The 144,179-nt window shown below is 36.7% G+C and overlaps 2 protein-coding genes across 2 annotated transcripts; both read right to left on the bottom strand.

Annotated features, from left to right (window-relative positions):
- Positions 1-47,832: 47,832 nt before the first annotated feature.
- Positions 47,833-120,793, bottom strand: LOC142860170 (uncharacterized). Its single transcript, XM_075991082.1, has 7 exons — positions 120,465-120,793; positions 111,420-111,546; positions 110,653-110,748; positions 110,322-110,380; positions 108,882-109,674; positions 78,292-79,068; positions 47,833-48,635 (listed from the first exon to the last, which is right to left on the bottom strand). Exons 1-7 carry the CDS (start codon positions 120,477-120,479, stop codon positions 47,833-47,835), a joined length of 2,670 nt encoding a protein of 889 aa, XP_075847197.1. The 5' UTR covers positions 120,480-120,793.
- A 19,389-nt stretch (positions 120,794-140,182) lies between these two features.
- LOC142860112 (uncharacterized) lies at positions 140,183-141,628 on the bottom strand. The gene is made up of 2 exons (XM_075990948.1): positions 140,983-141,628; positions 140,183-140,898 (listed from the first exon to the last, which is right to left on the bottom strand). The coding sequence occupies exons 1-2, from the start codon at positions 141,626-141,628 to the stop codon at positions 140,183-140,185; spliced, it is 1,362 nt and encodes a 453-aa protein (XP_075847063.1).
- Positions 141,629-144,179: the final 2,551 nt, after the last annotated feature.

The raw sequence follows: 144,179 nt of genomic DNA, 5'->3' as shown, positions 1-144,179 counted from the left end.
ATCATTGGTATTTTTGATTTTAGCTATTTTGACAGGTACTGGGCTTTTTTTGGATGTGAGGTTTTTGATGACATCTTCTATTTCCTCAAGACTTATAGGTTTATTTAAATTGTTCACCTGATCTTGATTTAATTTTGCTATATAGTACTTATCCAACAAAATGTCCATTTCTTTGACATTTTCTAATTTTATGGAAAACAGGCTTTTGTAGTAAGGCCTAATGATTCTCTTAATTTCTTCAGTGTCTTTTGTTATGTTCACCTTTTCATTTCTGATCTTGTTATTTTGAGTGTTTTCTCTTCGCCTTTTTATTAGCTTGGATAGGGGTTTGTCCATCTTGTTTATTTTCTCAAAGAACCATTTCTTTGTTTCATTGGTTCTTTGGATTGTTTTCTGTGTTCCTATATTGTTGATATCAGCCCTCAGTTTGATTGTTTCCAGTCTTCTACTCTCTTGGATGAGTCTCTTTCTTTTTTTTCTAGAGCTTTCAGGTGTGCTGTTAAGTCACTAATGTGAGCTTTCTCTGTTTTCTTTAAGTGGGCACTTAGTGCTATGAACTTTCCTCTTAGCACTGTTTCATAGTTTCCCATAGGTTTGGATATGTTTTGTCTTCATTTTTGTTGAATTCAAGGAAGTCTTTAATTTCTTTCTTTATTTCTTCCTTGACCCAGGGTTGGTTCATTAGTTGAGTGTTTAGTTTCCATATTTTTGTAGGCTTTCTGGGGTTGGAATTGTTGTTAAATTCTAACTTTACTCTATAGTGATCTAATAAGAAACAGGTAAATATCTGTGGATGTTTTATTTGTTTCTGAGTATATGATCAATTTTTGAGAAGGCTCCATGAGATGCTGAGAAGAAGGTATCTGGGTGGAATGTTCTATAGATGTCTGTTAAGTCATTACCTCTGTTATTTCTCCTATTTCTCTGTTAAATTTCTGTTTGTTTGACCTGTCCATTGTCGAGAGAGGAGTGTTGAAATCTCCTACTATTAGTGTGTGGGGTTTGATGTGTGATTTGTGTTCTAGTAAATTTTCTTTTACATATGTTGGTGCTTTTATATTAGGGGCATAGATATTCAAGAGTGAGACTTCATCTTGATGAATTGTTCCTGTTACGAGTATAAAGTATCATTCTCCATCTCTTCTGATTGATTTTCATTTGAAATCAATTTTGTTAGATACTAGGATAGCCACACCCGCTTGTTTCTTATGTCCACTTGTTTGGAAAACCTTTTCCCAACCCTTTACTCTGTCTGTAATATCTGTCTTTGTGGTTGAGGTATGTTTTTTGTAAACAGCAGAATGTTGGATCCTGTTTTTGTATCCATTCTCTTAACCTGTGTCTTTTTAATAGGTGAATTGAGTCCATTGATATTAAGTGATATTGATGACAATTGGTTGTTAACTCTGGTTATTATTTTCTTGGAGTTGTAATGTTTATGTGTTTACCTTCTTTGAGTTGTGCTGGTGGAGGGTTTTCATTTGTCTGTGCTATTGTGGGTCTTATTGGCTTCCTTGGGTTGAGGTTTTCCTTCTAGTAGTTTCTGTAAGGCTGGGTTTGTGGCTATGTATTGTTTAAATCTGTTTTTGTTGTGGAATATCTGGTTTTCTCCATTGATGGTGAAAGAAAGCATTGCTGGGTATAGTAGTCTGGGCTTTCATCCATGGTATCTTAGTGTCTGCAGCACATCTATCCAAAACCTTCTGGCTTTCATGGTTTCCATAGAGAAGTCAGGTGTAATTGTGATAGGTTTACCTGTATGTGTTACTTGACCTTTTTTCATTTGCAGCTCTTACTAATCTTTCTTTATTCTGTATGTTTTGTGTTTTGATTATTATATGGTGAAGGGATGACTTTTTTGATCCAGTCTATTTGGTGTTCTGTAAGTGTCTTGTACCTTCATAGGAATATCCTTCTTAAGGTTTGGAAAGTTTTCTTCTATAATTTTATTGAATATATTTTCTGGCCCTTTGGGCTGGAATTCTTCTTCTACCTCTATTATTCTGAGGTTTGGTCTTTTCATTGTGTCCCAGATTTTCTGGATGTTTTATGTTATGAATTTGCCCCATTTGCTGTTTTCTTTGTTCACTACATCTATTTCCTGTATAGTATCTTCAGTGCCTGAGATTCTTTCTTCTATCTCTTGTATTCTGTTGGTTATTCTTGTCTCTGTAGTTCCTGTTCTTTTACCCAGATTTTCCTTATCTATCCATTCATTGATTTGCATTTTCTTTCTTACCTCCATTTCAGTCTGATGTGGGAGTGTCATATATCAATCTGTTGATTTCATTGGCTAAGTAATAAACAAAGTGCTTGGGCTCATAGCTTACAACATAGGTGGGTGGAGTAAACAGAACAGAATGCTGGGAGGAAGAGGAAGTGAGCTCAGACTCTGACAGCTCTCCTCTCAGGGGCAGATGCCTCAGAGAGACACCATGCTCCCCGCTCCCGGGAAGATGCACATGATGAAGCTCTGACCCAGGATGGACGTAGGCTAGAATCTTCCTGGTAAGCGCACCTAGCTGTGCTACATAGAATATTAGAAATGGGCTAGTCCAGGTGTGAGAGTTAGCCTAGAAGAGGCTAGATAGAAATGGGCCAAGCAGTGTTTAAAAGAATACAGTGTCCGTGTAATTATTTTGGGGCATAAGCTTAAGCTAGCCATGTGGGCGGCCGGGGTGCCAGGGACGCAGCCCCGCCACTCCTATTACTACACCAGTCTTCAAGTCTTGAACTGTTTCCTTTATTTGTTTGATTGCTTTTCCTTGATTTTCTTGAGTATCTTTGAGCGACTTATTACTTTCTCCTAACTTTTTGTTTGTATTCTCTTCCATTTCTTTAAGGAAGTTTTTCACTATTTTTTAAGGGTCTCCATCATTTTCATAAGGTTATGTTTAAAGTTGATTTCTTCTACTTCTTCTGGGTTAGGGTGTTCAGGTTTTCCTGTTGCATGTTCATTAAATTCTGGTATTATTATGTTGCTTTTCAGGTTATTATAGGAATTCTTGCATTGTTGCCTTCCCCTCTCTTTCTTCAAATGAAGCCAGGAGATTCTTGGCATCTTGGTCCAATCTTTGCTGTGGCTCACCACTCCAGATTTCCTCAGTAGAGGAGCAGTTTCTCTTGGTAGTGTCCAACCACCTCTTAGCCAAAAGGGCTTGCTAGGGAGGCAGGATGGTGTGGTTCAAAGAAGCCCCAGTGGCAGGACCACTCACGAGGCTCCCCAGACCTTCAGTCCTGAAGCAGGCTAAGTTGGGGGATTCAAAGACCCCTTGGATGGAAAGGAGTGCTTAGGGGCAATATGGGATGGGGTAAAGATATAAAGCCAGTAGCCACAAACATGTTGTGCTGGATGCTCAGAAAATTTAGGGAGTTGGAGGGGACCTGAACTCCATTTCCTGGGACTGTCTGGCTGGACAGCTACTCTCTCCTCAACTTTTTCTCTGAGTGCAACTTTTCTCCAGGGAGTGGGGGAAGTATTTGGTCACTAGGAAATTTAGATAAATAAAAAGAGGAAGCGTGCGGTATTTGGTTCTTGTTGAGATTTTGACCAGATGTTAATTGCCTCAAAGATGCCTTTTTGGCTCTCAGGATTACATACTGTGCTATCTTTAGGGTGAAATACCAGCAGTAAATGTCTGGCTTCAACAGACCAAGGTAAATGTAATCCCCAGAGCTTTGTTTTGTTCTGTTCTATTTCATGAATTTTTGTATGCAAATGTTTGTCTTTCTAGCTACATATACTTGCTGTGCTTTTACTTCCTCTCCTTTCTTCTGTTGTCCTGTCTGATTTCTTTGATGTTGATGATATGATTTTATTCTTAGTCTTTTCATTCCTATTTGTTTCCTGAGAAATGACAAAAAGTGGTTAAATTCAGACCAGAGTGAATATGGGGAGAACCATAGGTCATTTGAGGGATGAAAAGTCATAATTAGAAATCTTTTATGAAAACCATCTATTTTTTGTGTAAGAAAAGAGAAAAAATGTGATTATAATGATAAGATCAATCCTTCAGAATTTCTGATGTCTGAAAAGTTACGAACCCCTTCAAAGTGGATTACATAATTGTCTGAGGAGCAGTTAGTAATAACTGTTTCCTGCTGTTCATGTCTTCTTTTTTATTAAATAATATTCAGTATACTTCATTAATATTATTCAGTATGCTCATTCCACATATTTGAAGAGATGAAATTTTTCTACAAAAATACAATTTCATAATGAATATTATTTTTTATACTTGGGTTATAGGCTTTGTAATAGTTACTTTCAAATTTCTATGATAAAACACCATGATAAAGACAATGCACAGAAGGATGATCAATGATGATGAATCAGAAGGAGTAGTTTACAGAGAGCTGGAACAGCAGTGAGAGGTCCCATATAGAAGCACCATATGAAGCAGGGAACTTATTAGTGGCAGCAGAAGGCTTTAGAATTCTCAAAGCAAGTCTCTAGGGATGTAGAACTTCCATTAACTTGACCCTCTTAATCCTACCCATAAATATACACCATCTTAAGGCCTTGTATTCAGATGTATGAATATATGGGGTCTTTTCAATAAAACCAGTATAGTCTTACTTATTATTCTGAAAATTATGTTTGAAAAGTTCAAGGTACTATAACTTCAATCCTGCCATTTTACATATTCTTTTGTGTATGTTATGAAAAATGTTCTATCATTTGCCTTGAGAATAATGTTTCATAAGAATAAATAATAATCATGAGTTTTTATGCCACATAGCATAATTAAATATTTCCTATTTTCCAGTTCTATATTTCCATCAAACACAAGACCTATTTGCACAGGAAAATACACAGGATTCAGCCCTGAAGTTGGTATCTGGAATATCTGTAAGTCTTATTTATTTGTTTGTTTGTTTATTTATTTATTATTTTTATTACTTAAAAATTACCAACCCAAATTCCACCTTCTTCCCCTCTTCAACTGGATCTTGGGAGTTCAGTCCAGTACTCAAATGTCGGTCATTGCCTCTGTTCCACATCAGTTGTTGGACGAAGTTTCTATGGTGCTATTTAAGATAATCATAAGTCTGACTACAGGGTAAGGTCAGTTCAGATATCCACTTTTCTATTGCTGGGTTCATCCCTGTGAGTTCTTGGGCATTTTTCTAGAGCCAGGTTTCTTGCTAACTCCATAATGGCTCCCTCAATCAAGGTATCTCTTTCCTTGTTCTCATATCTCTTCTTCCTTCATCTCGACCATCCCATTCCCTCATGTTCTCCTTCATCCCCTTCTCCCCCTGATCGACCCCAGATCCAATTTTTTTGTCTGATTCCAATTTCCATGTGGGTATACATCTGTTTTTCTTTTGGTTCTCCTTATTACTTAGTATCTCTAGGATCCTGCACTATAGGTTCATTGCCCTATGTTTATGACTAGTATCCACTTATGAGTAAGTACATATCATATTCATTTTTTGAGGTCTGGGTTACCTCATTCAGGATGATGTTTTCTAATTCTATCCATTTGCATGCAAAATTCAAGATATCATTATTTTTTTTTTTACTGCTGAGTAGTCTCCAATTTGTAGATGTGCCACACTTTCTTTATCCATTGTTCAGTTGAGGGCATCTAGATTTTTTCCAGGTTCTGGCTATTACAAATAATGCTGCTATGAACATAGTTGGACAAATGCTCTTGTATTAATATTGAGAATCTTTTTGGATATATTCCCAAAAGTAGAATTGCTGGTTCCTGAGGTAGGTTGATTCCCAGTCTTTTGAGGAACTACCACAGTGATTTCCAAAGTGGTTGAACAAGTCTGCCTTTCCACCAACAATGGATGAGTGTTCTCCTTGCTCCACAACCTCTCCAGCATAAACTATAATTAGTGTTTTTGGTATTAGCCATTCTGACAGGCATAAGATGGTATTTCAAGATTGTTTTGATTTGCATTTCCCTGATACCTAAGGACAAAGGACACATCCTTAAGTATTTTTTGGTCATTTGAAATTCTTCTAATGAGAATTCTCTGTTTAGTTCATTATACCACTTTTTAATCGTGTTATTTAGAATTTTAATGTCAAATTTTTTTGAGTTCTTCATATATTTAGTAAATCATTGTCTGATTGTGGTTTGTGAGATTTTTTTCCCAATCAGTAGGCTGTCTTTTTGTCTTATTGACTTTGTCCTTTGCTTTTAGAAGCTTCTCAGTTTCAGGAGGTTCTATTTATTGACTGATGCTCTTATTGTCTTGCTACTTGGGTATATTTAGGAAATGGTCTCCTGTGTCCATGCATTGATGGTTATTTCCTACTTTCTTCTCTATCAGGTTCAGTCTGTATGGATTTATATTGAGGTCTTTAATCCATTTGGACTTGAGTTTTGCACATGGTGACAGATATGGGTCTATTTTCATTCTTCTACAGGTTGAGATCCAGTCATGCCAGCACCATTTGTTGAAGATGATTTCTTTTTTCCTTTGTTTCTATTTTGTTTATTTGTCATAAATCAGGTGTTCATGGTTATATGATTTAATATGTGGGACTTCAATTCGATTCCATTGTCAACATCTCTGTTTTTATGCCAATACCGAGCTGTTTTTATTACTCTAGCTCTGTAGTAGATCTTTAAGTCAGGGATGGAAATGCCTCTGGAAGTTACTTTATTGTATAGGATTGTTTTAAATATGCTGGTTTTCTTGTTTTTTCCATATGAAGTTGAATATCATATTTTCAAGGTCTGTGAAGAATTTGGTTGGGATTTTGATGGGGATTTCATTAAATCTATTGAATGCCTTTGGTAAGATTGCTATTTTTGCTATCCTTCCTATCCAAGATCATGGGAGATATTGCCATTTACTGGTATCTTCTTCAGTTGTTCTCTTCAAAGACATAAAGTTCTTGTCAAATAGGTCTTTTATTTTCCTTGTTAGTGTTACCCCAAGATATTTTATGTGATTTGTGGCTATTGTGTAAGGCAATGTTTCTCTAATTTCCCTCTCTGCTTCTTTATCCTTTGTGTAGAGGAGGGCTACTATTTTTTTTTGATGTAATCTTGTATCCTGCCACTTGACTGAAAAATTTATCAGCTGTAGGAGTTCTCTGGTAGAGTTTTTGTGGTCACTTATATACACTATCCTATCATCTGCAAATATCAAAGGCTTAATGATGTGGGAGTGTCATATATCAATCTGTTGATTTCATTGGTTAAGCAATAAAGAAACTGCTTGGTCCTCATAGGTTAAAACATAGGTAGGCAGAGTAAACAGAACAGAAGGCTGGGAAAAAGAAGCTGAGTCAGGGAGTCGCCATGATTCTCCCATTCCAGACAGATGCAGGTTAAGATCATTCCTGGTAAGCCAGCTCGTGGGCTACAGCAGATTATTAGAAATGGGCTAGTCCAGGTGCGATAGCTAGCCTAGAAGAGGCTAGATAGAAATGGGCCAAGCAGTGTTTAAAAGAATACAGTTTCCGTGTAATTATTTCAGGGCATAACCTAGAGCTAGCCATGTGGGTGGCCGGGTGCTGGGGACGCAGCCCCACCGCTGTTATTTCAACAGAGTGGCACCCAACGTTCTAATGAACTCCACGTAAAACCTGAGAGGGCTTAAAAAGGTGAGAGAGAGAATTTTTTTAAATCTCTTTTTTTATTGAGAAAATGAGAGAAAAAAAACAAGTTTCCACCTCCTCCCGCCCTCCCATTTCCCTCCCCTCCTCCCACCCTTCTCCCCCTCCCCCCACTCCTTTCCCCCTCCCTCTCCAGTCCAAAGAGCAGTCAGGGTTCCCTGCCCTGTAGTAAGTCCTAGGTCCTCCCCTCTCCATCCATATCTAAGAAGGTGAACATCCAAACTGGCTAGGCTCCCACAAAGCCAGCACATTACGTAGGATGAAAACCCCATGCCATTGTCCTTGGCGTCTCATCAGCTCTCACTGTTCACCATGTTCAGAGAGTCCAGTTTTATCCCATGCTTTTTCAGTCACAGTCCAGCTTGCCTAGGTGAGCTCCCAATAGATCAGCTCCGCTGTCTCAGTGGGTGGGTGCACCCCTCGTGGTCCCGACTTCTTTGCTCATGTTCTCCCTCCTTCTGCTCCTCATTGGGACCTTGGGAGCTCAGTCCAGTGCTCCAGTGTGGGTCTCTGTCTCTATCTCCATCCATCACCAGATGAAGGTTCTATGATGATATGCAAGATATTCGTCAGTATTGCTATAGGATAGGGTCGTTTCAGGTTCCCTATCCCCAGCTGCCCAAGGAATTAACTGGGGACCTCAGCTTGGGCACCTGGGAGCCATTCTAGGTTCAAGTTTCCTGCCAACCCTAAGGTGGCTCCCTTAACTAAGAATTGTGGTTCCGTGCACCCCTATCCAACCTTCCTTTATCCCGATCCTCCTGTTTCCCCAAGTCCCCCCTCCTTCCCTTCTACCTTTTCTCTCCCCATCTCTCCTTATCCCCATCCCACCCCACCCCCAAGATCCCAATTTTCTCCTGGGCAATATTGTCTACTTCCCATAGCCAAGAGGATAACTATATGTTTTTCCTTTGGTTCACCTTCTTACTTAGCTTCTTTAGGATCACCAATTGTAGGATCCGTGTCCCTTATTTATGGCTAGAAACCAATTATGAGTGAGTACATCCCATATTCATCTTTTTGGGTCTGGGTTACCTTACTCAGGATAGTGTTTTCTATTTCCATCCATTTGCATGCAAAATTCGAGAAGTCATTGTTTTTTACCGCAGCATAGTACTCTAATGTGTAGATATTCCACACTTTCTTCATCCATTCTTCCATTGAAGGGCATCTAGGTTGTTTCCAGGTTCTGGCTATTACAAATAATACTGCTATGAACATAGTTGAACAAATGCTCTTGTCATATGATAGGGCATCTCCTGGGTATATTCCCAGGAATGGTATTGCTGGGTCCAGGGGTAGGTTGATCCCGAATTTCCTGAGAAACCGAAACATTGATTTTCAAAGTGGTTGCACAAGATTGCATTCCCACCAGCAAGGGATGAGGGTACCCCTTCCTCCACAGCCTCTCCAGCAAAGGCTATCATTGGAGATTTTGATTTTAGCCATTCTGACAGGTGTAAGATGATATCTCAAGGTTGTTTTGATTTGCATTTCCCTGATCGCTAAGGAGGTTGAGCATGACCTTAAGTGTCTTTTGGCCATTTGAACTTCCTCTGCTGAGAATTCTCTGTTCAGTTCAGTGCCCCATTTTTTAATTGGGTTAATTAGCATTTTAAAGTCTAGTTTCTTGAGTTCTCTATATATTTGGAGATCAGACCTTTGTCTGTTGTGGGGTTGGTGAAGATCTTCTCCCAGTCAGTAGGTTGCCTTTTTGTCTTGGTGACATTGTCCTTTGCTTTACAGAAGCTTCTCAGTTTTAGTAGGTCCCATTTATTCAATGTTGCCCTTATTGTCTGAGCTGTTGGGGGTACACATAGGAAGCGATCTCCTGTGCCCTTCTGATGTAGGGTACTTCCCACTTTCTCTTCTATCAGGTTCAATGTGTTCTGACTGATAGTGATGTCTTTAATCCATTTGGACTTGAGTTTTGTGCATGGAGATAGATATGGGTCTATTTTCATTCTTCTACAGGTTGACGTCCAGTTATGCCAGCACCATTTGTTGAAGATGCTTTCTTTCTTCCATTGTATACTTTTGGCTCCTTTTTCAAAAATGAGGTGTTCATAGGTTTGTGGGTTAAAATTCGGGTCTTCTATACAATTCCATTAGTCGACTTCTCTGTTTTTATGCCAGTACCACACTGTTTTCATCACTGTAGCTCTGTAATAGAGTTTGAACTCAGGGATGGTAATGCCTCCAGACAATCCTTTATTGTATAGGATTGTTTTGGCTATCCTGGGTTTTTTGTTTTTCTATATAAAGTTGATTATTGACCTCTCAAGATCTGTGAAGAATTTTGATGGGACCTTGATGGGGATTGCATTGAATCTATAAATTGCTTTTGGTAGAATTGCCATTTTTACTATGTTGATCCTCCTGATCCAAAAGCAAGGGAGGTCCTTCCATTTTCTGATATACTCCTCAGTTTCTTTCTTCAATGCCTTAAAGTTCTTGTCAAATATATCTTTCACTTCCTTGGTTAGAGTTACCCCAAGATATTTTATGCTGTTTGTGGCTATCGTGAAAGGTGAAGCTTCTCTGATTTCCCTCTCTGCTTCCATATCCTTTGTGTATAAGAGGGCAACTGATTTTTGGGAGTTGATCTTGTATCTTGCCACATTACTAAAGCCGTTTATCAGCTGTAAAAGTTTTTTGGTGGAGTTTTGAGGGTCGCTTATGTACACTATCATATCATCTGCAAATAACGAAAGTTTCACTTCTTCCTTTCCAATTTGAATCCCCTTGATCCCATTATGTTGTCTTATTGCTATTGCTAGAACTTCAAGCACTATATTGAAGAGGTATGGCGAGAGTGGACAGCCTTGCCGTGTTCCTGAGTTTAATGGGATGGCTTTGAGTTTCTCTCCATTTATTTTGTTATTAGCTGTCGGCTTGCTGTATATAGCTTTTATTATATTTAGGTATGACCCTTGTATCCGTAATCTCTCCAATACTTTTATCATAAAGGGATGTTGAATTTTGTCAAATGCTTTTTCAGTATCTAATGAGATGATCATATGGGTTTTTTCTTTCAGTTTATTTATATGATGAATTACATTGATAGATTTTCGTATGTTGAACCAGCCATGCATCCCTGGGATGAAGCCTACTTGATCATAATGGATAATTTTTCTAATGTGTTCTTGGATTCTGTTTGCCAGTGTTTTGTTGAGGACTTTTGCATCGATGTTCATGAGTGAGATTGGTCTATAATTCTCTCTCTTGGTTGAGTCTTTGTGTGGTTTTTGTTACAGAGTAACTGTAGCTTCATAAAAGGAATTTTCCAATGCCTCTTCTGTTTCTATATTGTGAAATACATTAAGGAGTATAGGTATTAGCTCTTCTTGGAAGTTCTGTTAGAATTCTGCATTGAAACCATCTGGTCCTGGGCCTTTTTTGGTAGGGAGGTTTTAGATAATCTCTTCTAATTCTTTGCGACTAACAGGTCTATTTAGATTGTTCACCTGGTCCTGATTTAACTTTGGTATATGATATTTATCTAAAAAAGTATCCATTTCCTTTACATTTTCCAGTTTAGTGGCATACAGGCTTTTGTAGTAAGATCTAATGATTCTCTGAATTTCCTCTGTGTCTGTGGTTATGTCCCCCTTTTCATTTCTGATCTTATTAATTTGCAAATTCTCTCTCTGCCGTTTAATTAGTTTGCATAGCAGTTCGTCAATCTTGTTGTTTTTCTCCAGGAACCAGCTTTTTGTTTCATTGATTCTTTGGATTGTTTTCTGTGTTTCTATTTTGTTGATTTCAGCCCTCAGTTTGATTATTTCCAGTCTCCTACTCCTCCTAGGAGAGTCTGCTTCTTTTTTTTCTAGAGCTTTCAGGTGGGCTGTTAAGTCTCCAATGTGACCTTTCTCTGTTTTCTTTAATGGGCACTTAGTGCTATGAACTTTCCTCTTAGGACTGCTTTCATAATGTCCCATAAGTTTGAGTATGTTGTTTCTTTATTTTCATTGAATTCCAGGAAGACTTTAATTTCTTTCTTTATTTCTTCCTTAATCCAGGTATGGTTCAGTAGTTGACTGTTCAGTTTCCATGACTTTGTAGGCTTTCTGGGGGTAGCATTGTTGTTGAATTCTAACTTTAATCCATGGTGATCTGATAAGACTCAGGTGGTTACTAATATTTTTTTTGTAACTGTGGATGTTTGCTTTGTTACCGACTATGTGGTCGATTTTCGAGAAGGTTCCATGAGCGGCAGAGAAGAAGATATATTCTTTCCTATTTGGGTGGAATGTTCTATAGATGTCTGTTAAGTCCATTTGCTTCATTATCTCCATTAATTCTTTTATTTCTCTGTTAGGTTTCTGTCTGATTGATCTGTCCATTGGTGAGAGAGGAGTGTTGAAGTCTCCAACTATTAGTGTGTGCGGTTTGATGGCTGCCTTGAATTTTAGCAATGTTTCTTTTATGTACATGGGTGCTTTTATATTAGGGGCATAGATGTTCAGGATTGAGACTTCATCCTGATGAACTGTTCCTGTTATGAGTATAAAATGCCCCTCTCCATCTCTTCTGATTGATTTAAGTTTGAAGTCAACTTTGTTAGAGATTAGTATGGCCACACCTGCTTGTTTCTTAGGTCCATTTGCTTGATAGGCATTTTCCCAGCCCTTTACTCTGAGTAGATGCCTGTCTTTGTGGTTGAGGTGTGTTTCTTGTAAACAGCAGCCTGGCTTTAGATTCAGTTTTCAAATATTTTCTTGAGGATATTTGTATATATATTCATGAGGAAATTGTCATATCATTCATGTACTTTTTGAGCATATAAGTGGTTCATGTATCAGTGTCACTTTCCTTATGAGAAGAATTTCACAGTGATCTGCTGCTTTTACTTTGTAGAATAGTATGAACAGTATTCATGCTAACTGAAGAAGAATTGTTGAAAGATACCAAGTAACACCAACTTCCACAATTCTAATGCTTGAATGTACTATCAAAATAATACTTGATGTCTAATTGCTTTTACACAAACAATTGCATCTCTACACTTTCATTTCTATAGCTTCTCATAGAACTTGACATCTGAAAGGTGACCCACAAGTTGTCATGCTGCAGAAAACAAGAAAACATTCTAATCTACGTAGGAAGTAGAAAAAGACAAGATCTCCTGAGAAAATTGGGAGTATGGGGACCTTGGGAGGGGTTTGAATTGGAGGTGAGAGGAAAGCAGAGGAGCAGAGGAAAATGTAGAGCTCCGTAAAAATCAATTAAAAAATTAGAACTAAGTAGGATGTTTATATCAAACCTGTTCCATATAATGTGCAGAGCTTATTCAGGACAGAACAATTATAAATGTTAAAGGAAAAAGAGTGATAAATTACTACACGAAAACAATGCTTCCTTCACACAACATGACAGCTGTACATGTGAGCTCAAGGGATTAGGATAGCATGCATCAGACATGAAAAAGCTCAAGCTAGATAAAACTCCAGTGAAGAAAGGATGAAAGGACATGGAGACCCACTCCTTTGTGAGATGCTTATATCATCTGATAGATGCTTAGAGAAAAGGAATAAAATTTGTTTTAAGGATGTTCACCTCCTGAAAGTTTGATCATATTGTAGGCAAGGCTCAACGCCCTTTGAGTATAAAAGAAAAAGAGAAAAACAGCAAAGATGTCTGGAAAAAGGGAATGTAGGAGGTGTTTGAGGATTGAATATAATCAAATGACATTGTAGGGTATTCCAAAATAATTAATACAAATATTGAAAATAATAGATTATCAGGACACAAATTTTCTTCTCTAAAGAAAATGAATTGCAGAATCTGATAAACAGCTTTAGTAATGTGGCTGGATACAAGATCAACTCCAAAAAAATCAGTCGCACTCTTATACACAAAGGATATGGAAGCAGAGAGGGAAATCAGAGAAGCTTCACCTTTCACGATAGCCACAAACAGCATAAAATATCTTGGGGTAACTCTAACCAAGGAAGTGAAAGATATATTTGACAAGAACTTTAAGGCATTGAAGAAAGAAACTGAGGAGTACACCAGAAAATGAAAGGACCTCCCTTGCTCTTGGATTGGGAGGATCAACATAGTAAAAATGGAAATTCTACCAAAGTCAATTTATAGATTCAATGCAATCCCCATCAAGGTCCCATCAAAATTCTTCGCAGATCTTGAGAGGACAATAATCAACTTTATATGGAAAAACAAAAAACCCAGGATAGCCAAAACAATCCTATACAATAAAGGATTGTCTGGAGGCATTACCATCCCTGAGTTCAAACTCTATTACAGAGCTACAGTGATGAAAACAGTGTGGTACTGGCATAAAAACAGAGAAGTCGACCAATGGAATTGTATAGAAGACCCGAATTTTAACCCACAAACCTATGAACACCTCATTTTTGATAAAGGAGGCAAAAGTATACAATGGAAGAAAGGAAACATCTTCAACAAATGGTGCTGGCATTTTATTTTATTTTATTTATTTTATTTTATTATGATGATTTTTTTCCTTTTAGTATTGTTCATTTCATGGCCTGATGACAGTTAAGAATATGGCAACAAATCATCTTTCTTTCTCTTTGTACCATAATTTGAGTTTATTTTTACATTTTTATGTGAAAAAAACCTAGAAAATATTTTGTGATAATTATTCTATGTGAATTTTTATATCATTTTCATTAAAGATCTTTGCAAACCCCACTGCAGTGGTGAATTTCTCCAAGTCTTAGGATTCCCACAAATGCCAATGCTTCTTTTTAGCTTACCTTGTTCATTGCCTTCTTTTTCTCTAATGTTCACATTCCAGGGCTCTTTGCTTTGTTCAAGACAACCGATCAGGTTTGGTTTCGACACTGAAATACCTGCATGTTATAACAGACATATGACCTTATCACGGGATAACAGTAAAACACATGGGTTTCTAGTACATCATCATAGTGATTATATAAGAAGACAAATAATGTAAAATTCAGGATATAATTTTCTAAATGTTCTCTTCTAAAATTTTAAAATATTCAAACTCATTTTTATTAATATTCTATATCCTGTGTTCTTTTTGAGATTTCTATTGAATCTAATGAGTCATAAATTTGTTAATCTATATAATCTATAGTGTGTCTGAAAGTAAAATATATTGTAATAGTTTGAATGATCAGTGCCATCTCCAAGAATCAGACATACATTAACAAAGTAAAGTTTTAAACAGCATTCTGTTCTATATGATGAACTTCAAATTTTATTAAATAAGCATGTCAAAGTCAGGGAGATAATTTGGCATAGTTGTAAAACACACTTATATGAAACAATTATGAATAAAAAGGAATCATAAAATACAAGTCTCACCGACAGAGAGCATATTACTGTAGGTCTCCAACATGACATCTCTGTATAGAGCCCTCTGAGCAAAGTCCAGGCAATCCCACTCATCTTGAGAGAAGTCTATTGACACATCCTCAAAAGTCAAGATGTCCTATCATGTAAGAAAACAGTTTATCAAGTGCCAAGGTACAAAGCTCTTTATGTATTCAAAGAATACATCAGATCATCATAAAACATGGTTAGTTCTTGAATAGCATTATTCTAAAAGACATATTCTAAATTACAGTCTATACTAAAATCTGTGTGAGGAAGCATGACAGACAAAGTGAACTAGGACAAATTTAAGCTGTAAATTCACAGGCTGGAATAAGGTATGTGAGTGGGAGGCAGATATTTCATTGCAGTTCCAATTATAGTGTGAATCATCAGTCAGGAGCCTCTACCCTCATGGGAAATCATTGTTGTACAAGACAGTGGCTGGAGAAACATGAGTCATGACAATTGTTGTAAATAATTACATAGAAACTGTATTCATTTAAATATTTCGTGTAGCCCATGAAGTGGCTTACCAGGGAAGATCTTAACCTGTGTCTCTCTGGAGTGGGAGAATCATGGCGACTCCCTGACTCAGCATCTTTCTCCCAGCATTTTGTTCTGTTTACTCTGCCTATCTAAATTCTACCCTATGAGAGGGCCAAGCAGTTTCTTTATTAACTAACCAATGAAAGCAACAGATAAGATACAAGTCCCACCTCCATCAGACAATGACATTAGCCATGTCTACACTGTTGTCAACTGAATATTTGCCCCATGTCAGCTGTGTAGTAAGAGGTAGAACTGCTATAACCAAGAAGGATTCCGAGATTCTTATGGCAAATGTGTCCAATTGCATCAGTGGGAAAGACCATGAACAGCTGACAAACATGTGTAGTGACTGGATAGAGACTGACTTCTAAGACCTGAAAAGCTTCTGAAAACACTGTGGGCAAATTAATAAAGGACAAGTGAAGGCAGTAGATTGGGTTGCTCATCCATGGCTTAGATCAGTTTTCATCATAAACTTACTCACCCCTAAAAGTAGAGGGATCCATCACTGCTTCGAGAACACAGGAAGATTATGAGGACTATATCACAATATGTTACTCAGATATAATATGGTCTTATAAAATGAATTTTCACTGTTCCTTCTATTTCTCTTAATAGGAACAATATGAAGAGTATATTGTCTTGTTTAAAAATGTCATAGAATTCTGTCATAGTTGTTGTAGTAATAAGAGCGGAGGGCTGCATCCCCCGCACCTGGCCGCCCACATGGCGAGCTTAGCTTATGCCCAAAATAATTACATGGAAACTGTATTCTTTTAAACACTGCTTGGCCCATTTCTATCTAGCCTCTTCTAGGCTAGCTCTCACACCTGGACTAGCCCATTTCTAATAATCTGCTGTAGCCCACGAGCTGGCTTACAAGGAATAATATTAACCTGCATCTTCCTGGAGTAGGAGAATCATGGCGACTCCCTGACTCAGCTTCTTTCTCCCAGCCTTCCGTTCTGTTTACTCTACCCACCTAAGGGTGGGCCAATCAAATGGGCCTAGCAGTTTCTTTATTGCTTAACCAATGAAATCAACAGATTGATATATGACACTCCCCCATCACTTCCCCTTTTTCTGTTTAAACAAAAAAAAAAGGAAGGCTTTAACTTTAACATAGCAAAATTACATATAGCAAAACAGTTATCAAGCAAAAATTACAGTTACAATATTTATATCTATTTTATCTTTTATCATAACAATGGAAAACTATAACTATCTATCCATTCTTCAACTCCATCAAGGACTCCAGAAGGATATAATATTACCTAAAAAGCACAAAGTCCAAAACTTTAGAAATAACAGAGACATCTTGCTGCCAGGACAGTCAGTCACCCAAAGTTCTTTTGTACCATTGGGGCATCCATCTTCAGCCTTCAGGCCCAAAGTATCCAGCAGACATTTTTATCAAGCAGGAAATTCCAAAGACAGTTCAGTCTCTTTCTGATGTATCCTGCAGAATGTCTCATGGACTCTTTCATGAGTCAGGTACCCCAAAAGACCATCTCACCTTTACGTAATTTTAGCAGTCCTCTCTCTGCGAGTTCTTTGTCTCCAGTTTATGCATCAGTCCAGGAGGGCAGTTTCTTGCCCAAATGGCTATCAAGCTCCATAAGGAACCTCTTCGATGCCCATCTTCCTCTCGAATTAGCTGGTGCTGCCAGGAGCAGATGTGTCTCTTTGTCATGAAAAGCCCTAAGTTATTAAAACATTTAAAATGCCATATTCTGCAGTCTTTGAAAGATATGAAGAATGTCTATCTAACTGAAATGTATCTCTATATATCTAGAAAATCTAACTAACATGACTACAAGCTTGACTATTACTGATAATTATCCATTAACCTATATTTCTTAATTATACATTACATTTTTTAATGAACTACACAATCACAATATCTTAATCAATAGCAGAAATATGCATATACATATAACAAAATTGACCTTAAATCTCTATCAATAAAGCTAAATCTATACTAATACAAATTATTCATATCTATATCATATCCCCCTTTAAATGTAAAAGAACAGTTATAAACAATATTTTGGGAACATGGGCACAGTTTTTTCTCTCCAAACTGCTTCCTGCTGAATGAGGGCGTCGTTAATTAGGTCTTTCATGGTATAACCTGTGTGCTAGTTTCATCTCAGTTGGCAGTTGAGCAAAGCAATTTTCTGAAGATGTTCACAGAAACTTTTCAGGAGGTCGTGGTCTATCATACCACATCGGGATAGATGCAATCCACAGGGTTTGGTCCTCTGTGAAAACAAAAGAAGACCCTCTCCAAAGCATCATATACTTAGACCCAAATTTTGAAATTGTAATACCCTTATATCCATTCTGGTTAAGCTTGGCAGCCCATGTAATGAAATGTCTCTCTGTACTTAGCTCCTTCACAGTCAAAAATTTTAAAGAAAACACAATGTACCTAATCCAGACTCTCTGGGAACTTTGCATTTTTACGTGGCTTATTTTTCTTTATTTCTTTTAATCTACAACTATCTGTACTCTGTCTCTTTAAAGACTTTACCTTTTTATTTTAAACCATTAACTTTATTCTTTATTTTTTTTTTCTTCTCTCTCTCAAGCCTACGTACATTCATCCAACACTGTGATCCATAGAGGACTTTTATGTCTGAATCTGTCGTACTGTGAATCTGTAATTTTTTTGCTATCCAGGAGCTTTTCTTAAAATGTTAAGCACTTCTTAAAACTGAAGTTGCACCATATAGGGGTAATACGGTACTGCCTGTTTCCTGCAGAGTCTAAACCTTAACTGCACTGTTTTTATGGTAATTACGGTAGTTCCTGCCTGAGACCAGCACAGTTCATCATGGAGGAGCCAAGCAGCTCTTACCTCAGAGACATTTGATGCCCCTGTGCCAAAAACAGTTCCAGGCACAAGGCAGTACAAATTGCCATCAAGCAATCCGTAGAGCTTTATTACAAATGCTCCATTTAAAAGCTCTGTCTCCCACAGGGGCCAGACAGAGATCGCAATGGCTGCACAGCCCAGAAAGCGGTGGTTTAAAACTACAGCTTTTTTCCTGTTGTGGCTGCTGAGTCAGGAAATTGTCTCTGAAGCATGCCACCCACAAGCAGCAAAAAACTGTGTTAAACTCTCTCTCTCCTTTTTAAATCCCTCTCAGATTTTTAAGTGGATTTAGTCCATCACGTCTGGGCGCCACTCTGTTGCAGTAATAAGAGCAGAGGGCTGCATCCCCCACACCCGGCCACCCACATGGCTAGCTTAGCTTATGCCCGAAATAATTACACGGAAACTGTATTCTTTCAAACACCGCTTGGCCCATTTCTATCTAGCCTCTTCTAGGCTAGCTCTCACACCTGGACTAGCCCATTTCTAAGATCTGCCATAGCCCACGAGCTGCCTTACCAGGAATGATCTTAACCTGCATCTGCCTGGAGTGGGAAAATCATGGCGACTCCCTGACTCAGCTTCTTTCTCCCAGCCTTCCATTCTGTTTACTTCACCCACCTAAGGGTGGGCCTATCAAATGTGGCTAGCAGTTTCTTTATTGCTTAACCAATGAAATCAACAGATTGATATATGACACTCCCCCATCACATAGTCATTCTAATGGATGCAGAGTGATATCTCTTTGTACTTTTGAGTTCATTTCTAAAAGATATTGGGCAGCTTTATCTGTATGTTATTAGTCATTGTTTACCTTTGGAAAAACATTTATAGAAATAATTTGCTCAATTTTAATTGTCTTTTTGTTATTTTATTGGAAGTGTTTTTATTTGTGCTCTAGACATTAACTCTTTTGATATACACTTTGTAAATATTTTCTGTTAACCCAGAAGCTGTCGCTTTTCTTTATCATATCCTTTGATGCATCACTGAAGAGAGTCATCTATTTTTACTATTTTCATTTTATTAGTATTAGTGGTTTCCCTGCATTTGTGTCTTTGAACCATGTACTTGTGGTTCCCAGCAAAACCAGAAGATGGTATTGGATCACCTAAAACTGCAGTCACAGATGGTAATGAGCAGCTATGTGGTTGCTGGGACTTGAACCTAGGTCTGTTTCGAGAGCAGTATCTCTTAATCACTGAACCATCTCCCATCACCTTGTACATTATTCTTTCATTTTAACAGTAATTCCTTATAGTTAAAAAGAAAAAAAAGAAACTAAAGTTGCTAGAAAAAAGCTAATTTTTTTTCCCTCGAGAATGTGGATCTAGTAAGGTCTTTCAAATAGGGTCCTGCTTTTTCAAGAATTAAGTCAAAAACTGACAAGTGGGTCTTGATAAAGCTGAAAAAAAAATGTCTAAACAGCTAGCACGAAGTTAACCAAACAGGAATCCCACAGAATGGAAGAAAATAGGATACTGATTTAGCACAGAATATTGAAAGGAAGAGAAAATTGATAAGAAATAACTCAAACATGTTCATAGTCTCTTCCAATTAGGGTTTTGAATATGTAATAACCTGGAAATTTCATTGTACCGCAGTCAGAAAGGTACAGGACTGATATCAAATATGGAGGGGGTGTGAAGAAAATAGAACACTAATTGCGTGTTGCTTAGATTGAAAACAGTGAACACACTATGGTTAATAGTATGAAAAATTCTCAGAAAGCTTCGTTATAGAGAAGCATAATGAAACAAAATTTAGACTTAGGAGTACAAACTGAATATATACTCTACAAATTAATTATTCCTCAAAGAAGTATCATGAAAACTTTACATTGGAGGCTGAAAATTATAAAATAATGTATTTTATATCACTCATGTATATAACATTTCATATTATGTTTATAAAGCAATTCTATCATGACATAAAATGATCATTCAATATGATAACACCTCCAAAACCCAGCCAAACAGTGATATTCAAGGTTTGCCATCCTCAAACCAATGTAGGTGATACTTCACATCTATGGATATAAAGAGAGATTTCACAAAATCATTTAAGAGGTATAAGAACCATCTTCCTGCAACCTCGGTGGAACTCTGAATTCTTTGCTCCAATACTGAGGGTTCTTAAAAGGTGAGTGAACAGCCACATGGCAGGACACCCCATGCTGTAGGACCTCCACAGTGGGAAAATACCCCGGGTCCTTCCTCTTACTCCCTAGGCTTTTCAAGCCACTACAAGTACTGGACCAAGACACAAAGAAACTGCTGGCCTCATTTGAAGGAAGAGTGGTGCCAATGAAAGAATTCCTCCAACAACATAAAAAGCAACATGGAAACACCGGAACCCACTGCACACAACAAAAAGACTTGATCATCCTAACCCAAAAGAAGTAGAAGAAACCAATTTTAATGTAATTTGTGAAAATGATGGAAACCTTTAAAGGGAAATGAAACAATCCCTTAATGAAATGGATGAAAAGACAAGAAAAAATTGGAGGAAATTAATAAATCCTTCAAATAAACCAAAGAACACGATAAAAAAACAATCAAACAGTTAAAGCAAATATTTCAAGACTTGAAGACTGAATTAAGGGTAATAAAGAAAACACAAATTGAGGGATTTTAGATGTGGAAAGTTGGGGTAAATGAAAACGAAATACAGAGAAAAGTATAACCAATAGAAAACAAAAGATAGTAAAAAGAGTCTCATGTGCTGAAGAAACTATAAAGGAAAAGTACTCATTTGTCATAAAAAACATTAAATCCAACAAATTCTTTTCAGAACACATCCAGAAAATCTGGGCCACCATGAAAAGACCAAACCTAAGAACAACAGGGATAGAAGAAGGAGAACTCTAGATCAATGGCACAGAAAATACATTAAATAAAATCATAGAAGAAAATTTTTCCAATCTAAAGGATATCCCTATGAAAGTACAAAAAGCTTACAAAACAACATATAGACTAGATTAAAAAATATTCCATAGCCATATAATAATTAGAGCACAAGTATACAGAAAAAAAGAATATTAAGAGCTGCAGAGGAGAATGGTCAAGTAATATATAAAGGTAAAACCTACCAGAATTATACCTGACATATCAATAGAAACCATGAAAGGGAGAAGATCCTCAACAGATGTGCTGCAGATACTAAGAGACCATGTATGCAAGCATAGACCATTAAACCCAGCAAAGATTTGTATCACCAATGATGGAGAAAGCAAGAAGCAAGATATTTCATGACAAAAACAGCTTTAAAAAATATGTACCTACAAACCAAGCCCTACAGGAAGACTAAAAGGAAAACTCCAACTAAAGGAAGTTAAATGTATCCACAAAAACACAGGCATCTGATGTCGCCCTACCAGCATAACCCAAAAAAAGGGAAACACAACACTAGTACTAAAAAATAACCAGAATTAACAAATACTGGTCATTAATATCACTTAATATCAATGGATTCAATTTGCCCATAAAAAGACACAGGCTAAGAGAATGGATACAAAAAAAAAAGGTTCCAGCCTTCTCCTGTATACAAAAACACACCTCAAACTCAAAGACAGGCACAACCTCAGAGTAGAGGATTAGAATAAGGTTTTCCAATAAAAGAAACTAACAAACAAGTGGTTATAACTATCCTAATATCTAACAAATAAAATCAGTCAGAAGAGATAGAGAAGGACACTCTATACCCATAAGAAGAACAATCCATCAAAATGAAGTCTCAATCCTGAACAACTATGCTCCTAATACAAAAGCACTTACTTATGTAAAAGAAACAGAATTTAAATCGCACACCAAACCCCACACACTAATAAAAGGAGACTTCAACACTCCACTTTCACCAAAGGACAGGTTAACTAGACACAAACTTAACAGAGAAATAATAGAACTAAGAAATGTCATGTATCAAATGGACTTAACATCTATAGAACATTCTACACAAACACAAAAGAATATACCTTCTTCAAAGCACCTCATGGAATTGTCTCTAAAAATTAACCATACACTTGATAACAAAAAGGCCTCCACAGATGCAAAAGATTTGGAGTAACCCACTATGTCTTATGTATTTAACAACAATACTACGCTCAGAAATCCTACAAAGTCATGGAAATTGAACAGTCAACTACTAAACCACCCTTGGGTCAAGGAAGAAATAAAGAATGAAATTAAAGTCCTCTTTGAATTCAACCAAAATGAAGGCACAACATATCCAAACCTATGGGACACTATGAAAGCAGTGCTAAGAGGAAAGTTTATAGCACTAAGAGCCCATATTAAAAAAAAAAAACAGAGAAATCTCACATTACTGACTTACCAGGACACCTGAGAAATCTAAAATAAAAAGAAACAGACCCACCCAGGAGGGATATAAGACAGGAAATAATCAAATTGAGGGGGAAATCAACAAAATAGAAACATCGATAACAATACAAAGAATCGATGAAACAAAGAGCTGGTTTTTTTGAGAAAAATCAATAAGATAGAAAAACCCTTATCATACCTAACCAAAAGATAGAGGGAGAATATCCAAATTAACAAAATCAGAAATGAAAAGGGGAAAACAACAACAGAAACTGAGGAAATTCAGAGAGTTATTGTGTCTTACTACAAAATCCTATACTCCACAAAATTGGAAAATGTAAAAGAAATGGACAATTTTTTAGATAGATACCATATACACAATTAAAACAAGACCAGGTGAGCAATTTAAATAGACCTATAAACTGCAAGGAAATAGAAGCAGTCATAAAATACCTCCCAACTCAAAAAAGCCCAGGGCAGGATGGTGTGAGTGAAGAATTCTACCAGAACTTCCAAGAAGAGCTAATACCTATACTTCTCAAAGTGTATCACATAATAGAAACAGAAGGGACATTGCCAAACTCTTTTTCTGAGGCAACAGTTACCTCGATACTGAAACCACACAAAAACTCAACCAAGAAAGAGAATTACACACCATTCTCACTCATGAACATGGATGCAAAAATACTGAATCATGATGTGGGAGTGTCTTTATCTATCTGTTGCTTTTATTGGTTAATTAATAAAGAAACTGCTTGGCCTTTGATAGGACAGAAAATTAGGTAGGTGGAGTAAACAGAACATAATGTTGGGAGAAAGAAGCAGAATCAGGCAGTTGCCATGATTCTTCTACCTCTGACAGATGTAGGTTAAGATCTTTCCTGGTAAGCCACCTTGTGGTATTATGCAGATTATTAGAAATGGGTTAGATCAATAAGTAAGAGCTAGCAAATAAGAGGCTGGAACTAATGCGCCAGGCAGTGTTTAAAAGAATAAAGTGTCCATACAATTATTTGGGGTATAAAGCTAGTCGTGCGCGTGGCCGGGTGCCAGGAACGTAGCCCGCCACTCTTATTACAACAGAATCAAATACTGGCAAACCAAATGCAATTTTCAAGAAAATCATCCATCATATTTAAGTTGGCTCGATCCCAGAGATGCAGCGCTGGTTCAACATATGAAAATCAATCAAAATTATCCAACATATAGAGGGATTGGAACAATAAAACCAAATGATCATTTCATTAGCTGCTGAAAAAAGCATTTGACAAAATCCATCACCCCTAAATGATAAAGATCTTGTAAAGATCAGGAAAAGAAAAAACATCTAAATATAATCAAAGCAATGTGCAGCAAGGAGATATTTAATATCAAATTAAATGAAGAGAAACTCAAATCAGTCCCGCTAAAATCAGGTCCAAATCAAGGCTGTCTACTGTCTCCATATCTCGTCAACATAGCTTTTGGAGTTGATCAAGGGGATTCCAATTGGAAAGGAAGACGTCAAACTTTTGTTATTTGCAGATGATATGAGAATATATATAAGTGAACCCAAAAAACTCTACCAGAGGATCCTTACAGCTGATAAATACCTTCAGTGATGTAATGTGGATGGATACAAGATTAACTCAAACAATCAGTAGCCCTCCTATACACAAATGTTAAAGAAGCTGAGAGGAAAATCAAATAAACATCACTTTTCACAATAGCCACAAATATAAAATATCTTGGGGTAACAATAACCAAATAACTGAAAGATCTTGCCAAGAACTTTAAGTGTCTGAAGAAAGAAACAGAAGAAGATACCAGAAAATGGAAAGATCTCCCATGCTCTTGGATAGGTATGATGAACAGAGTAAAAATGTCAGTCCTACAAAAAGCAATGTATACATTCAATTCAATCCCCATCAAAATCCCAACACAATTCTTTGCAGACCCTGAAAGAACAATAATCAGCTTCATATGGATAAACAAAAAACCCAGGAAAGCCAAAACAATCCTATACAATGAAGGAACTTCCACAGGCACCTTTATCCCAGACATCAAGTTCTATTACAGAGCTAGAGTGATGAAAATAGCTTGTTATTGGCATAGAAACCTAGAGGTTGATCAATGGAATTGAATAGAAAACCCAGATATTAATCCACACACATATGAATATTTGATTTTTGATAAAGATGCTAAAATTAAACAATGAAAAAAAAGAAAGTATCTTCAACAAATTGTTCTGGCATAACAGATGTCATCCTGTAGAAGAATGAAAATAGATCCATATCTATCATCATGCACAAAACTCAAGTCCAAATGGATTAAAGACCTCAATATAAATCCTACCACACTTAACCTGATAGAAGAGAATGTGGGAAGGAGTCTTCAATGCAGGGGCATAGGAGACCACTTTCTAAATATAACCCTAGTAGCACAAACACTCAGAGAAGCAATAAATAAATGGGACCTCCTGAAACTGAGAAGCTTCTGAAAAGGAAAGGACACAGTCAATGAGACAAATGGGCAGCCTACTGAATGGGAAAAGATCTTCACCAACCCCACATCAGACAGAGGGCTGACCTTAAAAATATATAAATAATATATAAACAAATTTAAAAATGGGGTACTGAACTATATGGGGAATTTTCAACAGAAGTATCTGATGTGGCCAAAAGATACTTAAGGAAATGTTCAACATCCTTAGCCATCAGGAAAATGCAAATCAAAACAACTCTGAAATAGCATCTTACACATGTCAGAATGGCTAAGACCATTGGTGTCAAAATCAACAAGAATTTATGCTGGAGAGGATGTGGAGTAAGATGGAAATACAAATTTGTACAACCACATTGGAAATCAGTATGGCAGTTTCTCAGAAAGTTGGGATTCAACCTACCTTGAGATCCAACAAAACACTCTTGGGCATATACCGAAAAGATGCTCAATCATACTACAAAAGCATTCATTCAATTATATTCATAGCATCATTATTTTAATAGCCAGAATCTGGAAAAAACCCAGATGCCCCCAACCGAAAAATGGATTAAAAAATATTGCATATTTGCACGTTATTGTACTACTCAGTCGTAAAAACAATGATATCTTGAATTTTGGATGCAAATGGACAGAATTATAAAACACTATCATGAGTGAAGTAACCCAGACCCAAAAAGATGAATATGGTATGTACTCAATAAGTGGAACTAGCTATAAACAAACCACATTGAGCCTGTAGTTTATGATCCTAAATAAGCTAAGTATTAAGGTGAACCCAAAGAAAAACAAATGTAAATCCACCTGAAAACTGGAAAGAGACAACATCACCTGATAAAAATGGGAGCCTCTGGTGGGTGGAGAAGGGAGTAGAGGGGGAACAGGAGGGAAGAAGTGGAGGCTTGAGGAGAACTTGAGGAAAGGGAAGAGTCGAGATGGAGGGAGAACAGAGATGAGAGCAAGGAAAAAGCTATCTTGATTGAGGGAGCCATTATAGGGTTGGCAGAAACCTGGATCTAGAGAAATTCCCAGGAACGCACAAGGATTAACCCAGCTAAGACCCTAAGCATTAAGGGAAAGGGGGCCTGATGTTGACTTGCCCTGTAGTCAGACTGATGAGTATCTTAAATATAACCATAGAGCCTTCCTCCAGCAACTGATGGAAACAAAGGGAGAGACACACATTGGAGCACTGGATTGAGCTCCCAAAGTCCAGGTGAAGAGGGGACGTAATGATAATATGAGCAAAGAGTTCAAGACCATGATGGGTTCCCCCACTGAAATAGTACACCTGAGCTAATAGGAATTCACCATCTCCAGTTGGACTGAGAAGGAACAAGCATAGGACCAAATTAGTCCCTCTGAATGTGTGTGGCAGTTGAATTGTTGGTCCAGACTGAGGGACCACGGCATTGCATCAGGATTTATCCCTACTGCATGTACTGGCTTTTTGGAATCCTATTCTCTTTGGATGGATACCTTGTTCAACCTAGATATAATAGGGATATTCATGGACCTTCCAAAAATCTATGTACCTTACCTTTTCTGAGGATTGGATGTGGATGTGGTAGGAGGGTATGTAGAGGGAATGAAATGAAAGGAGGGAGTGGGAACTTTCATGGAAAATTTTTAAACATCTAATAAATAAAAAAACAATGTGTAAGAAATGCTTTTGACCAATTAAATATTCCTTGTTATTACAAATCCTGAATAACAAGGTTCAACATACTTCATGCTGAGTATAATAAATAATTCAGGTTGTATGATGATCATCATGATGGAGAATTCCAAATAATTGCCAAAAAAATAAGGAATAATACAAAGTTTTCACATCAATCTATAGAAATATCAAACATATTGTGGTAGAATTATCCAGGGCATAAAATTTAAAAGACATAAAGCAAAAGGTCATAAATTAGGAAATGAAGGAATCAATCTGCCCTGTGTTGGAAAAAATATGATCCACTCTAAGACCAGAGCTCTCCATCACAAAAATAAAAACCTAAAGCTCACAAAATAATCAAAGGGCTAGAGGTGATATGATAATAAAAAGTCTTAAGCTTTAGAACACATCGAGTTTATAGACAAAGACACTATAGAAATAGTTTGCTTTTCTGTGGTGCTACGTCTTCTCTACTGTCTGCATTATGGTGCCTCATTTCAAATTTGTTCATGGTGATTATTTGAATGCAGCTTTTTCTGCGTAGAGAATAACAGTTTGATGCTTTATCAAAATCATTTTATATTTATCAAATTTGTAGTGGTTCTTAAGAAAATAAGTACTTCCATGAGAATTTTTATAGAAAATAAGTACTTATATGAGAATTTTATTCCAGTTCATAAACAATTTTGATACATCTCCTAACAGAGTACATATTCTGGGAGGTGTTTAATAGAAAATACTCATTAAAGACTTAACTAGTTTCATTACTTTTATTGGGGTTCCACATATATTTATACCAAGATTTCATTGATTTATAAAATATTTTTATATTGATCTTAGTTGCAGAACTTTTCACAAATTGGAATTGACTGATAAATTTTGTGTCAAGTATACATCACACTACTGACACTGAAAATGGTTTACTGTACTTTTTACTGTCTTTCTTCTGAAATGTTTGAAGGACTGTTTAAAGCTGCAATGCACACAAAATATGGGAAATATTTTGTAGTAATATGGGCGGCGGGGCTGCGTCCCCAACACCCCAGCCGCCTGGCTCGGCTAGCTTATGCCCCGAAATAATTACACGGACACTGTATTCATTTAAACACTGCTTGGCTCATTTCTACCTAGCATCTTCTAGGATAACTCTCCCACCTGGACTAGCCCATTTCTTATCATCTGTATAGCACCGGTCTTACCGGGAAGATTCTAGCCTAAGTCCATCCTGGGTCGGAGCTTCATAGCGTGCGTCTTCCCTGGAGCAGGTAGCATGGCGTCTCTCTGAAGCATCTGCTCCGGAGAGGAGAGCTGTCGAGTCTGACCTCACTTCCTCTTCCTCCCAGCGTTCTGTTCTGTTTACTCCTCCCACCTAAGGGTGGGCCTATCAAATGGGCCTAGCAGTTTCTTTATTGCTTAACCAATGAAATCAACAGATTGATATATGACACTCCCCCATCACTTCCCCTTTTTTGGTTTAAACAAAAAAGGCTTTAACTTTAACATAGCAAAATTACATATAACAAAACAGTTATCAAGTAAAAGTTACATCAGAAACATTTATACATATAACAAAATTGATCTTAAATCTCTATCAATAAAGCAAAATCTATACTAATGCAAATTATTCATACCTATATCATATCCCCCTTTAAATGTAAAAGAACATTTATAAACCATACTCGGGAACATGGGCGCAGTTTTTTTCTCTCCAAACTGCTTCCTGCTGAATGGGGGCGTCGTTAATTAGGTCTTTCATGGTATAACCTGTGTGCTAGTTTCATCTCAGTTGGCAGTTGAGCGAAGCAATTTTCTGAAGATGTTCACAGCAACCCTTCAGGAGGACGTGGTCCATCATACCAAATCAGAATTGAAGAAATAAACAGGGTCTCATCCTCTGTGAAAACAAAAGAAGACTCTCTCCAAAGCATCATATCCTTAGACCCAAATTCTGAAATCGTAATACCCTTATATCCATTCTGGTTTAGCTTGGCAGCCCATGTAATGAAATGTCTCTCTGTACTTAGCTCCTTCACAGTCAAAAAATTTAAAGAAAACACAATAATACAAAGAATCCAGACTCTCTGTGAATTTTCCATTTTTACGCGGCTTATTTTTACTCTATCACTTTATTCTGTCTCTTTAAAGACTTTACCTTTTTTTTTTAAAACCATTAACTTTATTCTCTATATTCTTTTTCTTCTCTCTCCCAAGCCTACGTACATTCATCCAACAGTGTGACTCATTTAGTGGTCTGAATCTGTCCTATTGTGAATCTGCAATTTTTTACTATCCAGGAGCACTTTTGATTTGCGTCTTTAAATCACTAGACGCTTAAGAATCTAAGCTGTGACATTCCTAAGTTAACTTTTTGCTTTTTGAGCACAGATCTTTGACCTGGAATAACCCTGTAGACCAGGCTCTCTTTGAACTCTCAGAGATCCGGCTGTCTCTGCCTCCCAGGCACTGGGATTAAAGGCGTGTGCTACCACACCTTCAAGTCACAGAGGTCTATCTCCCTGTGCCTCCCAAGTGTTGGGATTAAAGGTGTGTACACACAACAACTCTCTTCCTTTTCTTTTTTACTTTAAGAACTTTAACTTTTAGCTTGCGTATATTTTTAACACACAGTAAATCATTTAAAATTTTTCTTTGCCTTTGACACTCTCTTTACTGTATCTCTCTCTGTTTCTCTGACCACATGAGTCTTTAATTTACCAAGCAATATCAGTAGGACTAAAGGCGTGGCTTTGACGGCTAGATGTAGCCCATTCCTTAGCTTTCCAGCCTCATGGCTGAGGTACTGGCTGTAGCCATGTTTATAGCCAACACTCTATGATGTTTCAAGGTCCCTGCCAGCCAGCGAGCTACAACAGACAACACTCAAGTCCTCTCTCTGTAGCCGGCCCTCCTGCCTCAAACAGTCAGAGTTTGCCCTGGCAGGACAGCCCAGAGAGCCGGCATTTTTAAACGGCACAGCTTTTTTCCTGCTACGGCTTAAAACCGAAAAGTATGTGTTCAGCTTTTCGTCAACACTGTTTAAGTGTTTCGTGGCAGGACCTCTTAATGAGCTGCAGGGTTTTGCAGCTAAAGCTGAGTCAGGAAAATTTCAAAATGGAGGACGTACCATTTTGTGCTAGCTCTGGGGCCGCCAGGTAGGAGCAGCACTCAGCACTTTAATTCTGAGACTGAGCATGCAGCACAGAAATTCTTTTCATCCAAGTTATGTCCAAATCTGACACACAGAGCACTGCGCAGTCTGAAAACATGTCTCTGTCAGGAATCTACCATGCTCTTCCGCCTGCCTAAGCCTGATTCGGCCATCTGCCCAGGTGCAGGCGGGGAGCACTGAGAGCCATCAGCAAGGTCTCAGAGCACTCTCCTTCCTATCCCAAGCGGGAACAGAAACATCCAGTCCCATAAAATCCATTGAAATGCTTTAAAGCCAGAGTTTGCACTGGCAGCACAGCCCCAAGGAGCTATGCTTTAAAATGACACAGTGTTTTTTCTGCTGCTGTTGCTGAATCAGGAAATCTCTCTACAGCACGCCACCAACAAACAGCAAAAATCTGTGTTAAACTCTCTCTCCATTATTTTTAAGCCTTCTCAGGTTTTTTAAGTGGGTTTAGTCCATCACGTTGGGCGCCATTTGTAGTAATATGGGCGGCGGGGCTGCGTCCCCAACACCCCAGCCGCCTGGCTCGGCTAGCTTATGCCCCGAAATAATTACACGGACACTGTATTCATTTAAACACTGCTTGGCTCATTTCTACCTAGCATCTTCTAAGCTAACTCTCCCACCTGGACTAGCCCATTTCTTATCATCTGTATAGCACCGGTCTTACCGGGAAGATTCTAGCCTAAGTCCATCCTGGGTCGGAGCTTCATAGCGTGCGTCTTCCCTGGAGCAGGTAGCATGGCGTCTCTCTGAAGCATCTGCTCCGGAGAGGAGAGCTGTCGAGTCTGACCTCACTTCCTCTTCCTCCCAGCGTTCTGTTCTGTTTACTCCTCCCACCTAAGGGTGGGCCTATCAAATGGGCCTAGCAGTTTCTTTATTGCTTAACCAATGAAATCAACAGATTGATATATGACACTCCCCCATCAATATTTGTATGACTTTCAGTGTATATCACTTTACAGAGTTTTATCCCCTCTGTAGATTAAACCTATGTTTCAAATTTGATGAGAATAATTTGTAACATATCTTTGGATTCTCAAATGGTAACTGGCATGAATTGAGGTTTATTGAGAGAAAGTGAAAATTTCATGATGAAGAAGAAATATAGTTCTTATCCCTTAATATGTATAACCAAATGTGTGGATATAGTTAAATGATACATTCTGACTCAGTTATAAATATCTGCTAAGCACTGTGATTATGACAGGTCATGTGTACAAATGTAATACCCTTGAAAGTAAACAAAAACATTACAGAAGGGAGCATTCTTGGATGAAATAAAGCTGAAAGCATTTTAGTTTTATTCGAATGACCAACAATAACAAATTAAATGTGTTTCATGTAAATAAGTATGCACTTCTGTAATTTTGCAATCTTATTACATAACAAACCTATGACATAATTATTTGAGTCTATTCGGTTCACGTGCACAAGGTTTAAAAACATCCATTAAGATATTTGCATGACAAATAATTTACTTACACTACTGCAGAGGACAACATACAGAGATAATGAATGAAAAAGAAATAAAGTTCAAACAGGTTTCCTTACTGTACTAGAATGAATAGAAGGGAATAGCACAAAAAGGGGAAAGAAGTTTTTATTTGCATATAATCCATTATTTATAGAACTGATGACTCTGGACTCAAGGCAGTGATAGATTACAACATTTTCCTATAACTAAAAGAGTAATTCATTGCAAAATAGTTACAGAGCCATTTCATTCATTTTCCAAAACTTGCATCAGAGAAAGCATGATTCAAATAAAAATATGATTTAATATTTAGAAATCTTTCTTTTAAATATTTTGTTTCATACATTTCTTTCCTTGTTTGTGCTATAAATATTTAGTTTATGAAAACATGTTACTAGGGGACTATTTAAAAATTTTAATTAAATATACCATTGACCATGCTGTGTGTGTTGATTATACATATAAAACTGCACAAAACATAAGACAACACCCACACAACTCACTGAACACATGGAAACAGAGCTATTACCTATAGCACCTTTAACACTGTCTGAATCTTTGGTGCAGGAAGGTAGTCTACATACTACCAAGGAGAAATATAAACATCAAGTCAGTTGCAAATCTACATTGTTTTCCTGTCCATAAGGTATGTTAGTATAATGGTGTAACAAAGCTTGTGTGAGTAACAAGCCAAAATCTGATTGAACTTTAGAATAACTCCATGAGACGAAATCATATGCCACACTGCTTGAATGACAGAAACAGAACTAGTTATCCCAGTGATCTGGGATAATATCAAACGCTACTGTTAAATAATAGAAAGAAAATTGCTCCTAAATGACCTTCTAGTATATGTAGATACTCATGGATCAATGCCTTATTCAGTCATCAAAAGATTATATTCCTCCTGCAAAAGTTGGAGAGAACAAACAGACAGCCTCACAGACAGACAATATGCAGAGAATGAGAAACATTGGAATACCACTGAATGGGAGGTCTCCGTCAATTCTCCCTTTCAGTACTCACAAAGCCCTGAAAAAGAGGAGAAAGAAAGTGTATAAAAGACAAACACATAGGCATCCTCCTAAATATTACCCTTCATCAGGCGATGAAAGAAGACAAAGACAGAGACCCACATTGGAGCACCGAACAGAAATCTCAAGGTCCAAATCAGGAGCAGAAGGAGACGGAGCACGAGCAAGGAACTCAGGACCGAGAGAGGTGCACCCACACACTGAGACAATGGGGATGTTCTATTGGGAACTCACCAAGGCCAGCTGGCCTGGGTCTGAAAAAGCATGGGATAAAACCGGACTTGCTGAACATAGTGGACAATGAGGAATACTGAGAACTCAAGAACAACCGCAGTGGGTTTTTATCCTACTGCATGTACTGGCTTTGGGGGAGCCTAGGCAGTTTGGATGCTCACCTTACTAGACCTGGATAGAGGTGGGCGGTCCTTGGGCTTCCCACAGGTCAGGGAACCCTGATTGCCCTTCAAGCAGATGAGGGAGGGAGACTTGATCGGGGGAGGGGGAGGGAAATTGGAGGCAGTGGCAGGGAGGAGGCAGAAAATCTTAATAAATAAATAAATTTTAAAAAATGAGTCAAAAGGGTTGGAGAATACAAATACCCATAATGTCTGCCTGCCCACAAACAGAGAGCCCTCTACCTCAGCTGGAGTGAAGCACATATGAACTAGAAGAAACTGAGGCAGCATGGTCCTAGAACTGAAACAAGAAGTTTACAAAAGCCCATATCTGTAACTCAGAAGAAATCACTGATTGATAACCACTAGCAAATGAAAATTTTATTTCTTCAGGGAAGTTTCTGTCACTAGGATAAGAAATTACTCTCAAAGGTAGATACGCCCAAACCTCAGTAAACTCAACAGCATATTTGGAATGTTTTTGTCTCATAATAGCATCTCTGAACTTTCATTTTTTCCTTATATTTGGTGTTTATATTTTTTCTTATCACCGTTTAAACTCTGGTTCATTTTTACATATATATTAGAGTTCCCAATTTAGTATTTTTAGATTTCATGACTGTGAAAATTGGCAGATAACTGCATCTATATGTTTTATGTGATTTAACTTGGGAATTTTTCTGATATTTGGTTTTGTCCTATTATTCTTTGTTAGTTTTTCTTTTACCTAATTATATCTTAGTATATTTTGAGTTATTATTATACCTTAGAATCCAGTCTGTTTTCTAATGAGAGAGAGAGAGAGAGAGAGAGAGAGAGAGAGAGAGAGAGAGAGAGAGAGAGAGAAATGGGCTGGATCTGGATTGGAAAAAAGAGTGGGAGTTGGTGGGAGTAGTTGAAAGGGAGAAAACCATATTAAGGAAATATTTTGTGAGGAAAGACATCTATTTTCCATAACAGAAAAAATAAATAAATATAAAAATATAAATGCATGCCTGTTTTTCTGAAAGCTTCCCAAGAAAACAATTGAATTTATGGGAGAAAATTTTGGGAGATATCATGCAAGGTAGTCTCCAATTCTAGGCTACACATTAAAATGATTAGGGAAAACTTTAGTTCCTGAATAATATATAATAGTTTATATACATCACTTGCCAATGCTTCAAAATAATTATTGATGAATCCAACATATCTTAGCTACAGAATAAAACACTGCATATGAATTCAAAAGAATACAAAACCCAAAAAATTATCTCTGAAACAGTAAACATTGTCAAAGAGAACCAAACACAGGTGAATGAAGTCAACATCAATACATTAAGATAAACTGATTACAGGTTTTCAAAAACTGTCACAGTATTACTGTTGTGATAGTCACTGTCCAAGAAAGAAAGCAAGGAAAGTATAATCTGAATGACATAGCATCAATTTAAGCTGAGTACAAGCTAGATATATCTGCCACATTCTAGATGGTCAAGTAGAATTCCGTGTATGTACTTTTGCTTTCCATAATATGCCATTTCTAACACTTCTTTTTGTAAGTGAATGCATTATTCTTGGTAAAGTATTTCATGTGATTTTATGATGGGGAATCTCTGGCAGCCAAAGATCTTTAAGAGGAGAGACGAGGCTACGGAGTCATCTTTTGGCTATCCAGAGAAAAAGGCCTGTCTGTTCAGGGTTTGCTCTCTCTGTGGTTCCCGCGCTAAACAACTGTGGTGGCATTCTAGTTCCTGTTTCACGAATTTGCGTCATAAATAAAGAACATATAATTAGACTATATTGTAGTTAGGATGAGATTTTTTGGCCGACATCAATCAACAATTGTAGATGCATTTTCATAAGCCATTAAACCAACAACACTGTCAGATGGAGATCATGCCATACATTTGCATTTCCTTTCTTTTCTCTTTTTTTCATATTTTCTTTTTTATTTTCTGTATTTCTATGAAGGTATGAAATGATCTCTGGAGGAATTGGTCTTTGGCAAATTACAATATTTATCTATCACAAGGAAATCCTCAATGACGAACAGCATCGTGTCATTCAGGATATATGTCAAGAGAAAAATGAGGAGGCAATAACAAAATGGAGGGAAGTCCACGCTGTGTAAACAATATACGTTTAAAGACTCAATCATAACTCTCACAAGAACTACAACCAAGTAAATTTCAGTCGAGGTAAACTTCTTAGGCAAGACTATGAGAACCAGAGAGGTAAAGATGTGCAATATAGTTTATAAATTGGGCATAACTGCTGAGCAGAGACGTACTTACTGCAGAAGCAGCCATCTCTTATGAGCTTCTGTCTGAAGGAAAAGTTTGTATCTCTTTAGCTCCTGGAATCTCTCTTCAGGATTTGCATTAAAAGTATCATCAAACACCATTCACCTGAGAAAATCACATTAACCATCTGCAGAGTCTCTCAGAAATCAAGAAATTAGTTACTCTTGGTTTGATACACAGATATTCATGGGTATGGGAGAGATGAAAGTGCTGTTTCTCTCTTCTTGAGTTCAAGTGATCTGCTCAGCTGTCAAGTTATGCACTGAGAGCATGGACTATATTACGCTGTAATACTCACCCAAAGCAAATCAGAAATGGGGAAAAGAAAGCTGAATTCAACTGTAGATCAAAATCCTAATAAGCTGATCGTGGTATTCACCTGGTTTTTAGTTTCAAAGTTCACAAAGATGTTGGGCTTGCTGCTTAGATTAACAAGTCGACGTTGTAGATTGAAACAAAACTGATAATAATTTCTTCAGTTGGCATCGGATCCTTATTGACAACCTGGGCTGAAATGTGTTTGGAAAACATTAACTCTCACATTGCTAAAACTATGTATACCTTTTACTGTTCATATGAAAATGCAGTTATTTTGGACTTTGAGATTTAGAGAAAACTACAAATATGTGTCTTCTTTTAATAGAAAAAGTACTGTTAAAAATGTATCAATACTAGATTTTGTTCATTAAGCATGTAGTAAGCATTATCACAATATGTTATGATACACTTATATTGATATATATTCTGATTCATATAAAAAGAAGATATTGTTCTTACCATAATTCCCATGAGGTTTCTAACATTAGGAATCATCTTTTTCTTAGACATAAGGTGTCAAAGAAGAGCTATATATCAAATGTGGGGTAAGTAAAGAAGAACACGAAATAATTCAGAATGAATTTTTGATGGGTTTTAGGGAGGTATACACAATATCTGGTCAAGGATGAAAAACAGAGGTGATTTGTGTTGAACGGTTAGCTAGTGATCAGTTCAGGGCAGTAGCATGCATGAGGTTAACTGTTATCAGTAGTGTGTTTTATTATTTTTATATTTCCACATATACATATATGCACATATTTCTATCCATATAAATGCATGTGTGTGTACAATATCCATATCATGTCATAAAGAAAAGTTCATGATCTACAACTCTACCTTTAGGGGCATACTTTCTTGTCAAAATCTCTTCTATGAAGATATCATTACTTTATTACAAATATTTCATGAATTTGAGATTCCTCACATAGGACACTAAAACGTGTCAGATTAAAAACATTAATACTGTAATCAGAGCCACCTGTAATGCATGGGTGGATGACAGACTGAAATCAGGAAATAACCTCCTTTTTGTCCTTTGCACCCCTAGATTTAAATAGTCTAATTCACTCACCTCGTACCATTCATTTTATGCTGTCTTTTATATGAGCCTGAATCTATGGCTTCCTGAAAACAGTTTTATGTAACTTTCATTGTGCCTCTTATGTCGGTCCCTAACGAGGGCTATATTTGGTTTCTCTTACTTATCAGCAGAGGGAGCATCAGAAGAGGAAGTATTGAAGGATACTGTCCAGAAATTTTTAAATAATTTCACAAGTGTTAGTCAGGGATGCCACTTGACCACACATGATATCAATAACAGACAGTTCTACAAACATCATTGCATGTCACTGTACATTTCTATTCTGTATTTAGCATTTATTTTGGAAGAAGGTAATTTAAGTTTCAGCTATGCATTAGCTTAGGTTACAAAAGATAATTTCTACAAAGAAAGTAACGTTGGTTTTTACAACATTCTCTTATAAAGACAGAATAAACAAATAGTTTACAGTAGGGAAAGGAGAAGATCCATAGCATTTAAGACTAAGTAGTGATAAATGTAACATGATAAACCTGCATCTTGTCCATACATAGGAGACTAATAATTTTTAAAAATAGACAAAGTGTTAACATTAGGAAAATAACATTCCCAGCTAAACATCTGAAAGAAATTCTAGAACATACCTAGAACTAAAAGCTTTACATCTAAAAAGAGAAACATAGACAAATAATACAAAGAAAAACTGGAGAATTCAGAATTCATGGAAATTAGCATATACTTAAACTTGCTATTCAAAAAGGGATTCTTGCTAAAAAGGCAAATTATATCTGACACTTTAAAAATTTCTATCAAATTTATATTGAAATTTTTCCAAAACATAAATCGTTTCTAAATTTGTGGAATATAAAGTAAAGAAAGAACTTTGCAGTCTTTAAAAATTTATAAACCTATAAAATTTTTATTTCTGGATTACTGTGAGACAATGGTTTGTACCCTGTCAATTGTATTTTAATAAATGCTGATTGGCCAGTAGCCAGACAGGAAGTATAGGTTGGACGGCCAAACAGGAAGTAGATGCAGGGCAACATGAAAATGTTAAGAGGTGCTTATGGAAGGTCTGGGGACAGTAGTGACCCCCAGGGCACCTCACCCAGTTGGGTTACTTGGGAATGCAGCCCAAAGTGGGTGGTGAAGTCCATCTACTGCTAAATATCAGCACAATACTGATAGTCAACAGTTACCATAAGAGAAAGTTAAAAAGAACTTTGAAGAAAGAGTTCAAGAGGACATAAAAATCAATCTTTTCTGAGCTTCAAGCAGTGGCCCACTGAAACCTGAATAAGTGTCAATGATTTGGTGTACATATTTTAATTTTCCAAATTCTGCAAAGTAGAACACATCCGTGTGCCAGATTTCATTCCCCTGAGTACCCTTTGGGTTGCTCCCTTCAGCTAATGGTGTCAGGTTATAGAAAGAGCAAGTAGGACATCTCTTTCTAATCTCTTTGGCTTGTTGCCATGTAATAGAGAACCCTTTCTTTAAACCTTTGGTTTAAATGAACCATGGTTCATTGTCCTTTAATACCTTTTTTATTTCATCAGTAGGAAAAGGCACTAAAATCTCTGTTTGGTCAATATCTCCTAATTGACAAAGTCTCAATTTACATCCTATAATTAATACACAGACTTTTTCAACATAAGTTTTTAAATTTTTACTTGGTTTATGTGGTAAAAGATCCGTTCTAAGATAATATCATCCCTCTGCATTAAAATTCCTGTAACAGAAATTCTAGAAGGCAATATGACTAGAACACAATTGAAATTTAGATTCATCCTATCCACATATCCCTCCTGTAATTTTTTCTCATCAATTGTCAAGCCATTTTCTGCTTCAGCTGTTAAATATCTGGGACTATTCAAATCGTTATCATGAATTATTAGATCAGGTGTTATCCCTGCAGCCGGTTGTAGATTGGAAATATCTAGAAACAGTCTTTGAAAGTCATTTATAGCCCACAACCAGTCTCTCCTAACTTGCACCCTTTGTGTCTCATTTTCTGTAAACCTATTCTATAACCGAAGTAATTAACAGAATCTCCTCTCTGTAATTTTTTATTTTTTTATTAAAAATTTCAACCTCCTGCCCACCTCCCATTTACTTCCAAATCCCCACACACTCCCATCGCTTCCCTTCCCTCTCCAGTCCAAACAGCGGTCAGGGTTCCCTTACCCGTGGGAAGTTCAAGGTCCTCTCCCCTCCATCCAGGTCTAGGAACGTGAGCATCCAACAACCAGGCTTCCACAAAGCCAGTACATGCAGTAGAATCAAAACCCTCTGCCATTGTCCATGGCTTCCCAGTCAGCCCTCACTGACAGCCACATTCAAGAGTCAGATTTGATGACATGCTCCATCAGTCCCAGTCCAACTGGCCTTGGTGAGCTCCCATTAGATCAGTCCCACCATCTCAGTGGTTGGAGGTACCCCTCACGGTCCTGACTTCATTGCTCATGTTCTCCCTCCTTCTGTTCCTCTTTTGGACCTTGGGAGCTCAGTTCAGTGTTCCAGTGTGGGTCTCTGTATCTACATCCATTGCCAGATGAAGGTTCTATGGTGATATGCTAGATATTCATCAGTGTGGCTATGGGACAAGGTCAGTTCAGGCACCCTCTCCTCTGCTGCCCAAGGACCAAGCTGGGGACATCTCCTTGGACCTGGGAAGCCCTGTAGAGTCAAGTCTCTTGCCAACCCTTAATGGCTCCCTTAATTAAGATATCTACTTCCCTGCTCCCTATCACCCTCCCTCCATCCCATTCCTCCAAGCTCTCCCCAATCCTCCTCTTCTCCCTTCTCTATCCCAATCTCCCTTTACAACATCCCCACCCCTACCTCTGTGCACCCAATTTTTGCCTGGCAATCTTTTCTACTTACAATATCATGGTTTTTTTATGCCAATACAAAGCTGTTTTCAATACTGTAGCTCTGTCATAGAGTTTGGAGTCAGGGATGGTAATGCCTCCAGAAGTTTCTTTATTGTATAAGATTGTTTTGACTATCCTGGGTTTTTTTCCATATAAATTTGATTATTGTTCTCTCAAGGTCTGTGAAAATTTTTGATGGGATTTTGATGGGAATTGCATTGGCTCTATAGATTGCTTTTGGTAGAATTGCCATTTTTACTATGTTGATCCTCCCAATTTAAGAGCAAGGGAGGTCCTTCCATTTTCTGGTGTCTTCTTCAATTTCTTTCTTCAAAGACTTATAGTTCTTGTCAAAAAGATCTTTCACTTATTTGTTTAGAGTTACCCCAAGATATTTTATGCTATTTATGGCTATCGTGAAAGCTGATACTTCTCCGATTTCCCTCTCTGCTTCTTTATCCTTTGTGTATAGAAGAACAACTGATTTTTTGGAGTTGATATTGTATCCTGCCACATTACTAAAGGTGTTTATCAGCTGTAGGAGTTCTTTGGTACCATTTTTGGGGTCGCTTGTGTAAACTATCATATCATCTGCAAATAATGAAAGTTTAGCTTCTTCCTTTCCAATTTGAATCCCCTTGATCCTCTTATGCAGTCTTATTGCTATCGCTAGAACTTCAAGCAATATATTGAAGAGGTATGGAGAGAGTGGACAGCCTTGTTGTGTTCCTGATTTTAGTGGGATGGCTCTGATTTTCTCTCCATTTAATTTGATGTTAGCTGCTGGCTTGCTGTATATATCTTTTATTATGTTGAAGTATGACCCATGTATCCCTAATCTCTCCAAGACCTTTATATAAAGTGGTGTTGAATTTTGTCAAATGCATTTTCAGCATCTAATGAAATGATCATATGTTTTTTTCTTTCAGTTTATTTATATAATGGATTACATTGATAGATTTTCGTATGTTGAACCAGCCCTGCATCTCTGGGATAAAGCCTACTTGATCGTGAAGGATGGCTTTTCTAATGTGTTCTTGGATTCGGTTTCCCAATATTTTATTGAGAATTTTTGCGTCGATGTTCATAAGCTTGCAGAAAATTAGGACGCAAAGAAACACATTAGGAGAGACTAATTGTGGAACCTTAATGATTTTCAAAGATATTTAGGAGACATTTCCACTCTAAACAGGCTGTTTTAATAAAACATGATCTAGAATTCATTTAAACAAAACTTTAGATGGTGATAGACATGAATTAAGAGCTAAAGCAGAAAAAGAACACAAAATTTTTGAGGAGAAATTACAGAAGTCACGTGTAGATAGGGTGAATCCAAATCTTAATTGTATTCTACTCATATGGCCTTCCAGAATTTCTCCTACAGGAATTTAATGCAGAGGGACAATGTTACCTTAGAATGGAGTTTTTTACCACAAAAGTCAAGGAAAAATTTAAAAGATATATGGAAAAATTCTCAGAATTAATTATAAAAGGTAAATTGAGACTTCATCAATAAGCAGGTATAGATCCAGCAGAGATTATGATGTCTTTTAACGCTAAAGAAAAAATAAAGTTATGGCAAATAATGATTGTGGCAAAGGGCTTGTACAAATTTGGAAGAAATTAATAGCAATTATTCCAAAATCGGTAGACTTAACCTTATAAAGAGAACTACTTGGATCCTATAAAAGGAAAACTGAGTCTTTATAAACTAGCGGGTATAAACCCAAAGGAGATTATAGCACCTTTCACTTCTGATGAAATAAGGAAAAAAGTAAAGGGAAGACAATGAACCATGGAAAGTAGTGTTTGCTAATTTACTGGGAGAAATTAGTAGCAATTATCCAAAAGTGATAGAATTAACCTTATAAAGAGAACTTCTTGGATTCATCCTTGAATTGTACGTGATATTCCAATAACTAGAGCCTGTACATTTAATACTAATGCAAATAAATCAGAGATGTCAGGTTACAAATTAGAAGAATTAAGTAAGGTGGAACAAAGCTCTTATAATTCTTCCCAGAACTCAGAATTATATGCTATTCTCATGGGGCTAAGAATTTTAAAGAACCACTTAATATAGTTACTAATTCACAATATGCAGAAAGATTTAACTTGCATATTGAAACTGCTGAATTTATACCAGATGATACAGAATTGACTTCATTATTTATCCAGGTGCAAGACATAATCAGCAATAGGCTTTGTCCTACATACATAACACACATCTGATCCCATATGTGTCTGCCAGGTCCTCTAGCTCAAGGTAATGCAGAAATTGATCAATTTTGATTGGAAGCATGTTGCAGGTCTCAGAATTTCATAAAGAAATATCATGTCAATAGTAAAGGGTTAAAGAAAGAGTTTTCTCTTACATGGAAACAAGCTAACGAGATTTTAAAGAGATGCTCTACTTGCTCTTTCTATAAACAAACACTGCTACCTGCATGGAATAACCCAATGGCCATGCAAAGGAATGAAATTTGGCAGATGGATGTGTTTCACTTTGCAGAATTTGGACAATTAAATTATGTACACCATACCATTGACACTTATTCAGGTTTTCATTTGGCAACTGTTTAAGCTCAGAAAAGCCTGATTCAGTAATCACACAACTATTAAAATTATGGCCTGCACAAATAAACACAGATAATGGTCCAGCTTATTCATGTCTAGGAAAATGCAACTATTTTTCTTCTTATAATATTAAGCATATTACAGGTATACCACACAATCCTACAGGTCAGGCAGTAGTAAAAGATAAAAATCAAACTATAAAGGATATGTTAAAAAAACAGAAAGGGGTCGAAATGCCCAAGAAATAATTATTATAATGTTTTATTAACCTTAAATTTTCTTAACCCTAATGAGAAAGGGACAACAGCAGCAGAGAGACATTGGGTAATACAAAAGTCTTCTGAATTAAATCAACTGGTTTATTTCAAGGATCTGTTGACCTCAAAATGGAAGCCAGGAGATGTGCTATGGTATGGAAAAGTTTTACTTATGTGTCCATAAGAGAAGAGAAACTATGGATATCATCAAAATTAATAAAGATCTGGTTTGAAAAAGAGAAACATCTTGAAAAAGAAAAATGACAACTCATCCACAATGGTGACAACCATACTCATGGTAAGGAAACCTCATAAGTGTTGGGGCAGAGTTTTGTTCTAATCTTTGCAAGAAAACATTAATATAAAAAATTCAAGAGACACTGGATGTTTGAATGCTGACAGATGGAAAAATAATTATCCACAAGGTATCATCAAGAAAAGGGATCACAATTTTTGATGTGAGATAAATGACATGCATATATTTAAGCATACATATATATTTATATTTATGAATATACAGAGCTGGTTTTGGAGTTGGACAATGGCTTTGTCCTTCTCTAAATACAAAGATGTTGTTAAAAGAAAAATTGAGAGTTTCTGTCTCATGTCAAGGGCCATTTGGTCTGGAACAGAAAGAAAAATTAATTTAGAAATAAATTTACTCTTCTTCATATCTTTTTATGACTCCTTCATTGAATATATGTCTGTATATGTCTATATAAATTATGTTTAAGTTTTACACAATGAACTAGGAATATTCCTGCAATAATCTTTGAAGTTTCCAGGAAGAAGATGAGGCCCCACAAAAATGACTCCATCTGGTTGATGTGACAAGAAGATGCTGATAGAACTACTACAAGACCTGTTTTAGGTACCAGCCTCTCAAAATGGTTCTAAATTGGTTAGCTGAGACGGTGCCAATTTTTACAATATTGTGGCCAGACATCCAAATAGGAACCTCAGAAAAACCCTAACAAATATTTATAGACTATTTGCAATTATACCTGACTGTAATCTTGGAATTTAACCATCATTTTACTTTAACAGGATCCCATAGAAAAAAACATTGCCCCCATGACAGCCAGAAGTAATTCTAGAAGACAACGTCCCCTTGCCCAACAAAGTTTGTTCTCAGGGTTAGAGACATCAATTAGGGGGATGATTACAATTGGTATGAGTTTGGAGGTCGGGGGAATTTACTGGCTCAGGGATCTCTTTGAAAAACAGGGAAATTGAATAGGATAATAGATTTACTTGAGCTTACGCAAACTAATAATAATAGTGAGTAATAGAGTGAATATTTGTTAGTTATTATTTATATGCAATTACATTGGTATAAATCTTTATATTGATACAAATTTAAAAGATATTGAATGTTGTATGCATGCTTGCTTCTACCTCTGCTTAAAACATTTTTATTTATTGATATTTATTTATCATATTGCAATGTACATTTCTACCTCTGATCAAGAATCTTGTACATTTTTCATATTTTGATGTCATTGTCCCCACTTGTTGCATATTTGTTTATTGTATAATATTCAAATATGGTCTTAGTCTTTAAGTTATATAGGTATTAAGAATTATAGATCAATAGTCAACTATGTTTGTCATCTTTATAGTTAGACTAATCAGGTTCTTTAGAAAAATAGAAATTATATTCTGCATAGATATGTATTATTATTTGGAGTCACTTATATATACTATCATATAATCTACAAATAACGAAACTTTGACTTCTCCCTTTACAATTTGAATTCCTTTGATCTCCTTTCCTTGTTTTATTGCTATAGTTAGAATGTCAAGAACTATGTTGAATTGATATAGAGGAAGTGGTCAAATCATATGCCCTTATAGTTCCAGCATATCTCTGTCCAATTTATATTAAAATTATCATCAAGCATCATTAACATGCTAAAAGCAAATGCACCATCTGCAGAATCTCAAAAATCAGTAGAATATCCTCTCCTGTCTTAGTTATAAAAATACTCATGAAATGTCCCTTGCTGAGATGAAGCAGTCTGCTCAGCAGACATGATATTCAATGAGATTTTGGACTATACTACCCTGTTCTACTCAACAATGGCAAAACAGAAATTGGCTATGAAAGCTGAACTCAACTGTAGATCAAAATCCTATAAAGCTGATCACAAAATGCACATGGTTTTTAGGGCCAAAGTTTATAAAGATGTGGCGGTTCCTTCTTAGAATAATAAATAGAAGCTGAGGAATGAAGCACAAGTAAAAGTAATTTCAACAGTTGGCGTTGAGTTCCTAATTAACAGTCTACACTTAGAAGGATTTGGGAAACATTAACTCTCACATTGGAAAATGTATCTAAACCACTTATTGTCCATGTTATAATGCAGTTTGTGGGACTTTGAGATTTAGAATGAACTATAGAATTTTTTGGCTTTTTTAATGGAAGCAGTAGAATACAAAACACATCACCACTAGATTTCATTCATTATGTTTGTAGAATATTATCACTGTATGTTTTGATCCATTCATATGAATCCATATATTCTGATATGTATCAAGAGTATATATTGTGCATATCATAATTCCCATGAGGATTCTATTTTTAGCAACCATCTTTTTACTTAAACATAAGTGACTTAGAAAAGCTATATGTGAAAGATGTTGGGACAGGTAACAAAAGACACCAAGTAGCTAAAAATAATTTTTTAATGTGTTTTCGGTAGGCTTGCAAAATATCTGCACAAGCTTGAAAGATGCAGGTGATTTTTAAGATTAACTGTTAGCTAGTGATCAGTTCAGGGCAATAGCCTATAAGATACTAATCGTTGTAGTTTTCATGTATTTTTCATAATCCCATCTGTATATATACATAATTACATATAAATATACATATTTACAGCAACATGCAGAAGTGGATGTATGTATGCATGTCATATCTTAAAGAAGATTTTGATATATTAGTCCTCAAATTCTCGCTCATACCCTTTTGCCAAACTCTCTTCCATGAAGATGCCATATTTTTACTAGAAATATTTATTGAAATTGAGAATCCTCACATAGGACACCAAAATATTTCAGTTTAAATATATTAATACTATACTCAGACTCACCTATTGGTATCTTATAGACCAAAACAGGTAATCACTTCTCCCTTTTGTCCTTTGGCCAGCAGCAACCCCAGATTTAAATAGTCTAATTCACTCACCTGATGTCATCCATTTTATAATATCTGTCCTTTATATGAGTCTTAATCTATGCCCTCCTGAAGGTTGTCTTATAAAATTGTCGTTGTGCCTGTCAATGTATTTGTCCTTATCAGGGTCTTTATTCTGTCATTTTATTGAAGAAAACAAGGAACATCAGAACAAGGAGCATCAGAAGGGAAAGCTTTGGGGGATACTGTCTTGAAGTCTTTAAATAATTTCACAAGGACTTGTCAATGAACCCCCTTGACACTACCAATAACAGACAGTATTACAAACACCATTGCATATCATGTTTTATCTCTCTACTGTATTTAGCATTTATTGTCGAGGAGGTTAATTTAAATCTCATGTATGCATTAGCTTAGGTTACAAAAATAATTTAATAATGTGGAAAATTCAAAGAAAGCAAAGTTGGTTTTTACAATGTTCTCTTATAAAGACAGAATAATTACGGAGTTCACAGTAGGCAAAGGAGAGGACTTCCTGGCAAAGATCCTTAGATCATAGCGTTTAAGACCAAGTAGTGACAAATAAGACTTCATAAAATTAACTGCCATTCATAGATAACAGATTACTAACTTTCAAAAAAAGAGACTGTGTTAAGATTAGGAAAACAACATTACAAGCTAAACGTCTGATATTGATTGTAGAACATACCTAGAACTCTATGGTTTTACACCAAAAAAGAGAGAGAATAAAAGAAACAAACAAAAACAAAAATGCCACTAGAATTAAAACTAGACATAAACCTACACAGAAATCTCAAAAAATAATAAATCTGTTTGAGAGGTATTTTCTAAAGTTCAACATGTGTAGCAATAGAGAAATGTAAATTAACTATCGTTTGAAATCTCTTCCCCATATCAGAATGACTAAGAAAAATAAAAATATTAATAAAGGATAACAAATATTGATGTATATCTGAGGAAAAGATAATAACTTATTCATATATTTGAGCATTCACATTTTGATGATGCAAAATGAAATCAATGTGGAATTGCCTCAAAAAGCTAAAAGTGTTATATCAATCACTTTTTGCTAAATTAATGTAAGTGTTCTCATGAAAAGAATGTCACACTGATCCTTCTGCTTCTAGTTTGTACAATTAATTGAGGAGAATTCGTGTTTGTTCTAGAAGAATTACCAAAAGTTAGAAAGTGCCACTTGCTACTATTATTCTGCTACAAGCTTAAGGTTTAAAATTATTCCTCATTTCCTATCTTTTACCACCAACTACTGCATCGCTAAGCCTCCATCACAGAAATTACCTGCATATGTTTACTGCTAAAAGAGAGACCCACCTGCAGTCATAGTTCAGACAATAAGAAGATGTTCAGCTTTAAGTGTCCTTTAATATCATCCCCTCCTGCAATTCAAAGGATAGTTCAGAACAGAATTATGACACATGTAAAGAGTCAAAGGTGATGTAGGACTATAAAGAAGCACTGTTTTCAGCACACACCGGGAAATGTGTAATTAGGAACTCAGTGATTCATGAGAGCTGAGCAAGGGCAAACCAGGTCAAAATTCCAGGCTTCTTTCCAACTAGCTCTCATAAGTTTAATTAATCCATGTATTTTTATGCTATGTTCTAAAACCTACCACACATCCAGCCTCCTCCATATCTGATGGCAACTTGCCTGCCTCAATTCCTCCTCCTGCTTCCACTTTCTCCTTGCAAGACCTGAATATATCTCCTACTTAGCTTTTGTCCATTTACTTCCTATTATGTCAATCACAGTAATATATGTTCACAGTATATACATATCCCAGGAAAAATATACTTCTTTGTTATGACATATTTATATTGTTACTATTATCTACAGAACAGCTCACATTAATGCTATCATGCAATTAGAGTAAAAACTATCAAAACAAAAATAAGAAAAATGTCTAAGATATTTAACATTTTTATTGCAAAGTAGGAAAAGATATGAAGTTAAAAATGAGCAGTTATTTATATAAATAACAAATAGTACAGGAAAATAATATTTATGTAGAATATAATCACATTACCTAAAAAACCATATTCCAAGATCTAAAATATGCATCAAAATCTGGAGCAGTGTGATTTTGGCTGGTTCTTTAACACATTACCTTGATATACAGTCAAGAAATGTTATTGTATAATTCATTCCTACTACAGATATTTACTTATTGATAATATTTTATATTTGAATGGTTACATCTCCAAAAATAGTGCATAGTTAATTAATTTTATTATGAATATTTCATGATTATAATATTTAAACCTGGACGAAATGTATTTAAATTTATCGGAACTGTAGTGCCAGATAATTACTGACTAAGCTTGGAAAGTAATTTAAGGATTTGAGTCTGTGAAGTAATTTGTTCAGTATATAAATATAGGTAAACCGTAGTACTGTGAGTTAAACTAAGAAGTTTGAAGAAGTGTGCGCATTACATGAATTTTCTGATGCCATCTAAGACTTGAGCATGTAGTAAAGGACTTGCCACATTCCTGACATGTGTAAAGTTTCTCACCAATATGAATCCTGCGGTGAGCTTGAAGATTTGCATGACGAGTAAAGGACTTGCCACATTCTTGGCATCTGTAAGGTTTCTCACCAGTATGAAGTCTGTGATGTCTATGAAGTGTTGAGACATGGGTAAAGGACTTGCCACATTCTTGACATCTGTAAGGTTTCTCACCAGTATGGATTCTGTGGTGAGTTTGAAGATTTGCACGACAAGTAAAGGACTTTCCACATTCTTGACATCTGTAAGGTTTCTCACCAGTATGAATTATGTGATGGGTGTGTAGGGTTGAGGCAGTGGTAAAACACTTACCACATTCTTGACATCTGTAAGGTTTCTCACCAGTATGATGTCTGTGATGTCTATGAAGTGTTGAGACATGTGTAAATGATTTGCCACATTCTTGACATCTGTAAGGTTTCTCACCAGTGTGGATTCTGTGGTGATCTTGAAGATGTGTATGACGAGTAAATGATTTGCCACATTCTTGACATCTGTAAGGTTTCTCACCAGTGTGGATCCTGTGGTGATCTTGAAGATGTGCATGACGGGTAAATGATTTGCCACATTCTTGACATCTATAAGGTTTCTCACCAGTATGGATTCTGTGATGTTGTTTCAGTGTTGAGACACGGGTAAAGGAATTCCCACATTCTTTACATCTGTAAGGTTTCTCACCAAGAGGGATTCTTTGGAGAGCTTGAGTACTTGCATGATAGGAAAATGATTTATCACAGTTTTCAAATTTATATGCCTTCTCTTTGGAATTAATTCTCTTATGACTAGTGAGGCAGGAATATCTGTTGAAGCTCTTCCCACACTCCTTATAGTTGCGTTGTCTCTCTTCATTTTGATTGTTTGTATATTGCTTCTCTTTTTTCCTGTCATACTGGAACAAAAAATGGTGTGTGTTATAATAAAAAGTCTCTGTACACTTCTCGGGAATAATACCCTTTACTATGTATTTAAATACTGAGAAAATATGTACTGTGATGTAGTGTTTTGGGCATTTCTTTTTTTGGTCAACTGGGGGTTCTGGTACTGTTCTTCCTAAAACTCTTAGAAAACAGCTTAATAGCATCAGTACCTGTGTAAGAATTTTCCCAACTAAAACAGCTATCTATGATGTATTTTCAGCCTGATTTTATTGAGAAAAACTTTCTAATGTGGATCTAAATTGCTTACTATGTCACAACTGTAATTAATATTTGTGGGAAATCTAGATAATGCTTGATATAACATGTATCATTCAGTTTTCAGATTTTTCAACTTTCTTTGCAGATAAAAATATATTTTAGGACTTTAAGTGTATTTGTTTAGAAAAGAAACTTCTGTAAATGTATGAGATCTAATGTGACACCATCCTCAATAAGGTAGAGATTCCTGACCTATTTTGGCAAATTCATCCAGGATGGCTGGTGAGTAAAAATTATTTCAAGTATAACATAAACCTTTCTTTTTACTCTCATCACCAAATTTTTAAAATATTCTTAAGTACAAGGTTTCTAGGTTAAAACTTACCGATATTCGAGATACCAGCTTCAGGACAGAATCCTGTGTATTCTCCTGTGCAAATAGGTCTTGTGTTTGATGGGAATATAGAGCTGGAAAAAAGGAAATATTTAATTATACTATGTGGCATAAAAATCTCATGATTATTATTTATTCTTATGAAACAATATTCTCAAGGCAAATGATATAACATCTTTCATAACATACACTAAAGAATAAATAAAGTGGCAGGATTGAAAATATATTACCTTGAGCCTGTTTGGATGCTCACCTTCCTAGACCTGGATGGAAGGGGAAGGACCTTGGACTGGAGAGGGAAGGGGAAAGTAGTGGGGGGAGGGGGGAGAAAATGGGTGGTGGGGAGGAGGCAGAAATTTTTAATAAAAACAAAGAAAGAAAGAAAGAAAGAAAGAAAGAAAGAAAGAAAGAAAGAAAGAAAGAAAGAATAAAGAATATATAAATGGCAGGGTTGAAATTATATTACCTCAAGCTTTTCAAACATAATTTTCAGAATAATAAATAAGACTATACTGGTTTGAGTAAAATGACCCCATATATTCAGACATCTGAATACATGGCCTGAAGATGGTATATATTTATGGGTAGGATTAAGAGATATCAACTTAATGGAAAGTCTACATTCCTAGAGTCTTGATTTGAGATCTCTAAAGCCTTCTGCTGCCACTAATAAGGTCTCTGCTTCATATGGTGCTTCTATATGGGACCTCTCACTGCTGTTCCAGCTCCCTGTAAACTACTCCTTCTGATTCATCATCATTGATCTTTTTTCTGTGCATTGTCTTTATCATGTTATTTTATCACAGCAATTGAAAAGTAACTATTACACAGCCTATAACCCAAGTATAAAAAATAATATTTCTTATATAATTGTATTTATATAAAAAATCTCACCTCTTCAAACACTTGAAGTGAACAAACTGAATAATATTTAAAACAGACAGATTATTAATTAATAAAAACTGAAGACATGAACAGCAGGAAACAATTATTACTAACTGGTTCTCAGACAACCTTTTATACCACTTTTCAGACATCAGAAATTCTAAAATATTGATCATATCATTGTAATCATATTTTTCTCTTTTTCTTACATATAAAATAGATGGTTTCATAAAATACATTCTAATTATGACTTTTCTTCCCTCAGATTACCTATGGATCTCCCAATATTCAATCAGGTCTGAATTTAACCACTCTCTGTCATTTCTTTAGAAACAAATAGGCATGTAAAGAATAACAATAAAATAATATAATGAATATCAAAAAATCAGACAGGACATCAGAAGAAAGAAGATGAAACAAAAGCACAGCAAGTATATGTAGCTAGAAAGAGAAAATTTTGCACACAGAAAAATTCGTGAAACAGAAGAGAACAAAACAAAGCTCTGGGGATTACATTTACCTTGGTCTGTTGAAACAAGACATTTACTGCTGGTATTTTACCCTGAAGACAACAGAGAATGTTATCCAGAGCCAAAATGGCTTCTTTCAGGGAGTTAACATCTGGAGAAAGTCCGAACAAGAACCAAATACCACACACTTTCTTTGTATATTTATCTAAATTCCCTAGTTACCAGATACTTCCTCCAGTCCCTGGAGAAAAGTTGCACTCAGAGAAAAAGATGATTCTTGCCTAGTCCCTGATTTTTCCTGATTGTAATTTTAGCTTATTTATCTAGTGACATTTAAGAAAAGAGCAAAGCATGCATGTTCACTACTTAAGTTTCCCAATTTTCTTATTCTCTCTTTCTCCTTTAATTAACTTCCTTTCCCTTAGAGAAGTTCCTAGAGGTTTCAACAAGCCAATACTTGAGCCATTAGAGTAAACTGAGAGTTATTTCTTCACGTAAAACGTTTATCTCTTTCTATGGCCCTGAAATACTCTGACCTGGTGAGAGTTGGAAATTGCTGATTATAAGTATTTATAGTTGGAAATGTTTGCAGCACAGAAGAACAATAAAGAACACATAAAAGGTGGGACATTAACCCGTTTATGGGTTCATAGTAATCCTTTTATTCTTTTCACTCCAGAGTAGCATCGCATCTTTGGGAATGTGGATAGGGGCTGGAGCTAGTCGCATAGCTCTTTCATTGATTATTATTTAAATGTAGTATAATTTAATATTGTGGGTGGTAATACACCGTACATTGTATAGTTTTATTTTTCATGGTTATCTAAGCCACTGTGAGATTTTTGTTTGTTTACATTCATATAATTCTGAGGACAGTCTTTTCATGATCTTTGAAGAATTGTACTTGAATTTTATTGGGTTTGCACAGAATCAGAACTTTAGTTTAGGTATGATGGTGACTTTTATTATATCAATTGACCAAACATTAATTATTGAACATTCTCTAGCCTCTGATATCTTTTCCAATTAATGTTCTATGCCTTATACATTTGACAAGGCTCTTTCTATTGTTTAGTTTTAATTACCCAAAACTAATTTCTGAATGTATTGTGAGAAACATTGTTTCACAGATTTCAATGTATCGTTTTTTCATTTGTATAAAGAAAGGCTACTGACAATTGTTATTTATTTTACAACACGCCCATTTTATTGGAAGTGTTTCTCAGTTGTAGAATTTTTCTGGTGGTATTCTTTGTCTATTATTCATAAAATCATACCGTCTGCATATACAATTTATTTGATTTCAAATAAGGAGCAATTTTGATCATCTTAATTTGTATTTTGTTCCCATGAAAATTTCAAATACACTATTAAAAATACACATATGAAAAAGGGGACTATCCTTTATTGTTTCCTATTTTACTGGAAAGGTTTTGAATTTCTCACAATTTAGTCTGATTTGGTTCATAGGATTGCTATAAATTGCATCTTTTATTTTGAAGTTCATCCCATTTCACTAGTTTTTCAGGGACTTTTATCAAGAAGGGTGGTTGATATTTCTCAAAGGCTTTTCTACATCTAAGGTGATGAACATCTAAAATGTGATTTTTAGTTAGTTTATCTGGTAGATTACATTCATTGGTTCTCATATGTTGATCCACCCTTGTATGTTTTGTTTAAATCCTATGGTAAATGATATTTTGATGTGTTCATAGATTCAGTTTTCTAATATTTTATTGAGGATATATATATATATATATATATATATGTTCATGAGGATATTGTCATATCATTCATGTACGTTTTGAACATATAAGTGGTTCAGGTATCAGTGTCACTCTCCTTATGAAAAGAATTTCACAGTGATCTGCTGCTTTTACTTTGTAGAATGGTATGAACAGTTTTCATGCTAACTGAAGAAGAATTGTTGAAAGATAGCAAGTAATACCAACTACCACAATTCTAATGCTTGAAAGTAGTATCAAAATTATGCATGATGTCTAATTCTTTTTGCACAAAATCTTGCATCTCTAAGACTTCATTTCTATAGCTTCTCATAGAACTTTAATATAAAAGGTGACCCACAAGTTGTCATGGTACAGAAAATAAGAAAACATTCTAATCTACATGGGAAGTAGAAAAAGACAAAAACTCCTGAGTAAATTGGGAGTATGGGGACCTTGAGAGGGGTTGGGATTGGAGAGGAGAGGAAAGAAGGAGAGCAGAAAAAAATATAGAGCTCAATAAAAATCAATTAAAACATCAGATCTAAATAGAATATTTATATCAAACCTGTTCCCTAGAACGTGCAGAGCTCATTCAGGACAGAACAATAATAAATGTTATGTAGGAGGTGTTTCAGGAATGAATATGATCAAATGACATTGTAGGATATTGTAAAATAATTATTACAAGTATTGCAAATAATAGATTATCTATACACAAATTTTCTTCTCCAAAGAAAATGAACTGCAGAATAAATCACAAAGGAAAACAAGAGAATACACAAGTTTTATATGCAAATTAACATATTATAAATTTTAATATTAAGAGACTGTGGATAATTTTAAAATAGATTAATAATATGTATCTATCTAAACAATTAATGATTCAAAATGTATTCCTTTACAGATATAGATAATGTTACACTTAAATTCTGTGGAATTTAAAACAAAGAAAGAATATTGCCATCTTCCAAAATGAGTACCACTAAAAAAGTTATATTTTCTGATTTCGTGTGATTTTACACAACAAAAAAAACCATGTAATACTATCATGAGGACATTCAAGAAGGTTTGAACTGGTACAGAGAAATACTCTTTCATATACTGTGAGGTTTTATTTTAATGTGATTTTTATACTTTCAGTTTCGTTCATTTCAAAGCCTGATGACAGTCAACAATATGGCAACAAAGCATCTTTCTTTCTCTTTGGACCATAATTTGAGTTAACTATTCAAAGTTAAATTTTACATTTTTATGTGAAGAAGACGTAGAAAATATTTTGTGATAATTTTCTATGTGAATTTTTATATCATTTTCATTAAAGATCTCTGCAAACCCCCCTGCATTGGTGAATTTCTCCAAGTCTTGGGATTCCCACAAGTGCCAATGGTTCTTTCTAGCTTACCTTGTTCATTGCCTTCTTGTTCTCTAATGTTCATATTCCAGGGCTCTTTGCTCTGTTCAAGACAACTGATCAGGTTTGGTTTTGACACTGAAATACCTGCATGTTAAAACATACATATGACCTTATCATGGGATAATAGTAAAACACACGAGTTTCTAATACACCGTCATAGTGATTATATAAGAAGACAAATAGTATAAAATTCAGTAAATAATTTCCTAAATGTTCTCTTCTAATATTTTAAAATATTCAAAATCATTTTTATTAATATTCTACACCCATTGTTCTTTTTGAGATTTCTATTGAATCTAATGAGTCATAAATTAAAAATCTATATAATATTTGATGTGTCTGAAAGTAAGACATATCATAAAAGTTTGAGTGATCAGTGTCATCCCCAGGAATCAGAAAAATATTGACAAAATAAAGTTACAGATACCATTGAGTTTGACATGATGAACTCCAAGATTTTTATTAAATCAGCATGTCAAAGTCAGGGGAAACAATTCAGGCATAGTTTTAAAATATACTTGTATGAAACAATTATGATTAAAAAGGAATCATAAAAGAAAAGTCTCACCCACAGAGACCATATTACTGTAGGTCTCCAACATGACATCTCTGTATAGAGCCCTCTGAGCAAAGTCCAGGCAATCCCACTCAACTTGAGAGAAGTCTATTGACACATCCTCAAATGTCAAGATTTCCTGTCATGAAAGAAGATGTTTTATCAAGTGCCCAGGTACAAAGTTCCTTATGTATTTTAAGAATACATAAGATCATCATAAAACTTGGTTTGTTCTTGATTAGCATTATTCTGAAAGACATACTCTAAATTACAGTCTATGCTAAAAATCTGTGTGATGAAGCATGACAGACCAAGTGAACTAGGACAAATTTCAGCTGTAAATTCACAGGCTTAAGTAAGGTATGTGAGTGGGAAGGAGATATTTCATTGCAGTTCCAGACAATGATACTGTGAATCATCAGTCAAGAGCCTCTACCCTCATGGCAAATCATTGCTGTACAAGACAGTGGCTGGACAAAGATGAGTTATAACGATGACACAAGGCATGACTACACTGTTGTCAATTGAATATTTGCCCCATGTCAGGTGTATATTCAGAGGTAGAACTGCTATACCCAAGAAGAATGAAGAGATTCTTATGGCAATTGGGTCCAATTACATCAGTGGGAAAGACCATAGAAGATCTGACAACCGTGTGTGGTAACTGGATAGAGATTGACTTTTAAGACCTGAAAAGAGCTAAAAACACTGTAGGCAAATTAATAAAGGACAAGTGAAGGCAGTAGATTGGATTACTCATCCATGGCTTAGATCAGTTTTCATCCAAAACTTACTCACCCCTAAAAGTACAGGGTTCCATCACTGTTCCAAGAACAGAAAAGTATGAGGACTACATCACAGTAAGTTGCTCAAAGTTAATATGGTCTTATAAAATGAATTTTCAATGTTCCTTCTATTTCTCTTAATAGGAACAATTTGAAGATTATATTGTCTTGTTTAAAAATCTCATAGAATTCAGTCATAGTCATTCTAATGGATGCAGAGTCATATTTTGTTGCACTTTCGAGTTCATTTCTCCAAGATAGGTAACATTGGGCAGCTTTTTCCATATGTTTATTAGCCATTTGCTTACCTTTGGATAAACATTTATACAAGTATTTGCTCATTTTTACTTGTCTTTTTGTTATTTCATTGGAAGTGTTTTTATTTGTGCTCTAGACATTAACTCTTGTGATATACAGTTTGTAAATATTTTCTGTTAACCCTGAAACTGTCTCTTCACTCTATCACATCCTTTGATGCACGATTGAAAAGAGTCATCTATTTTTACTATTTTCATTTTATTTGTATTAGTGGTTTGCCTGAATTTGTGTCTATGAACCATGTGCTTGTTGTACCCTTTTGATTAGCATATCACCTCTAGCCCTTTGATTATTTTGTGAGCTTTAGGGTTGTTTTTATCTGGTGGAGAGCTCTGGTCTTAAAGTGGATGACATTTTCTCCAACACAGGGCAGATTGACTTCTTCATTTCCAAATTTACGACCTTTTGCTTTATGTCTTTTTAATTTTATGCTCTGATTAATTCTACAGCTTTATATTTGATATTTCTATAGGTTGCTGTGAAAACTTTGTAGTGGAGTGGGAGAAAACAATATTAAGGAACTATTATGTGAGAAAGACATCTATTTTCCATAAAAGGAAAAATAAATAAATAGAAAGGTATAAATGCATGCCTATATTTCTGAAAGCTTCCCAAGGAAACAATTGTGTTTATGGGAGAAAATTTTGGGAGATACCCTGCAAGGTAGTCTCCAATTCTAGGCTACACATTAAAATCATTAGGGAAAACTTTAGGTCCTGAATAATATATTGTACTTTATACACATCACTTGCCAATGCTTCAAAATACTTGTTGCTGAATCCAAAATATTTTGGCTACAGAATAAAACACTGTATATGAATGCAAGAATACAAAAACCAAAAAATATGTCTGAAATGGTAAACATTGTCACAGAGAACCAAACACAGGTGAATGAAGTCAACATCAATACATTAAGATTAATTGATTACAGGTTTTCAAAAACAGTCACAGCATTACTGTTGTGATAGTCACTGTCCAAGAAAGAAAGCAAGGAAACTATGAACTGAATGATACAGCATCAGTTTTATATAAGTAGAAGCTAGATATATCTGCCACATTCTAGATTGTCAAGTAGAATTCTGTTTGTGTACTTTTGCTCTCTATAATATGCCATTTTTAATACTTCTTTTTGTAAGTGAATGGGTTATTCTTGGTAAAGTCTTCCATGTGATTGTATGATGGGGAATCTCTGTCAGCCAATGATGTTTAAGAGGTGAGAAGAGGCTAGGGAATGATATTTTGGGTACCCAGAGAAAAAGGTCTGCCTGTGCAAGGTTTGCTCTCTCTCTCTGTGGTTCCCGCACTACAAAACTGAGGTTGGAATTCTAGTTTCTGTTTCACGAATTTGCCCCATAAATAAAGAAGACATAACTGGACTATATTGTAGTTAGCATGGGATTTTTTGACCCACCTCATTCAACAATTGTATATGCATTTTAATAAGCCAGTAAACCAGCTCAACTATCAGATGGAGGTCATGCCATACATTTGCATTTCCTTTCTTTTCATTTTTAATTTTTTTATTTTCTGTCTTTCTATGAAAATATGAAATGATCTCCGGAGGAACTGAACATTAACAAGTTACAACATTCATCTATTACAAGGAAATCCTCAATGATGAACATCATCATTTCATTCAGAATACAAGTCAAGATAATAATTAGCAGGCAAGAAAAAAAATAGAGGGAAGTCCACGCTGTGTAAACAATATACATTTAAAGACTCAATCATAACTCTCACAAGAAGGACAGCCAAGTAAATTTCACCAGAGATAAACTTCTTAGGCAGGATTATGAGAACCAAGAGGTAGAGATGTGCAATATAAGTTTATAAATTGTATAATAGAAATTGGGCATAACTGCTGAGCAGAGACGTACTTACTGCAGAAGCAGCCATCTCTTCTGAGCTTCTATTGACAGAAAAGCTTGTATCCCTTGATCGCCTGGAATCGCTCTTCAGGATTTGCATTAAAAGTATCATCAAACACAATTCACCTGAGAAAAATCATACTAACCATCTGCAGAGTCTCAGGAATCAAGAATGTATTTACTCCTGGCTAGATTACACAGATGTTCATGGATATGGGAGAGATGAAAATGCTGTTACTCCCGTGTTTAGTTCAAGTGATCTACTCAGCTGTCAAGTTATGCACTGAGAGCTTGGGCTATATTACCCTATAATACTCAACCAAGGCAAAGCAGAAATGGGGGAAAGAAAGCTGAATTCAACTGTAGATAAAAATCCTAATAAGCAGATCATGGTATTCACCTGGTTTTTAGTGTCAAAGTTCACAAGTGGATGTTGTGGAATGAAACAAAACTGAAAGTAATTTCTTTAGTAAGCATCAGATCCTTCTTGACACCCTGGGTTGAGAAGAATTTGGAAAACTTTAAGTCTCACATTGCTAAAACTATGTTTACCTGTTATTGTTCATATGAAAATGCATTTATTTAGGACTTTGAGATTTAGAGAGAACTACAGAAATTTGTGGTTTCCTTTAATAAAAAGAGTAGAGTTAAAAATACATTAACACTAGATTTTTTTTCACTAAGCATGTTGTATTATCACAGTATGTTATGATATAGTTATATTGACTTATATAAGCTGATTCATACCCAAAGAAGATATTGTGCTTACCATAATTCAAATGAGGTTTCTAATGTGAGGAACAATCATTTTCTTAGACAAAAGGTGTCAACGAAAACTATATATAAAATGTGGGGATAGGTAAAGAAGAACACCCCGTAATTAAGAATGCATTTTTGATGTGTTTTCAGGTGGTTTACACAAGGCAGCTTCTTTATTTAACATATGAAAGTAACACATAAACAGAAGACCCTCCTACACCAACCTCTATTTCCGTTATTTTTAATTTTTGGCTTTTTGAGAGAGGGTTTCTGTGTATCTCCGTCGTGGACCTCACTCTGTAGACCAGGCTGTCTTTGAACTCACAGAGATCCACCTGCCTCTGCCTCAAGTGCTGGGATTAAATGTGTGTGCTACCACACCTTGAACTCACAGAGATCTGTCTACCTCTGCCCCCCAAGCATTGGGATTAAAGCTATGTACCACCACACCCAACTCCTCTCTCTTTCTATCTTTTTTATTTTAAGGACTTCAACCTTTAGCCTGCACATATTTTTAACACACATATATTCTAAAACATATATATTTTTACAACATTTAGAGGTTTACTTCATCTTTGAACTTCTCTTTACTGTATATATCTCTCTCTTTTTCTGACCACACGAGTCTTGAATTTGCTAAGCACTATGGCTAGGATTAAAGTTGTGGCCTTGATGCTTGGATCCAGCCCATTCCTTAGCTTTCTGAAATTCCAGGCTCTTGGTGGAGGTACCAGCCACAGCCACATTCACTGCCCCCACTCTACAGTGTTTCAATGACCCTGCCAGCAAGCAAACTGCAGAAGTGCACTCAGAAACCATAATCAATGCTCCATAGTAGGACCGCCTGCCTGAAAAAGTCATTTGCCCTGGCCGGACGGCCTAGAAAGCCAGCACTTAAAAACGGAGCAGCTTTGTTCCTGCTATCGCTGAAAACCACAAGGCATGCAGTCAGCTTTTGTTGACACCTTTGCAGTGTTTCTTGGCAAGACCTCTTAAAGACCTGAGGGTTTTGCAGCTAAAGCTGAGTCAGGAAGCCTCTCTTAAATTAAAGCACTTGCTTGCCTGTAGCAAGCAGAGCAGATCAGAGAAACTGCTGCTACCAAGAAGCCATGCTTAATCTATTCTTTTCTGTCCAGAATTACTTACCAAGCTCTCTGAGGATTTATGTGGATGCAGTTGTCCGCATGGTGGCACCATTCTGTAACATGAGGGCCTGCTTGTGGGACTTTGTGTCCTGCCAAGTTCCCGCAGCCAGCAAGACCCAAAGAAAACCATCCGGGGGTCTCTATAAGCTGTAAACCAATTGACCCATTAGCTCAGTCTTCGTATTACTTCTTAGAACATATATTAACACATTATTTTTATCTATGTTAGCCACATGTCTCAGTACCCTTTTCAGCGGGGCAGGTCACATCTTGCTTCTCCCATGGTCTGGACAGGACAGGGGAAAGAGCTTCCTTCTTCCCAGAATACTCCTGTGTTCATTGCACCACCTCTACTTCCTGTCTGGTTTTCCTGCCTATACTTCCTGCCTGGCTACTGGCCAATCAGCATTTATTTAAAACCTAATTGACAGAATATAGAATTGTTCCTCACCAAGATACAATAGGAATTATCAAGCTGATAACAGCTATGGCTAAGAATGTACAAATCCCAGGCAGGTTACACATGTCCCCATCTACATTAAAAATGAAAAGGTTATTGAATTCTTGCATGGGGATATCATCTGTGAGTATCTCAGACGTGATTTACAAATTGCAAAAAAAAAAATAGTTAACAGATGACTTACTTCTGTTAATGTTCTAGGTTAGGTGAGACTTTTAAGTTGCAATAATGATGTGGTCCAAAAAAAAACCTGCACATTTTCTAAGCAGAACTCAAAACCAACCAAGCTAAGCGGACTTTTGTTGAAGAGATGCTGGTCATAGCAACTGTGATGCAGTTGTACATGAGTTGCAGGGATGGGGAAGCTGAGGTAAACATGTGTGAGACATGAGGCTGGAGGCAAGTAGTGGATGGCTGGAGCCACAGGAAGGCTCATGGAGTCCTGGGAAAGCTGTGTGGGTACCCTGTGGTGTGGCAGCAAGGACAGTCACCACAGGAGAGGAAGCAAACCAGGGAGCACTAGTGCCTTTTCTCAACCCACATGGTCAGATTTGTGCCCCAATTCCTAGAGCTGGAATTCCAATCCCAGCTCTGACCTGGGCTGGTGGATAAAAAGCCTCAGAGAAATGAATTTTTCATAAACTCATGCACCTAACTTTCGGCGCAAATAGATGCAAGATTAATTAAAGCTCAGAGACTTCACTAGATCTCACTCTCAGATTCCTGGAGTTAGGATCATCATTTTCAGACTGAGGTCATGGCACGAGCCTGGGCCTCGCAGCTTATTTTCCCGGTCTTCGGGTTGAACCCCAATATCAGTCTCTGAGCCTTCATTAATCATGCTTCACAAAGGCAGGTGGAGCCTTGTGTTCCAGCACAGGATGATCTACCTAGTAAGCTCCTTCTGAGATTTGTTTCCAAGCATAGTCACAGACACACACACACACACACACACACACACACACACACACACACAGAGAGAGAGAGAGAGAGAGAGAGAGAGAGAGAGAGAGAGAGATAGAGAGAGAGAGAGAGAGAGAGAAGCACACATGCACACACACACACACATACCCAAATGACAACATCAAGCAGTCAACCAAAAGAAAAGTCACAAAACTACAAAAATGTATTAATCTTTATGTTGTCATTGAATGAGAGTGGAATTTTATTGTCCTGTAATACTACATTCAATAGGCTGCTTTTTTGTCTTATTGAGTGTGTCCTTTGCTTTACAGAAGCTTCTCAGTTTCTGGAGATTCCATGTATTTATTGTTGCTCTCAGTATCTGTGCTACTGGGGTTATATTTAGGACGTTCTCTCTTGTACCAGTGCATTGAAGGCTACTTCCCACTTTCTCTTCTATCAGTTTCAGTGTGGCTAGATTTATACCGAGTTCTTTAATTTGTTTGGCCTTGACTTTTGTGCATGGGGTTAATATAGATCTATTTTCATTATTCTACATGTTGACATTCAGTTATGGCAGCACCATTTGTTTTTCTTTTGTCCATTGTATAATTTTAGCATTTTGTCATAAAGCAGGAATTCATAGGTGTGTAAATAAATATCTGGGGATTCTATTTGATTCCATTGGTCAACCTCTCTGGGTTTTTTTTTGTTTATTTGTTTGTTTGTTTTGGTTTTTTTTTTTTTTTTTGGTTTTTCGAGGTTGGGTTTTTCTGCGTCTTTGGAGCTGGGCCTGAAACTAGCTCTTGTAGACCAGGCAGGGCTCAGACTCACAGAGATCAGCCCGCCTCTGCCTCCCAAGTGCTGGGATTAAAGGCGAGTGCCACCAGTGCCCTGCTCCAACCTCTGTTTTTAATGCCAGTACAAAGCTCTTTTTATTACTTTAACGCCGTAGCAGAGCTTGAAGGCAAGGATGGTGATGTCTGCTGAAGTTTCTTCATTTTACAGTGTTGTTTTAGCTATCCCATGATTGTTGTTTATCGATATGAAGTTGATTATTCCTATGGAATGACTTGTTTGTGAGTTCAGATGTCAACACTAGGTACTGAGAAGCAAAGAAGAGGTTACTTCCCATGTGAGAGTGACTTTCTCCTCCTGAGCATCCTGTAGTGGCCTAGGCAGTCTAGAAGTAAAATGTTTCTCTGAGAGATCTTGTGGAATCCACGTCAGGCAGACACTTGGTTTGGTGTCTGTTGAGGTTTTACTCAGTCCGGCATGCAGCTGAGCTATCACAGGTGAAATTTCACTCTAGTCTCAAGAAGACACCTTCCAGGGAATTTCCTAATCCTGGGGCTCTCTGAAAGGTTACACACGCACCCTAGAAGTCTTCCATGCCTTACTGAAGATTTGCGCAGTTGGGGAGTCAAGGGAGCTGTGTTTTACAGCCGGAACATTTCTCGCAATGGCCATCATACACAAATCGGGGATCATATCGTCCCCAGTAGGTGGTTTCTCTAAAGGTCTTGGCCTCCAGGCAAGAGGAGCTTATGAATTCTTCAACAGATCCAGCAGTTTCTGATATTCCTCTTCCTCCAGAAGGTACTCAGGTGTTTCGTCTCTCTCCTCCCCTTGGTCATCAGGGTCCAGAGTGGCGAATGCCAGCTGGTTATCTGTGATTTCTGTCAGCACTCTGTGGATAAATTCCTCGGGGCACATGTTCCATGAGTCTTCCTGGAGCTCTGGGTGGTGTGCTTCAGAGGTCTGTGGTGCTGCAGGCAATGAGACTCTGGAGGAACTTGTTGAGGTGGTGTGGGTCACAGACTGGTGGATGTCCCCACCTCCTGCAGCAGCCAGAGTAAACAGGCTCCCTTCGGGAATAATGCTGTCCTGAGCAAGCCCAATCTCACTGTCACACATTCGTCCCTTCAGCACAGATGACGCCTGAGAGTGTTGTCCTCGAACTCTGCCCCTGCCACCAACATGGTGGCGGGCTCTTCTGTTCTGGAACCATATGTGGATAGTGTCTTCAGGTAAACCGGTCCTTCTGGCAAGGTCCTCCCTGGCAGGAAGTTTCGGGAATGGGTCCTTCTCGAAAGCTTGGTGCAGGATCGTCAACTGGAAGAGCTGATTTGTGTGCGGGGCCTTGTGCGACCTGTGACTGTGCTTCCTGCTTCTGCCTTCACAACATGCTCTGCAGGTCTCTGCAGAGACCTCACCAACCCTGTGCGATTTCGGTGGTTCTGAAACCACACCCGGACACGGGACTCAGGCAGCCCCATTTGCCTGGCAAGTTCCTCTCTTTCCCTGAAAGTTGGGTACGGGTTTTTTGAGAAAGCTGCTATCAGAGTCTCCTTTTGTCTGGCCTGCCAGACAGTTCTTCTCCGGGTTTCTCGCATCTCGGTGGTCTCCCAAACATTGCTACAATTTTCCATCATGACAAAAAGCCTTGCCAAGCTTCAAGACGACTAAGCAAGATTTCTGGTCTCCGGGAAAGGCCTAGCTTCTGGGATTTAATACCTCCTTGTGGCCCCGCCCATGCCTTTACTCCCAGCATTCCTCGCGTTTAATCCACAACTTTAATCCCAGTGCTTGAGAGGTCGAGACAGGAAGTGATAAGGTGGGGTACAGAAAGGAACTCACCCCTTTGACAGTAAGGAAGGAAAGAGCAACGATTCTGTGAATTTTACGAAAGAAACGCACAGAAAAATGCAAGGTACAAGCTCATACTTCTGGGACTTCTGGATAAAACACTAGAATTATTTATCTCTAAACAGAACACTGGAAAGCGAGGCATGGTGACTCACAAATTTAAAGCCAACACTGCAGAGTCAGAGGCAGATGTTTTTATGTGCATCAAGGCCAGTATGACCTACAATTCCAGTTGCATGTGTTAGAAATATTTTCTCGCTGTCGACACAAAAATGCCAAATCAAAAAATGCCTATTTAAAACATATCCAGGTTTAATAGGACTCCTGTGCTCTCGGGTGGCCCGGATGGGAGCCAGAAAGCGGCCAACGTGATCACAGGACCACGAAGACACTTTTCAGGGAGCAGTTAATTAGACTGCTTAAGGGGTCCCGACCTCCTCTGGGGAGGGGTCAAGGTTTGGCAGCTATCTTGACCCTCCTCATTGGGAGGTGTCAAGGTATGCGGGGCTATCTTGACCTTACTTGGGGAGGTACCAAGGTGCAAGGAGCACAGCGACGGGGCCTCCTAAGATGGAGGCCAGAGATGGCTATTTACAGCAGGACAGCCAGGGCTGTCACACAGAGATAAACAGTTTTGAGAAAACAAAATAAAATAAATAACAGCAACATGAGATAGAGAGATGAAGGTTTACCAAGAACTTTGGTATGAATATAAAACCTGGTCAGTGAGGTGAATCGTTGATTTTTTATTTGTTTTTTTTTTGTTTTGTTTTCGAGACACACACAAACACACGCAAACACAGACACACACGTACACACACACACAAGTACAAGCGAGAGCTTGTGCTATACAAATTCCATCAATAATCCTGGAAGAGGTGTTTCTAAAGATAAGATTACATGGCTGCATAAGCAGGGTCTCCAAGGCTTTTATATAAATAAATAGAGTGTAAGAGGGAGAATATGCAGTTATTGCACAGAATTTTCTAAGCATAAAAGAAAGGACACAACTCAAGCTTCAAGTGACCTTTTCATGATGTGGGAGAGTCTTCTGTTTTGTGTTGATTTCATTGGTTAATAAAGAAACTGCCTTGGCCTTTAATACGACAGAAAATTAGGTAGGCAGAGTAGACAGAATGCTGGGAGAAAGAAGCCAAGTAAGGCAGTCGCCATGATTCTCCTCTCTGAGGCAGACGCAAGTTCAGAATCTCCCTGGTAAGCCACCAGCTCGTGGTGCTACACAGATTATTAGAAATGGGTTAATCAAGGTGTGAGAATTAGCCAATAAGAGACTAGAACTAATGGGCCAAGCAGTGTTTAATAGAATACAGATTCCATATAATTATTTCAGGGATAAGCTAGCCGGGATCCAGGCGGGAACTCTGCCCACCGTTCTTCACACCATTTTCAATCCAGTCATAGACCAGGCTTTTAGTACACAAAACACTCTTCTCCTACTTGTATATTTTTGAAACACAAATGACCCCTCAGTTAACTCAAACTTTAAGACAGGCATGTGTGTCTTACTACTAGGATAGTTGTTTCAATGCAAAAGATTCCCAATATCTAATGCGTTCAACCCATGGATACACTCATGTTCATTAAATTAAGCAGCCATTCGCTGCTCTCCTACTTGTAATCAAATGCTAACAAAGCTTGGCAGGGGATATGGATGGATAGTGAAGGGTTTTCCTGGCATGTGCAAGACCTAGAGGCTTCTTTGACAGATGTCTCAGACTAAAAAAAAAAAAAATTACCAACTGAGAAAAAAAAAGAAGTGAGTCCAAGTCTCAAGGGTTACCTACAGTAAGGGATCCATTTTAGGGTTGTCAAGAGACTTGTCTCTAGAGGGGATTCCAGCTTTCCACGGGGATGTCCCCAGATAGATGCTTGGACAGCATAGGAGAGCATGCCTGCCTGAACTGTCTTTGTCCCACTATCACGTTGATGATTATCTCAAATATCACCATAAAATCTTCATCCAGCGATGGATGGAGATAGAGATAGAGACCCTCATCAGAGCAAGGACTGAGCTCCCAAGGTCCAATTGAAAGGAGGGAGAAGATGAGCAAGGAAGTTAGGACCGCGAGGGGTTGATCCACCAACTGAGGCAGTGTGCCTGCTCTAATGGGAGCTCACCAAAACCAGCTGGACTGGGTCTGAATGAGCATGTGATCAAACTAAACTCTCTGATTGTGGCTGACAATGGGGGCGGACTGAGAAGCCATTGATAAAGGTACTAGGACTTGTTTTGACGGGATGTTATTGCATTTGGGGACCCTAGTCTATATGGATGCCCAGCTCCCTAGGCCTGGATGTAGAACAAAGCTCTTGTAATTCTTCCCAGAAGACAGAATTATATGCTATTCTCATGGGGCTATGGGATTTTAAATAATCACTTAATATACTTACTAATTCACAATATGCAGAAAGATTTAACTTGCATATTGAAACTGATGAATTTTTACCAAATAATACAGAATTGACTTCATTATTTATCCAGGTGCAAGACATAATCAGCAATAGGCTTTGTCCTTCATACATAACACAATCTGATCCCATATGTGTCTGCCAGGTCCTCTAGCTCAAGGTAATGCAAAAATTGATCAATTTTGATTGGAAGCATGTTGCAGGTCTCAGAATTTCATAAAGAAATATCATGTCAATTGTAAAGGGTTAAAGAAAAAGTTTTCTCTTGCATGGAAATGAGCTAAGGAGACTTTAAAGAGATGCTCTACTTGCTCTTTCTATAAACAAACACTGCTACCTGCATGGAATAACCCAAAGAGCATGCTAAGGAGGGAAATCTGGCAGATGGATGTGTTTCACTTTGCAGAATTTGGGCAGTTAAAATATGTACACCATACCATTGACACTTATTCAGATTTTCAGTGGGCAACTGCTTTAAGCTCAGAAAAGGCTGATTCAGTAATCACACAATTATTAGAAGTTATGGCCTACACAAATAAACATAGATAATGGCCCAGATTATGTCCCTAGGAAAATGAAACAATTTTAAGCATATTACAGGTATACCACACAATCCTACAGGTCAGGCAGTTGTAAAAAGATAAAATCAAACTATAAAGCATATGTTAAACAAACAGAAAGGGGTGGAAAATGCCCCCAGAAATAAATATTATAATGCTTAATTAACCTTAAATTTTCTTAACCCTAATGAGAAAGGGACAACAGCAGCAGAGAGACATTGGATAATACAAAAGTCTTCTGAATTAAATCAACTGGTTTATTTCAAAGATCTGTTGACCTCACAATGGAAGCCAGGAGATGTGTTCTATTGGGGAAGGTTTTTTGCTTATGTGTCCACAAGAGAAGAGAAACTATGGATACCATCAAAATTAATAAAGATTCCTAAAGAAGCTAAATTAGAAGGTGAACCCAAAGAAAAACATATAGTTATCCTCCTGGATATTGATAGGGGACAAGATTGCCAGGCAAAAAATTGGGATCTTGGGGGTGGGGTGGGATGGGGGTAAGGAGAGATGGGGAGAGAAAAGTAAGAAGGGGAGGATGGGGGGAACTTGGGGGAAAGGGATGGTTGGGATAAAGGAAGGGTGGATATGGGAGCAGGGAAGTATAAATCTTAATTAAGGAAGCCATCTTAGGGTTGGCAAGAGACTTGAACCTAGGGGGGCTCCCAGGTGCCAGGGCGATGTCCTGTTAGTTCCTTGGGCAGCTGAGGATAGGGAACCAGAAATGGCCCTATCCTAAAGCCATACTGATGAATATCGTACATATCACCATAGAACCTACATCTGGCGATGGATGGAGATAGAGACAGAGACCCACATTGGAGCACCAAAATGAGCTCCCAAGGTCCCAATGAGGAACAGAAGGAGGGAGTACATGAGCAAGGAAGTCAGGACCGTGAGGAGTGCACCCACCCACTGAGACAGTGGGGCTGATCTATTGGGAGCTCACCAAGGCTAGCTGGACTGGGACTGAAAAAGCATGGGATAAAACCGGACTCTCTGAAAATGGCGGACAATGAGGGCTGCTGAGAAGCCAAGGACAATGGCACTGGGTTTTGATCCTACTGCATGTACTGGATTTCTGGGAATCTAGCCAGTTTGGATGCTCACCTTCCTAGACCTGGATGGAGCGGGGAGGACCTTGGACTTTCCACAGGGCAGGGAACCCTGACTGCTCTTCTGACTGAGAAGGGAAGGGGAAAGTAGTAGGAGGAGGGGGAGGGAAATGGGAGGCTTGGAGGAGGCAGAAATTTTTTCTATAAAAAAAATTTAAAAATAAATAAATAAATAAATAATAAATAAATAAATAAATAAAGATTCGGTTTGAAAAGAAGAAACATCTTGAAAAAGAAAAATGACAGCTCATCCACAATGGTGACAACCATACTTATTGTAAGGAAACCTCATTAAATGTTGGGGCAGGGTTTTTGTTCTTATCTTTGCAAGAAAACACTAATCTTAAAAAATTCAAGAGACCGTGAATGTTTGAATGCTGACAAATGGAAAAATAATTATCCACTAGGTATCATCGAGAAAAGATATCACAATTTTTGATGTGAGGTAAATGATATGCATATATTTAAACATACATATATGTTTATATTTATGAATAAAAAGAGCTGGTTTTGGAGTTGGACAATGGCTCTGTCCTCCTCTAAATACAAAGATGTTGTTAAAAGAAAAATTCAGAGTTTCTGTCTCATGTCAAGAGCCATTTGGTATGGGACAGAAAGAAAAATTAATTTAGAAAAAAGTTTCCTCTTCTTCATATCTCATTCATGACTCTTCCATTGAATATATATGTCTGTACATGTCTATATAAATAATGTTTACGTTTTCCACAATGAATTAGGAATTCTCCTGCAATAATCTTTGAAGATTCCAGGAAGAAGATGAGGCCCCACAAAAATGACTCCATCTGGTTGATATGACAACATGATGCTGATAGAACTACTACAAGACCTGTTTTAGGTACCAGCCTCTCAAAATGGTTCTAACTTGGTTAGCTGAGATGGTACCAATTTTTACAATATTGTGGCCAGACCTCCAAATAGGAACCTCAGAAAACCCTAACAAATATTCATAGACTATTTGCAATTATACCAGACAGTAATCTTGGTATTTAACCATCATTTTACTGTCACAGGATCCCATAGAAAAAATAATGTCCCCATGACAGCCAGAAGTAATTCTAGAAGACAACGTCCCCTTGCCCAACAAAGTTTGTTCTCAGGGTTAGAGACATCATTTACGGGGATGATTACAATTGGTATAGGGTAGGGGTTGGGGGGAATTTTATTGGCTCAGGGATGTCTTTGAAAAACACTGGACTGAGCTCCCAAGGTCCCAATGAGGAGCAGAAGGAGAGAGAACATGAGCAAAGAAGTAGGGACCACGAGGGGTGCACCCACCCACTGAGACAGTGGAGCTGATCTATTGGGAGCTCACCAAGGCCAGCTGGACTGTGACTGAAAAAGCATGGGATAAAACTGGACTCTGTGAGCATGGTGAACAATGAGGGCTGATGAGACGCAAAGGACAATGGCACGGGGTTTTGATCCTACGTAATGTGCTGGCTTTGTGGGAGCCTAGCCCGTTTGGATGTTCACATTCCTAGATATGGACGGAGGGGGGAGGACCTAGGACTTACCTTAGGGCAGAAAACCCTGACTGCTCTTTGGATTGGAGAGGGAGGAGGAAAGGAGTGGGGGGATGGGGAGAAGGGTGGGAGGAGGTGGAGAAGGGTGGGAGGAGGAGGAGGGAAATGGGAGGCTGGGAGGAGGTGGAAACTTGTTTTTATTTTTTCTCCTTTTCTCAATTAAAAAAGAAAAGAATAGCAGATGTGAATTTAACCCTACAAACCCAGAAACCGGCAACTATAGAGGACCTGAATCTGAGACCCAGGTTTCTGTTTTGAAGAATCTCTTGTCTCAGTCATTGTCTGCCTTCTGTGATCCCAGGAAAACCATTCGTGGAACGGTTTGGTTGGCTTTGGTCCCGAAGGAAGATGTGTGAGACTGTAAAATTTAGCAGCCTGCAAAGTCATCTATAAAGGTCACGTCTGCTTTTGCTTGTCATTGACTGGGCTGCTTAACAGTGCTGTAGTTAATAGAGTACCGACTGCAATGCAAATATTTCCTGTCCCCAGGTACACAGCAATTGACAAAGACTTTCCCCTTGACCATACAGGAGATCAAGATGCTTAATCCTGCAGACCTGGAGACCTTCGGAGTTGCTCTTGATTGGGTCTGCATCACTTAGCTGCAGCAAGAATCCTGCTCTGCCATTTTAATTAGAATTCTCACTCTGCATCTGATCACTCTGGAAGGCCGATCAAGTGCATTGTCCCTCAGGATCTTCACATTCCCCGACCCCGATCTCTCACACCCTCGCTTGCCTTCATTGTGAAGTTTGTTGGGTCTGTTTAGCCAGAATCTTCTACGCCCATAATATTTCATGCAATAGTGTCCAAATGGTGAGGTCTCAAACCCAGGAGAAAAGACTGAGGTGCCTGTTTAACATATCAAAGCAGACCTGGCCACCAGGTTCTCCTCGAATCCCCCTGTCCGTATCTGTTACAGGGTGTAAGTGGCATACCAATGCTCCCTGCCCTAAACTTCTCCAGCCCAGGGGCTGGATGGCTCTTCCTCCAGTTGCTCTTCCCTATGAACCCAGCCATTTTGGTTACGAGGCCCTTTGTCTATACTCTCCTGGCTCTCCCCTCGCTCCTCTTTCTTCACTGGCCCAGTTCAGGGTCATGTTCATTCTGGACTCTTCCAGACGCCTCTGATTATGCTCTCTCTCATATTTACAGTAAACCTTCTCCTCCACCATACCTAGGAGCAGTCAAGTCTTTTTCTTTTTCTTTCTCTTTTTTTCATTCACAAACCTTTCTCATATCTTTGAGAAATATTCATAATTTTGTCTTTTCCTATACAAATCCCCAGTGAATTAAATTATTGTTTTGAGAACTTCATACATGAGTACTGTAATTACATCATTTGTATCTTTTCTATCCCCAATCCAACTCTTCCTGTGTGCCTCTGAATCTATATCCTTTTCTTAAAAAAATTAATTATTTGTGAGTGTCAAGTTTCATACAACATGCTTTAATTATACCCATCCCCTCCTGGAAGTATTACCATATATGCACTTCCTTTCCTAGCCTTTTTCTAAAACCCTTTGATATCAATCGTTCTGCACACATATTCTTTGATGTGTGGTTTTCCATGGAGCATGGTCAGTTTATCAAGAGAAACTTGATAACTCTTCAGAAAACTGTTTCTTGTGATCTCTTCTTGATCCTGAACCTTTCAAGATTTCTAGAAAATCTAAAACGATTTGTTCTCTTACCTTGTAAAAAGGAAATATCATCTGATTGGGCTTATTTGGTATGCTGAATTGCATGAAAGAATGTACTGAAATAAAGATAAGAAATTTAATCTTCCCTAGATTAAGTTTTCATGGGGCATATAGAAATATCATATATTGAATAATGCTCATAGACATTTGTAAGCAAAGAAAAATGAAAAACATGGAAAATTGAATAGGATAATAGATTAACTTGCGCTTATGCAAGCTAATAAAAATAATGACTAATAGAGTGAATACTTGTTAGTTATTATTTATAGGCAATTACATTGGTAAAAATCCTTTTATATTGATACAAAGTTAAAATATATTGAATGTTGTATGCATGCTTGCTTCTACCTCTGCTTAAAACATTTTATATATTGATATTTATCATATTGCAATGTACATTTCTACCTCTGATCAAGAATCTTATACATTTTTCATATTTTGAGGTCATTGTTCTCACTTGTTGCACATTTTTTATTTATAATATTCTAATATGGTCTTAGTCTTCAAGTTATATAGGTATTAAGAATTATAGATCAATAGTCAACTATGTTTGTCCTCTTTATAGTTAGACTAATCAGGTTCTTTAGAAAAATAGAAATTATATTCTGCATGGATAGGTATTATTCAACCACTTCAAAGGCCTGTAGAATATGGCATTTCAATAACTTAAGGTTCTATTGAAATGAGACACGACTGCTCCAGCAGCACCATTCTATTCCCAAGAGAATGTTGAACGCCGAAGACACTCCGCTTGGAGTTTGTTTTCTTCTTGACAAAACTGGCATTTGGGAAATGTCCATGCCTCAACCACTGATAAGACACCTGGTATCTGGAAATAGATAAGCAGGTCTGTCAAATCTTGCCAAGACAGGGTAAGACAGTTTTAAAAATTTCCTGCCTCTGAAAATGGTATGTCAGTTATTCTAAGCCTTAGCCAAAGTTGGTTGCTCCAACATTTAAAATGAGACTTTGGGTGATTGCCCAGATATCCAGTTGTCTCTGTATTTATTGCACATTTTGGAAGTTACTTTGTTCCTGCTTAGTCAGGTAATGTTATTTTCATTCTCAGATCTGCAATGGGGATGAAGACTAGATAGTTGTAGTTTCTTTCCTCTCATGACTGGCCTAGTTATTTATTATATAAGACCAAACTAATTAGGGTAGGATAATTATTTAATATATTTGTTCTTATTGTATATACCTTTGTATTAGGCTTAGAACTCTCTTATTTAAACAAAAGGGAGAGGTGCTAGAGGAACTCTTATAGCCAGTGGTTACCCACCCACTGCAGGGTGTGGCTTCTTAGAATATATATGCCAATGAAGAGCATGCAGCTGGCCTCTTTTTCAGCCTCTTTTTCTAGTTACAGGATTCGGTTACCGATCTCTGTTCAAGCGGAGGATTTTGATTTGTGAGTCTAACCCTAAATTAATAACCATCTGTCAATTCTATGCTAGTGTGGGATTTCTTTTAAGCACCCTTCCACGTGGTTTTTTTTTATATGTAAAACATATTTACAAAGATGTTTTAAAAGGCCATCAATATATGTGTAAAAAAATGGGTGGAACTAAAATTATTATTCTGTGCAATGCACCTCAGGCCTAGAAAGACGTATGATATTTATTCACTTATAAGTACATATTTCCTATTTAGTAAAGGATAACCCAACTCTAATACACAGACCCAGAGAGGTTAAACGAAGTGCAGAATTGTAGCACTGATGGGCAAATCTCCTGGGAATGGGAAATGAGTATAATTTATGGGTGGACAGGAACAGAAGGGATCATGTGAAGAAGGAAGGGAAGGAGACAGAGAGTTAAGTGGAGAGAAGACTGAAATAAGTGGGCATTTAGGAGGAAATATAAAATTCTACTGCAGAACAGATGAGACTGATAGATCATGCGAGGGAGGAAGGGAAGGAGAAAGAGAGTTATGTAGAGGGAAGACTGAAATAAGTGGGCATTTAGGAGGATATATAGAATTCTACGGTAGAACAGAGGAAACTGATAGTCATTGTCCATGAAAAAGATTTATGTTAAGTATAAGCCACGTACATAGGCTGCATTCTAGATCATGAAGTAGCATTCTACATATGTAGTTTCTGTTTACATGGTATGCCATTTCTAATTCTATTTTGAACAAGTGAATGTGTTATGAAAAGGCAAAGCATTCCATGGGATTGAATATGTATTTTCATAAGCCAGGAAAGCAACATAACTGTCAGGTGAGGTCAGCCATACATTGCCCTTACCTCTCTTTTTTCATTTCATTTATTTATTTTTTAATTTTTTCTTATTAAGAAAGAAAACAAACTATCTTCATTTTTTCTCACTTCCTTCACTCCTCCCATTTCCTCCACTTGCTCCCCTTATCCACCCCCATCCATTCCTTTGACAGGGTGAGGCACATATCTTTGGGGAAAGTACAAGGCCCTCCCTACTATATCCAGGCTGAGCAAAGGTATCCATCCAAAGAGAATAGGATCCCAAAATGCCAGTAAATGCTGTAGGTATAATTCCTGATGTCACTGTCAGTGGCCACTCAGTCTGCCTTATCCATGCCACTGTCACCCAGATTCGGAGGGTCTAGTTTGGTCCTATACTTGTCCTTCACAGTCTGGCTGTTGTTGGTGAGCTCCCATTAGCTCAGGCAGATTATTTCAGTGGGTGAACCCATCATGGTTCTTCGCTCAAATTCTCATTCCTCCCACTCTTCAACTGGACTTTGGCAGATCATTCCCATGTTCTGGTGCTGGTCTCAGCCTCTGTTGGCATCAGTTGCTGGATGAAGGCTCTATGTTGATATTTAAAGTATTCATTAGTTTAACTACAAAGCAAGGTCAGTTTGGGCACCCTCTTTTCTATTGCTTAGGGTCTTAGCTGGATTAATCCTTGTGGATTCCTGGGAATTTCTCTAGAGCCAAGTGTTTTGCTAACACCATAATCTGCTCTTTGGACTGGAGAGGGAAGGGGAGAGGAGTTGGGGGGAGGGGGGAAGGATGGGAGGAGGGGAAGGGAAGTGGGAGGCTGGGAGGAGGGGGAAATGTTGTTTTCCTTTTCTCAATAAAATAATTAATTAATTTATTAATAAAAGATATTTCTTTCCTTGCTCTCATCTCTTTCTTTTCTCTATCTCCCATATCTCATTCCCTAAAGTGCACCTCATCCCTCGCCTTCTCCTTTTTCTTCCCTTTCCACTATTTCTATTCTCACCACCCCTATTTTACCAATTTTGTCAGGCAATATTATCTATTTTGACTTTCCAGAGGGATCTATATGTTTTTCTCAGGATTCACCTTGTTACTCCTTTATCATTTGTATATCGAGGGCTACTGAATTTTATTGAGTTGATCTTGTATACCACCACATTACTAAAGGTGTTTATCAGCTGTATTAGTTCTCTGGTAGAGTTTTTGGAGTCACTTATATATACAATCATAATCTACAAATAACGAAACTTTGACTTCTCCCTTTACAATTTGAATTCCTTTGATCTACTTTTGTTGTTTTATTGGTATAGTTAGAATGTCTAGAACTATGTTGAATTGATATAGAGGAAGTGGTCAAATCATATGCCCTTGTAGTTCCGGCATATCCCTGTCCAATTTATATTAAAATTATCATCAAGCATCATTAACATGCTAAAAGCAAACGCACCATCTGCAAAATCTCAAAAATCAGTAGAATATCCACTCCAGTCTTAGTTATAAGAATACTCATGAAATGTCCCTTGCTGAGATGAAGCAGTCTGCTCAGCAGACATGATATTCAATGAGAGTTTGGACTATACTGGCCTGTTCTACTCAACAATGGCAAAGCAGAAATTGGGCCATGAAAACTGAACTCAACTGTAGATCAAAATCCTATAAAGCTGATCACAAAATGCACATTGTTTTTAGTGCCAAAGTTCACAAAGATGCGGCAGTTCCTTCTTAGCATAATAAATAGAAGCTGAGGAATGAAGCACAAGTAAAATTAATTTCAACAGTCGGCGTTGGGTTTTTAATTAACAGTCTGCACTTAGAAGGGTTTGGAAACATTAACTCTCACATTGGAAAATGTATCTAAACCACTTATTGTCCATGTTATAATGCAGTTTGTGGGACTTTGAGATTTAGAATGAACTATAGAATTTTTTGGCTTTTTTAATGGAAGCAGTAGAATACAAAACACATCACCACTAGATTTCATTCATTATGTTTGTAGAATATTATCACTGTATATTATAATCCATTCATATGAATCCATATATTCTGATATGTATCAAGAGTATATATTGTGCATATCATAATTCCCATGAAGATTCTATTTTTAGGAACCATCATTTTACTTAAACATTAGTGACAAAGAAAAGCTATATGTGAAAGATGTTAAGACAAGTAACAAAGGACACCAAGTAGCTAAAAATAATTTTTTAATGTATTTTCAGGAGGCTTGCAAAATATCTGCACAAGCTTGAAAGATGAAGGTGATTTTTAAGATTAACTGTTAGCTAGTGATCAGTTCAGGGCAATAGCCTGTAAGATACTAATGGTTGTAGTTTTTATGTATTTTTCATAATCCCATCTGTATATATACATAATTACATATAAATATACATATTTACAGCAACATGTGGAAGTGGATGTATGTATGCATGTCATATCTTAAAGAAGAATTTGATATATTAACCCTCAAATTCTGGCTCATACTTTTTTGCCAAACTCACTTCTATGAAGATGCCATATCTTTACTAGAAATATTTATTGAAATTGAGAATCCTCACATAAGACACCAAAATATTCCAGTTTAAATATATTAATACTATACTCAGACTCACCTATTGGTATCTTATAGACCAAAACAGGTAATCACTTCTCCCTTTTGTCCTTTGGCCAGCAGCAACCCCAGATTTAAATAGTCTAATTCACTTACCTGATGTCATCCATTTTATAATATCTGTCCTTTATATGAGTCTTAATCTATGCCTTCCTGAAGGTTGTCTTATAAAATTGTCATTGTGCCTGCCAATGTATTTGTCCTTATCAAGGTCTTTATTCTGTCATTTTACTGAAGAAAACAAGGAACATCAGAACAAGGAGCATCAAAAGGGAAAGCTTTGGGGGATACTGTCTTGAAGTCTTTAAATAATTTCACAAGGACTTGTCAATGAACCCCCTTAACACTACCAATAACAGACAGTACTACAAACACCATTGCATATAATGTTTTATCTCTCTACTGTATTTAGCATTTATTGTCGAAGAGGTTAATTTAAATCTCATGTATGCATTAGCATAGTTTACAAAAATAATTTCATGATGTGGAAAATTCAAAGAAAGTAAAGTTGGTTTTTACATGTTCTCTTATAAAATCAGAATAATCACGGAGTTTACAGTAAGCAAAGGAGAGGACTTTCTGGCAAAGATACTTAGACCATAGCGTTTAAGACCAAGTAGTGACAAATAAGACATCATAAAATTAACTGCCATTCATAGATAGCAGATTACTAACTTTCAAAAAAAAGACTGTATTAAGATTAGGAAAACAACATTACAAGCTAAACGTCTGATATTGATTGTAGAACATACCTAGAACTATATGGTTAGATTAGGAAAACAACATTACAAGCTAAATGTCTGATATTGATTGTAGAACATACCTAGAACTATATGGTTATACACCGAAAAAGAGAGAGAATCAAAGAAGCAAACCAAAACAAAAATGCCACTAGCATTAAAACTAGACATAAACCTAAACAGAAATCTCAAAAAAATTATAAATCTGTTTGAGAGGTATTTTCTAAAGTTCAACAAGCTTAGCAATCAGAGAAATGCAAATTAACTATCCTTTGAAATCTTTTCCCCATATCATAATGACTAAGAAAAATAGCAATATTAATAAAGGATAACAAATATTGATGTATATCTGAAGAAAAGATAATAATTTATTCATATATTTGAGAGTTCACCTTTTGGTGACGCAGAATGAAATCAATGTGGAATTGCCTCAAAAAGCTAAAAGTGTTATATCAATCACTTTTTGCTAAATTTTATGCGGCTTAGGTATTGAGGGTAAGTGTCCTCATGAAAAGAATGTCACACTGTTCCTTCAGCTTCTAGTTTGTACCATTATTTGAGGAGAATTTATGTTTGTTCTAGAAGAATTACCAAAAGTTAGAAAGTACCACCTGCTACTATTATTCTGCTACAAGCTTAAGGTTTAAAATTATTCCTCTTTTCCTATCTTTTACCACCAACTACTGCATCGCTAAGCCTCCATCATAGAAATTACCTGCATATGTTTACTGCTAAAAGAGAGACCCACCTGCCGTCATAATTCAGACAATAAGAATATGTTCATCTATAAGTATCCTTTCAATATCATCCCCTCCCTTCAATTCAAAGGATAGTTCAGAACAGAATTATGAGATATGTAAAGAGTCAAAGGTGATGTAGGACTATAAAGAAGCACTGTTTTCAGCACACACCGGGAAATGTGTAATTAGGAACTCAGTGATTCATGAGAACTGAGCAAGGGCAAGCCAGATCAAAATTCCAGGTTTCTTTCCAACTAGCTCTCATAAGTTTACTTAATCCATGTATTTTTTTGCTATGTTCTAAAACCTACCACACATCCAGCTTCCTCCATCTCTGGTGGCAACATGCCTTCCTCAATTCCTCCTCCTACTTCCACTTTCTCCTTGCAAGACCTGAATATATCTCCTATTTAGCTTTTGTCCATTTAATTCCTATTATGACATATTGATATTGTTACTATTATCTACAAAACAGCTCACATTAATGTTATCATGCAATTAAAGTAAAAACTATCAAAACAAAAAGATGAAAAATGTCTAAGATATTTAACATTTTTATTGCAAAGAATGAATATACATGAAGTTAAAAATGAGGAGTTCTTTATATGAAATCACAAATAATTACAGGAAAATAATGTTTATGTAGAATATAATCACATTACCTAATCATCCATATTCCAAGATCTAAAATATGCATCAAAATCTGGAATAATGTGATTTTGGCTGGTTCTTTAACACATTACCTTGATATACAGTCAAGGAATGTTATTGCTTAATTCACTCCTACTGGAGATATTTACTTACTGATAATATTTTATATTTGAATGGTTACATCTTCCAAAATAGTGCATAATTAATTAATTTTATTATGAATGTTTCATGATTATAATATTTAAACCTGGACACAATATTTTTAAATTTATTAGAATTTAGTGCCAGATAATTACTGACTAAGCTTGGAAAGTAATTTAAGGATTTGAGTCTTTGAAATAATTTGTTCAGTATATAAATACAGGTAAACTGTATTAGTGTGAGTTAAACTAAGAAGTTTTAAGAAGTGTGCCCATTCCATGAATTTCCTGATGCCTTCTAAGTCTTGAGCATGTAGTAAAGGACTTGCCACATTCCTGACATGTGTAAAGTTTCTCACCAATATTGATACTGCAATGAGCTTAAAGATTTGCACGAAAAGTAAAGGACATCCTACATTCTTGACATCTGTAAGATTTCTCACCAGTATGAAGTTTGTGATGTCTATGAAGTGATGAGAAATGGGTAAAGAATTTGCCACACTCTTGACATCTGTAATGTTTCTCACCAGTATGGATTCTGTTATGTTTGTGAAGTGTTGAGACATCGTTAAAGGACTTGCCACATTCTTGACATCTGTAAGGTTTCTCACCAGTATGGATTCTGTGATGTCTAGAAAGTGTTGAGACATCGTTAAAGGACTTGCCACATTCTTGACATCTGTAAGGTTTCTCACCAGTATGGATTCTGTGATGTCTAGAAAGTGTTGAGACATCGGTAAAGGACTTGCCACATTCTTGACATCTGTAAGGTTTCTCACCAGTAATGATTCTGTGATGTCTGGAAAGTGTTGAGACATCGTTAAAGGACTTGCCACATTCTTTACATCTGTAAGGTTTCTCTCCAGTATGGATTCTGCAATGTTTGTGAAGATTTGACACCTGGTTAAAGGACTTGCCACATTCTTGACATCTGTAAGGTTTCTCACCAGTATGGATTCTGTGGTGAGCTTGAAGATTTGCATGACGAGTAAATGACTTTCCACATTCTTGACATCTATAAGGTTTCTCACTGGTGTGGATCCTGTGGTGACCTTGAAGATGTGCATGACGAGTAAATGATTTGCCACATTCTTGACATCTGTAAGATTTTTCACCAGTATGGATTCTGTGATGTTGTTTCAGTGTTGAGACGTAGGTAAAGGAATTCCCACATTCTTTACAACTGTAAGGTTTTTCACCAAAAGGGATTCTTTGGAGAGCTTGAGGACTTGCTTGATAGGAAAATGATTTATCACAGTTTTCAAATGTATATGCCTTCTCTTTGGAATTAATTCTCTTATGACTAGTGAGGTAGGAATATCTGTTGAAGCTCTTCCCACACTCCTTATAGTTGCATTGTCTCTCTTCATTTTGATTGTTTATATAAGGCTTCACTTGTTTCTGGTCATACTGGAACAAAAAATGGTGTGTGTTATAATAAAAAGTCTCTGTACACTTCTCAGGAATAATACCCTTCTACTATGTTTTTAAATAATGAGAAAATATGTACTGTGTTGTAGTGTTTTTGGCATTTTTTTTGGTCAACTGAGGGTTCTGGTACCTATTTTTCCTAAAACACTTAGAAAACAGCTTAATAGCATCAGTACCTGTGTAAGAATTTTCCCAAGTAAAACAGCTATCTATGATGTATTTTCAGTCTGATTTTATTGAGAACAACCTTCTCATGTGGATCTAAATTGCTTACTATGTCACAACTGTAATTAATATTTGTGGGAAATCTAGAGAATGCTTGATATAACACGTATCATTCAGTTTTCAGATTTTTCAACTTTCTTTGCAGATAAAAATATATTTTAGGACTTTAAGTGTATTTGTTTAGAAAAGAAACTTCTGTAAATGTGTGAGATCTAATGTGACAACATCCACAATAAGGTAGAGATTCCTGACCTATTTTGGCAAATTTATTCAGGATGGCTGGTGAGTAAAAATTATTTCAAGTATAACATAAACCTTTCTTTTACTCTCATCACCAAATTTTTAAAATATTCTTAAGTACAAGGTTTCTAGGTTAAAACTTACCGATATTCGAGATACCAGATTCAGGACAGAATCCTGTGTATTCTCCTGTGCAAATAGGTCTTGTGTTTGATGGGAATATAGACCTGGAAAATAGGAAATATTTAATTATACTATGTGGCATAAAAATCTCATGATTATTATTTATTCTTATGAAACAATATTCTCAAGGCAAATGATATAACATCTTTCATAACATACACTAAAGAATAAATAAAGTGGCAGGATATATTACCTTGAGCCTGTTTGGATGCTCACCTTCCTAGACCTGGATGGATGGGGAAGGACCTTGGACTTCCGACAGTGCAGGGAACCCTGACTGCTCTTGTGACTGGAGAGGGAAGGGAAGAGGAGTGGGGGGAGGAGGAAGGAAATGTGAGGTAGGGAGGAGGCAGAAATTATTAATAAAAAAATAAATAAAGAATAAAGAAAATATAAAATGGCAGGGTTGAAATTATATTAGCTCGAGCTTTTCAAACACAATTTTCAGAATAATAAATAAGACTATACTGGTTTGAGTAAAATGACCCCATATATTCAGACATCTGAATACATAGCCTGAAGATGGTGTATATTTATGGGTAGGATTAAGAGATATCAACTTAATGGAAAGTCTACATTCCTAGAGTCTTGATTTGAGATCTCTAAAGACTTCTGCTGCCACTAATAAGGTCTCTGACTCATATGGTGCTTCTATGTGGGACCTCTCACTGCTGTTCCAGCTCCCTGTAAACTACTCCTTCTGATTCATCAGCATTGGTCTTCCTTCTGTGCATTGTCTTTATCATGGTGTTTTATCACAGCAATTGAAAAGTAACTATTACAAAGCCCAAGTATAAAAAAATAATATTTGTTATGAAACTGTATTTTTATAGAAAAATCTCATCTCTTCAAACACTTGACATGAGCAAACAGAATAATATTTAAAGAAGACAGATTATTAATTAATAAAGAAAGAAGACATGAACAGCAGGAAACAGTTATTACTAATTGGTTCCCAGACAACCATGTATACCATTTGAAGGGATTAATAACTTTTCAGACATCAGAAATTCTTAAAAATGATCATATCATTGTAATCATATTTTTCTCTTTTTCTTACATATATTAAAGTCTAGTTTCTTGAGTTCTTTATATATTTTGGAGATCAAACCTATGTTTGTTGCAGGGTTGGTGAAGTTCTTCTCCCAATCAGTAGGTTGCCTTTTTGTCTTGATGACAGTGTCCTTTGCTTTACAGAAGCTTCTCAGTTTTAGGAGGTCCCATTTATTCAATGTTGCCCTTAATGTCTGTGCTACTGGGGTTATACGTAGGAAGTGGTTTCCTGTGTCCATGTATTGTAGACTACTTCCTACTTTCTCTTCTATCAGGTTCAGTGTGTTCAAATTAATATTGAGGTCTTAAATCCATTTGGACTTGAATTTTCTGCACGGTGAATGATATTGATCTATTTTCATTCTTCTACAGGTTGACATCCAGTTATGCCAGCAACATTTGTTGAAGATGCTTTCTTTCTACCATTGTATACTTTTAGCTCCTTTGTCAAAAATCAGGTGTTCATAAGTTGTAGGTTAATATCTGGGTTTTCTATTCTATTCCATTGGTCAGCTTCTCTGCTTTTATGCCCATACCGAGCTGTTTTCATTACTGTAGCTCTGTAATAGAGTTTGAAGTCAGGGATGGTAATGCCTCCAGAAGTTCCTTTATTGTATAAGATTGTTTTGGCTATCCTGGGTCATTTAAATATCCATATAAAATTGATCATTGTCCTCTCTAGGTCTGTGATGAATTTTGTTGGGATTTTTATGGGGATTGCAATTGAATTTATAGATTGCCTTTGGCAGAATTGCCATTTTTACTAAGCTGATCCTACCCATCCAAGAGCACGGGAGATCCTTCCATTATCTGATTTCCTCTTCTATTTCTTTCTCAATGCCTTAAAGTTCTTGTCAAATAGATCTTTCACTTCCTTTGTTAGAGTTATCCCCAAACACTTTATGCTGTTTGTGGCTATCGTAAAAGGTGATGTTTCTCTGATTTCCCTCTCTGCTTCCCTATCCTTTGTGTATAGGAGGGCTACTGATTTTTTTGAGTTGATCTTGTAACCTGTCACATCACTGAAGGTGTTTATCAGCTGAAAGAGTTCTTTTGTAGAGTTTTTGGGGTCACTAATGTACACTATCATATAATCTGTAAATAATGAAAGTTTGCTTCCTTTCTGATTCAAATCCCCTCGATCTCCTTATGTTGTCTTATATCTGTTATTTTATTTTAAACTGCCTCAAATTTATTGGAATGTTTCTCAGTTGTAGAATTTTTCTTGTGGGATTCTTTGTCTTTTATTTATAAAATCATATCATCTGCATATAAATTTTATTTGCTTTTATTCTTTCCTATTATTCACCTTTTGATCAACATAATTTTATTATGTTTCGTGAAAATTTCAAATACTCTATTAAATACATATTAAGAATTCAAATATCCTTTATTGTTCCCTATTTTACTGGAAAGATTTGAATTTCCCACAAGTTAGTTTGATTTGGTTCATAGGATTGCTATAAATTGCATGTTTTATTTTGAAGTTTGTCCCATTTCACTTGTTTCTTCAGAACTTTTATCTTGAAGGGTAGTTAATATTTCTCATGATGAACATCTAAAATTTGATTTTTAATTTCTTTATCTGGTAGATTACATTCATTGGCTCTCATTTGTTGATACATCCCTATATGTTTTATGTAAATCCTATGGTAAATGATATTCTGAATGTTCTTAGATTCAGTTGTTTTTTTGTTTTTGTTTTTTTGTTGTTGTTGTTTTTTAGGTTTTTGGAGACAGGGTTTCTCTGTAGCTTTGGAGCCTATCCTGGAACTAGCTCTTGTAGACCAGGCTGGTCTCGAACTCACAGAGATCCACCTGCATCTGCCTCCCGAGTGCTGGGATTAAAGGCGTGCGCCACCATCGCCCGGCTTTAGATTCAGTTTACAAATATTTTCTTGAGGATTTTTGTATATATGTTCAGGAGGAAATTGTCATATCATTCATGTACTTTTTGAGCATATAAGTGGTTCAGGTATCAGTGTCACTTTCCTTATGAGAAGAATTTCACAGTGATCTGCTGCTTTTACTTTGTAGAATGGTATGAACAGTATTCATGCTAACTGAAGAAGAATTGTTGAAAGATACCATGTAACACTAACTTCCACAATTCTAATCAAAATAATATTTGATGTCTAATTGCTTTTACACAAATGATTGCATCTCTACACTTTCATTTCTATAGCTTCCCATAGAACTTGACATCTAAAAGGTGACCCACAAGTTCTCATGCTGCAGAAAACAAGAAAGCATTCTAATCCATGTAGGAAGTAGAAAAAGACAAGATCTCCTGAGAAAATTGGGAGTATGGGGACCTTGGGAGGGGTTTGAATTGGAGGTGAGAGGAAAGGAGGGGAGCAGAGGAAAATGTAGAGCTCTGTAAAAATCAATTAAAAAATTAGAACTAAGTAGGATGTTTATATCAAACCTGTTCCATATAACATGCAGAGCTTATTCAGGACAGAACAATTATAAATGTTAAAGGAAAAAAGTGATAAATTTCTACATGAAAACCATGCTTCCTTCACACAACATGACAGCTGTACATGTGAGCTCAAGGGATTAGGACAGAATGCATCAGACATGAAAAAGCTCAAGCTAGATAAAACTCCAGTGAAGAAAGGGTGAAAGGACATGGAGACCCACTCCTTTGTGAGATGCTTATATCATCTGGTAGATGCTTAGAGAAAAGGAATAAAATTTGATTTAAGGATGTTCACCTCCTGAAAGTTTGATTATATTGTAGGCCAGGCTCAAAGCCCTTTGAGTATAAAAGAAAAAGAGAAAAACAGCAAAGATGTCTGGAAAAAGAGAATGTAGGAGGTGTTTGAGAATTGAATATAATCAAATGACATTGTAAGGTATTCCAAAATAATTAATACAAATATTGAAAATAATAGGTTATCTATACACAAATTTTCTTCTCCGAAGAAAATGAATTGCAGAATACATCACAAAGAAAAATAAGAGAATACACAAGTTTTATATGGAAATTAACATATAAATTTTAATATACAGAGATTGTAGATGATTTTAAAATAGATGAATAATATGTATGTTTCTAAACAATTCATGATTCTAAATGAATACTTTTACAAAAATAAAGTTACTTTTAAATCCTGTAGAATTTAAAGCAAAGAAAAATAATGCCATCTTCCAAAATGAGTACCACTATAAAAGTTATATTTTCTGATTTTGTGTTATATTACACAACAATGAAAACCATGTAATACTGTCTTGAGAGCATACAAGTAGATTTGAACCAGTACAGAGAAATACTCTTTCGTACACTGTGAAAGTTTTATTTTATTATAATGATTTTTTTTCCTTTCAGTATTGTTCATTTATGGCCTGATGACAGTTAAGAATATGGCAACAAAGCATCTTTCTTTCTCTTTGGACCATAATTTAAGTTTATTTTTACATTTTTATGTGAAAAACACCTAGAAAATATTTTGTGATAATTATTCTATGTGAATTTTTATATCATTTTCATTAAAGATCTTTGCAAACCCCACTGCAGTGGTGAATTTCTCCAAGTCTTAGGATTCCCACAAATGCCAATGCTTCTTTTTGGCTTACCTTGTTCATTGCCTTCTTTTTCTCTAATGTTCACATTCCAGGGCTCTTTGCTTTGTTCAAGACAACTGATCAGATTTGGTTTTGACACTGAAATACCTGCATGTTGTAACAGACATATGACCTTATCACGGGATAACAGTAAAACACATGGGTTTCTAGTACATCATCATAGTGATTATATAAGAAGACAAATAATGTAAAATTCAGGATATAATTTCCTAAATGTTCTCGTCTAAAATTTTAAAATATTCAAACTCATTTTTATTAATATTCTATACCCTGTGTTCTTTTTGAGATTTCTATTGGATATAATGAGTCATAAATTTGCTAATATATAATATATGGTGAAGGCGTAAGTCACAAACAATGCCACACCAATTTGGGATTATGATTAATAGGGTGATATTTATTTAAAGGGGAAAAACTTACAGATCACTGTCCCAGGCAACAGCCCTCTACGCAACCAGGAGTCTAGTCGCCGGCAGAGCAGGAAGTGAAGAGAGAGAGGAGAGGGAAGTGGCTGCTTTTTTAAAGGGAGAGAGACCACGCCCAAATGGGCTGGTATCTCAGCGGCTATTGGCTGGAGGAGTGGGAGGACCTCCCGCAACACCTCCCCCTTCTGTTTAAATAAGAGAGTTCTAAACCTACTATGAAATTATATACAATAAGTACAAATATCCTATTCTAACTAGCTTAGGTCTTGTATAATAAATAACTTGGCCAAGTCATGAGAGAAAGTAACTACATTTATATAGTCTTCAACCCCATCAAAGATCTGAGAAGGGAAATAATGTTACCTGGGTAATTAGGAAGTTTAGTAAAACAACTTCCAAAACATGCAACAAATCACAGAGACAACTAGCTACCTAGGCAATCACCCAAAGTCACATTAGCAGCGTTGAAGCAACCAACTTTGGCTAAGGCCTAACATAACTGACACACCATTTTCAAAGGCAAGCAACTTTCAAAACTATCTTACCCTGTCTTGGCAGGATAAGACAGTCCTGTTTTATCCATTGATGCATGCTCTGTATCTTTGTCGGTGGTTGAGGTACGGGCATTTCTTTGCCCCAAGGCCAGTTCTGACAAAAAGAAAGGCTCCAGGTGGAGTGTCTTTGGTGCTCAACATTCTCTCAGGAATAGAGTGGTGCTGCCAGGAGCAATTGTGTCTCACTACCACAAAACTCTGAGTTAGATTAAAGGCCATTTTCTACAGCTCTTTGAAGAAGTTGAAGATTATCTATCTATACTGAGTATAATCTCTATATATCTAAAGAACCTGATTAGTCTAATTATAAATGACAAACTTAGATGACTATTAGTCTATATAATTCTCAATATCTATCTAACTTAAAGACTAAGACAATAAACGACTGTGAAACAAATGAGGACAATGACCTCCAAATATAAACAATGTAAAAATATACATTGCAGTAGGTAAATATATATCAATACACAAACATTATATAAGTATCTTAATTAGAGGTAGAAATGTACACTGCAATATGGTAAATATATACAATATATATATCAATACAATATATGTCAATACATAAAAATGTTTTAAACAGAGGTAGAAACATGAATGCATACAATAGTCAATACAATTTAACTTTGTATCAATATACAAGAATCTATATCAATATATTTTTCTAACAACAGTAAATCACAATTACAAATCTATTATCCCATCATCCCTCTTTTTTTTTTCAAAATGATCCCTGAGCTTATAAAATTCCTCCCCCAACCCTCAATCGTATACTAATTATAATCAACCCCTAAATGATGTCCCTAAACCCAAGGGCAAACTTTACTGGGAGAGGGGACGTCGTCCTCTAAAATTACTTCCAGCTGTCATAGGGGCGACGTTCTTTCTGGGGGATCCTGTGAAAGTAAAATGATGGTTAAATTTCAAGATCAATGTCTTTTAAAATTGCAAATAGTCTCTGAGTATTTTGTGGAGGTCTGGCCAGAATGTTGTACAAGATGTGCACCATTTCAGCTAACCAAGTTGGAACTGTCTTGTGCAGCTGGTACCCAAAGCAGGTCTTGTTGTAGCGCTATCAGTATCATGACGTCATATCAACCAGGTGGAGTTGTTGTTATGGGGCCCCATCTTCTTCCTGGAAACTTCAAATGTCACTTCAGGAAAAACTCATTGTTCATTATGAAAAACTTAAGCATTAATCATATAGACATATATATATATATATATATATATATATATATATATATATATATTCAATGAAAGACATGATAGATATATTCAATGAAAAGTATGATAGATATGAAGAAAAGCAAAGATGTTTTCTAAACTCATATTTCTTTCTGTCCCATATCATGGCTCTTGACATGAGACAGAAACTCCAGAAACTCTGGGTTTTTCTCTTACTAACAGGCTTGGAATTGGAGAAGGACTGAGCCAGAGTCCAACTTCAAAACCAGCTTTATAAATTTAGAAATATGGTTTAATATTACTTACACAACCCTTTCAGTTTTCTTGATATTTCCTATTGGGCAGGTATTTTTCCATCTGTCAGTATCCAAATATCCAGGGTCCCTTGAATTTTTCAAAGATGAGTGTTTTCCTGTGGAGATAAGAACAGAACCCTGCCCCCATTCTATATGTTTTTCTTACCACCTGTATGAATATCATCATTGTGGATGAGTTGTCATTTCTCCTTTCCAAGAGGTTTCTCCTCTTCAAATCGAAACTTTATTAATTTTGATGGTATCCACAATTTTTCTTCTCCTGTGGAAACAAGAGCAAAACCCCTTCCCCAACGTAGCACATCTCCTGGCTTCCATTGAGAGGTCAGCACATCTTTGAAATAAATCGGTTGATTTAGTTCAGCAGACTTTTCCATTATCCAATGTCTCTCTGCTGCTGTCGTTCCTTTCTCATTAGCGTTAAGAAAATTCAAGGTTAATAAAGCATTATGTAATCTATTTCTGGGGGTATTTTCAGTCCCTTTCTGTTTGTTCAGCATATCCTTTATAGTACGATTTGATCTTTCTATAACTGCCTGACCTGTAGGATTGTTTGGTATACCTGTAATGTGTTTTATATTATAATAATCAAAAAAGCATTTCATTTTCTTAGATACATATGCTGGACCATTATCTGTCTTTATTTGTGCAGGTATACCCATGATGGCCATAACTTCCAATAAATGTGTGATTACTGAATCAGCCTTTTCTGAGCTCAGGGCAGTAGCCCATTGAAAACCTGAATACGTGTCTATGGTGTGGTGTACATATTTTAATTTACCAAATTCCATAAAGTGGAACACATCCATCTGCCAGATTTCATTTCTCTTAGTACCCTTTGGGTTACTCCCTGCAGGCAACGGTGTTTGATTATAGAAAGAACAAGTAGGACATCTCTTTATAATGTCCTTAGCTTGTTGCCAAGTAATGGAAAATTCTTTCTTTAGGTCTTTACTATTGACATGATGCTTCTTATGAAATTCTGAGGCCTGCAACACACTTCCAATCAATAATTGATCAATCTCAGCATTGCCTTGGGCTAGAGGACCAGGCAGACCTGTATGGGACCGGATGTGTGTTATGTACATCGGACAAAGCCTGTTCCTGATTATGTCTTGTACCTGGATAAACAATGAAGTCAACTCTGTGTCATCTGGTATAAATTCAGCTGTCTCAATATGCAAGATAACTCTTTCTGCATATTGTGAATCTGTAACTATATTAAGAGGTTCTTTAAAATCCCTTAGCACCATAAGAATGGCATATAATTCTGCCTTCTGGACAGAATTATAAGGGCTTTGTTCCACCTTACTCAATTCATCTGACTTGTAACCTGCTTTCCCTGATTTATTTGCATCAGTATAGAAAGTACGGGCTCCAGTTATTGGAGCATCATGTACAATTCTAGGAAGAATCCAAGAAGTTCTTTTTATGAGGTTAAGTCTACCACTTTTGGGATAGTTGCTATTAATTTCTCCCAAAAAATTAGCACAAGCTCTTTGCCACGGTTCATTGTCTTCCCATAACTTTTTTATTTCTTCAGTAGTAAAAGGCACTATAATTTCTGCTGGGTCTATACCTGCTAGTTGACGAAGTCTCAGCTTACCTTTTATAATTAATTCAGAGACTTTTTCCACATAAGTTTTTAGTTTTTTACTTGGTTTATTAGGTATAAATATCCACTCTAAAATAATATCTTCCCTCTGCATTAGAATCCCTGTAGGAGAAATTCTGGAAGGCAATATGACTAGGATGCAGCTAAGATTTGGGTTCACCCTATCCACATGTGCCTCCTGTAATTTTTCCTCAATCATTGTCAGTTCCTTTTCTGCTTCAGCTGTCAGTTCTCTTGGACTATTCAAATCTTTATCACCATCTAAGGTTTTGTTTAAATGAACTACTAGATCAGGTGTTATCCCAACAGCTGGTCGTAGACTGGAAATGTCTCCTAACAATCTTTGGAAGTCATTAAGAGTCTTTAAGCGGTCTCTCCTAATTTGTGCCTTTTGCGTTTTAATTTTCTCTAACCCTATTCTGTAACCTAGGTAATTAATAGAATTTCCTCTTTGAATCTTTTCAGGGGCAATTTGTAATCCCCACCTAGGCAAGACTTTCTTTACTTCTTCAAACATCCTTTCTAAAGTATCTTTATTTGAATCAGATAACAAGATGTCATCCATGTAATGATAAATGATGGACTTGGGGAATTGTTTACGAATTATTTCCAATGGCTTACTTACAAAATATTGGCACAGTGTAGGACTATTGAGCATACTATTGAGTCCACTGATATCTCTTATTAGGCTGAGAATTATTATAAGTAGGCACTGTGAAGGCAAATTTTTCTCTATCCTTTTCTTGTAACGGTATAGTGAAAAAACAATCTTTCAAATCAATAACTATAAGAGGCCATCCTTTTGGTAACAGAGAAGGCAAAGGAATTCCAGACTGTAGTGGGCCCATAGGTTGAATTACTTTGTTGACAGCTCTTAGATCTGTCACCATTCTCCATTTACCAGATTTCTTTTTTACAACAAACACAGGAGAATTCCAAGGGCTGGTTGATTCTTCAATATGGTGAGCATCTAGTTGCTCTTGCACCAGCTGTTCCAATGCCTGTAGTTTATCTTCAGCTAGAGGCCACTGTTTGATCCATATTGGCTTCTCAGTTAGCCATTTTAAAGGTAGGGCTGTTGGTACCTCTAAAGGTTTGGTATTTGCTGTATGTTCTTGTACAGCCTGAATGGCTGGTGACCTTTTTCCATAATACCTCATCATATCCTTCCCCGAATTATGAATTCCTGGAAATACAGGAATGTTAATCTGGGTATTCCATTGCTGTAGCAGGTCACGGCCCCATAAATTTATGGCAATATTGGCTATATATGGCCTTAGTCTTCCTATTTGCCCTTCGGGCCCTATGCATTCAACCCATCTTGTGCTTTGTTTTACACGAGATAGGGTTCCAATTCCTAGGAACTGAACATCTACCTCTTGAAGAGGCCAATTCAGATGCCAAGATTCTGGGGTAATGATACTTACATCCGCACCTGTGTCTAATAAGCCTTCAATAAAAGTGCCATTTATACAGACTTTAGCTTTGGTCTTTGATCATTAATAGAAGTCTGCCAAAATATACGTTTACTCTGTCCTACTGGGTTTTTTGACTCATCCTCCACACGTAATTCATCATTTAGACCAGTATTACTTTTTACAGCAGAAATTGGAGCTTTTAATTTTCTTGGTGAGGCACGTTCTCCACTGTGACTGGGAATGACTGGGCCACTGTTGGCTTGGGGGCCTGCGAGAGGCCCCCCATGGAGTTTCCCGATGATATCGGATTGCCCCGTCTATCTGTTGTTGACCTACATTCGTTGGACCAATGCCTGCCTTTACCACATCTCCTACATATACCTGAAGGCCGAGGTCTCCTATTTTTGTCATTCCCAGAAGAGATATTATTCCTAGAAATTCTTTGCCTGCAATCCCTTTGTAAATGTCCTAATTTACCACAATTAAAACACCTGGCAGTTTGATGTCTCCTCATTGCTTTGGAAATCACTTCTCCTACCCAAGATTCATCATTATAGCTAAACGTCTCAACATTCATCGTATGCTGAATCCATTCATCCATAGGTGCTGATCTAGACTTTAAAGGCCCAATTATCTTTTTGCATTCTATGTTTGCATTCTCAAAAGCTAGAGATTCAAGAAGTATTCGTCTAGATTCTGGGTCTGTTACCCCTATGTCCAGAGCCTTAATCAATCTTTGCAAAAAGTCAATAAAGGGTTCTCTCTGTCCCTGCCTAATTCTGGTATATGATTCAACCCTTTTTGCTGGATCTTGTATCCTATTCAAAGCATTTAAAGCTGCTTGGTGACATAGACACAGTACTTCATCGTCATAAAGAGCTTGGACCTGTGGATCAGCATATTCTCCTGCACCAAGAATTTGATCTTGGGAAACCTCAATACCTTTTGCTCTTCCTTGCTGTTCCATATGTTTGGATTCTTCTCTGAAATAAATTCCAAACATCAAGGAAGGTCCCTTATCTAAAACTGCAGACACTAACTGATGGAAATCATGGGGGATAGCTCTAGCATTAGAAGCCCAAGTCTTTATCATTTCCTTTACATATGCATTGTGCAAGCCAAAATTAACAACAGCTTGCTTAATTTCTTTCAGATCATTCATTGCTATTGGTGTCCATCTAGCTTCTCTGACTCCCTTTGAGCCTTTAGAAGTTGACGCTTTGTCAGAATTAAGTACAGGGTATGTCGCTAGAACCCTGGGTAAGCCAGTTCTAATAGCTGGTGGAGGCATTGTATCCTGTCCTTGTGCCTCCTTACTCTGTTCACCAGCTGCAGTAATTTCTCCAATCTTTTCAAACCTTTTTATCATTGTCTCTCTTAAATCCTGAATCTCCTGACCTGTATATATTTCCAGTGATTTCACTGAGGTATCAATATTTTGGTCCCCATTCTGCACCTGTGATTCCAAAGTTTTAATTTTTTCCTTCAAAGATAACATGTCCTCCTTAAACTTTTCTTGTATATCATGTAGATTCCCATCTTGGAGGTACATTCTGTCTGTTACCTTATCAAAACTTTGTGATAAACTCTGAAGGTCAAATTCAACAGCCTGAACCCTTTCAGGTAACTTTCTAATACCCTTGGATATGGAATCAATTTTGTCTGTCATAGTATCCACTTGTTCAGATAACTTCTGATTTTCAATAATTTTAATCCTGTCAATTAGTTGTTCATTATTAGTTCGTAAAGATTCTATCATTCTTAGGAGTGCCATATTCTTCTGTTCATTATTAGTTTGTAAAGATTCTATCATTCTTAGGAGTGCCATATTTTTCTGTTCATTATTAGTATGTAAAGATTCAATCATTCTTAGGAGTGCCATATTCTTCCTTAATGATAGAATATGGAAAAGAAAACTGAAGCCTAGTAACAAGCAAATTAAGGTATTCCCATAATCATATAAACCTTGTATGATGTAATTCATTGTATTAGTAAATATAAAATTACTAATCCATTGTATTAGTGAAAACAAAGCAGTAAAATTTGCGTTAGAAACGAAAATTGCCATATTACCTATTGTCCAGCAGGTGGCGCTGTTGCAGAATCGCGATGAAAACATGGTCCTGTTTCAGTGCCTTAGTAGATGTTAAAAACTGGAAAACGCAAGTTTCTCAACAAAGTAAATGTAATTAAATCAATTCCAGAGACGCAACCAGAAACCCAGAATCCAGGGGTAGAGAAGAGCAATCTGGAAGCTGCTTATGCCTCCACGTGACAGAGTCACCCTGAGGGGTTGCAGCTTTCAGCAACCGCGTGCTCTGGTTTGCGCCACTTTAGAGCTGTGCTTGCAAGAGAGATTTAAAAACAATTCAGAAAAGAGCAAACCACGGGAGGCCAAGGCCGCCGCTGCAAGGCACAGGCAGCGGCTGAGGAAGCAAGGGCTCCCGCCAAGCCGAACTTGCGGCCGCCAAGCTGAACTTGCGGCCGCCAAGCCGAACTTCCGGCTGCCAAGCCGAACTCGCGGCTGCGAGCCGGGAGAGGTTCTAAAACCAAACGTTGGGTGCCAAATGAAGGCATAAGTCACAAACAATGCCACACCAATTTGGGATTATGATTAATAGGGTGATATTTATTTAAAGGGGAAAAACTTACAGATCACTGTCCCAGGCAACAGCCCTCTACGCAACCAGGAGTCTAGTCGCCGGCGGAGCAGGAAGTGAAGAGAGAGAGGAGAGGGAAGTGGCTGCTTTTTTAAAGGGAGAGAGACCACGCCCAAATGGGCTGGTATCTCAGCGGCTATTGGCTGGAGGAGTGGGAGGACCTCCCGCAACAATATGGTGTGTCTGAAAGTAAAATATATTGTAATAGTTTGAATGATCAGTGTTATCTCCAAGAATCAGAAATATATTAACAAAGTAAAGTTTCAAAAAGCATTCTGTTCTATATGATGAACTTTAAAATTTTATTAAATAAGCATGTCAAAGTCAGGGAGATAATTTGGCATAGTTGCAAAACACACATATATGAAACAATTATAAATAAAAAGGAATCATAAAATAAAAGTCTCACCGACAGAGAGCATATTATTGTAGGTCTCCAACATGACATCCCTGTACAAAGTCCTCTGAGCAAAGTCCAGGCAATCCCACTCATCTTGAGAGAAGTCTATTGACACATCCTCAAATGTCAAGATTTCCTGTCATGAAAGAAAACAGTTTATCAAGTGCCAAGGTACAAAGCTCTTTATGTATTCTAAGAATACATCAGATCATCATAAAACTTGGTTTGTTCTTGATTAGCATTATTCTGAAAGACATATTCTAAATTACAGTCTATACTAAAATCTGTGTGAGGAAGCATGAGAGACAAAGTGAACTAGGACAAATTTCAGCTGTAAATTCACAGGCTGGAATAAGGTATGTGAGTGGGAGGCAGATATTTCATGTGCAGTTCCAGACAATGACAGTGTGAATCATCAGTCAAAGGCCTCTACCCTCATGGGAAATCATTGCTGTACAAGAGAGTGGCTGGAGAAACATGAGTTATAAAAATGACACTAGGCATGTCTACACTGTTGTCAATTGAATATTTGCCCCAAGTCAGGTGTGTAGAAAGAGGTAGAACTGCTATACCCAAGAAGGATGCAGAGATTCTTATGGCAAATGGGTCCAATTGCATCAGTGGGAAAGACCATGGAACAGCTGACAACCGTGTGTGGTGGGTTGGAAAGAGACTGAATTCTAAGACCTGAAAAACTTCTGAAAAACACTGTGGGTAAATTGATAAATGATAAGTAAAGGCAGTAGATTAGGTTTGTCATCCATGGCTTAGATCATCTTTTATCAAAAACTTACTCACACCTAAAAATACAGGGTTCCATCAGTTTCAAGAACACCAGAGGAGAATGAGGACTACATCACAATAAGTTACTCAGGATAAATATGTTCTTATAAATTGAATTTTTAATATTCCTTCTATTTCTGTTATAAGAAACAATTTGAAGAGTGTATTTTCTTTTTTAAAAAATTCATAGAATTCTTTCATAGTCATTCTAATGGATGTGTAGTAATATTTTACTGTACTTTTTAGTTCATTTCTCCAAGATAGGTAACACTGGACAGCTTTTTCTGTAAGTTTATCAGCCATTTCTTGACCTTTGGATAAACATTTATACAGATCTGTTGTTCATTTTTACTTGTCTGTTTTTATTTCACTAGAAATGTTTTTTATTTGTGCTCTAGATATTAACTCTTGTAATATACTGTTTGCAAAAATTTTTTCCTAACCCAGAAACTGTCTCTTCACTATATCACATCCTATGATGGATGATAGTAAAGATTCACCTATTTTTACTATTCTCATTTTATTTGTGTTAATGGTTTGCCTGCATTTGTTTATGAACCACGTGCTTGTGTACCCAGCAAATCCAGAATATGGTATTGGATCACCTAGAACTGCAGTCATAGATGATGATGAGCAGCCATGTGGGTGCTGGGACATGAACCTAGGTCCATTTCAAGAGCAGTTGTTCTTAATTTCTAAGCCATTTCTCCAGACCCCTGTGCAGTTTTTTTTCCTTTTAACAGTAATGCCTTAAAGTTAAAAAGAAAAACAAAGTAAGTGGCTATTAAAAAAACTAAAGTATTTCCCTACAGAATGTGGATGTAGTAAAGGTCTTTCAAATAGGATCCTGCTTTTCCATGGATTAAGTCAAAAACTGACAAGCAGGTCTTGACAAAACTGAAAAAAAAATCTAAACAGCTAACAAAATAATTAACCAGGTAAAGTGGAATCCCACAGAATGGAAGAAACTTTTTTCTCTTTATTCAAAATAAGGCACTAATTTAAAAACAGAATATTGAAAGGAAGAGAAAATTGATAATCAATAGCTCAAGCATGTTCATAGTCTCTTCCAATTAGGGATTTGCATATGTAACAATCTGAAAATTTCATTGTACCCCTTTCTAGGCACAGGACTGACAACAAATGTAGAAGGGTGTGAAGAAAACAGAATCCTAATTGTTTGTTGCTTAGATTGAAAAAGAGTGAAGCCACCATGGGTAACATATGGATACTTCTCAAAAAGCTTGGTTATAAAGAGATATAACCAAACAAAATTCAGAACTGAGGAGTCCAATCTGAATGGCTACCTCTACAAATTATTTCTCACAGAAGTATCACAAAACTGCATTTTAAGGCTGAAATTGTAAAATAATGTATTTTATATCACTCATGTATATAAAATTTTTTGTTTGCTTTTCGAGACAGGGTTTCTCTGTGGTTTTGGAGCTTGTCCTGGAACTAGCTCTTGTAGACCAGGCTGGACTCAAACTCACAGAGATTCACCTACCTCTTCCTCCTGAGGGCTGGGATTAAAGGCATGTGCCACCAAATCCCTCCAGACTTATAATATTTTGTATTACATAGGTAAACCAATACTATGATGGCATAAAAAGATCATTCATTATGATAACACCTCCTTCATCCAGCCATACAGTGGTATTCAAGATTCACCATCCTCAAACCAATGTAGGTGATACTTCACAACCATGGATATAAAGAGAGATTTCACACAATCATTTAAGTGGTGAAGAAGCATCCTTCTGCAACCTTGTAGAACTCTGAAACACAGCTTGCTCCAATACTGGGGGAACTTAAGAGGAGAGCAAACGGCCATTCAGTGGGACCCCCCACTCTCTAGGACCTCCACAGTGAGACAAAACCCCGGGTTCCTTTCTTGAAAGCCCTAGACCAGCCAGCAGGAAGTTTCCTGAAAGTAGGCTCCCCCAAAATCCAAACCCATCCAGGGGCCCATCCAAACTACTAGCCACACCCCCATCTAAGTGCTGAGAGCTTGCTATAATACTGAGGGGACCAAGAGCTTGCTACAACACTGAGGGGATTAAGAGAGAGCACCAAGAGAGTAAACCAGGAATGAAGACGAAGAGAGCAGGCTTATAGAGTCCTCAGAGGCTTTCTGAGACAGACATTGACATTACAGAGTAGATGAAGAAAAACTTTCAAAACACTCAGATAGCTACTGCAAGGATTGGACCAAGACACAAAGACACTACTGGCCTCATTTGAAGGAAGAGATAGGTAGGCGCCAATGCAAGAATTCCTCCAACAACATATAAAGCAACATGGTAACACCAGAACCCAGTGGTCACACAATAGGAAGCCTTTTCATCCTAACCCAGAAAAAGTAGAAGAAACAATTTTAAATGTAACTTTAAGAAAATGATGCAAACATTTAAAGGAAAATGAAAAACTCCCTTAATGAAATGGAGGAAAGGACAAAAAAATGGAACAAACTAATAAATCCCTCAAAGAAAACCAAGAAAAGGCCATCAAACAAATGAAGACAATATTTCAGGACTTGAAGACTGAAATAGACATAAAAAGAAAACACAAACTGAGCAATTCGAGATATGAAAAATCTGGGTAAATAAACAGGAACTACAGAGACAAGTATAATCAACAGAATACAATAGATAGAAGAAGTCTCAGGTGCTGAAGATATTATAAATAAAATAGATTCATTTGTCAAAGAAAACATTAAATCCAACAAATTCTTAACACAAAACATCCAGAAAATCTGGGACAACATGAAAAGACGAAACCTAAGAACAATGGGCATAGAAGGGGGATAAGAAGTCCAGCTCAATGGTACAGAAAATATATTCAACAAAATAATAGAAGAAAACTTTTCCAAACTAAAGAAGGATATCCCTCTGAAGGTACAATAAGCTTACAAAACACAATATAGACTAGATAAAAAAGATCCCATTGCCACATAATGATCAAAGCACAAAACATACAGAATAAAGAAAGAATATAAGAGCTGCAATGGAAAAAGTTCAGGTAACATATAAAGGTAAAGCTATCAGAATTACACATGACTTCTTTATGGAAACCATGAAAACCAGAAGTTCCTCAATAGATGTGCTGCAGACACTAAAAGACCATGGATTCAAGCCCAAACTACTATAACTAGCAAAGCTTACAATCAGCATTGATGGAGAAAGCAAGATATTTCAGGACAAAAACAGATTTAAGCAATACATATCCACAAACCATGCTCTATAGGAAGCACTAGAAGGAAAACCCCAACCCAAGGAAACTAACTGCACCCACAAAAACACAGGCATCTGAGAAGCCCCTACCAACATAACCCAAATAATGGAAACACACAAACATTAGTACTGAAAAATAAGCAGAATTAACAACCACTGGTCATTAATATTGCTTAGTATCAACGGACTCAATTTACCTATAAAAAGACACAGGCCAAGAGAATGGATAAAAAACAGGATCCAGTCTTCTGCTATATATAAGAAACACACCTCAACCTCAAAAACAGACACAAACTCAGAGTAAAAGATTGGAATAAGGTTTTCCAATCAAAAGCAACTAAGAAACAAATGGGTGTAGCTATCCTAATATCTAATAAAATAGACTTCAAACTAAAATCAGTCAGAAGAGATAGAGAATGACAGTATATACCCATAACAAGAACAATCAATCAAGATGAAGTCTCAATCCTGAACATCTATGCTCCTAATACAAGAGCACCCACATATGTAATAGAAACAGTATTAAAACTTAAATCACAAACCAAACCCCACACACTAATAAAAGCAGACTTCAACATTCCACTTTCACCAATGGACAGGTTAACCAAACAGAAACTTACCAGAGAAATAAGAAAACTAACAGATGTTATGAATCAAACGGTCTTAACAGACATCTATAGAACATTCCACCCGAACAAAAAAGAATATACCTTCTTTCAGCACTGCATAGAATTGTCTCAAAATTGATCATATACTCGGTAACAAAGAAAACTTCCACAGATACAAATAATTTGGAGTAACTCCCTATGTCTTATTGGATCATCATGGATTAAGGTTAGAATTTAACAAAATAGTACTCCTAGAAAGCCTAAAAACTCCTGGAAATTGAATAGTCAACTAGTGAACCACCCCAGGGTCAAAGGAAGAAATAAAGAAAGAAATTAAAGTCATTCTTGAATTCAACGAAAATGAAGGCACAACATATCCAAACCTATGGGACACTATGAAATCAGTGTTAAGAGGAAAGTTCATAGCAGTAAGTTCACACATAAAGAAAATGGAGAAAGTTCACATTAGTGACTTACCGGGACACCTGAAAACTCTAGAACAAACAGAAGCAGACTCACCCAGGAAAAATAGAAGACAGGAAATAATCAAATTGAAAGGGGAAATCAACAAAATAAAAACAAAGACAACAACACAAAGAATCAATGAAACAAAAAGCTGGTTTTTTTGAGAAAATCAACAAGATAGACAAACACGTATCGAATCTAATCAAAAGGCAGAGGGAGAACATCTAAATTAACAAAATCAGAAATGAGAAAGGGGACATAACAACAGACACCGAGGAAATTCAGTAAGTCATTATGTCTTACTGCAAAAACCACAAAATTGGAAAATGTAAAAGAAATTGACAATTTTTAGATAGATACCATGTACCAAATTTAAATCAAGACCAGGTGAACAATTTAAATATACCTATAAACCACAAGGAAATAAAAGCTTTCATCAAAAGCCTTCCAAACCAAAAAAGCCCAGGGTGAGATGGATTTAGTGAAAAATTCTACCAGAACTTCCAAGAAGAGCTAATACCTATACTCTTCAAAATGTTTCATATAATAGAAACAGAAGGGACATTGCCAAACTCTTCTTATGAGGCTACAATTACCCTGATACTGAAACCACACAAAACTAAACTAAGAAAGAGAATTACAGACCAATTTCACTCATGAACATGGATGCAAACATTCTCAATCAAATACTGGCAAATTAAATGCAAGAATACTTCAAAAAAAATTCATGCACCATGTTCAAATCGGCTTCATCCCAAAGATGCAGGGCTGGTTCAACATATGTAAATCTATCAATATGATCCATCATATAAATAAACTAAGAGAATAAAACCACATGATCATTTCATTAGATGCTAAAAACAACACTTGACAAAGTCCAACATCCCATCATGATAAAGATCTTGGAGAGATGAGGGATACAAAGAACATATCTAAGTATAATAAAAGCAATATATAGCAAGGCGACAGCCAACATCTAATTGAATGGAGAGAAACTCAAATCAGTCCCACTAAAATGAGGTCAAAGACAAGGCTGTCCACTGTCTCTATATCTCTTCAATATAGATCTTGAAGTTCAACAAGTGGATTTTCATTGGGAAGGAAGAAGTTAAACTTTTGTTATTTGCAAATGATATGATAGTATGTATAAGTGACCCCAAAAACCCTACCAGAGAATTCCTACAGCTGACAAATACCTTCAGTGATGTGCAGGATACAAGATCAACTGAAAATAATCAGTTGCCCCATATAATCAAATGATAAAGAAGCTGAGAGGGAAATCAGAGAAACACCACTTTTCACAATAGCTACAAATAATATAAAATATCTTGGGGGTAACACAAACCAAAGAAGTGAAAGACCCATTTGACAGAAATAATATGTCTCAGAAGAAATTGAAGAAGATACCAGAAAATGGAAAGATCTTCTATGGTCTTGGATAGGTAGGATCAACATATTAAAATAACAATCCTACCAAAATCAATCTATAGATTCAATGCAATCCCCATCAAAATGATGGGGATTCTCTGCCAGGCAATGATCTTTAAGAGGTAAGACCAAGTTAGGGAGTGACATTTTGGGTACCCAGGAAAAAAAGACTGCCTGTCCAGGGTTTGCTCACTCGGTGGTTCCCATGCTACACAACTGAGGTTGGACTTCTAATACTTATTTCATTAGATCACTCCTTAAAATAAGGAAGATACAATTGAACTATTTGTAGTTAGCCTGAGATTATTTGACTCACGTCATTCAACAATTGTATGCGCATTTCCATAAGCCAGTAAACCAGCAGAGCTCTCAGATGGATGTCATGACATATGTTTGCATTTCTTTTCTTTTTCTCTTTTTTCATTTTTTTAATTTCCTGTCTTTATATGAAAATATAAAACAGTCTCTGGAGGAATTGGACTTTGGCAACTTACAATATTCATCTATCACAAGGAAATCCTCAATGATGAACAGCATCATTTCATTCAGGATATATGTCAAGATAATAATGAGCGGACAAGAACAAAATGGAGGGAAGTCCATGCTGTGTAAACAATATACATTTAAAGACTCAATCATAACTCTCACAAGGAGTACAGCCAAGTAAATGTCAGCAGAGATAAACTTCTTAGGCAGGACTATGAGAACCAGAGAGGAAAAGATGTACAATATAGGTTTATAAATTATGTAATAGAAAATAGGCATAGCTGCTGAGCAGAGACAGAACTTACCGCAGAACCAGCCATCTCTTCTGAGCTTCTGTCTGAGGGAAAAACTAGTATCCCTTTAGATTCTGGAATCTCTCTTCAGGATTTACATTAAAAGTTTCACCAAACACCATTCATCTGCGAGTAACACACTCACTTCAGAGTTACAGAAATCAAGATAGTATTTACTACTGGCTTATTGCACAGATATTCATGGATATGGGAGAGATGAAAATTCTGTTTCTCCCTTGTTGAGTTCAAGTGATCTGATCAGCTGTCAAGTTATGCACTGAGAGCTTGGGCAATACTACCCTGTAATACTCAACCAAGGCAAAGCAGAAATGGGGAAACGAAAGCTGAAGTCAACTGTCAATCAACATCTTATGAAGCTGATCATGATATTCACCTGGTTTTTAATGGCAAAACTTAGAAAGATGTTGGGGTTGCTGCTTAGATTAATAGGTGGAAGTTGTGGAGTGAAGCAAACCTGAAAGTTGTTTCTTCATTTGGCATCGGATCCTAATTAACAGACTGGGCTGAGAAGTGTTTGGAAAACATTTTATTGTTCATAAGAAAATGCAGTTATTTATGACTTTGACATTTAAAGAAAATTACAAAAATTTGTGCTTTCTCTTAATAGAAACAGTAGAGTTCAAACTGCAGCAACACAAGATTTTGTTCATTAAGCATGTAGTATTATCACAGTATGTTATACTTTCATTTTGACTCATATTCTGATTCATATCAAAAGAAGATATTGTGTAGTTCCAGGATAGGAACCAAAAAGCTACGGAGAAACCCTGTCTAGAAAATCCAAAAAAACAAAGAAAGAAATAGAAAAAAAAGAAGATACTGTGCTTAGCATAATTCCCATACAATTTCTAATATTAGAAATCATCTTTATTTTAAACATAAGTGTCAAAAAAGAGGTTTATAAAAAATGTGGGTATAGGTGAAAAAGGACATCAAGTAACCAAGAATGCATTTTAATGTGTTTTCAGGTGGTTTACACAATATTTGATCAAGCTTGAAAGATAGAGGTTATTTCTGTCTGTTAGTTAGTAACCAGTTCAGGGCAGCAGCATGCATGAAGTTAACTGTTATCAGTAGTTACTTTTATGTACTTTTTTATATTTCCACATATACATATATTCACACATTTCTATCCATATATATGCATGTGTGTGTGCGATATCCATACCATAATGACAATTTCATAATATTCACTCCCACTCTTAGGCTCCTACTTTCTTGTCAAAATCTCTTCTATGAAGTTAAAATTTCTTTATTACAAATATTTAATGAATTTGAGATTTCTCACATAGGACACTAAAATGTGTTAGATTAAAAACATTAATACTTTACTCAGAATCAGCTATAATGCATTGGTGCATTACAGACCAAAATCAAGAAATCACGTCACCTTTTTGTCCTTTGGCCAGTAGCAACCCCAAATTTAAATTGTCTAATTCACTCACCTGGTGTCATCCATTTTACGCTATCTGCCTTTTATATGAATCTGAATCTATGCCTTCCTGAAGAATGATATTGTCATTGGGCCAGTGTATGTATAAGTCCCTAACAAGGGCTTTATTCTGTTTCTCTTACTGAACAGCACAAGGAGCATAAGAAGAAAAAGGGTTAAGGGATAATGTCCAGAAATTTTTTTTTTTACAATTTTTTTTAACTGAGAGAAAAACAAATTTCCGCTTCCTCCCAGCCTCCCACTCCTCCCCCTTCCCCCCACTCCTCTCCCTGTCCCCCCACTCCTCGCCCCCTCCCCCCACTCCTCTCCCCCTCCCTCTCAAGTCTGAAGAGCAGTCAGGGTTCCCTGCCCTGTGGGAAGTCCAAAGTCCTCCCCCCTCCATCCTGGTCTAGGAAGGTGAACATTCAAACTGGCTAGGCTCCCACAAAGCCAGAACATGAAGTACAATCAAAACCCAGTGGCATTGTCCTTGGCTTCTCATCAGCCCTCATTGTCCACCATATTCAGAGTCCGGTTTTATCCCCTGCTTTTTCAGTCACAGTCCAGCTAGCCTTGGTGAGCTCCCAATAGATCAGCCCCACCATCTGAGTGGGTGGGTGCACCCCTCTTGGTCCTGACTTCCTTGCTCATCTTCTCTCTCCTTCTGTTCCTCATTGGGACTTTGGGAGCTCAGTCCAGTGCTCCAGTGTGGGTCTCTGTCTCTATCTCCACAATGGTTAGTCATTGATCCCACTTGACCCCGCATATCAATAACAGACAGTACTACAATCACCATTGCATGTCATTGTACATTTCTATACTGTAATTAGCATTTATTTTGGAGGAAGGTAACTTGAAGTTTCAGCTATGCATTAGCTTAAGTTACAAATGATGATTGGATTGTGTGGAAAATACTAAGAAAGCAAGGTTAGATTGTACAGTGTTCTCTTATAAAGACAGAATAAACAAACAGTTCACAGTAGGGAAAGAAGAAGATCCATAGCATTTAATACCAAGTAATGATAAATGTGACATCATAAAACACATGTCATCCATACATAGGAGACTAATAACTTCTGAAAAAAGACAAAGTGATAATATTAGAAAAAAACATTACCAGCTAAACATCTGAAAGTGATTCTAGAATATACATAGAAGAATGATCAAAAGTTAGAAAGGATCACCAACTACCATTATTCTGCTACATGTTATAGTTTTAAAATTATTACTAGTGTCTTACTGTTTTATTCAACAGTTATTGCATCTGAAGCCCCTAATACAAAAATTTCCTGTATAACTTTACAGCAAAAGAGAGAGACACCTGTGCTCACATTTCAGATACTAAACAATGTTCAGTTGTAAGTGTTATGTCAATATCATCCCCTCTGGGCAATGCTCAGGGATGGTTCAGAACAGAATGATGAAAGATGCTAAGGGTCAAAGGCGCTGGATGACTATAAGGAAGCAGTATTTTCAACACAGTGGGAAATTCACACATATGAACTCACATGACTGTGATAGCATGTATATCACCTGAGCAAGTGCAAGTCAGATCAAAATCCCAAGATGAAAGTGGAGGAACATGGAGTCACAACACTAGCTGAGGTGCTCTTAACATCTGAAAGCTGATTGGAAAAGGAGAACCAGCTTTGTTTTAAGAATGAACCCTCTGGTAATTTGACCATACTTCAGGAAATGTCTAAGCATAGAGTACTTGGGCAACTAAAATTGAATGAAATGGATGCAAAAACAGAAAAAAATAGTGTGGGGTTTGATGTATTCTTTGAGTTCTAGTAATGTTTCTTTTACATATGTGGGTTCTTTTATATTAGGGGCATATATATTCAGGATTGAGACTTCTTCCTGATAAATTGTTACTGTTATGAGTATAAAGTGTCCTTCTCCATCTCTTCTGATTCATTTTAGTTTGAAATCAATTTTGATAGAAATTAGTATAGACACACCCACTCATTTCTTAGGTCCATTTGACTGAAAAGATATGAGAGTTAGCCAAGAAGAGGCTAGAACTAGTGGGCCAAGCAGTGTTTAAATTAATACAATTTGTGTGTTGTTATTTCGAGGCATAAGCTAGCCAGGCGACCAGGAGCTGGGTGGCAGGAACACAGCCCACAGCTCCTTCTACAAATTAGGATTATATTCACTCCTGACGTGGTTACAAAGATACTCATGCAAACAGGAGAGATTAAAAGTTTCTCCCTTGCTGAGTATAAGGGCTCTAGTCAGCAGTAATGATATGCAGGGAGAGCTTGGGCTATACTGGCCTGTTCTGTCCAAGACTGCAAAACAGAAATGGGAAAATGAGAACAGAACTCAACTGCAGATCAAAATTCTATAAAGCTGATCACAATATGCACCTTGTTTTTAGTGGCAAAGTTCACAAAGATGTTGTGGTTGCTACTTAGAATAATAAATAGCAGCTGTCGAATGAAGCACAAGTGAAAGTAATTTCAACAGTTGGCATTGGGTTCCTAATTAACAGTCTGCACTGAAAGTGTTTGGGAAACATTAACTCTCACATTGTTAAATGTGCCTAAATCATTTATTACTCATGTTTAAATGCAGTTATTTCTGACTTTCAGATTTAAAGAGAACTAACTACAAAAAATTTTGGCTTCTTTTGATAGAAGCAGTAGAATACAAAACACATCAACACTAGTTTTTGTTTGTTATGTTTCTTGCATATTATCCCTATATGTTATGATACATTCATATGGACACATATATTCTGATATGTATCAAAAGTAAATATTGTGCATACCATAATCCCCATGAGGATTTTATTGTTAGGAAACATCTTTTTATTTAAACATAAGTGACAAAGAAAAGCTATATATGAAAGACATTGAGAAAGGTTAAGAAGGACACCAAGCAACTAAGAACAATTATTTTTAATTTTTTTATTGAGAAAAAGAGAAAAAAGGTTACCGCCTCCTCCCAGCCTCCCATTTCCCTCCCCCTCCTCCCATCCTTCTCCCTCTCCCCCCACTCCTCTCCACCTCCCTCTCCAGTCCTAAGAGCAGTCAGGGTTCCCTGCCCTGTGGAAAGTCCAAGGTCCTCCCCCTCCGTCCATGTCTAGGAAGGTGAACATCCAAACTGGCTAGGCTCCCACAAAGCCAGAACATGAAGTAAAATCAAAACCCCATGCCATTGTCCTTGGCTTCTCAGCAGCCCTCATTGTTCGCCATGTTCAGAGAGTCCGGTTTTATCCCTTGCTTTTTCAGTCACAGTCCAGCTGGCCTTGGTGAGCTCCCATTAGATCAGCCCCACCATCTGAGTGGGTGGGTGCACCCCTCGTGGTCCTGACTTCCTTGTTCATGTTCTCCCTCCTTCTGCTCCTCATTGGGACCTTGGGAGCTCAGTCCAGTGCTCCAGTGTGGGTCTCTGTCTCTATCTCCATCCATCACCAGATGAAGGTTCTATGGTGATATGCAAGATATTCGTCAGTAATGCTATAGGATAGGGTCATTTCAGGTTCCCTATCCTCAGCTGCCCAAGGAACTAACTGGGGACATCACCTTGGGCTCCTGGGAGCCACTCTAGGTTCAAGTCTCTTGCCAACCCTAAGGTGGCTCCCTTAACTAAGATTTGTGTTTCCCTGCACCCTTATCCAAACTTTCTTTATCCCAATCCTCCTTTTTCCCCAAGTTCCCCCCATCCTCCCCTTCTCATTTTTCTCTCCCCATCTCCCCTTACCCCCATCCCACCCCACCCCACCCCCAAGATCCCAATTTTTTCCCAGGCAATTTTGTCTACTTCCCATAGCCAGGAGGATAACTATATGTTTTTCTTTGGGTTCACCTTCTTATTTAGCTTCTTTAGGGTCACCAATTATAGACTCCGTGACCTTTATTTATGGCTAGAATCTAATTATGAGTGAGTAATCCCTTGTTCGTCTTTTTGGGTCTGGGTTACCTCACTCAGGATAGTGTTTTCTATTTCCATCCATTTGCATGCAAAATTCGAGAAATTTTTAATGTGGTTTCAGATGTCTTGCACAATATCTATAGAAGCTTGAAATATACAAGTGATTTTTATGTTTAAGTCATTGCTAGTGATCAATCCAGGGCAGTAGCATGTATGAGACTAATGGTTGTCTGTAGTTTCTTTTATGTATTGTTCATCATTTCACACTAATACACATAATTACATATATATACATATCTATATACATATTTACAGCCACATGTGAAAGTATGTGTGTGTATCCATGTCATATCTTAAAGAAGATTTCATAATATTCACGCCCACATTCTGGCTCATATTTTCTTGCCAAACTCTCCTCTATGAAGATGCTTTTTCTTTATTACAAATATTTAATGAATTTGAGATTCCTCACATACGACATGCAAAGTTGTCAGTTTAAATATATTAATACTATACTCAGAATCACCTATAATGCATTGGTGTCTTATAGAACAAAATCAGGAAATCACTTCTCCTTTTTGTCCTTTGGCCAGTAGCAACCACAGATTTAAATTGTCTAATTCATTCACCAGGATTAATTTACTTTATTCTATGAGTCTGAATCTGTGCTTTCCTGAAGAATGTCTTATGAATTTGTTGTTGGGTCTGGGTATGCACCTAACCCTAACAAGCTTTTTATTCTGTCCTTTTATTGAACAGAACAAGGAGCATCAGAAAAGAAAGGTTTGGAGGATACTGCCCTTAAGTCTTTAAATAATTTTACAAGGATTTGTCAGTGACACCTTGACACCACCTGATACCAATAATAGACAGTACTACAAACACCATTGTATATCCAGTTATATCTCTCTACTGTATTTAGCAGCTATTTTCAAAGAGGTTAATTTACGGTTTCATGTATGCCTTAGCATAGGTTACAAAAATAATTAACTAATGGGAAAATTTAAGAAAAGAAAGGTTGGTTTTTACAATGTTCTCTTACAATGACAGAATAATGAAACAGATTACAGTAGGCAAAGGAAAAGTCTTTCTGGCAAAGATCCCTAGACCATAGCACTTAAGACTCCGTAGTGACAATTGAGACTTCAAATCTAACTGCCATTAATAGATAGCTGACGACTAACTTTTTAAAGAAGAGACAGTGTTAAAATTAGGAAAATAACAATACAAGCCAAACAACTGAAAGTGATTCTAGAACATACCTAGAACTAAAAAGCTATACACCAAAAAAAGAGAGAGAGAAACAAATAAGCAAACAAAAATAAAATTGCCTTTGGCATTAAAACTAGGACATAAACCTAAACAGAAATCTCAAAGGATATATAAATGTCTGAGAAGTATTTTATAATGTTCAACATGCTTAACAATCAGTGAAATGCAAATTAACTATCCTTTGCAATTTCTTTCCCATATCAGAATGACTAAGAAAAATAACATTAAGAAAGGATAACAAATACTGCTGTATGGCTGGAGAAAAGGTAATAATTTATTCACAATTTTTGAGAGGTCACAGTGGTGAAGCGAATGAAATCAATGTGGAATTGCTTCAAAATGCTAAAAGATATTATATCAGTCACATTTAGTGAATTTTATTCGACTTAGATATCAAGGTATCATGAGTGTCCTCATGAAAAAATATCACACTGTTCCTTCTTCTAGTTTATACAATAATTTGAGAAGAATTAATGTTTGTTCTAGAAGAATTACCAAAAGTTAAAAAGTGCCACCTGCCACCATTACTCTGCTACAAGTTTGGGGTTTAAAATAATTGCTGATGTCTCATCTTTTACCACCAACTACTGCATCTCTAAGCCTCCATCACAGAAATTTCACTCATATATTTACTGCTAAAAGAGAGACTCACCTGCAGTCATAGTTCAGACAATAAGAAAATGTTCTGCTTTAAGTGTCCTTTCAATATCATGTTGTTTTCATTGGTTAATAAAGGAAGTGCTTTGGGCCTATAGTAAATACAGCAATATCATCCCCTCCAGGCAATTGTCAGGGATGGTTCAGCACAAACTGATAAAAGATGGTAAGAGCTAAAAGAGATGAATGACTATAAGGAAGCAGGGTTTTGAACACAGTGGGAGATTTGTAATTACAAACTCAAGTGATTCATAACAGCTGAACAAGGGCAAGTCAGATCAAAACTCCCAGGCCACTTTCCAACTAACTCTTATTACTTTAATTAAGCCATAAAGTTTTGTTCTACGTTCTGCCACATAACACACATCCAGCTTCCTCCATCTAGTGGCAATTTGCTTTATTTCCTTCTCCTACTTCCACTATCTCCCTGGCAGTCCCGCCTATACCTCCTACCTAGGTTTGTCCATTTACTTCCTCTTACTTCAATCACTGCAATACACGTTCACACAGTGTATACATGCCCAGGTCAAATCTACTTCTTTGTTATGACATATTTCTGTTGTTGCTATTCATCCACAGAACTGCTGACATTAATGTTATCCTGACATTAAAGAATAGACTATCAGAACAAAGAAATGCAAAACAATGGCTAAAATATTTAACATTTTTATTGCAAAGAAGGAAAACACTTGAAGTTCAAAATAATCAATTATTTATCTGAAATCACAAGTAACTACAGGAAAATAATGTTTATATAGAATATAATCACATTACCTAAAGAAACATATGCCAATCTAAAATATGCATCAAAATCTGGAATAGTTTGATTTTGGATGGTTTCTTAGCACATAATCTTGACATACAGTCAAGAAATGTTATTGTTTAATTCATCCTACTAGAGATATTTTCTTATTGATAATAATTGATACTTAAATGGTTATGTACCCAATAATGATGCATAAATAATTTATTTCACAATGAATGTTTCATGATTATAAAATTCAAACCTGGACACAATATTTCTAAATTCATTAGGACTCTAGCACCATATAAGTATTAACTAAGCTTGGAAAGTATTTGAAGCATATGAGTCTGTGAAATAGCTTGTTCAGTGTATGAAGAGTGGTAAATTGAACTGGTATGAGTTAAACTAAGAAGTTTTTAAAAGTGTACCCATTACATGAATTTTCTGATGCCTTCTAAGACTTGTGCACATAGTAAAGGACTTGCAACATTTTTTACATTTGTAAGGTTTTTCACCAGTATGAATTCTGTGATGAGTTTGAAGATTTGCATGACGGGTAAAGGACTTGCCACATTCTTTACACCTGTAAGGTTTTTCACCAGTATGGATTCTGTGATGAGTTTGAAGATTTGCATGACGGGTAAAGGACTTGCCACATTCTTGACACGTATAAGGTTTGTCACCAGTATGCATTCTGTGATGTCTGTAAAGTGTTGAGACCTGGCTAAAGGACTTGCCACATTCTTGACATCTGTGAGGTCTCTCTCCAGTATGGATTTTGTGATGTCTGTAAAGTGTTGAGGCCTGGGTAAAGTACCTGTCACATTCTTGACATCTGTAAGGTTTCTTGCCAGTATGGATTCTGCAATGTTTGTGAAGATTTGACACCTGGTTAAAGGTCTTGCCACATTCTTGACATCTGTAAGGTTTGTCACCAGTATGGATATTGTGATGAGCTTGAAGATTTGCATGATGGCTAAAGGACTTGCCACATTCTTGACATTTGTAAAGTTTGTCAGCAGAATGGATTCTTTGGTGAGCTTGAAGACTTGCATGATGGCAAAATGATTTATCACAATCTTGACATTTTTGTCCCCTCTCTTTGGAAATAATCATCTTATGACTAATGGGGCATGAACATCTGTTGAAGCTCTTTCCATATTCCTTATAGTCATATTGTGTCTCTTCATTTATATTGTTTATATAATGCTTCTCTTGTTTCTGTTCATGTAGGAGGGAAAAAAGATGTGTGTTATAAGCAAATATCTCTATACACTTCGCAGGAAAAAACAGACTCCTACTATATATTTAAATACCGAGTAAACATGTATTGTAGTGCACTTTTGGGTCATTTGTTTCTTCAACTGATAGTTGTGGCAACTATACTTCCTAGAGTTCTTGGGAAAGAATTTATTAGCATCACTTTATATGTAAGACTTTTCCCCACTAGAAATGCTATGCTACATTTTTAGTCTCATTTTATTGAGAAAAACCTTTCATTGTGGATCTAAATTGATTAGTTTGTCACAAATATAATTAAAAGTTGTGGGAATTCTAATGAATTCTTAATAAAAGAATTCATATTTATCATTCACTTTTCAGACTTTTTCAACTTTCTTTGCAGATAAAAACATGTTTTAAAACTTTAAGTGCATTTTTTTTAGAAAAGGAACATCTTCTGTAAATATATGAGTTCTAGTGTGATGTTATTCACAATAAGGTAGAAATTCTTGACCTTTTTTGGCAAATTTATCTAGGGAGGCTTGTGAGTAAAGATTATTTTAAGTATGACACAACCCTTTCTTTTTGCTCTCATCACCAAATTTTTAAAATATCCTCAAGTGAAAGGTTTCTAGGTCAAAACTTACAGATATTCCAGATACCAACTTCAGGATTGGATCTTGTATATTTCCCTGTGCAAGTTGTTCTTGTGTTTGATGGGAATATAGAACCGGAAAATAGAAAGCAGTTAATTATCTGAATTAGTACACTAAGTTGAAAATTTTTCAGATATATAAGGCACACCATTTTATAAGTATGGAAACTTTATGTTATGTGGCATAAAAAAACTTATGATCATTTTTTTCTAATGAAACAATCTTCTCATTTCCATTAAAGATCTTTTCAAACCCCAGTGCAAGAACAAAATTCTCCAAGTCTTAAAATTCCCACAAGTGTCAATGCTTCATTCTAACTTACCTTGTTCATTGCCTTCTTTCTCTCCAGTGTTCACATTCCAGGGCTCTTTGCTTTGTTCAAGAGAACTGATCAGGTTTGGTTTTGACACTGAAATACCTGCATGTTGAAACAGACATATGGTCTTACCATGGGTTAACAGTAAAACACATGGGGTTCTAATACATCTCCATAGTGATTATATAAGAACACATACAATATAAAATTCAAGATATAATTTCCTAATTGCTACCATCTTTTTTATTATTTTATTTTATTGATTTTTATTGAGCTCTACATTTTTTTCTGCTTCCTTGCCTGCCTCTCCCCTCCCCTTCAGCCCTCTCCCAAAGTCCCCATCTCCCAATTTACTGAGGAGATCTTGTCTTTTCATACATAGATCTACTCTACATGGGAAGTAGAAAAAGTAGTAGAAAAAGCAGTATCTTCTAATATTTTAAAATATTCAAAATAATTTATGATAATATTTTATACCTAGAGTTATTTTGGAAATTTTTAATGAATCTAAATTAAAATATATTATAAATCATTAAGTTGCAAATCTATATAAACTATGATGTTTCTGAAAGTAAAACATATTATAAAAGTTTGAATGATCAGTGTCATCTCCAGGAGTCAGAAATTTATTGACAAATTAGAGTTACAAGAAATATTATGTTCTACATGATGAACGTCACAATCTTTATTAAATTAGCGTGTCAATATCAGGGAGACAATTTAGGCATAGTTATTAAATATACTTATATAAAACAATTATGAATAAGTCTCACCGACAGAGAGCATATTACTGTAGGTCTCCAACATGACATCCCTGTACAAAGCCCTCTGAGCAAAGTCCAGGCAATCCCACTCATCTTGAGAGAAGTCTATTGACACATCTTCGAATGTCAAGATTTTCTGTCATGAAAGAAAATGGTTTATCAAGTGCCCAGGTACAAAGTTCTTTTTGTATTCTAAGATTACATAAAATCATCATAAAACTTGATTTGTTCTTGATTAGCATTATTCTAAAAGACATACTCTAAATTACGGTCTATATAAAAACCCATGTGATGGAAATATGACAGATCAAGTGAACTAAGACAAATTCAAGATGTAAATCCACAGGCTGAAATAAGGTATATTAGTGGGAGGCAGGGAGAAATTTTTATGTGGACAATATCAGTGTGAATCACCAGTCAAGGGCCTCTACCCTCAAGGGAAATCGTTACTGTACAAGCCACTAGCTTGAGAAACATGAGCTGTAAAGATGACACCAGGCATGGCTACACTGCTGTCAGCCAAAAATTTGTACAATGTCAGGTGTATAGTAAGAGGTAGAACTGCTATATCCAAGAATGATGCAAGATTCTTACGGCAAATGGTCTAATTACATCAGTGGGAACAACCTTGGAAGGGTTGACAACTGTGTGTGTTGAGCTGGAAAGAGACTGATTTCTAAGACCTGTTAAAGTTCTGAGAGCACTGTGGGCAAATTGATAAAGGACAAGAGAAGGCAATGGATTGGATAGCTGATTCATGGCTTAGATCAGCTTTCATCCAAAACTTACACACCCCTAAAAGTACAGGGTACTTTTCAAGATCCCAAGAAGAGTATTAGGACTGTATCACAATAAGTTACTCAGGGTTAATATGGTCTTATAAAATGAAATTTCAGTGTTCCTTCTATTTGTGTTGTGAGGAACAATTTGAGGAGTGTATCGTCTTCTTTGAAAAATCTCAGAATTCTGTCCTAGTCATTCTAATGGATACATAGTGATATTTCATTGTACTTTTGAGTTCATTTCTCCAAGATAAGTAACACAGGGCAGCTTTTTCCATATTTACTAGTCATTTGTATACTTTTGAATAAACATTTATCCAAGTCTTTTGCTCATTTTAACTTATCTTTTTGTTAGTTCATTGGAAAAGTTTTTTAATGTGCTCTAGACATTTACTCTTGTGATATACAGTTTGTAAATATTTTTTCTAATCTAGAAACAGTTTTTTCACTCTATCACATCCTTTGATGCATGAGAGTAAAGCTTTATCTGTTTTTATTATTTTCATTTTATTTGTATTAGTGGTTAGCCTGCATTTGTGTCTATGAACCATACGCTCGTGGTACCCAGCAAAACCATAAGATGGTAGTGGATCACCTAGAACTACAGTCACAGATGGTGATGGGCAGCCATGTGGATGCTGGGACTTAAATCTAGGTCTGTTGCAAGAGTAGTTGCTCTTAATTGTTGAGCCATCTCTTCAGCCCCCTGTACTGTTTTTTTAATATATTTTAACAGTGATGTCTTAAAGTTAAAAAAAAAGAAAGAAAAGAAAACTGAAGTTCCTAGAAAAAAACTAAGTTATCATCCTATAGGATGTGGATCTAGTAATAAGCTTTCAAATAGGACCCTGTTTTTTCAAGAACTAATAAAAAAACAAAGGTGGGTCTTGATATATCTAAAAAAAATCTAAATATCTAACAAAAACAGAATTTCATAGAATGGAAGAAATCTTTATCTTTTCACTCACATTATTGATTTAAACATAAAGCACTAAAAGATAGATAAAACTGACAATAAATAGCTCAAGCATGTCCATACCCTCTTCCAATTAGGGATTTGCATATGTAACAACCTGGAAATTTTATTGTACCCCAGTCAGAAAGGCATAGGACTTACAACAAATGTGGAGGAGTGAGAAGAAAATAGAACCATAACTGTATTTTGTTAAGATTGAAAAATGGTGAAGCCATTGTGGACAGCAATATGAAGAATTCTCAAAAAGGTTTGGATGTAAAGAACCATAACCAAACAAAATTCAGGGTTAGGGAGTTCAATCTCAATGGCTACCATTACAAATTATTCCTCACAGAAGTATCATAAACACTGCATATTTAAGGCTGAAAATTATAAAATAATATATTTTATATCCCTCATGTATATAACATTTTGTAATGGATAGGTAAAACAGTTCCATGATGATATAAAATGATTATTCATTATGATAACACCTCCTTCATCCAGCCATACAGCAATATACAAGGTTCACCATTCTCAAACCAATGTAGGTGATACTCCACATCTATGGATATAAAGAGAGATTTCACATGATTCTTTCAAAAGGTATAAGAAGTGTGTTTAACCAATTAAATATCCCTTATTAATGCAAGTCCTGAAGAACAATGCTCAACATACTTCATACTTAGTATAATAAACATTTCAGGCTGTATGATGATCAGAATGATGGAGTATTCCAAGGAATTTCTAATAAAAGGAATAACACAAATATAATGCTGTAGAATTAACCAAAGCATAAAAATTAAAAAGAAATAAAGCAAAAGGTCATAAATTAGGAAATGAAGGAGTCAATCTGCCCTGCGTTGGAGAAAATGTGATCCACACTTAGGCCAGAACTCTCCACCTGAAAAAACAAACCTAAAGCTCACAAAATAACCAAAGGGCTAGAGGTGATAAGATAATAAAATGTCTTAAGCTCTTGAATACATCAAGTTTATAGACAAAGACACTATATAAATATTTTTATGTAGTGCTAGTTCTTCTATACTGACTGCATTATGGTGCCTCGTTTAAATTTTTTTCATGCTGATTCTTTGAATGCAGCTTTTTCTGCGTACAGAATTACAGTGCGATACTTTATCAAAGCTGTCTTATATTAATCAAATTTGTAGTGGTTTGGGGGAATTTAAGTTCTTAGATGAGAATTTTTTCTAGAAAATAAGTATCTCTGTGAGAATCTTTTATAGAAAGTAAGCACTTAATGAGTATTTTATTCTAGTTCATAAACCATTGTTTTGATACATTCTCCTAACAAAGTACATATTCTTGGAGGTATTTAATAGAGAATTCTCATGAAAGACTTAATAAATTTTATCACCTTTATTGGGGTTTCCATGTATATTATACCAAGATTTCATTGATTTACAAAATGCCTTTTTATACTGACTTTAATTGCAGAACTTTTCACAAATTTGTATGAAGTAATAAATTTTGTGCCAAGCATACTACACTACTGACATGGAGAATGGTTTACTGTACTTTTTACTGTCTTCCCTCTGAAATGTTTAAAGGACTGTTTAAAGCTACAATGAATACAAAATATGGGAAAGAACTGCATGACTTTCAGTGCATATCACTTTATAGGATTTTATCCTCTTTTTAGATTAAACCTATGTTTCAAATTTGATGAGAATATTTTTATAACAAAATCAATGGATTCTCAAACAGTAACTGGCATGAATTGAGGTCTATTGAGAGAAAATGAAAATTTCATGATAAAGAAGAAATATAGTTCTTATCCCTTAATATGTACAACCAAATGTATGGATATAATTAAATTATACATTGTGACTCAATTAGATATATCTGTTAAGCACTCTGGTCATGCCAGATTTTGTGTACAAATGTAATACCTTTGAAAGTAAACAAAAGCATTACAGAAGGGAGCATTTCTGGATGAAATTAAGCTGAAAGCATTTTAGTTTTCTCTGAGTGACCAACAATAACAAATTCAATGTGTTTCTTGTAAATGAGTATGCAATTCTGAGTTTTTGCAAGTTTTAATATATAACAAATTTATGACATAATTATTTGAATCTATTCTGTTTACATACACAAGGTTTAAAAATATCCAGTAAGCTATTTAAAAGATAAATAATTTACCTGCACTACTGCACGGGACAACATACAGAGATAATAAATGAAAACAAAGTTCAAACAGGTTTCCTTACTGAACAAGAATGAATAGGAGAGAATAGCACAAAAAGGGGGAATAAGTTTTGTTTGCATATAACCCATTGTATATAAAACTGATGACTGTGGACTCAAGGCAGTGATGGACTACAACAGTTGTCCATAACTAAAAGAGTAAATCATTGCAAAATACTTATAGAGCTATTCATTTTTTTTCAAACTTGCCAGAAAATATCCATGATTCAAATGAAAATATGACTTAATATTTTGGAATTTTTTCTTTTAAATATCTGTTTCATAGATTTCTTTCCTTGTATTGTGTCATAAATATTTAGTCTATGAAGACATGTTACTATGGGAACAGTTTAAATTTTTTTAAATGAAAAAAATACTATCGATCATGCTGTGTGTGTGTAGATTATAAATATAAACAGCACAACACACAAGATAATGTCTACATAAACCACTGAACAGAGAGAAATAAAGCTGGTATCTATGTAGCACCTTTACCACTTTCTGAATCTATAGTGCAGGATGGTAGTCTACATACTACCGAGGAGAAATATAAACATCAAGCCAGTCACAAACTTTTTGATCTACATTGCTATTCTGTCCATAAGGTATGTTAGCATAATGGTGTAACAAGGCTTGCGGGAGTAACAAGCCAAAATTTGATTGAATTTAAGAATAACTCCAGGGCCGGGCAGTGGTGGTGCACACCTTTAATCCCAGCACTCAGGAGGCAGAGGCAGGCGGATCTCTGTGAGTTCGAGGCCAGCCTGGTCGACAAGAGCTAGTTCCAGGACAGGAACCAAAAAGCTACGGAGAAACCCTGTCTCGAAAATTAAAAATAATAATAATAATTCCAGGAGATGAAATCATACTTCACAATGTTTGGGTGACAAGAAACCGATCTAAAGTTTAAAAAAAAGAAATAAAATTGCCCCTAAATGACCTTTTAGTACACTGTAGATACTCCTGGACCAAAGCTTTGTTAAGTCCTGAGAAGAGAATAGTCCTCCTGGAAAAGTTGGAAAAAACAAATAGAGAGTCTCACAGCGAGACAATATTCAAAGAAGGATAAACATTGGAACACCACTGAATGGGAGGTCTCAATCAATACCTTCAGAGCCCTCTAGAAGAGGAGAAAGATAGTGTATAAGAGTCAAAGGGAGGAAGCCTATGTGTTTGTCTTTGGATTCACATTCTTATTTAGCTTCTCTAGGAACATGAATTATAAGCTCAATGTCCTTGATTTATGGCTAGAAACCAAATATGAGTGAGTACATTCCATGTTCCTCTTTTTGGGCCTGGCTTACCTCACTACAAGAACAATCGCAGTGGGTTTTTGATCCTACTGCACGTACTGCCTTTGGGGGAGCCTAGGCAGTTTGGATGCTCACCTTATGAGACCTGGATAGAGGTGGGCGGTCCTTGGGCTTCCCACAGGTCAGGGAACCCTGATTGCTCTTTGAGCAGATGAGGGAGAGTGACTTGATCAGGGGAGGGGGAGGGAAATGGGTGGCGGTGGCTGGGAGGAGTCAGAAATCCTTAATAAATAAATAAATTAAGAAAAAGAGTCAAAGGGGTTGGAGAATACAAATACCCACAATGCCCTCCTGCCATAAACAGACATCCATCTACCTCAACTGGATTGAAGCACATATGAACTAGAGGAAACTGAGGCAGCATACACAGGGTGTACAATTTCTGCACCAGATTGGGTCCTAGAACTGAAATAAAAAATCTACACATGCAGATAGATATGGGTCTATTTTCATTCTTCTACAGGTTGACATCCAGTTGTGCCAGCACCATTTGTTGAAGATGCTTTCTTTCTTCCATTGTATACTTTTAGCTCCTTTATCGAAAATGAGGTGTTCATAGGTTTGTGGGTTAAAATCCGGGTCTTCTATACGATTCCATTGGTCGACTTCTCTGTTTTTATGCCAATACCACACCGTTTTCATTACTGTGGCTCTGTAATAGAGTTTGAAGTCAGGGATGGTAATGCCTCCAGAAGTTCCTTTATTATATAAGACTGTTTTGGCTATCCTGGGTTTTTTGTTTTTGTAATAGCCAGAACCTGGAAACAACCTAGATGTCCTTCAATGGAAGAATGGATGAAGAAAGTATGGAATATATACACATTAGAGTACTACTCAGCGGTAAAAAAACAATGACTTCTCAAATTTTGCATGCAAATGAACGGAAATAGAAAATACTATCCTGAGTGAGGTATCCCAGACCCAAAAAGATGAACAAAGGATGTACTCACTCATAATTGTGTTCTAGCCATAAATAAAGGTCAGTGAGTCTATAATTTGTTATCCTAAAGAAGCTAGATAAGAAGAAGGTGAACCCAAAGAAAAACATATAGCTGTCCTCCTGGGTATGGGAAGTAGACAAGATTGCCGGGCAAAATATCGGGATCTTGGGGGGTGGGGTGGGAGGGGGTAAGGGGAGATGGGGAGAGAAAAGTGAGAAGGGTAGGATGGGGAGAACTTGGGGAAACGGGATGATTGGGATAAAGGAAGGTTGGATAGGGGAGCAGGGAAGCACATATCTTAATTAAGGGAGCCATCTTAGGGTTGGCAAGAGACTTGGACCTAGAGGGGCTCCCAGGTGCCCAAGCTGAGGTCCCCAGTTAGTTCCTGGGGCAGCTGAGGATAGGGAACCTGAAATGATCCTATCCTATAGCCATACTGATGAATATCTTGCATATCACCATAGAACCTTCATCTGGCGATGGATGGAGATAGAGACAGAGACCCACACTGGAGCACTGGACTGAGCTCCCAAGGTCCCAATGAGGAGCAGAAGGAGGGAGAACATGAGCAAAGAAGTCAGGACCACAAGGGGTGCACCCACCCACTGAGACAGTGGAGCTGATCTACTGGGAGCTCACCAAGGCCAGCTGGACTGTGACTGAAAAAGCAGGGGATAAAACCGGACTCTCTGAATATGGCGGACAATGAGGGCTGATGAGAAGCCAAAGACAATGGCACTGGGTTTTGATCCTACTTCATGTTCTGGCTTTGTGAGAGCCTAGCCAGTTTGGATGCTCACCTTCCTAGACCAGGATGGAGTGGGGAGGACCTTGGACTTTCCACAGGGCAGGGAACCCTGACTGCTCTTCAGACTGGAGAGGGAGGGGGAGAGGAGTGGGGGGAGGGGAGAGAAGTAGGGAGAGGGGGAGAGGAGTGGGGGGAGGGGGAGAGGAGTAGGAGGCTGGGAGAAGGCAGAAATTTTTTTTTCAATAAAAAAATTTTTTTAAAAAAAGAAATCTACACATGCAGATATCCCTTACCCAGAAACAATCACCAATTGATAATCACTTGCAAATAAAAATTTTATTTTCTTCAAGGATAAGATAAGAAACTACTCTCAGAGGTAGGCAGGCTGAATGCCAACCCTCAGTAAACTCAACAGCATCTTTGGAGGTTCCTTGTCTCATAATGTCATCTCTGAACTTTCCTTTTTCTTCCTTATGCTTTTGTTTATATTTTTCTTATCTCTTTGTAAACTACAGTTCCATTTTTATATATATTAGAGTTCCCAGTTTAGTGTTTTTTAGGATTCATGCCTGCATCTATATGTTTCTTGTGATTTAACTTTGGTATTTCATCTAATTTTTTGTTTTGTTCTATTATTCTTTGTTAGTTTTTCTTTTATTTAATTATATCATAATATACTTTATGTTATTATTCCCTCTTAGAAAGCAATCTGTTTTCTAATGAGAAAGAGAGAAAGAGACTGCATCTGGATGTGAAAAGTTTTGGGGACTTTGTGTGAGTAGTGGAGACTATATCCAGGATATATTATCTGAAGTAATATAGCTGTTTTCATAAAAGGAAAAGTAAATAAATATAAATGTATAAATACACATCATTTTTTCTGTATTATTCACATGAAAAAAATGTGTTTATGGGAGAAAAAGTTGGGAGATATCATGCAAGGTAGTCTCCAATTTTAGGATACACATTACGATGATTAGAGAAAACTTCAGTTCCTGAGTAATATATTATGGTTTATATACATCACTCTCCTATGCTTCAAAACAATTATTGCTGAATCCAACATATCTTTTTGTTTGTTTATTTGTTGTTTGTTTGTTTGTTTGTTTGTTTTGGTTTTTCGAGACAGGGTTTCTCTGTAGATTTGGAGCCTGTCCTGGAACTAGCTCTTGTAGACCAGGCTGGTCTCAAACTCCCAGAGATATGCCTGGCTCTGCCTCCCAAGTGCTGGGATTAAAGGCATGCACCACCACAGCCTGGCAGAATTCAACATATCTTGGCTACAGAATAAAATACTGTATATGAATCCAGGAATATAAAAACCAAATAAATTGTCTCTGAAACAGTAGACATTGTCACAGAGAACCAAACACAGGTGAACGAAGTCAACATCAATACATTAAGATAAACTGATTACAGGTTTTCACAAACAGTCACATAATTATTGTTGTCATAGTCACTGCCCAAGAAATAAAGCAAGGAAACTATCAGTTTTATGCTAAGTACAAGCTAGATATATCTGCCACATTCTAGATTGTCATGTAGAATACTACATATGTAGTTTTAGTTTCTGTATATGCCATTTCTAATACTTCTTTTCATAAGTGAATGGGTTATTCTAGGTAAAGTATTCTATGTGATTGTATATTCATTTTCATAAGCCAGTGAACCACCAAAGCTTCCAGATGGAGGTCATGCCGTACATTTGCATTTCCTTTCTTTTTCTCTTTTTCATTTTTTCTTTTTTATTTCTTCTCTTTATGTGAAGATATGAAATTGTGTCTGGAGGTATTAGACATCAGCAAGTTAAAACATTCATCTATCACAAGGAACTTGTCAATGATGAGCATCAACATTTCATTCAGGATATATGCCATGATAAAAACTGACAGGCAAGAGCAAAATGGAGGGAAGTCCACACTGTGTAAACAATATACATTTAAAGACTCAATCATAACTCTCACAAGAAGCAAAAGCAAGTAAATTCATTAGAAGTAAACTTCCTATGGAAGTCTATGAGAATCAGAGAAGTAAAGATTTGCAAAATAAATGTACAAACTTTGTAATAAAAATTGTGCATAGCTACTGAGCAGAGAGACATACTTACTGCAGAACCAGCCATCTCTTCTGAGCGTCTGTCTGAGGGAAAAGCTTGTATCCCTGTACCTCCTGGAATCTCTCTTCAGGATTTGCATTAAAAGTATCATCAAACACCATTCACTTGCGAGAAGCACACTCACCACCTGCAGAGTCTCAGAAATCTAGAGAGTATTTACTCCTGGCTTGGTTACACAGATTATTCATGAATATGGGAGAGATGAAAATGCTGTTTCTCCCTTGTTGAGTTCAGTTGATCTCAGCTGTCAAGTTATGCCTTGAGAACTGGGGCTATACTGCCCTGGTCTACTCAAACAAGCAAAGCAGAATTGGGAAAATGAAAGCTGAACTCAACTACAGATCAAAATCCTATAAAGCTGATCATGATATTCACCTGGTTTTTAGTAGCAAAGTTCACAAAGATGTTGGGGTTGCTGCTTAGATTTACAAGTGGAAGTTGCGGAATGAAGCAAAACTGAAAGTAATTTCTTCACTTGGCATTGGATCCTAAGTAACAGTCTGGGCTGAGAAGTGTTTGCAAAACATTAACTCTCACATTGCTAAAACTATCTAAACCATTTATTGTTCGTATGAAAATGCAGTTATTTGTGACTTTGAGAATAAGAGAGAACTACAAAAATTTCTGGCTTCTTTCAATGGAAGTAGTAGAGTTTAAACCACATCAATACTAGGTTTCATTCATTAAGCATGTAGTATTATCACAGTATGTTATGATACATTCATATTGACTCATATATTCTGATTTGTATCAAAAGAAGGTACTGTGCTTACCATAATTCCCTTGAGGATTCTAATGTTAGGAACCATCTTTTTTCTTAAACATAAGTGTTAAAGAAGAGTTATATTAAATATGTGGGGGTAGGTAAAGAAAGACACCAAGTAACTAAGAATACATTTTAATGTGTTTTCAGGTGGTTTACACAATATCTGTTCAAGTTTGAAAGATACAGGTGATTTTTGTTTAACTGTTAACTAGTGATCAGTTCAGGGCAGTAGCATGCATAAGGTTAACTGTTATCAGTAGCTTTTTATGTATTTTTATATTTCCACAATTCATATATGCAAATATTTCTGTCCATATTTATGCATGTGTGTGCAATATCCATGGCATATCATGAGGAAAATGTCATAATATTTACCCCCACTCATAGGCTCATACTTTCTTGCCAAATTGTCTTCTATAAAGATATCATTCCTTTATTAAAAATATTTAATAAATTTAGATTTCTCACATAGAACACTAGAATGTGTCAGTTTAAACACATGAATACTATACTCAGAGTCACCTGTAATGCATTGGTGCATTACATACTGAAATCAGAAAATCACTTCTCCTTTTGTCCTTTGGCCAGGAGCAATCCCAGATTTAATTTTTCTGTTTCACTCATCTGGTGTCATCCATTTTCTGCTATCTGTTTCTTTTTTTATTATTAGATTTTTTTATAAATATTTATTAACCCAAATTCCCACTCCCTCCTCCTCCCATTCCCTCCAAACACTCTCCCAACCCATGCCTCGCTAATCCAAAGAGAGGTTAAGGCACTTTGTTTGTGAAGGTCCAAGGCCCTCCCTACTACATCTAGGCTGAACAAGGTACACATCCAAAGAGAATAGGATTCTAAAATGCCAGAAACTAGCCAGGAACTTCAGTCTAAACCAAAGCCATCATCTCCAACTGTAGGTTTCCCTATATCATAGCTATGAAGACCTGGTAAGTCTAAGTCTTTTACATACTGGATCTTTCTCTTCCATGACCTGGTATTTAACAATCTCCACTGGAGCAAGTCTGGTCTGTCTCAGGATGGCCATGAACCAACAAGCAGCTGCTCCTCTTACAGATATGCAAACACCTGTTAAACTTATGCAATTTGAATGAGTAACCTTTGCTGGCATGACCTGCCCAATAAAAAGAGTAAGGACATTTCCTAGCCGAAAGCCACAGTTCAACAACATGTGGGTGGAAGTTGTTTTTCTCAGTGAGCCAAACAGACTCAAGTGAAAGGAGAGAGTCAGTGGCTGGTTCTGTGCATGTAAGCTGGGCATTCATGGATGCAGAAGGTACATGGGAAAACCTTTGCTAAAGTTTTTACAGCCTGCTGCCCTGTGGAGATGACTGCCTCTCCTCCTGGGAGTTGACATCAGTTTGATGGTATGAGAGATAAAACAGAGTGATCCATTTTGTTGACAAGAATTGCTGTTCCCTTGACTTTGTAGGTACTGCCCCAAATGTAAAAAATCTGTCTCTCTTTAATGACTATTTTTATGTTTCTGGAAATGCATCTACAACTGATCTACAGACTTTTCTTAGTCTTATTAGCAGACTGGACATATCTCCAGAGGCTCAAACCAAAGTTAGGCTTCTTTCCCCTGATTCTGCTCTCAATCTTACTCTTCCTTCTAGCTCTACTCAGGCACCTGTCTTTTCTAACTTGAGAGGTGACTCAGACACACAATCCTCTGAATGTTTTCCTGCCTCCTACTCCTTCTCAGGATCCCTGGTAACTCCTATCTTGACATCCACACCAACTTAACACTAGTCCCCTCACCACGAGTGGGGGGGGGGTCAAATCTGTAGAACTTCCCTTGCTCCACAAAGCATCCTCAAAAGGAGAGTTAATGACCAGCTCAGACCACTGATTCTTCCTTCTCAGTATCACCTTACAAACAACTTACCATCCCAGTGCCTAAAGGAACAGAAGAGTCTTCAAGGAGTGAGACCAGGGAGTCAGGCACAGGGAGGGAAGCTGCAGTGATGATCCAGTAAAAAAACCTCATGGGTCAGCATGAATAACACGTGACAGTTCCTCTCCCAGAGCAAAACGGTGTCCCCTGAAGGGAACTGGTAGAGGAAGTACCCTCTGTGTTTTCACTCAGCAGTGGGAGAATTGCAAAACCTGCAGAGAAGTCCCCACATGGGGAAATACAGATTCTGAGTATTAGATTAGGTCTTTTATGGAGAATGAACACAATGTGGAATAACTTGTGAAGTCACAGAATCAACTCCCCATTTTCAGGAGGAAGCCTCCCCATTTGACAGCATAGGCCAGAAATACCAAGAGATGTTTCTGAATGTCAGTGGAGGTCAAAAGAAATTTAAAGAGTGTGAGTTCTTTTCTGAACAGCTCTTTGTAGAAGAATAAACAGAAAAACCCACTTGACTTGAGGAAGAAGATGGAAGCCATCCCCAGCAGCTGACATATGAAGTGTCTGCTGCTGCTGGAATTATGCCTGATGAAGATTCTCCAGAGTGTCCCCACACAGAAGGTACAGGGCAGGATCCTGGGACAACAGCAACCCAGGTCATCATTCCTTCCAACTCTGGAGGATTGTGGAGAATGATGGCCTTGAAAGTTCAGGAGGGGTGCAGGCTCTCTAGGGTTTCTCTGTCAGTATTGCCACCTTGCTGTCCCTGTGTTGCTAACCAGTCAGGGATCTCTATGATATGAACAGTATGTGATTCAAACTAAATAAGAGTTTTTAATTTAAGCATATTTTCAGTATCAAGCACATTAAAACCAATTCAAACTGTTCAAGCTAGCCCCACAGCTACAACTGTGACACCTACTGGCTGGTAACCATTATTGCACCTAATCCAACTTAACTACAGTTAAATTTATAAGGTCAAATTTATAATTTAAAAGGTCGAGATTGCAGATAATTTAATGATACACGAGTTCAACTGCTTTTTTACTTATACCATGGATGGTATTATACAAGGCTTATGTGATTTACCTTCTACATCACTATATTTGATTCTAGGGATTAGCTTTGCTTTCCATATTTTCTCCTTTAAAAATGTTTGATAATAGAGCAAAAAATATGAGGCACTTTTTAAAATGATAGTCTTTACAGACTAATAAAGTCCAACTAAAAGGGAAAATCAGCACTCTGGAAAATGATACAACCAATTTGGTGGATAAAATCCAGCCAATGACAGATGGTACTGTTGATGAGGTTTCTGTCCTGCCCAGTTTCCCACAATTGTTAAGTCACAAAGAAATCAGACAGAGGCCTACCTTAGTTATAAACTGATTGGCCCAGTATCTCAGGCTTCTTATTAACTCTTACAACTTATATTAGTTAGCTCATTATTCTTGTCTATGTTAGCCACATGGCTCAGTACCTTTTTAGGCGAGGCAGTCAGATCTTCTCCCTCTGTGGCTGGGGTCACAACTGCCCAATAGGACTTCCTTCTTCCCAGGATTCTCCTGTTCTCTTTGACCCACCTCTGCTTCCTGTCTGGTTGTCTCACCTATACTTTCTGCCTGGCCAATCAGTGTTTATTTAAAATATAATTGACAAAATATAGACTATTGTCCCATACCACTTCCCCCTCTTTAAAAAAACAAAAGAACAAAAACAAAAACTCTGAATATAATATCCTTTGTTTAGCTTTTCTCCTGACCATTAGCAATAACAACTTGTAACCAACATTCTAAACAAAGGAAAATATCTATAGTCCATTTTGTGGGAAATGTGGGCATAGTTTTACAGGCTAATTCCTGCTGGTTGGGGGTGCTGATAATCATATGGGAACCTAAATAATATTTAGAATTATGATCAAGTCCTGACTGGAGTATCCCGTGAGGCTTTATAATCTCAGGCAGCAGTCTTGAATTTGTTCTGGATGTAGAACTCAGACATCTAGGCCATCTGTTCCTACCAGAGATTTCTCAGGTGGTCTTCCTTGATTAAACCTGATTTTTCTTAACTCATAATAAATCCATAACCTCTCATTTTTTATGGAAACAAAAGCATAACCTCTTCTCCAAAGTAACATATCTTTTGACTTCAATTTTGAAGTCAAGGTATTTTCAAAATACCTATCTTAGATTAGTTCAGCAGCATTTGTAAGCAAATATCTTTTAGCAGCTGTTGCTCCTTCCTCAGCCTTAAAACAATTCAAAGAGAGCATAATAACATACAGTATCCAGATTCTTTGTGTATTTTCCATATTTCCATGGCTTTATTTTAAACTCTTTCTTTTATTTTTATTTTTAAGTTTTTGGCTTTTTGAGACACGTTCTCTGTCTATCTTTGGCTGTCCTGGAACTCCCTCTGTACTGTAGACAAGGCTGTCCATGAACTCACAGAGATCTGCCTGTCTCTGCCTTCCAAGTACTGAGATTAAATGTGTGTACCATCATACCTTGAATTAACAGTGATCTGTATGCCTCTTCCTCCCAAGTGTTGGGATTAAAAGTGTGTGCCACCAGGCCTTGAACTCACAAATATCTGCCTACCTCTCTCTTCCAAGTGTTAGGATTAAAGGTGTGTGCTACCACACACAACTACTCTCTCTTTTTTTTTCTTTTTTTTATTAATTTATTTATTTATTAAAGATTTCTGTCTCTTCCCCGCCACCGCCTCCCATTTCCCTCCCCCTCCCCCAATTAAGTCTCCCCCCAGCCCGAAAAGCAATCAGGGTTCCCTGTCCTGTGGGAAGTCCAAGGAACCCCCACCTCCATCCAGGTCTAGTAAGTTGAGCATCCAAACTGCCTAGGCTCCCACAAAGCCAGTGCGTGCAGTAGGATCAGAAACCCATTGCCATTGTTCTTGAGTTCTCAGTAGTCCTCATTGTCCGCTATGTTCAGAGAGTCCGGTTTTATCCCAGGCTTTTCCAGACCCAGGCCAGCTGGCCTTGGTGAGTTCCCAATAGAACATCACCATTGTCTCAGTGTGTGGGTGCACCCCTCGCGGTCCTGAGTTCATGCAAGCGATGAAAGGAGACAGAGACAGAGACCCAAATTGGAGCACAGGACTGAAATCTCAAGGTCCAAATCAGGAGCAGAAGGAGAGAGAGCACGGGCATGTAACTCAGGACCACGAGGGGTGCACTCTCTCTTTTTTTTTATTATTTTTTTTATTGATAAAAGAATAAAGGGAAAAAAAACAAATTTCCACCTCCTCCCACTCTTCTCCCCCTCCTCCCACCCCTCTCCCCTTCCCCCCACTCCTCTCCCCCTCCCTCTCCAGTCCAAAGAGCAGTCAGGGTTCCCTGCCCTGTGGTAAGTCCTAGGTCCTCCCCCCTCCGTCCATATCTAGGAAGGTGAACATCCAAACTGGCTAGGCTCCCACCAAGCCAGCAGATTGCGTAGGATCAAAACTGCATGCCATTGTCCTTGGCGTCTCATCAGCCCTCATTGTTCGTCATGATCAGAGAGTTCAGTTTTATCTCATGCTTTTTTTGGTAATAGTTCAGCTGGCCTTGGTGAGCTCCCAGTAGATCAGCTCCACTGTCTCAGTGGGTGGGTGCACCCCTCGTGGTCCCGACTTCTTTGCTCATGTTCTCCCTCCTTCTGCTCCTCATTGGGACCTTGGGAGCTCAGTCCAGTGCTCCAGTGTGGGTCTCTGTCTCTAACTCCATCCATCACCAGATGAAAGTTCTAAGATGATATGCAAGATATTCGTCAGTATTGCGCTAGGATGGGGTCATTTCAGGTTCCCTATCCTCAGCTGCCCAAGGAACTAACTGGGGACCTCAGCTTGGGCACCTGGGAGCCCCTCTAGGGTCAATTCTCCTGCCCACCCTAAAGTGGGTCCCTTAACTAAGAATTGTGGTTCCGTGCACTCTCTCTTTTTTTTAAAAAAAAAAAGTTAATCTTTAGCCTGCATATATTTTTAACACACTGTAAACCATTTAGAGATTTTTTTATCTTTGACTCTGTCTTTACTCTCTTTTTCTGACCACATGAGCCTTTAACTTGCTAAGCCATATGGTTAAGGTTAAAGCCGTGGCTTTGGCGGTTGGATCCAGCCCACTTCTTAGCTTTTTGAGATTCCAGCCTCATGGCAAAGGTACTGGCTATAGCCATGTTTATTTCCACAATTCTATGCATTTTAAAGTCACTGCCAGCAATCAAGCTGCAGCAGTCTAATTACAAACCACAGTCAAATACTCTGTAGCCAGATCTCCTGCCTGAAAGAGAGTTTGCACAGGCAGGATGGCCCAGAAAGACGGCATTTAAAAATGGAGTAGCTTTTTTTCCTGCTCCGACTGAAAACCAAAAAGCATGTGGTCAGCTTTTCATTAATACCACTTAAGTATTTTGTGGCTGGACTTCTTAAAAGAGCTGCAAGGTTGTGCAGCTAAAGCTGAGTCAGGAAGCCTCTCTTAAATGAGAGTGCTTGCTTGCCTCTAGCAAGCAGAGTAGAACCTATAAATTGCTGCTACCAAGAAGCCATGCATAATACTGTTATTTTGTGTCTAGAATTACTTTCCAAGCTCTATCAGGCTTTATGTGGATGGAGCTGTCAACACGTTGGGTATCATTCTGTTGACTGAGTAATTCTGTCCTGCCTGGTTCCTGCAGTTGTTAAGTCCCAAAGAAATCACACAGAGGACTACATTAGTTATAAACTGATTAGCACATTAGCTCAGGCTTCTTATTAACTCACATAATTTATATTAGCCCATTATTCTTGTCTATGTTAGTCATGTAGCTCAGTACCTTATTTGGTGGGGCAGTCACATCTTGATTCTTCTGTGGCTGGGACAGGACTGCATGTCTAGAACTTCCTTCTTCCCAAAATTCTCCAGTTCTCATTGACCCCCGCCCCCGTACTTCTTATCTGGCTACTGACCAATCAGTGTTTGTTTAAAATGTAATTGACAGAATACAGACCATTGTCTCACTCCAGTGTATTGAAAGAGCATATGATCTTTTTTTAAAGTCTCATAGAATTCTGTCTTAAAATCATATTACCCTGGCTTTTTTTTAATTGGGGGATTTTTTTTCTAATGATGGGTCCTATTTTCTTAGGTGTTACAACTCTATTTAAGTTGTTTATATGACTCTGATTTAACTTTGGTTAGGAGTATCTATTAAAAATTATTCATTACTTTTATATTTTCTTATTTTGTGGAATACAGGTTTTGAGAATCTCTTTACAATTTGCTCTTGTCCAATTTTCATTTCTTATTTTGTTAATTTGGATAACCTTTCTGTCTTTTAGCTGTCATGGACAATGGCTTTTCTATCTTGTTATATTTCTGAAATAAGCCTTTGAAATAATCTAATCCCCCTTCATGATAAATGTCTTGGAAAGAATATTGATAGGGACATACATAAAGAAAACAAAAGAAATTTACAGTAAGCCTGTAGCCAAGACGAAATTAAATAAAAACTCATAAAAATTCCACTAAAACTAGGAAGAAGACAAGGTTGTCTAATATCTTTATGCCGAGCCAATACAATACTTAAAATTTTAGCTAGATTAATAGGACAATGGGAGAAGATTAAGGGAATACAAATTGGAATATAAGCCAAAGTTTAATTATTTGTATGCAATATGATTGTATACCTAAGTGATCACAAAACTCTACCAGGTAGTCCTATCTATAACTAATAAACATCTTCAGCAATGTGACTGTATAGAAGATTAACTAAAAAATTCAGTAGCCCTTCTAAATACTAATAACAAATGAACTAAGAAATAAGTCAGGGGAAGACACCCTTTAAGATAGCCACAATAATATACAATATCACGGAGTACCCTAACCAAGCAAGTGAAAGACTTCTTTGACCAAATTTTCTTTATTTTTTTTAAAAAGAAATTTAAAAAGTTATCAGAAGATGGAAAGGGAGATAATGTGAGATTTCCTTCTGTATATGTATTGCTCTTATTGGTTAATGAATAATGCTGTTTTAACCAATGGCTCAGCAGAATAAAATCAGATAGGAAATCTGAACAGAGATATACAGAGAGTAGATAGATCAGAGAGATGCCATGTAACCACCTAAGTAGAAAACTGCCAGAATATTACCTATAAGTCAATCTAATGGCAATGCATAGATTGTTAGAAATGAGTTAATTTAAGATGCAAGAACTAGCTAGGAATATGCCTAAGTCATTGGCCAGCATTTTAATTAGTGTAGTTTCTGTGTGATTATTCAGGTCTGGTGGCTGGGAAACAATAGTACAGTCTGTGGTTGCAGTCTCCCATGCTTCTGGATCTGTAGAATTAACATAGCAAAAATGGAATTCCTAGCAAAAGTAATATACAAATTCAACTCAATGCCCATCAAAATACCAACTCAATTCTTTACATAACTTGAAAGGACAATATTCATTACCATATAGAAAAACAATAAACCCAGGATATCTATAACAATCCTGAACAATAAAAGCATTTCTGATATCATGATCCCAGATTGCAAGCTGTACTACAGAGGCATAGTAATCAACACTACTTGGTATTGGCATGAAAAAAAGAGAAGTTGATAAATGGAATTGAATTCAAGTGCCAGGAATATAGCCACACACATATGGACACCTGATTTTTGATAAAGAATCCATAAATACACAGTGAAAAACAAAACATCTTTAACAAATGGTGCTGATTTAATCAGATGTCAGCATGTCAGTTATGATTAAGCAAATAAGTCCATCTTTATCACCTGGCATAATCTCAAGTCCAATTGAGCAAAGACCTCAGCATAGAACAAGATACACTGAACCTGTTAGAAAAGAAATTAGAGAATAGCGTTTAAAACATTGGCACTTAAGACAGATTACTAAACAGAATGCCATTAGCACAGTCACTTAGATAATTAATAAATGGAATTCATGAAACTGAAAAGCTTCTGTATAGCTGGCCAGCCCCAAGTCATTATAGGATATAGGAGAAAATCCACAAATGCCTCTATAGCTTAAAAGAAAAGTTCTTTTCTATCTAATAGTTAGAGCTTTTTTAACTGAGGGAGAAAAATAAAGAAATACCAATGCTTTCTGATGGCAACTTTACCTTTATTTCATCTTGAAAAAAGTCCTCTCTGAAAAATCTCTCTAATTAACTCTACATCCTTCTTTTTCTTCTCTCTTCTCTCTGCCCTGCCACAGCTTCTCTGCTCTGTTCACTCCGCTCTCTAACCTGCTTCCTCTCTCTGCTCTCCATTCTCTGCTCCCCAAAGACAAACCTTGAACAATTATAAATGACATTCTTAGGGCCAAGACCCTTCTCAAAATCCAAGATGAGTCGTGTAGTTTCTCTCTAGCTAAAAATGTCTCAGTAACTTGCCAGTGAGCAACCATGTACTTGCACAAAGCTCAGAGTTGCTGAGAGTTTCTAGACAATAAGTAAACAGCGGGCTAAACCTTGAGTCTGAGACTGGGATTATGTGCAAAAAGTCAATTACTGAAAAAGTTATGTTTAAATAAATTGCTTCTATTCTGATCTTTAATTCAGCAGCAAACAACACCTGGGAAAATGGCCTCATGTATTTGTCTCTAGGGACAACCAGATATTGATTTTGGTTGAATTTGTTGATGGCTAAAGTTAGGTTGTCTGTGTAAAAGGCTGTCTTTGTAATGTTCTGAGAATTCTATGTCAGTCTGAGAAATATACACATAGGCACAAATCATCTCCCTGACAATCAACAGTTATGTGTGCACAGTAGATGGAATATTTTCATGAGATAAACACTCAAGCAATGGGAATGCCCCCAAGGTATTATTAATGAAGAAATAAAGGCTTTAAGGAAGAAACAAAGTGACTCATTCATATAGGAGGTCCTTCTGTCTTTGTGTTGCTTTTATTGGTTAATAAAGAAACTGCTTTTGGACTGTTGATAGGGCAAAACTTAGGTAGGTGGGGAAAACTAAATGACATGCTGGGAGAAAGAAGGCAAGTCAGAGAGAGAGAGAGAGAGAGAGAGAGAGAGAGAGAGAGAGAGAGAGAGATGCCATGGATCTGCCAGAGACAGACACTGGTAATTTTACCTGGTAAGCCATGGCCACATGGCAATACACAGATAAATAGAAATAGGTTAAATTAAGATGTAAGAATTAACCAATAAAAACTAGAATTAATGGGCAAATCAGTGATTTAATTAAAATGGTTTCTGTGTGGTTAATTTGGGTGTAAGCTAGCTGGGCAGCTGAGAAGAATAAGCGACCACCTAGTTACAACTAATGAGAGAAATTACTGAGAGAACAAACTGGTTTCCATAGTCAGTGAACCCACTGCCTTGCCAGGTGAGGCTATGCACCAGGGAATCATGCATCTGATGAGTTGACCTGCTGAACACTGACTGTCACCTTCTGTGTGTTCCCACAGCAGTTCTCAGCACTTCTGTTAGGCAAAGAACGCTGCCAATAGTGCTTCTGTGAGGGCCAGGCTTCAGAATCTCAGAAATTGAGGGGGTGCCAACGAGATGATAAACTAATCACTCAATTTGGCTTTTGTATCTGAATGACTAAAGATTAGGTCTCTAAGGCTGGTAAGTGGTATCAATCTTAACTCTCCAGGGTCAATGAAAAATGGAAAACACATACAGCCTTTCCAACACCTTTGTCTCATCTCTGGATTTATTTTCTTAACCTCTATCCAGATATATCCCTTCTATATAACTCTTGATGTCTTCTTTCTAACTAACTTTAATTTCATTTGCTAGGAACCCCTTGAAATGTTTCATACATTCCATAGATGATGTGGGATGTGCGACCATGAAGGCAACAATCAGAGCTATTCTTAATAACAGCATGAGGTCCTCATAACTCATAGTTTGTAGGACTTGATTCTCAAAGATTCATTCAGGCATGACTTTGCGAACTGCTCAACCACTTTCCATGAGTTCAAATGCTGCCTGTTTTTCCACTGGCATGTCCCATACTCAATATGACAAAACAATAGCTTTCACAATAGCTTTGCCAACTCCATATATGATAGAGAATTAATATCCAAAAAATCCAAAGAAAAGATTTAAGAAAGTAGAGATCTAAAAACAGTCCATTAAACCATGAGTTCTCATTAGAAAAATCTGAGATGGCTGAGAAACACATAAAGAAAAGTTGAACATCCCTAGCAATCAGGGAAATGAGAATCAAAACTGCTTTGAGATTCCATTTTATACCTGTCATAATGGTTCAGATTAATAACACAAGTGACAGCAAATGTCAAGCAAGGTGAACACTCTTCCATTGATTCTAGGAGTGAAAACACATACATCCAATATGGAAATGAATATGGTAGCTCCACAGGAAATTGAAAATCAACCTGCCTCAAGATCTACTCTTGGACATGATTCCAAAGACATCCCAAACAAGAATATTTACTCAACAATGTTCATAGAAAATTTATTCATGATAATCAGAAACTGGAAACAACCTAGATGTCTCTCAACCAAAGAATGAATAAAGAAAATATGGTATATTTACACAATGCTGTATTACACAGATGTTTAAAAAAAGCATCATGAAATTTCAAGGTCATGCCATACATTTTCATTGCTCTCTTTTTTCTTTTTTATTTTTTTAAAAGAAAACAAACTATATTTCTTCATTTCTTCCCTCCTTCTATTTTCTTCACTTGCCCCAATACACCCGACATCCACTCCTCAGAAAGGGTAAGGCACTTGGCTTTGGGAAAGGTCCAAGGCCCTACTTCCTATATCTAGGCTGAGCAAGGTATCCATCCAAAGAGAATAGGTTCTCCAAAAGCCAGTACAAGCAGTAGGGATAAATCCTGGTGGCACTGTCAGTGGACACTCAGTCTTCCACTGTCTTGCCACTGCCAACCACATTCAGAGGAACTAGTTTGGACCTATGCTTGTTCTATCCCAGTCTGACTTGTGTTGGTGAGCTCCCATTAGCTCAAGTAGACTGTTTCAGTGGGTGTAACCATCATGGTATTGATCTCTTTGCTCATATTCTCATTTCTCCCACTCTTCAACTGGACTTTGGCAGATCAGTCCACTGCTGCAGGTCTCTCCCTCTGTCATTATCAGTTGCTGGATGAAGGTTATATGGTGATATTTAAGACATTCATTAGTGTGACTACAGGGCAAGGGCAGCTTGGGCACTCTCTCCTCTATTGCTTAGAGTCTTAACTGGGTTCATCCCTTTGGATGCCTGGGAACTTATCTAGAGCCAGGTTTTTTGATAACATCATAATGGCTCCCACAATCAAGATATCTTTCTTTTTTTTTGCTCTCATCTCTGTCCTTCCTTCATCTTGACTATCTCATTACCTAAAGCCCACCTCACCCTTTTGTGTCTCCCCTATTCTTCCCTTTCTACCCTCCCTACCTCCATACCTCCATGTTCCCAATTTTGTCAAGTGATCTTTTCTATTTCAACTTTCAAGGTGAAACTATATGTGTTTTTCTTAGAATTCACCTTGTTATTTCTTTATCATTTGTATATCAGGGGGCTACTGATTTTTTTAGGTGATATTGTATCTTGCCACATTACTGAAGCTATTTATCAGCTGTAGTAGTTTTCTGGTAGAGTTTTTGGAGTCACTTATATATGCTATCATATCGCCTACAAATAACAAAATTTTGACTACTTTCTTTCCCATTTGAATCCCTTTGATCTCCCTTTGTTGACTTATTGCTATAGCCAGAACTTCAAGAACTATGTTGAATAGATATGGAGAAAGTGGACAACCTTGTCTTGTTCCTGATTTTAGTATATTTGCTTTGAGTTTATTTCCATTTAATTTGATGTTGGCTGTTAGCTTGCTGTATATTGCTTTTATTATGTCTAGATATGTTCCTTGTATCCCTTATCTCTCCAATACCTTTATCATAAAGGAGTGTTGGATATTGTTGAATTCTTTTTCAGAATCTAATGAGATAATATGTTTTTTCTTTCAGTTGTTTATATGATGTATTTCATTGATATATTTTTATACATTGAACCATCCCTGTATCTCTGGGATGAAGCTGACTTGATCATGGTGGATGATTTTTTAATATGTTCTTGGATTTAGTTCTTCAGTATTTATTATTTTTCGATGTATGTTCATGTGTGAGATTGGTCTGTAATTCTCTTTCTTTGTTGAGTCTTTGTCTGGTTTTAGTATCAGGGTAAATGTAGCTTCATAAAAAGATTTGGCAATGTTTCTTCCATTTCTATTATGTGGATCACTTTGAGGAGTATAAGTATCAGCTATTTTTGGAAGATATGGTAGAATTTTGTGCTGAAATCATCCAGCCCTGGGGTTTTTTTTGGTTGGGAGGCTTTTAATGACAGCTTCTATTTCCTTAGAGTTTATGTGTGTTTAAATTGTTTACCTGGCCTTAATTTAATTTTGGTATATGTTATCTATCCAGAAATATTGACAAATTCTTTTATGAAGTACAGGTTTTTGTAGTATGATCTACAGGTCCCAGGAAATCTGGGACACCATGAAAAGAACAAACCTAAGAATAATAGGAATAGAAGGAGGAGAAGAACTCCAGCTCAAAGGCACAAATAATATATATTCAACAAAATCACAGAAGAAAACTTTCCCAACCTAAAGAAGAATATCCCTATAATGGTACAAAAAGTTTACAAAACACTAAACAGACTGAACCAAAAAAGTCCTCTCACCATATAAAAATTCAATTTATTGTTGAATATCTAGAAGTGCATTTGATTCACATACATTGGCGAATTAAACAGAATAAAGAAAGAATATTAAGAGCTGCAAAGGAAAAAGGTCAAGTAAAATATAAAGGTAGACCTATCAGACTATTACATCTGATTTCTCAATGGAAATCATGAAAGCCGAAAGGTCCTGGGCAGATGTGCTACAGTCACTAAGAGACGACGTATACAAACCCAGACTACTATACCAGCAAAGCTCTCAATCACCATCGATGGAGAAAACATCATATTCCATGGCAAAACCAGATATTCATAATATGTATCCACAAACCTAGCTGTACAAAAATTGGTAGAAGGAAAACCCCAAGCCAAAGAAGCTAACTGCACCCACAAAAAGACAGGGAAAATATAACCTCCCACCAGCAAAACCCAAAAAAACGGAAACACAGAACCACTAACACCGAAAAAAATAGGAACTACCAACCACTGGTCAATAACATCTTTTAATATGATTGGACTCAATTCACCTGTAAAAGGGCACAGACTAAGAGAATGTATACAAACAGGATCCAGCCTTCTGCTATATACAAGAAACAAACCTCAACCTCAAAGGCAGACATTACCTCTGAGTAAAGGGTTAGGAAAAGTCTTTCCAATCAAATGCACATAAGAAACAAGTGGTTATAATTATGCTAATAGCCAACAATATATATTTCAAACTAAAATCAATCAGAAGAAATGGAGAATGACACTTTATACTCATAACAGGAACAATCCATCAAAATGAAGTCTATATCCTGAACATGTATGCCCCATAATACAAGAGCACCCACATATGTAAAACAATCATTAGTAAATCTTAAATTGCACATCAAACCACACACACTGTTAGTAGGAGACTTCAACACTCTACTCTCACCAATGGACAGGTCAACCAGACAGAAATTTAACAGAAAAATAAGAAAACTAATAGATGCTATGACTCAAATGGACCTAACAGACATCTATAGAACATTTCATCCACACACACACAAAAATATGCCTTCTTCTCAGCACCTCATGGAGCCTTCTCTAAAACTGACCACATACTTGGTAACAAAGCAAACATCCACAGATACAAAAAAAATTGAAGTAACTCTTTTATCATTTTTATTTTTATATTTTCTCTCTTTACATGAGGTATGAAATGGTCTCTGGAGGAACTCTACATCATCAATTCACAATATTCATCTATCACAAGGGAATCCTCAAAGATAAACATCATCGTTTCATTGAGAATATATGTTAAGATAAAAATGAGAAGGAAAGAACAAAGTAGAGGAGAGCCCACACTGTGTGAATAATATACATATAAAGTTTCGATCATAACTCTCTTAAGAAACACAGACAAGCTAATTACATTACAAATGAACTTTTTTGGCAAGAGTATGAGATCCTGAGAAGTATGGATGTACAAAATAAATATATAAACTTTGTAGAAGAAATTGTGCACAGCTGCTGAGCAGAGACATACTTACTGCAGAACCATCCATCTCTTCTGAGCTTCTGAGGGAAAACCAAGCGCCCTTGTAGTTCCAAGCATCTCTCTTCTGAATTTGTATTAAAACTTTCACCAAACATCATTAGCCTGCTACAAGAAAACTCACCATCTGCAGAATTTTAAAAATCAGAAGAATATTTACTCCTGTATTGGTTATAAAGATACTCATGCAAAGAGGAGGATTAATAGTTTCTCCCTTGCTGAGTTGAAAAGATCTGCTCAGCAGTCACGATACTTAGTGAGAGCTTGGTCTATACTGGCCTGTTCTACTCATGAGGTGTTATGAAAGTTTAACTGAACTTAAGATCAGAATCCTATAAAGTTTATCACAATATGCTCCTTGTTTTTAGTAGCAAAGTTCACAAAGATGTTGCGGTTGCTTATTAGAATAATAAATAGAAGCTGAGGAATGAAGCACAACTGAAAGTAATTTCAACAGTTGGCATCGGGTTCCTAATTAACAGTCTGCACTGAGAAGGGTTTGGGAAACATTAACTCCCACATTGTAAAATGTATCTAAGCCACTTATTATCCATGCTATAATGCAGTTATTTATGACTTTGAGATTTAAAAAGAACTACAGAATTTTTGGCTTCTTTTTAATGGAAGCAATAGAGTACAAAATGCATCATCAATAGATCGTGTTCATTATGTTTGTTGCATATTATCACTGTATGTTATAATACATTCATATTGACTCTTACATTCTGATAGGTATCAAAAGAACATATTGTGCATACCATAATTCCCTTGAAGATTCTATTGTTAGGAACCATCTTTTTACTTTAACATAAGTGACAGAAAAGCTATATGTGAGAGATGTTGGGACAGGTAACAAAGGAACCAAAGTAACTATGAATGCATTTTTAATGTGTTTTTATTTGGCTTGCACAATATCTGTACAAGCTTGAAAGATACAGGTGACTTTTATAATAAACTGTTAGCTAATGATCAATTCAGGGCAGTAGTAAGTATGACACTAATGATTGTAGTTTCTTTTATGTATTTTTCGTAATTCCATGTATGAATATACATAATTACATATATACATATTTACAGTCACATGTGCAAGTGTGTGTGTGTATGTGTGTCAAATCTTAAAGATATAGAAAGGAGCTGCTTGTTTGTTCTTGTCTTCTCAGCCCCAAAATTATCACACAGAAACTCTATTAATTAAATCATTGCTTGGCTCATTAGCTCTAGCTTCTTATTGGCTAACTCTTATATTAATTTAACTAATGTTTATTAAACTGTATATCATCATGTGACTGTGGCTTTCCAGGTAAAATTCCTAGCAACTGTCTCCTGTGGCTCCATGGTTACTCTCTGAATCTGCCCTCTCTTTCCCAGCATATAGTCTAGCCTTTCTTGCCCTGCCATAGGTTCAAAGCAGTTCTTTATTCATTAACCAATAACAGCAAAACATAGACAGAAGGACCTCCCACACCAAAAAGATTTTATAATGTTCACCACCACATTCTGGCTCATACTTTCTTGTCAAACTCTCTTCTATGAAGATACCATTTCTTTATTAGAAATAGTTAATGAAATTGAGATTCCTCACATAGGACACCAAAATATTCCAGTTTAAGCATCCTAATACTATACTCAGTCTCACCTGTAATGCAAGGTATCTTATAAACCAAAATCAGGAAATCACCTCTCCTTTTTGTCCTTAGACCAGTAGCAACCTCAGATTTAAATTGTCTAATTCACTCATCCGGAGCCATCCAATTTTACTCTATGTCATTTATGCATCTGAATCTAGGCCTTCCTGAAGGTTGTCTTATGAAATTGTCATTGTGTTTGTGGATGTATCTGACCCTAACAAGAACTTCTGTCATTTTATTGAACAGAACAAGGAGCATCAGAAGGGAAAGGTTTGGGGGATACTGTCCTGAAGTCTTCAAATAATTTCACAAGGATTTGTCAGTGAACCCCTTTGACATCACCTGATACCAATAACAGACAGTACTACAAACACCATTGCATATCATGTTATATCTCTCTTTTGTATTTAGCATTTATAATGGAAGAGGTTAATTTAAGGTTTCATGTATGCATTAGCTTAGGTTACAAAAATAATTTAATTATATAGAAAATCTGAAGAAAGTAAGGTTGGTTTTTACAGTGTTCACTTATAAAGACAGAGTAAACAAACAGTTCACAGTAGACAAAGAAGACTTTCTGGCAAAGATCCCTAGACCATAGCATTTAATACCAAGTAGTAACTAATAAGACTTCATAAAATTAACTGCCATTCATAGATGGCAGACTACTAACTTTCAAAAGAAGAGACTGTGTTAAGATTAGGAAAATAGCATTACTTGCTAAACATCTGAAAGTGATTCTAGAACATACCTAGAACTCTATGGTTATACACCAAAAAAGAGAGAGAAACAAATAAGCAAACAAAAACAAAAATGCCGCTAGCATTAAAACTAGACATAAACCTAAACAGAAATCTCAAAAAAATTATAAATCTGTTTGAGAGGTATTTTCTAAAGTTCAACATGCGTAGCAATCAGAGAAATGCAAATTAACTATCCTTTGAAATCTCTTCCCCATATCAGATGACTAAGAACAGTAACATTAATAAATAATAACAAATACTGCTCTATGGCTGAAGAAAAGCTAATAAATTTATTCACATTTTTGAGAGTTCACACTGGAGAAGCAGCATGAAATCAATATGCAATTATCTAAAAATATTATATTAATCAATTTTGGTGGATTTTACGCAGCTTAGGTATCAACCAGAAGTCATAGTTCAGACAATAAGAAAACGTTCAGCTGTAAGTGTCCTTTCAATATCATCCCCTTTGGGCAATTCAAAGGCTCATTAGGACAGAACTGTAAGAGATGGTAAAGGTCAAAGGTGATGGATGACTATAAAGAAGCACTGTTTTCATCACACACTGGGAGATGTGAAATTAGGAACTCAAGTGATTCATAAGAGCTGAATAAGGGCAAACCAGATCAAAATCCTAGGCTTCTTTTTAACTAGCTCTCATAACTTAATTAGCCATATATTTTTACTTTATCTTCTGCCACATACCACACATCCAGCTTCCACCATCTCTGTTGGCAACTTGCCTGACTCAATTCCTCCTCCTCTTTCCACTATCTTCCTGGAAGTCCTCTCAATACCTCCTTAGCTTTTGTCCATTTACTCCCTATTACATCAATCACAGCAGTACATGAAACACAGCATATACATTTCCCAGAAAAAAATCTACTTCTTTGTTATGACATATTTATGTTGTTGCTATTATCCACAGGGTAACATTAATGATACCGTCATTAAAAATAGATAATAAAAACAAAGAAATGCAAAAGATTGGCTAAAATATATAACATTTTTATTGCAAAGAAGGAAAATACTTGAAGTTCAAAATAAGCAGTTATTTATATGAAATCACAAATAATTACAGGAAAATAATATTTATGTACAATATAATCACATTACTTAAAACAACCATATGCCAAGATCTAAAATAGTTATTGAAATCTGGAATAGTCTGATTTTGGCTGGTTCTTTAATACATTATTGTCACATACAGTCAAGAAATGATATTTCTTAATTCTTTCCTACTAGAGATATTTACTTACTAATAGTATTTGATATTTGAATTGTTATGCCCCAAACAATGGTGCATATTAATTTATTTTACAATGAATATTTCATGACTATAGTGCTCAAATCTGGACACAATGTTTCCAAATTTATTAGGACTGTAGTGCTGGATAACTACTGACTAAGCTTAAAAAGTAATTGAAGCATATGCGTCTGTGAAATCATTCATTCTGTTCATGAAGACTGTTAAATTGAATTGGTATGAGTTAAACTAAGAAGTTTTATGAAGTGTATACATTACATGAATTTTCTGATGACTTCTAAGACTTGAGCATGTAGTAAAACACTTGCAACATTCTTGACATTTGTAAGGTTTCTCGCCAGTATGGATCCTGTAGTGATCTTGAAGTGCTGAGGCAGTGGTAAAACACTTTCCACATTCTTGACATCTGTAAGGTTTCTCACCAGTATGGATTCTGTGATGTCTGTTAAGTGTTGAGACATAGTTAAAAGATTTGCCACATTCTTGACATCTGTAAGGTCTTTCACCAGTATGGATTCTGCAATGAGTTTGTAGCGTTGAGGCAGTGATAAAACACTTTCCACATTCTTGACATCTGTAAGGTCTCTCACCAGTATGGATTCTGTGATGAGTTTGAAGTGTTGAAGCAGTGATAAAACACTTTCCACATTCTTGACATCTGTGAGGTCTCTCGCCAGTATGGATTTTGTGGTGAGCTTGAAGTGTTGAGGCAGTGGTAAAACACTTTCCACATTCTTGACATCTGTAAGGTCTCTCGCCAGTATGAATTCTGTGGTGATCTTGAAGATTTGCATGACGAGTAAAGGACTTGCCACATTCTTGACATCTGTAAGGTTTCTCACCAGTATGGATCCTGTTGTGAACTTGAAGATTTCCATGATGATTAAAGGACTTTCCACATTCTAGACATCTGTGAGGTTTCTCACCAGTGTGGATTCTGTGATGTCTCTTAAGTGTTGAGACATAGTTAAAAGATTTGCCACATTCTTGACATCTGTAAGGTCTTTCACCAGTATGGATTCTGCAATGAGTTTGAAGCCTTGAAGCAGTGATAAAACACTTTCCACATTCTTGACATCTGTAAGGTCTCTCACCAGTATGGATTCTGTGATGAGTTTGAAGTGTTGAGGCAGTGATAAAACACTTTCCACATTCTTGACATCTGTAAGGTCTCTCACCAGTATGGATTCTGTGATGAGTTTGAAGTGTTGAGGCAGTGGTAAAACACTTTCCACATTCTTGACATCTGTAAGGTCTCTCGCCAGTATGAATTCTGTGGTGAGCTTGAAGATTTGCATGACAAGTAAAGGACTTGCCACATTCTTGACATCTGTAAGGTTTCTCACCAGTATGGATTCTGTGATGTCGTTTCAGTGTTGAGACATGGGTAAAGCACTTTCCACATTCTTGACATGTGTAAGATTTCTCACCAGTATGGAGTTTCTGATGTCTGTGGAGGGTTGAGACACAGGTAAAGCACTTTCCACATTCTTGACATCCATATGGTTTCTCACCAGTATGTATTCTGTGATGAATGTGAAGGTGTGAGATTTTGGCAAAGAACTTGCTACATTCTTGACACCTGTAAGGTTTCTCACCAGTATGGATTCTTTGGCGAGTTTGAAGATGTGCATGACAAGGAAATGATTTATCACAGTTTTTACATTTATACATCTTCTCTTTGGAATTAATTCTCTTATTACTAGGGAGGCATAAATGTCTGTTGGAGCTCTTTCCACATTCCTTATAGTTGTTTTGTCTCTCTTCATTTTGATTTTTTATATAATGCTTCTCTTGTTTCTGGTCATACTGGAACAAAAAAAAACGGTATGTGTTAGAATCAAAAGTTTCCTTAGACACTTCTCAGGAAAAACAGCCCACTACTGTGTATTTAAATACCTAGTAAACATGGACTGTGATGCAGTGTTTCAGGCATTGTTTCCTTCAACTGATGGTTCTGGTACTATTCTTCCTAGACCTCTTAGGGAAGGGTTTAATAATGTCATTATTTGTGTAAGAATTTTCCCAACTAGAAATACTATGAAATATTTTCAGTCTCCTTTTATTGAGAAAAATCTTCCCATGTGGATCTAAATTGCTTAGTTTGTCACAAATGTAATTAATATTTGGGGGAACTCTAGTGAATGCTTGATAGAATATGTATCATTCAGTTTTCAGATTTTTCAAATTTCTTTGCAGATGAAAATATGATTTAAAACTTAATTGCATTTGTTTATAAAAGAAACTTTTGTAAATGTATGAGATCTCGTGTGACACCATTCACGATAAGGTAGAGATTCTTAACCGTTTTTTGGCAAATTTATCCAGGGTAGCTGGTGAGTAAAAATTATTTAGTATAACATCAACATTTCTTTTTGCTCTCATCCCCAAATTTTTTAAAATATCCTTAAATACAAGGTTTGTAAGTTAAAACTTACAGATATTCCAGATACCAACTTCAGAATTGAATCTTGTATATTCTCCTGTGCAAATAGATCATGCGTTTGATGGGAATATTGAACTGGAAAATAGGAAATATTTAATTATCTGAATTAGTACCCTCAGGAGAAAAGTTTTCCAATATAGAATGTGTACCATTTTGTAAGTATGGGAACTGTATGCTATGTGGCATTAGAAAAAATACTCATGATCATTTGTTCTAATAAAACGTTCTTCTCAAGGCAAATGGATAGAACATCTTTCATAACATACACTAAAAAAATATGAAAATAACAGGATTGAAGTTATATTACCTTGGTTTGAATGAAATGACTACATATATTCAAATATCTGGATACATGGCCTGAAGATGGTGTATATTTATGGGTGGGATTAAGGGGTATCAACTTACTGGAAGGTCTACATCCCTAAACAAACTTTGAGAACTCTAAAGCCTTCTGCTACCACTAGTAAATTCTCTACTTCATATTGTAATTCTATCTTGAATCTCTCGCTGCTGTTCCATTTCCCTGTAAAATACTCCCTCTGATTCATCATCAATGACCTTTCTTCTGTATATTGTCTTTATCATGGTGATTTATTACAGGAATTGAAAAGTAACTATTACAAACACTATTACCCAGGTATAAAGATTATATTTGTTATGAAATTATATTATAGTAGAAAAATCTCATCTCTTCAAAAACTTGAAATAACCAAACTGGCCGGGTGATGGTGGAGCACGCCTTTAATTCCAGCACTTGGGAGGCAGAGGCAGGTGGATCTCTGTGAGTTCGAGACCAGCCTGGTCTACAGAGCTAGTTCCAGGACAGGCTCCAAAGCCACAGAGAAACCCTGTCTCAAAAAACCAAAAATAAATAAATGAATAAATAAAAATATAAAAAAATAAAAAAAGAAATAACCAAACTGAATAATATTAATAAAGCAGACAGAATATTAATTAATTAAGAAAGAAGGAATGACGAGCAGGAAACAGTTATTACTAACTGGTCCTCAGACATTCATGTACAACCACATTGAAGGTGTTCATGAATTTTCAGACATCAGTGAAATTCTTTAGGACTGATTATATCATAGTAAACACATTTTTCTCTTTTCTTACACAGAAAATAGACGCTTCTCATAAAATATATTCTTATAATGACTTTCATCCCACAAATGACCTATAATTCCCCCCATTTTCATTTAGGTCTGAATTTAACCACTTTATGTCACTTCTTAGAAAACAAATAGGCATGTAAAGAATAATAAAATAATATAGTCAAAATCAAAGAAATAAGATAGGACAACAGAAGAAAGGAGATGAAGCAAAAGAACAGCAAACATATTTAGCTAGAAAGACAAACATTTGCACACACAAAAATGTCATGAAACAGAGCAGAAGAAAAACAAAACTTTGGGAATTATATTTACCTTGGTCTACTGAAGCAAGAAATTTACTGGTGGTATTTTACCCTGAAGATAGCACAGAATGTAATCCTGAGAGCCAAAATGGCTCCTTTCAGGCAATTAATATCTGGAGAAATTCCCAACAAGAACCAAATACCACATACTTTCTTTGTGTATTTATCTAAATTTCCTAGTTACCAGATACTACCTCCACTTCCTGGAGAAAAGTTGCACTCAGAAAAGAAGATGATTCTTGCCTAGCCCCTGATTTTCCCTGATTGTAATCTTTAGCATATTTATCTATTTAGATTTAAGATAACTGTTAAAGCATCCATGTTCCCTTCTTAAGTTTCTCAATTACCTTAATATCTTTTTC

This window comes from Microtus pennsylvanicus, chromosome 1, assembly GCF_037038515.1.
Source record: "Microtus pennsylvanicus isolate mMicPen1 chromosome 1, mMicPen1.hap1, whole genome shotgun sequence".
Lineage (NCBI taxonomy): Eukaryota > Metazoa > Chordata > Mammalia > Rodentia > Cricetidae > Microtus > Microtus pennsylvanicus.
The sequence above is the reverse complement of the archived record's forward strand: the minus strand, read 5'-3'. Positions and strand labels throughout refer to the sequence as shown.

Bases quoted from the DNA above. Each gene is read 5' to 3' on its own strand.
- LOC142860112 (XM_075990948.1), bottom strand. From the start codon at position 141,628: ATGTATAAATGTAAAAACTGTGATAAATCATTTCCTTGTCATGCACAT. The intron at 140,899-140,982 runs ATTGCAGAATCC...CACTTAAGAGAC, and splicing joins TGCTTCAAGGCTTCAAACTC to ATCACAGAATCCACACTGGT.
- LOC142860170 (XM_075991082.1), bottom strand. The intron at 110,749-111,419 runs GTGAGACTTATT...TTCAACATGCAG, and splicing joins CAGTAATATGCTCTCTGTCG to GTATTTCAGTGTCAAAACCA. The intron at 48,636-78,291 runs GTGAGAAATCTT...CAAGTACTCAAG, and splicing joins ACATCACAAACTTCATACTG to CTCTCCAAAGAATCCCTCTT.